At 43.5% G+C, this 143120-nt stretch overlaps 3 protein-coding genes across 7 annotated transcripts; 2 read left to right on the forward strand and 1 right to left on the reverse strand.

The window, feature by feature from the left end:
* The first annotated feature begins 2106 nt into the window (after positions 1-2106).
* MTMR2 (myotubularin related protein 2) lies at positions 2107-63195 on the forward strand. 2 transcript variants are annotated; one of them, XM_030475768.1, is made up of 15 exons: positions 2107-2381; positions 21859-21964; positions 37868-37943; positions 41616-41710; positions 41888-41998; positions 43032-43133; positions 43776-43859; positions 51352-51501; positions 52286-52474; positions 54722-54907; positions 55763-55969; positions 57523-57615; positions 58769-58882; positions 60253-60429; positions 61177-63195. In XM_030475768.1, the coding sequence occupies exons 1-15, from the start codon at positions 2302-2304 to the stop codon at positions 61336-61338; spliced, it is 1932 nt and encodes a 643-aa protein (XP_030331628.1). In that variant the 5' UTR covers positions 2107-2301; the 3' UTR covers positions 61339-63195. The 2 variants fall into 2 exon arrangements, with proteins under 2 accessions (XP_030331628.1, XP_030331629.1); XM_030475769.1 differs by lacking the exon at positions 2107-2381 and adding an exon at positions 6611-6668.
* CEP57 (centrosomal protein 57) lies at positions 59780-85049 on the reverse strand. Of its 3 annotated transcripts, none has more exons than XM_030475773.1 (11): positions 84916-85049; positions 79221-79377; positions 76388-76567; positions 75953-76074; positions 74981-75097; positions 70033-70110; positions 68448-68552; positions 68212-68292; positions 67618-67862; positions 66814-66958; positions 59780-60090 (listed from the first exon to the last, which is right to left on the reverse strand). In XM_030475773.1, exons 1-11 carry the CDS (start codon positions 84940-84942, stop codon positions 59977-59979), a joined length of 1371 nt encoding a protein of 456 aa, XP_030331633.1. In that variant the 5' UTR covers positions 84943-85049; the 3' UTR covers positions 59780-59976. The 3 variants fall into 3 exon arrangements, with proteins under 3 accessions (XP_030331633.1, XP_030331630.1, XP_030331632.1); XM_030475770.1 differs by lacking the exon at positions 59780-60090 and adding an exon at positions 64060-65405 and having other exon boundaries at positions 84916-85048; XM_030475772.1 differs by lacking the exons at positions 59780-60090; positions 74981-75097 and adding an exon at positions 64060-65405 and having other exon boundaries at positions 84916-85048.
* Positions 85050-85481: 432 nt separating this feature from the next.
* FAM76B (family with sequence similarity 76 member B) lies at positions 85482-98212 on the forward strand. Of its 2 annotated transcripts, none has more exons than XM_030475774.1 (10): positions 85482-85794; positions 85903-85967; positions 86228-86282; positions 87789-87944; positions 88877-89073; positions 90676-90723; positions 90926-91006; positions 91683-91818; positions 94892-94993; positions 95693-98212. In XM_030475774.1, the coding sequence occupies exons 1-10, from the start codon at positions 85690-85692 to the stop codon at positions 95780-95782; spliced, it is 1035 nt and encodes a 344-aa protein (XP_030331634.1). In that variant the 5' UTR covers positions 85482-85689; the 3' UTR covers positions 95783-98212. The 2 variants fall into 2 exon arrangements, with proteins under 2 accessions (XP_030331634.1, XP_030331635.1); XM_030475775.1 differs by having other exon boundaries at positions 85484-85794; positions 91686-91818.
* The last annotated feature ends 44908 nt before the right edge of the window (positions 98213-143120 follow it).

The following is a 143120-nucleotide window of genomic DNA, read 5'->3' on the forward strand; positions in this document are numbered from 1 at the left end:
TATATATTGTTTTTATTCCCACTTGACTTTTTTTAAACAACTGCACCTCTACCAAACTAAGCTTAGCAGAAGGAATAGAGGTAATACCAACTCGCCACAAGGCTATTTGATAAGATGTGAAAGGGAGACACGCACTGCTCTGTGCCAGGTCCACAGTGCTGACCTTTTCCAAGGGTTACCACTCTCAGGAGCTCCATCCTTGGAAAGGCTGGGAAAAGAGCGGCACCAGTGGGAAAAGGAACTGCAATGGCTGCTTCCCCAGAAATGCAAAACTACTGCTGCTACAGCACCCCCTGTCCGCTGGTCTCCAAAGAGGCCACAGTCTGCTTGCCCAGAGAGAGGTGGGGATGGAAAGCTGAAGAGAAGAAAGGGAGAGAGAGTATCTCATTTTCCACTAGTAAACGGTACTTCTGAAAGATTTATTGCCCCTAAATAGAGGGGAAAAAGAAATAAAAATCAACGTTTAAAAAAATGTTACAGCTGGAACAAAGTCATCCAGGGTCTACCAATCTTTTCATTGTAATAATGTCAAAGCGTTTTGTTTGGATTTTAACAGTGCAATAAACCACTAGAAAAGCCTCCACAAACTCAATTTTCTGAGGCTGAAAAAACCCCACCCCATCACTAGACAAACTCATTTGCCAATTTATAAACATTTTGTTCAGAAGGTTAAGTAAAAAATACAGCAAAACCCCCCTGCTTCGACAAAGCTGTGTTTTGAAGTTTAAACCAGCTTCTGAAACATCCCACATCAACTGTGCTCAACAGCAGCTGATAGGGACTAACGGAAGAGCGATGGAGGCAATCTCACAGCTGTATCATGCAGTCTCAGGCGGGGCTGCTGCAACCCTGCTTCAGCATCCTGCTCATGTTCACGGGCTTGTGCATGGTTTAAACTGCTCTGGAGCTACACTAATGATAGGAACAAAACAGCAAAAAACAGAGGGAAATACATCAACTAATTTAGTCCTTGGAGCACAAAGAGAGATGATGTTTCAGTAAGCATTTTACAGCCACAGAGTATTCAGATGTTTAGAAGATACATGGTTAATGCTGCTTCGAGGTAGTGTTTCAAAAGGGGAGGTCCATTTGGACTGATGCTCCTGATACTGTGTGCTTGCTTTATCAACAAGCAGGCCTTACTTACTGGAACCCCACCTGTCTAGCAACCTGTCCCCAGCAATTCAGTCTCTTTGCCTCGTGGGATTTTTGCCAAAACAGCTGTGCATTTGGAAGACACCTTTCTGCTGGATAGGGGAGGTTTAAGATGCAATTCCCCAGTCTTCATAAGCAATGCCAACAGCTTTCCTTGTGCCAACCAAGCTGCTCTGAGGAACTGAATCAATGTACCATGGCTCTTCCTGCAGAACATTTAATACTGAGCTGTGACTGCAAAGCTTCCTGGGCACGAATGGTGATGGATATACAAGAGTTGATGGTTAGGTAACTTCTTTCCCTGCAAGCACGCAGAGGATCTGTGCAGCATCCTGTGGACTCATCCAACTTTGAGCTGCTGTGATCCACACAGCTCCTGAGGGATAACCTCAAAGGGGATTCTTGAGCAGATATGGGCAATTAAGAATTCCAGGAGCACAACTATTGTGATGGGGCTTTGAGCATCCTGGTCTAATGGAAGGTGCCCCTGCCTGTGCAGCGGGGTTGGAACTAAATGATCTTCAAGGCCCATTCCAGCCCAAAACATTCTGTGATTCCAAGTACACAACTGAGGACAAGAGGGGGTCCCACCAAAGCCTCTAGCAGCCTAACACGAGTAATAAGACGACTTCAAGGGGGAATCCTTGAGCAAGACCTTGCTCTTAGGGATGACCACCGTGCCCCAGGGAGCGAAACCGCGAGCTGCCGCCTTCCCTCGGCTTCCAAGAGGCCAGAAAGGGAGATCCTGTCCACTTCTATACCCACATGAGCAAACACCTCCACCCGCTGGCTGGCTCCCCCGTACCTCACCCTCCACTCCCCCCTTAGGCTGGAGGGATGAGGACCCCGCGGGCGCCGGCTCGGCTCACGCAGCGGGAGAGCAGGCGGGGCCTGCTGAACGGAGACCGGGCACAACCCCAACCCCTTCCCTTCAGTGTCCCTCAGCCAGGCGAAGGGACAAGGCTGCCCAACGCCCATCCCCTTCCCGCTGCCCGCCCGGCTTGAGGGGAAGGGCCCGGGGAGGCAATGCCGCCCCGCCCTCCCCGCGCGGCACGCCGGGCCAACATGGCCGCTTCCCGCCCCGCCGGGCGCCCTCCGCTCGGCTGACAGCGCGCTGCCCGCCCCGGGGCCGCCCCGCCGCCCGGCATGGAGGAGAGCTCCAGCTGCGAGAGCCTCGGCGCCGGGCGGGCGGCGGCGCGGCTGCCCAGCGGCGACTCCCTCTCCAGGTAACGGCCGCCGCCCGCGGGGCGCCGGGGCTGGGCCGCCGCTGCAGCACCGCTGCGGGGCTCGGCGGCTGGAGCGGCCCCTCCTCAGTCAAGAGCCGTCGCGGGGTGTGGGGGGAGAGGAAAAGGGCGAGGTGGGGCCGCCAGAGGAAAGGAAAGCGGGGGATGGAGCTGGTGCCATTTCCTCCCTCCGTGGGCAGGAGGCTCTGGCGTGTCCCCACCGCCGGCGTGTCCCCGCAGGGTGTCCCTGTGCTCGGTTCGATGTGCCTGTGTCGTCGGGCGATGGTTGCACCATCAGGCGTGGGCACTGCTCCACTGCGGCCAAGCCCGGTTCCTTCTGACAGGCGTTTAGGTCAGAGCAGCGAGTGCCACCGCCACCGCCTGTCGCATAAACAGCCCCTCCTCAATAAGCGAAGCTGTGCGACCTCTCTTTGGTGTGTGCCAGGGATGGGGTTTAGGAAACCAGCAGCCCAGGTAGAGCTCTTGCTGGATGGGGTCAGGTAGTGGTCGCCAGGCTCGATTGCTGGCCTTCCTTCTGTTCCAAGCCAGGCCTCTTACCCTGGGTGCTTTCCCAGTAAACGAATTGAGATGCATTAAGGATTTGTGGGTTTGTCCTCATTGGTCTTTTTCTGAGAGCTTGGACTTCACAATCTGATATGGCTTTTAATGCCATGCCGTTGTAATTTCCAAGGTGTTATATCCACTAGAAGATGAAACACTTTCCCTGTTCCTCCCACTCTCCTCAGGCTGTTGGTGAAGTCTGAATTTTGTGAAAGCCACATCTCGCTTGGGCTGTGTTTGACGCAGGGAGAGCGCGGTAGGGTAGCAAAGGGATGGATGCCTGGGCTGATGGCACAAGGGAGGCCCTGGGTTTGTGTCATATGGACCTGGAGGCCAGGAACAACCCGATGGTCGTGCAAGGTTGTCTATGTTCCTATCGGCCTGCCCCCCCTCACCATAACCCAGGTGGTAGCAATCACAGCATCCCTCATGTCCAGCCTCCTGCCATACACCAGCGTATCAGCTCTTGGGGTCAGATCAAGTCTGCTCGTTGCTTTTACCCGTCCTGGGGCTTGAAAATTCTATCAAATAGATAGTTGACTCCTAAAGGGTGGGATTGCACAGCCCTTCTGAGCAGCCCGTTGTCATCTCCTGGAGCCTTTCCACATAGGCACTGGGGCTGTTTCTCAGTCCCCCTGAAGTATGTGCTCCAGGCTCAACCACTTCTTACAGGCAGGTGCTCCAGCCCACCATCCCAGTAACACTTCCCTGAACAACTCCAGCCATTAATGTCCTTCCCTGCACTGGAGAGCTAAACCTGGCTGCGGTATTCCAGAAGCGCTCTAAGGAGTGCCAAGCAGTGGGGGGATCCTTCCCCTGGATTCTCCTGGTTCTGCCTCTGTTCTTAGAGCCCAGGGTGGCCTCTTTGCTGCCAGCATCTCTGTACTCCCATGCTGGGTTTTTCCTCAGCAGGACCTCCAAAGCCTTTCCCACAGAGCTGCTCCCCCAGATAGGCAGTGCCTGGTTTGCACTTGAGTTCTCTCATTCTTGAGTCCTTCATGACTCATCCTCATTTCACCCTCCGTCAAATTCTTGTCTGCTCTCTGTATCAGTTTCCTAGTGCAGTTTACCTGTGCCCTGTCAGGTGCCTACCTAATTGACCATATATTCTTCTTTTTCCCTCTGCATCATCTCGGGCAACTTGGACCCATCTGGAGGTCGGTCACTGCAGGAGACAGGCCTATGGACACAAAAGAGAGCTTAACCCAGAAGAGCCAATGGCTCCTGTTCAGCTCTTCAACAGCATGCCCTGCACAGATGGAACTGTTTGGGAAATTGAGATGATACATGTGTTGCTGTTGGAGCATGTGCAAGGCTATGTGCTCCAAGCCCTGGAAGGCCCGAGACTTGAACAGATTTCTTGAGATATAAAAAAGCTTTCTTAAAGCTTTCAGAATCTCAACTTCTCTATTCCAACACCTAGAACTCATCTAGCCAGTTTTTTTTATGTATTCCATCAAAATATCTTTTTCTTTAATCAGATGTTGGAAATAACTGCAGCTGTAAAAGATTTATGCATTAGTAAAACCCCCCTCATCTTGAGTTGGTGTATGCTGTGAACATTTTAGTTGAAATGGTACGATCAGGGCAAAATTTTAAGAAGTAAAATGAAGATTCTTTTAATGAGAGATGCCTGGTGACCATCTGAATGTTTATTATCAACTTCCCCTGCAAATCTGGTGTATTTAATGCACAATAATAATTTTCTTATGAACTGGACTGTAGATTTCCATTTTCAGCAGTGTTTTTTTGAGATTTTTTTCATTAAAGGGCCCTGCAGTCTGATTTTATGCATCAGAACAACCTCTGAAGCTAATGAGGCTATTTGTATGCATCGAAACATACTTATTCTCATCTCTGCGATTGTAGTCTAATAGCTAGACCAACTTTGAATTGTTAACTTATGACTACAGAGATGTGACACATTTTCAGTAAGTGAGTTTGTTTAAGAAGAAAAAGTTAGTTTTGGGGATGATGTGAAGAGAACAACAGATCATGAGTGTGCTGTCATCAGTCTTTATAATCTGTTTTATTTAAAAGGAACATCAATAAAAAGATGAGTAGGTCACTCATCCCAGATTCACAGTTAGTGAGCCATGTGAGGCCTTACTGAGCTGTAGTTGTCTGTATTGTTTTAGAAGACTTGGAAAGGTGCTAGTATTAAATGTATACAGAAGTGCCTTAAAGAACATATATGTTTGTCTGTCTTTTAATAATACATGTGAGATAAGGCAATAATGGCATTTGACAGTGAAAGGTGCTTTGATATTTTAATAGACCCTAGCAATATGCAGTCTTGGTGGTCCCTGAGTAAGATATGGAAATAACTTACCAAATGTTACCTACTTTCTGTCCCTACTAGAAAAATGCTTGAAAAATTCCTCATGAGACTCAAAGAATAGCTGTTGTCCACTATAAAAACCCCCAGCGCTGTGGAAATTCTGAGTTAGTTTCAGATGAGCAGCTCACAGCTGATTGACTCAGCTGCCCTCAATGTTGTGCTGAAGCAGCTGTTCTGCTTTTCCAAGTGTAAGCTGTCTCACCCAGTGCTGGGTTTGGGTGGCATAGCACCGGGTTCTGCAGCTCTCTGTGGTTTCTAAAGGTCAAGATTTAGGATGGGCTTTCCCCTTGCATCATGCTTTCATTGAAGACAGGTGACCATGAGACAACTGCTCGTAAAGAGCTGTGGTGGTATTTAACTAGCAGCTTGCAAGGAATGCTTGTGTGCCTGCAGTGCCAGGCCAGGATCAACCTGTGAGACAAAACAAGGAGTGGGATGAAACGCTGATTCTAGTGCTTGAAGAGCTACAGTGTGGTTATGTCCAGAAGAGCAAGCTTTACTCAGCATTATGGACTGCTTTTATATCTACAAAATGTCCTGGGGATCCGGGGTGAGCAAGTGATAAACACATTTCAGCCGTGCTAGTTAATCAGACTTCTTCAAAGAGCGCTCTTGAAATGAATTTGTAGGTAGAGTTTGTTTGTGGGGTTTTTGTTTGGTTTTCTAAATCTGAAGTTGCATATGGACCCTCTGACCTTTCAATTCAAAGGAACAGCCGACAAAAGTCAGCCATAATCTTTCCTTTTGTGAACGGGAAGCCAGATAAAGCCGTGTATGGCTTCAGGAAAAGTCATGTGTTCTGATAAAAGGTGATGTCAAACTTGAGATATCTACTTTTTATTAAAAGTGATTAGTCATTTGGTTGATGCAGTCTGTGCGATCATGTACCATAGTTTCTGAGTGAAGGTGTATCTCTCTATTCATCTGAAATGTTATCTGAAAAAGCATATTACAGTTCAGTCTGAACAACAGTCTAATAAGATACCTAAGAGGCTTTCTGTTACATCTGCTGAAGGTAAATTTGTATTGCCTGTGCAGAAGTGTGGAGGTGATTGTACTGCAGAGAAACTGCTGTAGAAGACGTCAGTGATATTTCACCCTCGGTATAAAATGAGAGAAAGAGATAAGGCAGTGGGCAGATGTTTCCTGCCAGCGTGACTGTAGCAATGTTTGATGTTACCACTTTCTGGTTGCTTGTTACCACCTCTGTATGGGTGGTTATCATCCACAGAGGTCTGCAGGCACAGTGGATTCTGTGCATTGCACTTTTACTGAAGCATATGAGAATAATCATGCTTCTTGTCTTTGTGTTTGCAGGCATAACTCTGAAAACATAAACTCTGTGTAAATCAGTGCAGCAGGGTCTGTTGAAGCGATAGCTCCATGAGGTATGAACTCCCCCCTTCGTCTCAAATAAGGTCCTGTCAATACCTGGTCTGATTTAAGGCTACGTTGAAGGAATTCTTTCCCCACGAGTGAGAGTGATGCTGGAAAGAGTTGGGTCTGTAAGCTGTTGGCTGGGAAGGGCTCGCTAACACCACATTGCTACCAGATGTATGAGCTTTGCTGATTGAGTTGTTTTGTGATGAGTCATTGAAGTTAGAGTTTGAAAGGGAAGATTTTTGCCAGTTCTGGTGTTCAGTGAAATGTGAGTAGCTGTCATTTTCCTCATGGGCTTTGAGAGAACTTCTTGCATTTGATTTCTTATATGTGCGAAGCAGGAGTTCTCAGAGTTGTTACCATTAAAGACAAGTACGTTGCTGGCTGAGTGCTGATAATGAACTGGGTTTTGCATCTAAAAAACTTAACACTGTGGCTAGAACCAATTAGCAACTCCAGATGGGCTCATTATCATTAATTTTAGTATGTGAGTGATAATTTATAACACTTATTTGCAACTGAAGTCCATTCTGAGATTGTTTTTTCTTGTACTGTATATTGTGAAGATAAAAAGCAGTTTTGCCTGCTGTATTTTGCCTTTGCATATACGTTTGCAAAGCGAGGAGAATCTTTTCTTAGGGTCTGAGGGTTTGGGGCAGGAAATAATGAAAATAATAGTCAGTTAAAAAGACTTCAGAGCTTTTAATTTACACACTACACTTGTGAAGAGACCTTTGAAGAACTCAGGAATTGTTTTCAGTAGCAATCTTTGGCATGCACGTTTCTCCCCCGGCATTCATCAGAAACCATTCCTACCTTTCTTGGAGTGACAGACCTTCAGTCTTGGAAGTTTTCCTCTGTCAGGCACGCACACAGGCCCTCACCATTCAATAAAAGTGTATGTATTTGTTTTTTAAGTATTTTCCATTTGAGAATATGAAATACAATTGACACTCACCTGTTTTTATATTGTAATTAATGTTATATTGCTGTTTAAAGGCCTCACAGGCATTTGGGGTGCTATGGTTCTAGCTGCTCTACAGATACAGAAGGCAATAATTTCTGTGTTGAAGAACCAGTGACACCAGCTGTTTAAATGGGCCTAAGCCAGGACTACTCTATTTTCACTAAGGCCTGGTGGGTAATCTTACTAAGTTTTTGTATGTGCAGTTGAGTGCTGAGACTCCTTGCTGAGAGGTTGGGCAAAGAGTGAGAAAGTCTAAGGATGAGATTAAAAACTGCTGTGGAGAGATGAGGCAAGATCAGACAGCTGGTGAGGAGTAAAGCTGGGCTCAGAACATGACTCTCTTGGGTCCTATCAAGCACGCCTTCTCTGAAGAGAGATGGTAATGTTATGTTGATTAAGTCTATTTGCTAGACAGTTTGGGGTTGTACACACAGTTCCTTAACTACAGGCTATTTACAATAGAGACACAATTAGAGAACCTGAATTTTAAGATGAGGATGACCTCACAATGTCAAATTACACAATTCCTCTCTGTTACGTGATTGCACTCGTGCTGTGACCTCAGTTATAGGTTAACACCTGTCTCAAGCGTATTTTCATATCTATTTCTGATGTTTTATCATCTCCCTTCCTCTGCTAATTGTCTTGTAGCTCACGTACAAAGGTAAGAACTGCATTTGGAAATGTCATAACACCTCTTGAATGGCTCAGCAGAATCAGTTGTCCACAGTTGCTTTTTCAATAATCTTTTCCTGATGACCTGCTCCACTGTTACTGGTTTTTCAGTGCTGAGGCTATCAACTGGTATAAAGAGAGACCTAATCCATACATCGAAGGGCTTATGTTACCAGAAAGCTTAATCGAGGAGAAACCCCACAAGTATACGTTAGAAATGCATTGGAAACCTTCCAGAGGTCACTCTGATAAGGTGTCGTATATATAGCTGTGTAGTGTATATATAAGATGTAGTTGTAAAATAGGACATGAAAAAAGTGCTCTCATTATTTGTCTGTGGGAAGCCCATTCCACCATGAAGAAGAGGGTGACAGGAAGGTAATGTAATGTAGTACTTGGCTTGCAGAGGTGTTTGGGATAACCCAGGGAAGTGAGAATACAGAAGAGACACTGTCACGGTAATGACCCCTGTCTTAATTTTTAACCAGAAAACATCTGGCTCTTTTATAGCCCCAGCAACTGGGACTTAATTGAAGAAACAATCAGTGAAAGACAACAGTGGAACTTTTAAAGTATTTGTTTTTCCTTTTCCTACCATCTGCAGTTTCTTTTGCCAGGCAATGTTCTCACTCAGTAATTTTCCAGTGATTTCAAGGTAGCTCTGTTCCTTGCTTCTCTCTTGCCTCTCTGCTCCATGAATTCTTTTCCATTGCTTTCCAAACCTTGATATATTTGATGAAGAGAAAGTGTTCACGGTTTTCTAGTCCGTATCCCCTTCAAAGTGATGTCGTAGTCATTTTGTAGGAGCATTTGCACAGAGCTAACTTTTACAGATCTGGCCTTTCTGTATTCTTCTGGCCATGGCTCCAGAATCATTAGTGTTAGGTCACCCAATGGTACGAATTTGATCTGGGGCAGGTGTGGGTATGTGATCATATTTCTGCTGAACTAGTTAGAAAAACATGACTTTACGGTTTGGGCTTTTTTTCCTCTTTGTTCTGGGGAGACAGGCAACACCTGTTAAGAATAAAACAACATTTTTATGTGGATTTATTTACTGTGATGTAAAGAGGCTGCATGCCCGTACAAAATGTTACACTCAAAATCTTGTTCACGGGCGAAAAGGCAGCACCATCTTTATATAGCAAAGAATTTGTTAGTGTAACTGGAATTTTGAAAGTCTAATCATATTAGTCTAGATGCAGTTATTACAGAACAAGAATAATAATGCAGTTAAAGCTGTCACACGTACAGTTCTTTGTTTCTACCCTCTTCCTGGTGTTACGCTCACCCCTCACTTACTCCTCTGGGTCCCAGGGTTGCTGGTTTTATTGTGGTGGTGGTAGGTATTACAGTGAGTTGTCAGCATCTGGAGTCCTGTGCTGAGAGAAGTATGAGGTTCATGTTGATGGTTTCTGCTTTCCTCACTGTAGGATCCACCTGGGATCGTTTTAGTATGTTTGGTAAAACAACTTTACACCTGTCTCTTTCTTCATTGGTCTGTAATTCCACATTATATCTGATTTTTGCTATTTATAGTTGCTTTTATGGGTGTTAGATGCTATTTCTTTGTTCTCTTTGTTAGCCCTTTGTTGTCCAGCTCCAGGTCTGCATTTCTTTAACTGATGATTGATGAGTTGTTTATGGCCATGGTCTCCAGTGCCAAGCCTGTGCCCCATCTCTTCTCATCCTGTGCCTGTACTCCTCTGTGCCACATCCTGTGTCTCCGCTTCTCCCAGCCTTTGCTATCATACCAGGCTGTTGTATTTCTCTATACAAAGTCATTATGTTCATGGTAAGTAGCTCATTCTATATAGAATAGTTTCTTGTTACTGCTATCTGTGCAAACTGTGGTTGTACAGGACAAGTACACAAACAAAAATACAACAGTAGATATGGACACCTGGCCAATTACAGAAGTGCAGTCACAACTAAACCAAGTAAGGATGAGTGCCAAAATCAGTCATCAGAAGTTGGTTTAACCAGCAAATTGGATACCTTTAACAAATCAAAACTGATCAGTATCTCATTTGTAAGTGTAACACCTCTGATAAAGAAGTGAAAAATGTGGGATCTTCTGCTCCCATTTTACCCAACTTACTTTTGGAGTAGGATGTTCTTGAAAATTCAGGCTGTGTCCTCCAGTCTAAATGGGCTTCTTTCTTTCTTTCACTTCTACACTGAAAATGAGCCTGCATGTCTTATGGGAGAGTGCTTCCCAAGATTTTTTCCTCAAAGCTGAAGAAGCATGCTACCAGAATGGTCATTAAACACTGGGGTGTGAGAAGAAGAATGTGGTGGGACTGTCTGTGGATGTGCTTAGGACAGAGCAGTCTTGGCCATTCACCTGTTACCATCAGCTTCTGCTGATCACTGTTGCCTCCAGCACCACGGAGGGATATCTTTATCTTTTTTTGCTAAAACATATTCTGATTCTAGATTCCACCTTCTTCTTCTACTTCCTGCTTCCACCTTGCATAAAGAAAAATACAGGTACCCTAGGTGAGATTTGTCTCATCTCACTGGACTGACGCACATCTCTGCTAGTCTCTCTGGGTTTCTTTTTGTAGACAATGGGGAAGAGTGAGTCATCTCAGTTTCTCCAGGTGACTGTAGGGAGAGTTTTCAGTGAGTAATTCAGGTGTGAGGTGCACAGAACTCCCTTCCCATCCTTGTGCCGGGGGCAAAAAGTGCATTGAGGTTGGGTTGTCCTCCACTCTATAATAGGAAGGAGCTATTTCTTAACTCATGTAATTCCTCTTTTTTACATAGTAACTAAATCTGTAGGCAACCAAGGAGAGAGCAGAGATTCGTAGTCTGGTTTCCTAAGCCCTGTTTCTTCATGTATAGGTGTAATCTGTCTAGTTTGTCCACTAACAGTTTTTGTAACATTTGGACAACTTTAACCATGTTTGACAGAGGAGTCAAAGTAATGACTTAAGACAAGTTTTGCATTTAAACAAAGATGGAGATGGGAGGGAGGCCATGTCAGCTTTTCCATTACAGAAAAAACTTGTTCCTTTTTCACCATAGGGGAATACCTAGATGAGAAAGATGTCCAAAAGACTCTGCATGTATGTGTGACAGGGCTTCTCTCACTTCTTCTGTTGGAGAAATACATTATATTCTCTGATTTTTGCATTTCCTTCTTTCTCTGTGCTTTCTCTGGTGTCTGTTCAGTTGAAAACAATAGCAAATACAAACTTCTCTGCCACAAGACACTCATCTTTTGGAAACCAGGGTAGGATCTACTTCAGATTGACATATCTCCACATGAAGCAGGTATCTAAAACTTCCCTACCCTCAGAAGAGTCAATATATTCCAGAAGTAATTCAGCTGAATTACTGTGGGAGAGCTGAATTGACATCTAGACTACATTGCCTGGGTTCTCACTGACTAGGTGGGAGCATAGACATCTGTAGTATTTGTCATCAGGAGTTAAACCGTTCAGGCCATGTTGATCCTACTCTTCTTTGAGTTACTTTGTCTTTTGCATGTACTGATTTCTGCTTGGGGAGGTTGCAGTGTCAGGAGGAAGCATCTGTGGGCGATCTAAGAAGGATAGATTTAGGTTCTTGCAGGTAGATTCAGTTTCATGCAGGGGCTGGGCTGCCAACAGAATATAGTTGTTCCCAGTCCTTTCTTGATCCGAGTCTGGTAGAGCACGCAGCTGCACACTGTCTGCGAAAGCCTATCAAGGTGTTACACCACGTCAGGTTTGCTAGCTGATACAGGACTCTCCAGATTGCTGTATTTAGATATACTTCCTGCTTTTGATTTTTCCTCAGGATGGAACAAGTAATGTCACTGATGAGTAAATTGCTGGTATTTTTAATTCCTGTGGGTGTTTGGTTTATTGGGGTGAGTGGGTTGCGTGGTGTATGTTTGAAAGAAAACCAGAGCATTCAACAGTATGTGTTATGTTCTAACTAAGGTGTTTTTTAAATAGGGGAGTAGGTAGGAATCTTAAGAAAAATTGAAACAACACATGCACTGTGGGAAGTAAACATACATTTGGTTAAACTATTTAGAACTGGTTCTTAGTATGTAACTAGAAATTAAGGCACTGCCAGAATACAGATAGTAAAAGAGAAGTTTTATGTTTTTATCCAGTTCTCCTTTCTGTCCTAAGGTGAGTGCTTGCTAATGTAGGTATAAATTCTGTTTCTTTCCTTCATCAAGTTAATCGTTATTTTCTAGAACAACAACAAATAAATTAACAAGCAAACAAAAGATTTGATATCCTGTGTTTGTTTCCATTTTTACTGCTTCTCCTTGCTCTCAGCCTCTGGACTTGCTATTGCAATTTATTGTGGGACTGTCTGACTTTGCGTCGAAATCCTGATCAATATTTACTTCTATGGTTTTCTCTGGCTTAATATGTTTGAAAGGAAGAGAGTGGAAGTTTGCATGGTAAATATAAATGTTGGTAAACTGCAAGAGTGGTTTTCAATTGTATGTAGGATTTCCATCATCACTTTTGTCTGCACTCAGAGTAGCCGTGGAGACAGGTAGATGTTGCCAGCCCTCTTTCTCCTCTGGGGTACAGTGATAAATCCAAGGCTGCTCTGGTGTAGGAGATAGCAGCACTACCCAGGTCTCTTACTCCTCTGCCAGAAAATGTCCTGAGCCCTGGAATCAGCTTCTTCCACAGGAAGGGCTAGGAGATGTGATTGGTCTCACAGCATCAGGAAACACTTGGATTTGTCTTCTCAAGTTGCCTTTTTGCTAGAGGCAGTCATGCTGCATTCTGAGCCCCTTGGCTGTGGTCTGTCCATGCTGCTGTCTGGGGGAGAAAGCTGCAGGTTTGATGCTGATTTGACATGGCCCAAGTGATCGCATGCCAGACCTTCCATCAATCAGTGATCTCCCTAATGGCTTTCTGTGACTACAGCACTTCTTCAACCATGTGAAGCATGAGGTGATGGAACTTCTCTCCCTCAGCTGTTTTTTTAAGCTATTATTCTTGGGAGTGTGTGCGGGGAATCTTCTTCACTCCTCATTCAGTCCTGCCCTCTGCAGCATCCTATATTTGAAAACAAAGTCTCTAGCTCCTTCTGAACAGCACCATATGTTCCCCAAAAGCATCCATAATGTGTAGAGGCACGGAGATGAGCAGGGGGAGCACTGTTCTGGCAACACTGTTTGTGTTGACAATAAGCAGGGTTGTGTTTGGAACCCTTCTTCACCTTAGTCTTAATTTATTTCCAATGCTAAGGATCTGTCCTGTTTTCTTCCTTTTAGCTGAGCACTATCTCATACCAGCTGGATGCTTGTAAGAAACCAACCTCTTCTTTTGTTCTTGTGAATACAGATCATTTCATAGTTCTGTTCCATGTGCTGATGAGAGGGTATCGGTTGAGGCCTCTGATAGCTGCTGTTCTTCCTGTTATTTACCTTCTGGATTGTTTGACTCATGAAAGCGTGATACCGTGGGCTGCTCGCTGTTATTAATTACGTGCTGTGTATTGGTTTGTCTTTGGGTGTTGGCCTTCTATTCTCGGAATCTTGCAAATATTTAAAACAATCAGGCTATTGTTTAGCAAGTGCTTTACACACACTGTAGGCCTTTTGTGGATTTCTGTTGGAAAAAAAATAACAGAAGAATGACTAATGGAGCACGAACGGTGCTTGTGACACTGTAGTCCATTGTGCAACTATTGAGAGCAAAATTTGCATTCCTAGAAAAGCTTGTTCACGGTCAAAATATAGGACATTCTCTTTATGGCTCCTGGGAAAACATGTACTATATATTCAGCTCAGGATGCTCCTTAGAAGGATCAACTTTTAAAAAATGACATTTTCCTCTCTTGGAACACTGAAGTCGGACTGAGACCCAGCTTTGCCTGGCAACAGAAGTGACTTTTTCATTCAGGCAAGTGGCATGGGGGGCTGTTTTAGGTCTGTCACACACAGGGACGATGATTTGTTTGCTGAAATGGCTTCTTTTTAAGATACTGTTGAGCTCTGACATTGCTGGCCCTTTGGAATGGAGAGAGTGCCTTATTATATTACTGTCTGCCTCCACCGAATGCCAGAGGAAGCCCTGGCAGTTGGTGCTTTTCTGCCCTTCAAAAGCATTCTGGTTTATGGCTTTGGTTTTCTTCCCCTTTGAGATTATTACGGGTCACTCAGACATTAAAGTGGGATCTTCAAATGTTTAGAAATATAGTGAGTTCCATGTACTTCTGGAGTATAGCAACTGTCTGTCCTGGGTGTGCCTAAAAAGAGGGTACTGGGTGTTCGGAAGGGGTAAGAATGCATCTCATCTATGCTATGAGTAGTTTCCTTTGGTGCTTGTTGTCTAAGCAGAATAGTCTGTTTTGATTCTCTATTTTGCTGTGAAGAATTAAGATCAAGTCACTGCTCGCTGGAGATACTACTCCTTTGTCTGTCCACGTAAGCTCTTTGGGAGAGGGCTTGCCTGTGATTACACACATGCGCAGTGCTGAGCACTGGGGGATTCCTGTCCCTGGGAGAGATGGTGTTAAGATGCCAGAACTTAATTTACAGCAGCAGAGCCTGTTCTGGCCCCATCCGTGTGGAGTGGAAGCCAGCGCAGAGAGCCCAGCTCGTGCTGCGAGGCTCTGGTTTGGTCAGACGCCAGCGTGTTTTCAAGTGCTTGCCTGAAGAGGGGAAAACATGGGACTTCTGAGGACCCTTAGGTGTATGTATACACAGATAAGAACTACAGGGACCACTTACCCTTAGCAGAGATCCACAGAGAACTGCTGTAAATGGGAGAGCCTGATGTTGGCAGCAGCTGGATTTCCCAGGCCAGTTCAGCCAGTACTAGCTAGGACAAAGTCATATTCATGGGGAACAAGCACCAGTTTGTCTCCCTCTGCTTTGATGTGATCCAGAAGGTTTTTCACTATTTCTTTTTCCTTCTCTGGAAGCAACAGGAGTGTTGAAAGTATTGGGTTGGGAGAGCTGTCAGCTTGAGTTTGGGAAGCGAGAGGGCAGTGCTCAGTACCTCTGTGTCATTATACTTCTAAGAGACATGCTCAAGTGCTGCAGGTGCTCCTTCCTATTCATGGCGCTGCTGTAAGTCTGAACCAATTGGATCCTGCTCTCTTGGCATCTGAAGCTTCCAAATTAAATTGTGTTTGCCACAAGTCATCATTAATTTGCAGTTTTCACCTTGATTAACTTTTAGGAATGTACATAATGAGAAACTTTCAAGAAAACAGGAAGAGAGGAAATGGAAATTTGCCCTCTGCAGTGTTTTTCTCATTTATGACCTCTGTGTCTGAAACTGTATCACTCAGTGGTGCATTTTATACCCTGTTTTCCGTGTCAGTTCAGTGCCTATTGAAACAAAACATTCAGTTTGATACAGAGGAGATGGTGTGAGCAGCCCATGCCAATTAGCATCTGGGTAATTGGCTCACCTTTGCAAGCATTGAAGCAGCTACTTATTCTGGCAGGGAAGGAATACTCATAAAGAAGGTGCTGGAGAGGTGACTTTATCATCAGTGACTGCCTTTTGGTTGTGTTATTTATAGAAGTGAGCCAGGTTAGTATTTTAAGACATTATTACAAAAGGTGTCCTCAAGCCCTATGAGTATGCTGTAAATAAAAACAGCATATTTTGCAGAGGTGTGCTTTCCTCCTGTCCCATCAGTTTTCCCACAGAGTTCTGGTTGTTAAAGTCATATGCAGGTTCCCACTTACAGATTTAGGAGGGGAACTCGATTTTTTTGTATGTTTCTTTGTTTTTAATTTTTTTGACCCAGTATCTTACTCTGAAGCAAGCAAAAGCTCTTCCTTACTTTTCACAGTCTTCACAAATTGCTACCTATATAATCCCAGACTGGTTTGTGTTGGAAGGGACCTTAAAGCTCATCCAGTTCCAACTCCCTGCCATGGGCAGGGACACCTTCCACTAGAGCAGGTTGCTCTAAGCCCCTGTCTCCAACCTGGCCTTGAACACTGCCAGGGATGGGGCAGCCACAGCTTCTCTGGGCACCCTATGCCAGCACCTCAGCACCCACATCATACCCAATCTCTTTTTGCATAGGATTGTTTCTTATCTTCAGGAAGGTGTATATGTGTGTATGTTCTCGCTGAACAGAAGTATAGTAGAAGGGATATATGTGTTCTATTTTTGATGTTTTTGCTGAACAGAAAGATGCACACCTCTAAGAAAAGTTGCTTGCTCAGAAATCACCATTCTCATCAGTCACAAGCTGAGATGAGCCAGACCAGCCCTCATACTAATGGCATGACTTTTGTCTCCAGTTTCACCAGAAGTTGTTGTGAAATTTTATGTGATACATGAAATTGGTTGTCATGACTTTCTTCTAGGGTCACACGGCCTAAGGGAAGAGGTTGTATAGCGTGGTCGTCCTTAGGCCTGATGTTACAGAAAGTTCTTCATAGAGATCTCCTGGGAGTTTTTCTTTCTCCTGGAGGCTGGAGACAGGGATCTAAAATATCCTGGGTTTGGAGGACAAAGAATGTTGTATTAAATTCCCTACAAGAGGAGTGAGGATACAGGGAAACCCCAAGCTATGGGGTTTCACAGCTTGGCTCTGGTACTTCTCTTGCATCCTTGTGCTTATCTTCTACCTGACCCGAGTTCACTGTGTCGCGCTCAGACCTTCATGAGGTCAAATCACCCTCTTCAGAAGCTGTACTTGTGCTTTCTCCTTCCAGGGAAAGCTGTCGCTTCCCTACACTAGGAAAGCAATAACATTGTAGTCAAACTCTTTCTGTAGCAGTTGGCAAAACAAATGGCAACTACAAGTTTTTACTTCCTTTGCTTTCTTATACATCATAGGGGTCTGAGAGTAGAGATGACTGGCACATGCCATTTAATGATGCTCTTTCAAATGTCTTAAGGCTTTATCACTGCTTTCCCCCAAAATATTTCCCCTGTACCTTCACAGTTTAACAGGCTAAGTTTGCATGTCTCAGAGACTTTTGTTTACAGCTTCTTTAACACCTTTGCTGGCAGTTTAAGCCAAGCATGCTGGCTTAAATTTAAGTTTAAGCCAAGCATGCTGGCATACCTTCAATTCTGCTACTCATGCAGTAATACCTTTCAATTGCCCGAACAAGAATCACCGGAGGGCATCTGTCTGAGTCTGAATTATGTTGGAAAACCATCTGGCATGTTGTGGGATAGTCCTAATAATAACAATGAACTCTTTATCAGGAGTTGAGTCATGATGCTTGGTTTCCATCTTAATTCTCTTCTTAGTTGCATATATGTATTCCATATAGCCAAGGGGTTAATACTGCGTGCAGGTACTGTACAAGACCATTGTGCTGACAGCTCTCATTTGGACTCATTTATCATTCAAAATCTGACCATAAGAAATGCATTTAAATAATAAAAATAATTACTAAGATGAAAGACATAGATCAGTGTTAATTGCATCCTAAACCTGTTTCCTTCTTCCTGGGGAGGGAGGGAGGAGAGGAGAAAACAGGGATGGCAGTCACAGGAGTAAGGTACATTCCCTGAAGGTGCTTTTGAACTGTTACAGGGTCTCTTTTTGCACTTAACACAGACATCCGTCAGCAGGGATGATGTGGAGCTGCCTGGACCTGAAGCACAAGAAGAGAAATGCTCCAGGAGCTCCTTGGTCTTCACTGGTTCCTCACAGGACCATCTGCACTCGGTTTCTTTCCTGTAGGAAGAGCCCAGAGTATTTTGTGAACCTGAGTATATGTTATTTCCTAGGACCAAAATGAGGTTTGGAGATCATGTTGTTAATTTGCATGTTTACTAAGTTGTATTGAAGCAGACCTTCAGCTAGCAGTGATGGGTGCAGCTCTAGTGATTTTTAACCCTTGCTGGAATCTGGCTGAACTTGCCTCAGATGTTTGCCAGGTGCCCTGAACCCAGCAGTTGTATCTGATCATTGTGCCCTTGCCATCCCTCAGGTTTGCTCTGTGTTGCCTTACAGGTGAAACAGGTTGGGAGTATGTCCCTGTGAGAACAGAGCATCCTTGCTGGGGTCATCAGCATTTTAGACTGATACTGGAAGTACCCCAGTCATGCTGCCAAAAGTATCGTATGAGACAGCTTTAACTTTACATTGGAAAAAGCTGGGATAATGTGCAGAAGCTGTGACAGAAACAGGAATAAATGGTTTGCTGAAGATGATGCAGGAGGGCTGGTGGTAAAGCGTGGTCTCTGGTCTCCTCGCTCGGAGTTGTGCGTCAGGCCCAGGATACTCGCCCGCACATGAAACTATGGTTTGAGGATCTTTCCTTTTGCATTGCTAGCAGAGGAGAGCTCGAGATTGACTAAACCACTGAAGCTGATGAACTTCTCATGTGCGAGCAGGGATGTCAGGTTAATTAGTTTGCTAAGCAGCAGAGCTGGAGCTGTGCAACTGCCTGACAACGATAAGAGAAGGGCGCTGCAAGCCAGCGGCCTTTCGGTTGTCTGCTCCTTCATTCCATCTCAGCTCCCTGTAAATGATGGATGAGGAGAACAGAGGCAGCGAGCCAAACATGTGCAACCTGTGCACCCTGTGCAGAGCTGCATAATCCAAGCGGTATTGTTCCCTGTATGTATGTGCAGGTGGCACTTCCCAGAAGCTCGCACTGCTGTTGCTGGGGGGAGGCTTGCCGGAGCTGGTGCGGGGAGCTTTGGAAAATCCACTTCTCAAATGCAAATGCTTTCCTTCATTAAAACCCACTTGAAGCCAAGTGTGATCAACAAACACAAAACACCGTCACAGCTCGGACATGCTGTGGATTATGGTTCTCCTCTTTTTTTATTTCCCTTGCATAAAGCAGTTTGCCCTTTCGCCTGCCAAAGTGAAATTAATGAACGATTTCATAAAAAATCTTTGGTCTGCAATGATTAGATAATCACTGCTTGTGTGTTAGGCAGACACTGGCAATATACGAGGGCAGAGGAGTTGTGTAAGCAGAAAAACTGGTGAGATTTTGATCCTTTTGTTAGCACTCTCCCTCCCTGGGAGCTGTTAAGAGCAGGTTAGACACACAGGTCTTGGGAGCTATTTGGGTGTAGCTTGTCCTGACTTGGGGTCTAGAGGGACTAACGCGTTCCATTAAACCTTTCCCACCTTTCCAGCTCCTCTTTTCTGTGACTACAGGATGTGAAATACTTGATGCAAATGCTTCTATTAATAGATTGCTGTGCTCAGTGATGTAGGGATGGTCGCTGGGTGACTAAGCTGTACTGCACGGTGCCCGCAGGCCAGGTTAGCTGCTGGTGTGCCCCTTGCATAGTTATTTACACCTGTGCTAAATGACTTGTAAACTCTGTAGGGTTACTGACCTGTAAAATGCATTCAAATACACAAAACTCGGGGGTCTGGAAGGGGAGGGAGCTGGAAGGCATCATAGCTTCTGGAGGCTTACTCTGAGCCTCTGGCTCCCCCGGCTGGAGCTGGCGCTGGAGAAGGCTCGGTGGGGACCCGGGGACAGGAGTCAGAGTTGTCACCCAGTGACAAAGGTGTCTACGCTGTCTGCTTGCTCTTCGTTGATAACTTTAAGTACCATCTCCTTCTGGATGGCTGTACTGTAAACTGGTGCTGCTTAATTAAGTGTGATTCTTCTTTTTTTACATGCTTTTAAAAATCAAGTTCATTAAATACTTGCAAACGCGAGGGTGGAGGCTTGGAAGATGAAGGCTGGCCATACGGAAACCAGGCTGAAAAGAGTTTCAAGGGAACACATCCAGGGGTCTGAGCTCATTTAAGCAATGTAAAAATGTGGTTTAGTGCTAAGCCCAATTGAGTGTGCCTGCAGACTGCTGTGTGCTGAAGCGCTCTCAGCCTTCCTCATCATCTCCAGATACAGATTCCCTCCCTCTCCCTGTGCTGCATCTGATGATTTATACAGCCATGTAATGAATCCAGTCAGCCCTGTTAGCCAACAGAAGCCTCTCTCCACGTTTATTAATAGTTTACTGCCCCAAAAGATCAGCAAATTGAACCCTGCATCCCATGATGTTCATCCAGTGCAGTGGAGATGGCAGTGGTGTGCAGCCTGGGTTGAGAGGAGGAGGAAGAGAGGAGAACGTGAGCAGCTCGTTCAGCAGCAGTGTGAACTTCATAGCAATTTTGTTATAAAGTGAGACTGTACACAAATTCAGTGTGTGTGTGAGGCCCTTTGATCCATAAGGATGGGAGGCTTTGCAGATTCAGTTCTTGCTATTTTAGTGTAAGATTATTTTCTGCCGCAGTGTGAGCAGTGTTGTGCAGTGCACCAGTGCCACAGTCCATCCAAGATTCTGTGAGTTTACCTGGCAGCACCACAAGAGCTGAGCAGGCTGGAAAGCTGAGTGATTAGCTGTTGAACCTTGGACAACAAATCCGTTCAGTGGAATTGTGCTGTTCGATTGGCACATCAGTATCATTTATTTAAAATAATGTTGTACTGTTCTCAGAGGTTGTAAGTTTCTACTTCGTAGGATGAAAGAGTTGCCTATACTCCTTAGTCCTTGGAGACAAAAGACTATTCCCAGCAAGAGCCCAATTTTGCTGTAGTCCTTCATGTTTTTAACACTGCCTGTGCAATACTTTGCCAAACTCCAAAGAACAGAAGTAAAAATGGAACATTTTGGCCTTTCAGTGGCTGTTTACGAGCAGCAAAACAACTTTCAGACAATTAACAAATCTCCTTTGGAGATCAGGCCTTTAGGAAGCTGTTTCTAGGTTGTCACATGTCTAATTAAAACAAGTAGTAATGGTAATACTCCTGCTGGTATTCAGCTTTGGCCAAGGCTAGGCTTGCAAGCCTGGTGCCTGATCCTTGAGAGTATCTTTACACCCAGGTAAAAACCTTTCTGGGGCCTAAGAGTGTGGGAATCACTTGGTGCAGGTAGTGTTTGCTGCTGTGCTGTGGCTTCAGGGAGTAACATTGTACCATGGGGGATCTTTCCTTACAGACATCTGGAATTTTAAGAGCTTTGTTATTGAATGCTAATTTTAAGCAATTATGGTTCTAGGAGAGGTCACAGCATAAAAATGCTGTAAAATGAGCTTATTTTAATTGCTTACAGCTACACTAGGAAAACTGTATAGAAAAAGAAAATCACTGTTTTGCTTTTTTATTTAGCAAATTGCTAAAGCAATCACCAGAGAGATGTGCTTGGAGAGTCTTTTTAATTCTCCTAAGGGCTGCACTTACACCCGAAGGAGGAAGGTTGTGTGTGATGGAAAGAGTTTTTTGTCCTGAATTTCTTCCACCACTGTGAAGCTGCGGTTGGAGTTATGCTGGCGTGCGTTCAGGAGTCTGTCTGTTTGCATCCCCCAGCAGCGCACTAATATCTCCCATCTGAAAGCCTGAAATGGAGGCTCTAGGTTTCTGTGATTTAGGATTTGATCAAGCTTGTGATCATGATAATGTTGGCTCAGTCTGAGCTGAGATTTGTTAGTGAATTGTGCACGCTTTGGCAGTGGCAAGTAAAACAGGTTCTCTTAAACCACTGCTGAGGGCTGAATGACTGGGACTAGAAAGGGTGGAGATAGCGAAAAATGCCTGATGTGACTGTGAGTGAGTGGCAGTTCTTGATGGCTTCTGAGCATTCTTTGATGCACTGTGGTGTTTCTCTTTATAGCGCTTCCACTTCTCACTCGGATCATTCTACTCACACCAAATCTGCTTCTGCGCTATCGTCTGACTCGATCTCCACCTCAGCAGACAACTTCTCTCCAGATTTAAGGGTATGTATGTCTTGTCTCAAAAAAGAGAAATACATATCTGCTGTGGCCTCCTGGAGAGGACATTTCTTGCTTCTCGCAGTTTGGATATGGTGAAATGTTGTCAGCTTTCAAGTTAATGCCAGATTTTATGTAGCCGAAGCATGAAAGGACCCAAAGTCAAACAGGTGAAATTGAAGTTTAATTTTACCGTATTATTTCCATCTTTATAAAGTTGTTTAATCTTCAAAAAGCTGACTCTGCAACCCACACTTGGAGATGAATTTTCAAAGGAACTCTGTTTTCTTTTAAGTGCTTTAAGTAAGTGAAACCCTCAACCTGCCAGTTATATATCCTTTTCTGTTGTGTGTGTGTGTGTGTAAGAGATGTTCTCTCTTGAGAGCTCCTGCTTGTTTGTAAACACTGAGTCCTTGGAAGTAGCTTCTTTCAGAGAAAGATTGCTATCTCCAAGCTGATAAAAATAATCTTCTGTCACAATAAAGTGCTCTGACATAAAAAGATCCAAACAAAGCTCTTTTAAGTCTGTTATTGGATTAGTTAATTATAAATTCAAAGTTCTATTTCAGTGTCACAGGAGTTTTGCAGCTATCTGTACGTTCCTCTTACGAAACCAAGGGGTTTACTGATATATCTTTGCTTTTAAAAAACGTCCCTGAGTATAAAACTGTTGGTGTTGGGACATTCTAGTAACAACCTTCAGCATTTCTCAGCTGTGGTTGAGCATCTTTGTGAAATCTAAACACAGTAAAATTACATAAAATCCTCTAAAAACCTCTAAATGCAAAACTAATCCCTTTGACAACCATGATAATTGTTTTGTCCTGTGAGTGTTGTGTCTGTAGTCCATTATTAATAACAGGAAGTCCACCTGTTCATAAGGGGCAAGAACATAAATGGTTCTTTCTAAAGGAGCTTATTAGCCAATATTAAGCTAAGATTTGAAAATTAGTAAGTAGTTTGTGTTATTTAGTGATAGTTTACACCTTTTACCTGTGGATACAAAAAGTAATCTTCAGAACATGGCTGGGTAAAGAAGTTTGTAATATGTCTGAAGTTTTTCCCCTGTGAAGCTGGGATGTTCAATTACTCCAGCATACAGAAAACATAATTTTTAGGCTGAGGTTAAGCAATTCATGAGACTGCAAATACTGCTATAGCAGTAACTGTATAATAATATTTAAAGAAGTTTGCACAAACTTAGTTTATTTTCCTATTTAATTCCAATTTTTTTAACTGAAGTTTGCGTAAGTGGGTTTCTTTTTCCATTTTTTAAGCACAATTCATAGAATAATAAAATCACAGAATGGTTTGGGTTGGAAGGGACCTTAAAGTTCATCCAGTTCCAACCCCCTGCCACGGGCAGGGACACCTTCCACTAGAGCAGGTTGCTCCAAGCCCCTGTCTCCAACCTGGCCTTGAACACTGCCAGGGATGGGGCAGCCACAGCTTCTCTGGGCACCCTGTGCCAACGCCTCAGCACCCTCACAGGGAAGAACTTCTGCCTAATACCTAATCTAAATTTATTCTGTTTGAGTTTAAAGCCATTCCCCGTGTCCTATCACTACATGCCCTTGTAAAAACTCAACTGCTTTTTCACAGTTTTTGTGACACGGGGGGATTACCTTTAGAAGTAGAGAATAAAACAACGTTTCTTTTCTAGAATCAAGATTGTCTTTCCTCCCCAGTGGTTAAGTTGGCTCAACATGTTTTCCTTATAACCTTTATTGCATCTTGTGAGTCTTTCCCCCTTTTGTCACCTTATCTGTGTGAATTGTAAGCTGTCTGGGCAGGGATTCCAGCTCTCCTAGACTTGTCTGCTTCCCTGTCCAACAGGGCCTCTATACCCACAAGCAATCAAAAGCAATGTCTGCAGAGGAATGTTCTCTTAGCTGCGTGATAGATTTTTCAGGCAGGAAATGCATATGTGTTGTTTACTGGAGGCCATTAGAAGCTCATACGTCCTTTCCATGCCACAATTCCTGTAATTTTCTGAGTGATTTCTTCACAGCCTGCCCTCTTATTATTATTTATCTATTTCTAATCAAACGAAAGTTCTGCCATGGTTGCAACAAATGCTGCTCCCCTTTAGCATTTAAGGAGAGATGGTAAAGCAGAGAATTACTTATTTAGCATAAAGGCACTGCAGGCCAAGTGTGACCCTGTGCCTCTGCTGGCTAAACGCTGCTTGCTGTTAACCTGCATCAGCTCTGTGGGGCCCAAATTCAGCTTAGGTCTGCCAGGCTTCACCTAAAGCATGCTCTTGCAGAGGTGCTGCAAGTGGCTGTGATGCAGGTGTGTGTAGTCATAAAGCTGGTTCTCGCCTTCACACTTGGCAATGGTAAGTGGACCTAGTGAAAAAGCATTCTCTAGTCCTACTTGTAGTAGGGTATAGCGAGAAGGGGGCAGTTTACAGTAGCACAGGTTGACTATCTCTCCTAGAGGAGTTCATGCATTAACTGTTTCTCTCTTCATTCCAGAGAGTGTTTGATGCTGGAGAACAGGCCTCGGAGGCGGGATCTGTCCTCTATCTGTGTGCCTCTGGTATTGGTATTGCCAGTGCAACTGCAGCCCCACAACCTGTCCTCAAACCAGTTGCTCTCAGTGCTAGTGCGTTACTGTTTGTTCCCTGGGCTAGCTCTTGGACCCTAGTGCTAGCTCCTAAATGAAAGATCTATTACAAGTGGTGATCAACTAACACTGATTTCTTTCAGGTCTGGAGTCAAGGAGGACAGACGTCCTCTCTCTGTGACAGTTCTGCAACTTGGTTTTTAATAAAGTCAGTTCTGTGAGGGATTTTTCAAGGTCCTGATTGTTCTTCCTATTTTCTTTGGTCTTTCTGAGATGTGTCCTTGCCTTTGATATTGCAGATGAAGTCATACCATTAATGGATACAGTGGCATGAGCGTGGTCTCTGTTCTAGCCGTGTCCTTATTTGCTTGAGCATCTTGTGCAGCTTTGACTGGCACAAGACAGCATTAACTCCAAGTCTTCACAAGTACTGAGATGTAAGCTAAGCACGTTATTACTTCTGAGGACAAAAGGAAGTCCCACATCAGTCCTGGAAAAGTGTAAACCCTGAAGTGGGAACTAATGCATTTTGTGGTAACTTGGTGGTATGGGGTACAAGAGCCTGTGCTACCTGGTGTTCTCACAGGAAGGTGTTACATCAGTTAGCTTTAAGAGGCTGAAAATAAGCTTTTCAAGATTTTGGCATGGATCTGCCATTTATGGGATTATGCTCTTGATGTGTATGTAATTTTTCCCTGCTACAAAGAATTGCTACATGGATCCATCAGCACTCCTACCTCTACTTGGTCTCTGTTTCTATGTGTGCGTTGCCTCAAATTTAGGAATTATATGTCGGTGACGATGGAAAAACACTCTGTGATAGCTACAATTAGCACTCTCTTTTTCTGTGGGGAATTTTTAGAAGAATAGTAGGCGTCCATCGGGAGGAGGGAACCAGGGGAAGGACCCACATCATTTCTTGCAGTCTGTGCCTGCAGTTTTCTTTCGGAGTGCAATTAACACTCTGTGTGTGTGCGCACATGTGTGTAATGAGGTAAATGAGACAACCACTGGGGATTCCTACTGAATGCATGTGCAGTATTTTTCCTAAATCTTTCTCCAAAGTGTTTAATAATAACCTTTATGAAGGTTTTTTAATGTATATTGAGCATTTCAATATCTGGAACTAAGATGAAATTGCCTTTCCACTACCAAATTTATAGAATTTTCACTTCATAAACTAACTCTAAATAACTTTTGGCTGCTTTAGTTAGCTTCGTGGGGGGAAGAAAAGAACTAAAAAACCCCAAACCCCAGCAGAAAAACAACAAAGCGCTATTAGGTTCTCCCTTCAACCTCCTTCCTGATCTCAAATCTGAAACTGTTTAGAATTGATTTAGGGAATGCACTTTTTGAGGGAATTTTTAGCAAATACATTGCCATATGTTTTAGCATAAGTTATAGATCACGCAAGAACAGAATTGAATAGAACTAATTGGAAGTGAAAATGGGCTGGAAATTCATAGATACTTTGTAATTTGTGATGAGATTTTAAAACCACCTTCGAGCCAACATTGCCAAAGGGTTTGTGGTGCATAAATGTCTCTTACAGATCTGGGAACTTGGTGGTTATTAAAGTACAATGAGGTTCTTGCTCCTAAGTCCTATAGGTGGTATAGGCGTGCCTGTGGGCAGATATGTCTGTGCATTTTATAGTACTTCTCTTAAGGCTTCTTGCTAATGCTCTAGCTTTTATCGATCGGGACTTTTTGTTTTGAGTCAGCTGTTGTTTTATAGGATAATGCCTGAAGTTTACTGTGTTCAAAGCTTTGGAGTAGCTCTCATTCAAGGGTTGGATCCTTCCCATCTGTGGTTGGAAGCAGTGGATATGGCCAGTGGAGCCTGTTGCCACTTCCCTTAAAAACAGTACCTTTGCCTGAAAACTTGTTAAGTTCCATTGTATTTGGTTTTGGACTGTATACAGCCTGAACCAGAGGATGGAAACTCATGTACTGGCTTTATTATGTTGTTTCTTGCTTCTAGTCCATCCTGTGCACAGAAAAAACCAGTACAGCAAACCCATATGACACCTGCTTAGTTGTGCAGCCTTCAGGAAAAGTGGTTCAGATCTTTGTTCTTGGCATTGCTGCTTGTCACCACTAAACCATTCTCCCCTTTGAGGGCAACAGTGAGATCCACAATTCCTCATATTCCTCTGAGGTCCAGCAAAATATCGTACAAGCATGTGTCCCATCCTCCATGATTGTTTGCTCCCTCCATAATAATTTTCTTCTTTAATATACGAGGAATCAGTGGATTTGCAATGGGTTTATGTATGAGATCCAAGAACATTATTGTAGCCTGCCCAGGACCCAAAGGTTAGAAAAGGGAAGAAACGCTTGCGTAACCTTAATTTGTTGTCCATTGTGTGTATGGTTGGAAACTGTAGACAAGCCCATGTGGTTTATTTTGTAAGATACATAACTGATGCATGACAAAAGGTATTGAAGGAGTCTTCTCCTTCCAAGACAGTAAATGGATGCCATAGCTGTCTCCTTTGGTTTCCTGGATGAAATCTGTTTGAGCAAGTCTGCAGTCAAGCTAGCCAGCCACAGTTCCTTTGTAGCAGATGGAAAGAAATAGGTTGTTTATGATCTGATTTATCTCAACTTCAAGGAAATGCCCACGCTAGGTGAGAACGTCATACAAGGGAAGTCCTTGCTGCAGGGTGTTGTGAACATCATTTGAGGGGCAGCAACTTATTTCTCAGTGGATCCCTGCTTTAGCTGTGCTCCAGTAGAGGTGCAGTTTTGTCTCATCTGAAAACCTATTGTGTTTCTCCTCTGACTACGAAGAGAGTTCAGGGGAGTTTCTCCAGATGTAGACCTCTAAGACTGAGGTAAATCCTGTCCCTCAGGTGATGTTGGGCAGGATTAACCTAAATGCCAGTCACTGACTTTGCCACCTTTGTGTTACTTTATTCTAGCTTTAGTGCAAAGTGGCTTAGACTAGTTTTATGTAGAACATGTATATTGTTAGTAGAAAAACATATTGAAGAAAGATGTGATCCCTCCCCCCCATCCTTTGCAGTAAATCACTAAAACTAGCCTCAGTGAGCTTTTCCATTGCTATCTCCCTGCCAATGCAGGAAGTGTGTCAGGCTTTGGTTATGTGTAACACATGTTCAACAAGAGCTGGGTTCAGAGAACAGCATAACTTTTTAAACTTTAAGCACTCGTTTAAGCAATGTTTTTTAGTTTTTCTTTTAAGGGACTTCGCAGTTAGTGAATGATGCTGGCTTGGAAGCACTAAATAATGTAAAAACCTCTGCCTAAGCACCTTCAGGGTAGTTGAAGACTCTCTGCCCTGCCAGTCGGCTCCATCCCTCGCTTAATGATATATGGGATAAGTATTCCTGTTTTGGAATTGGCCCTTGACTCTTTGCGTGGGACTGCCTGTAAGAAGACTAGTTCATAGCGAATGCAAAGATGTCTTCTGTGGTGCGAGCTTTCCTTCCCAGCGCACTGGAGAGTGACTGCTATTGAGTTACAGACCATATTGCACAAACCACCAGATGGTGAAGATAATTGACCTGTGGTCACAAAAGGCTTGGCTAGATGTGAACTGGTGGTACAGCAGTGAACTTAAATAAACAGTTCATTTCTTTACTGTCACTGTGTGAAGACTTGATCATGTATGTTTCTCTGCATCATCACTTTGGGCTCAGTTATCCTCTCACATGGAGGTGAACCTCATGGTTTTTGGGTGTACAGGGGTAGAAGCTATGCAGGCAGATGTATTCCTTACCTGATCTGCATGTAGTATTTCTACAGGTCCCTTTGCACACAGGAATGAAAGAGGAGCCAAATCGAAGAACAGATGATGCTTTACTTTATCAAAGGTATCAAGTCAAGGGACTTAAAGAGCGGCCGATGAGAAGTAGGAAAATATTGTGAGGAAAAAGTATTTTAACTATCTCAAAACTCTGATTTTGGCCATACAAGTTGCGTGTGTGTGCCTGTGGGAAACGAGCTTCCTTTGGAGCATGAAGCTGTTGGTGAACAAAGGCACAAAGGACTGGTTCTGGAGAATGAATGATGCTCTTGTTCACAAGCATGGTCATTCCAGGACAGCACTGTGAGTGATGGGAATTTACCCCTGCTGTTGCCATGTTTTTCTAGGAGTCCAGTTTCCATGACTGTAAATGCTATATATTTCATGAGAATTACAATCTTTTTCTTTTTAAACTGTCCTAGGAGATGGAAAATCTTGGTCCCCTCCCTGTACCTCTCCTCAGTAAGTCCTTTTCTGCACCTCCCCCTTGCAAGGAAACAAAAACACAGAGTAGCCAACCTCTGGGTTGCAAAATATTGATTTCATGCAAATTAGATGGGGGAGAAGCCAGATGCAGTCAGTTTTCTGTCTCCTTTACATGGCAGTAATACTCCCTAAGTGCTCGTCTCGTTAGAAGAGAGCAAAGGCAGCAAGCGTTGCTAATTTTTCTTGTATAGAGGTACCTGAATGTTTGAATTTGAAGTAATGCACAGTGAAAGAACTCTCTGGAAGCATTTATGATCGCCATCTATTAGGAATGGAAAACTAAGGAGAATAAACAAATGGCCTTCATATGTTCCTCAAAAATATTTTCAGCTCTTCCTAATCGACTGCCGTATTTCTCCTAGTTACAAAGTGCAAGAATTCTCCTTTTGCTGACTAAAACTGGGTAAGAGGTGGATTTTTTTTCTCTCCTTTTTTTTCCTCCCTATAGTTTTGTAGATTGAAGCACAAATCAGGCAGGAATGAACAAGCATGGTATTTAAAAGGAGCACACAGGTTTGTGACTGCACTACCTGCCAAGATTTGGTTTTCTGTAGATGTTTTGCACGTAATGGAACATCTTCATTCCCCTGTGTATGATTGTTTACCCATTGTAAATAGCTATTTACCTGTATCTTGAATCCTTCTATATATCTCACTAAACTCCAAAGTGAAATTCTTGGTAACAGATTCTGTGACTTACTTTAGTTGGTAGAATTTATAACGCACTCTTTGTTCAGAGTGTTTTTCTGTTACTTAAGACTGATGGTATGATCCTTGCTGAACTAGTTTAATGCTTTCCTTGAAAATATGATTCTGTTTTTCTGTGTAAGTTGTTTGCTAAACAAAATTCAGTAAAAATAAAGCAAGGATAGAGTCAGGCTAATGTGCTGTCCAAAGGTTTTGAGCAGCCAGTGAAGAACAGAGCCGTTGTCATTTCAGATGTATGTGGAACCCTTGGCACCGAAGAAGGTTCTGTATTAAAAAATGTTGGACTTGTCTGAATAGATAATATCTGCAACCTTGTGTGCCAGGGAGCATTGCTGTGTTGAGTCAATGATGACTTTCTGTCAGAGCCTAATGAGAGCATTGTCTTGAGGCACCAAGCCATGCAAACTTGAAGAGACAAGCCAGTTGTGGCTGAACGAGTGGCCCGCAACAGTGTGTTCCTTTGAGCTTCTAAGCCTTGCCTTGCACTTCTGCAGCAAAGGCCCAGGAGATTCAACAGCACAGAGAGGCTTTTCTTCATCACTGGACACTCGGGTCTGAGGGGAGAAGTACATAGCAGAAAAAACAAAGCAGAAAACCCCAGGGGAACACTGCATGGTGGCTACTTCCTCCTGCGCAGGAGTCCCTTCATATTACTCTGGTGACTATTATTTTTTTTAAATACACTAATCTTCAGCTTCTTTCTGAAATTTTTCAAGACAGTGGTAAGTAAGCAAGTGATTTCTCAAGCCTTTTTATACTTATTCAAAATATATATGGTAGGTAGAGATCACACTTGTGATTTTTGTTTTTAGTTGTATCAGGAAAGGATAGATAAAAGGCAGTTGCAGTGCACATTGTATGCGATTGTGGTCTTCACAGTAGTGTAATAGATGGTCTATTGTCAGAACATTTTGTTGATAACTTAAATGCCTCTCGTGTTGTTTTACAACCAAGGTAGGTTAGCCGCCTTTGCTGAGGGCTCTCTCAGGAGCTGAATGGGCTTGATGTGTGGTCTTTGGACAGTATATTTGATTCTCTGTGTACTATTCTGCAATGATCCATGTGTCCACGGTGTTTTGCCTTTTCCCCTTTGAATTTCTAATATCTTAAAAGAATAAGACATTTAAGCATTTCCCTGCAGTTAATATCTTGCTGGTCTGAATGTCTCTAACATAGTTTATCAGCCCATCTGGTCGTAATCCTCAGAAGAGTCTCTGTGCCTCAGTCCTGCAGAGATACCGCTGTTCTTTCCTGTAGTCATTCTGCTGTGGTATTCTTATTGATTCAAAAATAATGACCAAAGTCCATTTGCTTACTCAATTTAGGTTTTATTGCATTTCCAATAGGATACATAGCGCATAAATCTTCTCCAAGTAAGCTTGAAATAGCTGTAAATGGCAGCTGAAAATCTCTCTAAAGTAGTACAGTGTTGGCAGGCTACAGGAGGCTTTGTCAAGTAAGTGTAGCTGCTGTTTTATGGTCCTTCTAATTGAGTATTGATAAGACAGAGGCATCTTAGCATCAAAATGCTGGAAGAAATGCGCCCTAAATGTTTCATTTAGAGAAGAAACCAACGCACCTATGAAAAATTACCCTAACTAAGCATATGGGTCTTTGATTCTGCGCATATTCGTGTCAGTTCTGCAGCTTCTGTCAACTTCAGCTGGAGAGAATTACACCTCATGGGTTTGTTTGGTTTCTCCTGAGGTGAATGGAAAGAGCTTCTGTATCTGTTTTGTTTCAGAGGTTTTTACATCATCATTGGGGTAATGATAAGTCCTGATACACCTGCCATGGTGGCACCATCCTTTATTGATTGACTTACAGCAACAGCCATGAAAGAGGAAAGGGATGGAGTGGGAGGGCAGTTCAGGGGAAGTGATAGGTGAACATGGGTCTGAAACCACAAAAAGGCATTTGAAAGGATGAAAACATTGGTTACATAAGTGTGTATGGTTTTTGTTCTTAATTTACAAAGAAAATAGATAAAAAAACCTAAGTACGTAAAAGTGGTCCTATGGCTAAGCCTTTGCAGAAAGGCTGACTTCCCTCATGTGGTTCTCTGAGTTAGCAGAGAGGAGCCAGCTCTGACCCAAAAGCTGTCTCTGGTAACTCACCTACAGTAAGACCTATCCTACAAGCTTTGGAGTCATGCCTGTTTTAATGAAGTTCATGCAATTTTTGGATCTGATCTGGTTCATCTCCTCCTGCCTCTCAGCACAGAGAAGGTTTGGAAAGTGCAGGTTGTGACTACTCAGTTGTATCAGGATGTCCAGGAGATTGGGCATTGCTACACTGGCCACAGTGAGGCACCAGAGATGGGATTCACCCTACCAGATCTGCATTGGAGTTAGTTACCCTCGTTCTCAGCCTTCAGTGGAAAGAAAGGCGTTCATCCTAAGGGTGAATCTCCCAGATCTCCTGCTTTCTACTGGATGTACAGAGCGCCAGGGGTGACTAGATCAGATGTAGATCTCCAGTTTTAGATGAAATGGATATTCCTGCTGTTTACTGACTACCTTGCCTGCAGAGTGGAGGAATGCTGATTCAGGAGGGCATTTAGTGATGTGACAGTCCTTGAGAGAAAGACATTAACACAGAAAAAAAAGGGGGGGAGTAGTTTAGTTATGTTAAATACAAGCATAGTATTCCCAGGTAATTCATTAAAATGTGAAGTATCAGACAAATGTTTTCCTGTAGGAGATAAAGCCTTTCACTTGGCTGGTGAATTCAAATCCATATTTCACCCATAATTTGAAAAGCTACATATTTTTAAAATCTACTAGTTCTATGTGTACATTCTTGCACATGTACAACACACACATTCTTGTCCTCACAGCCTACATCCTGCCTGTTGCTGCTGAGCAGTGCGTGCTCACGAGGTAGACGTGCCAAACCTGTGAGTTCAGGGGCTGCAGATGCAAAGGGATTTTGTGTTTGTCTGTACATACAGGTTATATGTGTTTACGTCAAGGGACCAGTTAGGAGTCTGACTTCCTGCTGTAGGAAACACAAAACAGGGCTGTGTGTAGCTGGAACAAAAGCAGCTCCAAGCCTGGAGAGCTTGGTTTTTTTCAATAGATGGATGGGGCAGATGTGGTTTTGGGGAAAGGAATAATGCAGGAGCAAGTGGTCATGGTGTTGGGTTGTATGTGTCACACCAGTGCTGTGGCTTTATGCATAACAAAGCTCTTCAGAATGTGCAGAATGATTTGGAGTGTGTAGGATGTTACCAAGGAGAGGGGGAAAAACATCACAAAAAGGCTGCATTTTATTTTTTTTCTAACCCAGTGGTTCTTTTTGATAATTTTGGTTGTGATTCAGGCCAGAAGAATCTGTGCAGACTTGGGAAAACCGTAACACAGCAATTTGGTAACGCAAACCTGGAGTCTCCCTTAAGTTGCATGAAGCCAAAAAACCTGACCTTTGTGGGTTTCTGGACTCAAATATTCAGGAGAAAGTAGAAAAGAATAAACAGAAAATTGCTGGGAGGGACCTCGGGTGTTCTCTTCATGCATCTTTGTTATCTGGAGGCTTGTGCTGCAGACGTCGGTGTCCAGGGGCAAAGTTGCTGTCCCCAGTCAGTGCCGGCTGCTCTCCCTCCCTCGCCCTGGGTTTACACACCTTCACTCTTAGTCATACCCTGAGCCAGTCCTGGCAAAATGATCCAGGTTATGGAAAAACATCCATTAAAAAAAGCCATTAAACAAACCGAGTCATCCTGACTGAACTAGATAGGGGAGCTATTACAGCCCTGGCAGGTTGGGGAGGAGGAGGCAGTCCTGGCTCAGCCTCAGCCAGCATTGATGTGTGTTGTCATCCTGGCTGTGCAGCTCTGCTGGTAGGCAAATGCTTCACAGGCAGCACAAGAGGAAAATATATCAGTTGCTTTGTTCTCAGGCAAAAGCAGACTCTGAATTCAGAGTTCCATGAACCCTCCCAGGTCCTTCTGGAGAAGTGTTCAGCAATGTGCAGACCTCTGAGACCCTGTGCTTAAGAGTCAGGGTGCAGTATAACTCTGTACCACCCTGAGCTGGCTGTCAGCGCTTGAGATGAGCTATGTGCATGAGTTGTGCAGGGACATCAGTCAGGAGAAGGATTTTTGAGCAGCCTGCTGGCTGCTGTGTGAATAACGTGGTTGGAGAGGCTTGGCAGAACTGCAGTACACTGAAAGGCTTACCTTTTCAAGCAGGATCTAAACGCCTTCCTCTGACCCCATACATGCAAGCAGAGGAGATTGTTTTGTTGCTGAAATCTGCATGTTGTGTCAACAATACAGCATCAGGGTTTCCCTGCCTTGGGTGCTATAGGTGGGAGGACATAAGAGAGCTCTGCACCTTCAGCAGGGGTAAGTGGGCTGGAGCTAACACAGGTGGGATCCTGGAGTAAGAGAAGTGATTGTTAAATGTGGCAAGTGTGGGTTTATTCTGCCAAGTCGCTGCTTGAGTGTAGAACAAAGGTAGGTGTTTGGCATGAAGTCCTCACACCCTCTCTGAGCTGAGGCAGGACTTGTGTTTAGGTGCTAAGGTACTCCCATGCTCAGCATCCCAGAGGGCTGTTTTATCTAGAGGGAGAGCTGCTGATGGGTGGAATGGGTAGGTGATTTCACTTGGTAAAAGAAGACAGAAATAAAGGTTATTCTGGTGTGTAAATAAACTCTCTGTTCCCCCAGGGATTCAGTTACCAAGCATAATATTTCTGTGGGGAAAATAAAACAAAGATCTTTAGCTTAGAAGCAAGGCAGTATAGTCTACTGATTTTTGGTGCTTGCATTTGTTTCTCACAGAAACCATCTTAGTGATGGTTGTGACAGATGCAGCCAGTGCATGGCTCTTTGTCAGCGTGGTGCTATTCCAAAGTAATGCTGATTCTGCCCAGTTCTGGCTGTGACCTTCATTACAGACCTTTAGGACTCTTTGGTTTTGTTCCCAGGAAACAATTGAGATGCCTGAGGCACACAGAGGTGAAACAGTCAGTTGCAGAGGTATGTGGTACCTGCCTCAATAGTGTTAATGCATCAGTAGCCAGCCGTCACTCTCCTGCAGCAGGGCTGCTGCAGTCGTGTCCCTGGCTGCCCTACTTGCTTCCTCGCCTCACTGGAGCTCTTCATTTCATTTTGCAAGACTTGCAGAGGGCTAAATCTGGGCCCAGGAATGTTATTTTTAGAGTCTTGAAAATAGACTAACGTACCAAAATAGATTTTTCTCACAGTTTAATAAACCATTTATTGATTTGGGGAGGGAGGGGAGGATGGCAGTAAGATGGAAGGGTTTTTCATGTCATCTCCTTAGTCATATGAGGAGCAGAGGGTCCATCTATGGTGTTAGCATCTCCCAGAGCTCCATGTGCATTGTCCCATCCCATCCTTTTCCTTTGATCTGTTTCCAAAACTCATCTTTCCTTATCCACCCACTTTTCCTCCCTCTTGCCACCCACTGTCCTTTAGCACTGCCCCACATGTCTTCTCCTGTGCCTGCTGCCTGCGTTGTCAGCTGCACACAGATTGTGTTTCCCCAAATCAATTTGAAGGAGCCATTGAAGGAGGTGGATTTCAGAGAAATGCCTACTGTTCATTTCTCGGTTTCTGCCAAAATGGGTTTCAAGAGTTCACATTCCAACTAGGAGGCTCGTTCAAGGTCTAGAGCTGGACAGATGCTGCAGACCGGCACACCAGGGAAGTGTTTATCGTGGGCTTTCTGACCATGTCTGTCTCGTCCTGTTGGGAAGGGTGACTGTTACCCAGGGGTGAAGTGCTTGCACCGGCTTTGCAATCATCATGGAGGCAGTCAGTGCTGTGCTACCTGAGGTAGGTCGTGGGGCTGAGGTCAGCTGGGAGGTGATGAAAACAAGTTTAATCCTCAACTCTGTACCGGAAAGAAAAGAAAAGGAAAGGGAAAAAAACAAGTGGGGTTTGAGGCAAGGGGGCAGACACTGTCAACCTTGAAGTGCTGTGCTTGCAGGATATGCTGTGTTGAAGTGAGCGCAGGTTTGGGTTGCTAACCCTTTCCTCTGACCCTGGGGACTCCACGTTTCAGAGAGTGCGAGTGAGCAGATGGATTTTGTTAGACTTGGAAGAGCCAGCTTTTAAACTGAGAAAGCTTTCAACCTTGTCTTTACAGAGTGGTGTTGGCATGGAGATCTTTGTCTTTTATACTGCTTGCCTCTTCCCTCCTTCTCTCCCCCACATGCAGTACAGTGTTTAAAACCCTTCTGAGCACTGACCACCTAGTTTGTCATACTGAATGCTTTCTATGTATCTTACCTCATATTTGTTTTGGCTTGAGATATAACCTAGCCCCTCAAATGTTTAGTGCTGGCCGAGCTCCCGCTGACATCTGCAGGAGAGCAGCGGGTCCAGCTGCTGACCGCAGTGATCCCAGCAGCAGCTGCTGCCCACTTGGCGTACGGACCTTCTCAAAGACATCATGATCCTGTCCTGACTGTGGAGTGTGTTGTTACTAATGTCCTTCCAAGATAAAAGACCACAAAGATGACCACCACTTACAGACTAATTAGCCAGTGAGACTCCGTCTCATTTGGCATAATCCAGATGTTATCGTGTTAATTTCAAGACTGTTACTCGAGCACAAAGTTGACACACAGGAGTTGGGAGCAGGTCTGCGTCCCAGGCTTTTATCAGGGGGGCCGTCAGTCGGGGCTTTAATGGGGTGTGTGATCTTTGGCCAACACAGCTGTGCTGACAAGAAGTCCTCAGCGTAGACTTCTGCTAGTTACACCAGCAAAACCTTGGTTTTACTGGTACTGCTGATGGGGGGAGGAGAAGCTTTCCTGCAAGTTGCTGCCAGTGTGAGCTCTGTCAGTGGTGACCCCCCTTTACCCATCCTGCAAACCCTGGTAAGCATCCCTGGTAAGAGCTGGCCTAAGTGGGTGCAGTGGTGAGGTTCCTGTTGGGAAGCCAGGGCTGAACTCGCTTTCATTATCTTTTTTAAGAGTCTTTTGAATGCATTTACTAAAATGTACATCTTGTTCTCAAGAAGACTTTGATCTTGTTAATCTTTTCATCTGTATGTCAATCTGTTGTGTGAAAATGCTGGAACATGCTCTTATTGTGGCATGGGGTTTCTTTGGCGTTTGTTTTCATTCTTTTGCATAGTTTAGAGAATTTTTCTTCCCCAGAGCTCTCCCTCTGGCTTGATCCTACATGAAAGTTGACCACAGACGTGGCAGGTTCTGGAGTGCCACTTTAGGCCATGTCTTTGAATTTTCTTTGCAGGGATTTCCTGATACAAAATCAAAACAATTCTTTCTCTTTCCTCACATTAAGATAAAGAAAGCATCTTGGGTGGGTCTGCACGTCCAGTTCTGAGCAGCCATGAGCTCTCTCTGCCGATCTCCACCAGGTGGGATGCATGCCAGCTTTCAGCCCGAAATCTTGTGGTTGCTACATCATGAGGCAGAGTCTGGACTAACTTACCTGTTTTCTGTCTTTGTTACTAAGTTGTGCAACTGGTGTGCTGCTGTGATTGTGGTAATTTGGCGAGTTTGAGGCATGGGCAATATGATTAAATCCGTTTGCATTTGGCCACATAGACTTAGCCTTGATCATGGTCACTTACATATGCTCTTCTCCCCTAGTTCTTACCATAGGTTTAGACCTCAGGCTGTGCTTTCGTAGTTATAGCTGTGCTTTCCTAAAATGTCCATCTGCTTGTGATAACAGCTGTTCTTGTGAAAACCCTTGTGTAAATGCAATCATATGTGTGAAACGTGATGTTCTGTGATATAACTTCAATCCAAGAGAAGGAGGAGGAAGAGTCACTTGGCACTCAAAACTGTACCTCCTATTCATGCCCGTCAAAATACAACCTTTGTAACAAGTCAGCACTACTGAGCAAAATCAGGATTTTTGCAGTTGTTGGACCCTCATGGAAGACAATGGTGTGATATTGTGAATTTTTTATCTTCCCTCAGTGTAAACTAGAAATTGGTCTACTTGATAGCACAACGTAATAGTTGATCACCTGGGAAAGGAACTGATCTCTTTCGTATGTAACTGTGAGAGAGTCTCGCTCTTGATGATGGGCTGGAGAGGAGAAAGTTAGAGCATGAAAAGCAGCTGTGTGGGCAGTGTACTACCAAAGCACAGAGTCTGCTTTGAGCAGCTTCTCCATCACAGACATCCTTGCTTTAAACACTTCTGCACAGCCCAGTGCTGTGCTTGAGGACTGCACTGAGGTCTCTCACAAAGCATGCTTTGTGTTGGCCTTTCGGAGGCTGAGACACTAGGTAATACTTCAAGATCTTTGAATATTTGTTCCTTGATATTGTTGACCCGTTGCAGGTAAGTGCAAACTTCTTGGTTTATGAAAATGTAATTAATTTCTTTTTCTACCTCTGTGTTTTGCCTAGGTCCTGCGGGAGACGAATAAATTGGCTGAAATGGAAGAGCCACCTTTGCTACCAGGGGAAACCATTAAAGACATGGGTATGTGAAGAGGGTATTTCTTGTTGTTTGCTAAGCAAATAGAATATCCGCAGAACAAAATATATTGGCAGTCACTGACATCTATGTCAGCAAATTGCTGATGTTTTGAGAACCACCATCAGGTTGTTTCATTAATCAAGTTATTGCACATCACATGAGCCAGGGTAACTGTCTTCTCTTACCATGTAGCAAATACAAGGCAATTCAACGTATCTTAGCATGAGGGATGAGGTAGGTTGTGCAGCTTTGCATTTGCTGCCTCCTGAGAAGACATAGATTGACTGTTTCAAGTTGTTTTGCCACAGGGTAACTTCTTACATTGTCACAGCACAACTGCGTGCCCAATCTCTGTCACAGACTGCAGGAGAGGATACAGTGCTATTGCAGGGAACTTGCTGTGATACAGGGATGAGTTTTTGTTGTTTTTCTTCATCCAGACATTCTGTCGTGCACCATCTTTGCTGATGGCCTCTTGATGATTAATTTTCTGTGAAAGATTTTGCATTCCCTAGTTTACCATGTTGCTGCCTTCTTCAAATGATACAGAAGAGTGCAATTTCAGTTGTAAAAATAAAAAAATGAAAACACTTCACCAAAAAAATGCACCCGACAACAACAGAAGAAAAGGCAAAAGCCCCCTACCTCAATCATGGAATCATAGAATCATAGAATATTTAGGGTTAGAAGGGACCTTAAGATCATCTAGTTCCAATCCCCCTGCCATGGGCAGGGACACCTCGCACTAAACCATGTGGCCCAAGGCTCTGTCCAACCTGGCCTTGAACACCGCCAGGGATGGAGCATTCACCACTTCCGTGGGCAACCCATTCCAGTGCCTCACCACCCTCATAGTAAAGAACTTCTTCCTTATATCTAATCTATTTCCCCTTGTCCTACCACTACAGTCACTGATGAAGAGTCCCTCCCCAGCATCCTTATAGACCCCCTTCAGATACTGGAAGGCTGCTATGAGGTCACCACGCAGCCTTCTCTTCTCCAGGCTGAACAGCCCCAACTTTCTCAGCCTGTCTTCATACGGGAGGTGCTCCAGCCCCCTGGTCATCTTCGTGGCCCGCCTCTGGGCTTGCTCCAACAGCTCCATGTCCTTTTTATGTTGAGGACACCAGAACTGTACGGAATACTCCAAGTGAGGTCTCACGAGTGCTCAGTCCTTTTCTCCACTCCTTTCCTAAGGACTCTGAACTCGTACTCCAGCCTTGGACTGCAGACTGACATCTCTCTCCACAGGCACAGCTAGCTCTGACAGCAAGACTAGATTTTGGTTCCTGGAGAATGGTGTAAGAGATCAGAGTTACCAGTGCTTTATCTGTTGACAGATGATGTGATGAGCCATGCAAGTCTGTGAGACCGAATGGCTTTTGGAGTTTCCCAGACAGCAGCTGCCTGCTCCAGCAAAAAGTCAAAGGCAGCGAAAAGGAAATCTTTATTATTCATCAGCAGTAATTATTTCCTGTTAAAAGTGTCAAGAAAGGCAAATGTAAATTGCCTTCATATTTTACAGGGAAAGGAAGAAAAATTGTTTCAGCCAACCCAATAATCTAGGGTAAGATTGGCCCTGTAAAAGACAGGAATTTCATAAGCAGGGGAATTAGTAAATCCCAGTTTCCACTATCTTTGTCCCACATGGATTCTCTTACATTTACCAAAGACTGAACTTATTAGACTTTCTGTTGGTGGTATCACTAGTACAACCTCTCTATTGTACCTTGCATCCATTCTCACAAACAATGAAGCATTTTAATGCTTTGGAGATCCCTGTTTATCAGAGACTGCTGAAATCATACAGCCGTGGCAGGGTTAAGGTCAGACAAGCCGTGTAGGTACATGTGTACGTGTGCAGTGTCATTAAGTAGAATTGTTTCCTTAGGAAACCAAGCTAATAAAATGCAAATGTGAAAGGTGCAGTGGCTTATAGGCTGGCAAGGCCGGTGTTTGGGATCATGCCTGGGATTCCTTACCTGGAAAACATTTTTCTAGCACCTTTACTCAGAAATTCTTTTTTTGATATAAATGCACACTTTTATCAGTAGCTTTTGTTGTGTTGTTTCTAAAAACATTTTGAACTTCCATTTTGAATAATGGGAACTAGAGTGGAAAAACCAGGCAGGCTGCCCTCACCCTTGTTATGCTTCGTGAGGCTGCTTTCAAACCTCTGTCAAACCAGTCTTTGAAAAGAAGTGATTAATAATTGGCCAATAATGAAACACTTGGTTTAATTAGAACTGGCTATAGAAGCATGTTGTGTTTCATTGTCCTTCGAACAAATGCATGTGAATTGAAATAAATAATGAATTGCTAGCACATATGTATTTATTTGTAATAAAACATTCTGTGCTATGTATTTTGCTCTGAATTAATCACTCCTGCTATTTTAAACATCCTTCTCCATATCCAAATCTCGAGGCTTAGTGAAGACTATGCAAAAGCAGAGTTGACATGAGGATGATTGTGTTGCCATGCCCTGGAGCAAGGCAGTCTCTCTTCCTCCCTCGCTTCCAGCTAAATCTCATGGGAGAAAGGTAGAAGAGATGCAGGTCCCTGTCCCGACACCCCAGTAGCTTCACGCTTCATGTGTGTGGTGGCTGCCACCTGGATGGAAGGCAAGCTGTCCTGGCTTTGCACAGCTCTTGCAAATGGGATCCTGTGGAGTTTGGAGGCTTGAGGTTAAGATGGCCCAAGAGAGTTATTTCATGGATCTGACATCTCTGGTCAGTGGGTCTTCTCCTGAAAGGATCTTTGTGTGTTTGAGAGATGTCATTACTTTTTGGTCATAGTATAAACCATTGCCATGGCACAGCCAGGCAACAGCTTCAGTGACAGAAAACATGACGGGCAGCGAGGAGGGGGGGGAGAACGGCTTAAATGTTGGCATTTTTAATTGATATAAAACAGAAGGGCAGTTAGGGGTGGTGTTTGCTGTGGAAAACCAGCAGCACCTCTTGCCTTTTGCTGGAACAAGTGAGAAACATTTGAGGCTTTTTAAGAAGGGGACTGCTTTGAGTCACCGTCACTCATGCTCAGAAATAATTGAATCGTTGCAGAGTAACTTGATCGCTGACTTCAGACTTAAAATCACAGCAGTTGGGTGTTACACAGATTCGTGGCTGCTGGAAATTGCTGTAACTCTGCTGGCTTTTAGCACGAAGGCCTTCATCCTAAGGCTGACTGTGTGCAACGGGATGCAGAAGGACCCAAACATCCTAAAAGCCAACGTAGGAGAACTGCCTTCTCCTGTCCTTGTGGTACAGACCAGCTTGCAGATGATCCTTAGCTTTTATGCAGGTTGTTGTCAGCTTTAAATGCATGCATCCAGGCAGGAACCATCTCATCTTTTCATGCATGGTATTCTCAGGTACTGGCAAAGCATTGCTCAGTAAGAGTGAACAGTTTGCAGCGGAATACGGGCTTTTTCCCAGGGGTAGATGTAGGATTCTAGGTGATGATATTTGCCTGGAGTTCAGTTTATACCCAAACTCTTACCTTCTCCACAGAACTGAAACTTGCACTAGCTCTACGCTAGAACCCCAGGTTAAGCTTGCTTTCATTTAATGATTTGAAAAGTAGAGCCTCCAAATACTGTTGCTGTCATAATTTTATTCTCATAAATTAACCATGAAATTAACAACTTTTTCTTTTTCCCTTTTTTTTAAGCTAAGGATGTTACTTATATCTGCCCCTTCACTGGAGCAATCAGAGGAACCCTTACTGTTACCAATTATAGACTGTATTTTAAAAGCATGGAACGGGTAAGCTTTTGAAACCATCTGCTTTTGCTGGCTATTCAATCTTTAGACCTAGGTGTTCTTGAGAGTAAATTCTGTGGGAATCATAGCTATATGTTTGGGAATATAGGCATAAGGGAGCAGGAGCTGGGGACTTTTCCCCCTCCCCTTTTTAAACTCACAAATTTCAACTGTCTACAGGACCCTCCTTTTGTCCTAGATGCATCTTTAGGTGTAATCAACAGAGTGGAGAAAATTGGAGGTGCTTCCAGTCGTGGTGAGAATTCCTACGGGCTGGAGATTGTATGCAAGGTAAACTTCTGTCTGTGTTTTACAGGAGGGGAAGGGGAACATATATTTTAAGAGGTTTTCTCTGTAGGAAGTTCTGCAAAACATTTCAATCGGTATGATTTCACACACTTCAAAACCCATCTGATTTTAAAAGTAGTTTTCAGGACTCTTCAGCTCCACTTATTGTAGACAAGATACGCCAGCCTGCTTGGCCTAGGATATGCAGAGCAGTTCAGTGCAATAACAGAGTGGTACAGATGCAGCTTATGCATGCTGAAATGTTCTCTCTCTGAGCCCAATTACCTAATCTCAGTTTTGTGAGAAAGCTAAGTCTTCAGTTGTTTATCTTACTCTCTGACTTGCTGTACCATCATCATATGCTTGAACTTGATAGCTCCTTTCCTGCTGGTGGCTTTTAAACTGTTTACTACAAGTGTTTGAGGTGTAGGCTTGGCTGGAAAATCTTGGCATCTTAGAGATGCTTTATTTAGTTTCCGAATTTGATTTTGTAGATTATTATGGAAAGGAGGTCCTGGGTGGAAACTGCTGTTGTGCAAAGGAGGAGTTCTCAGTTTCAAGACATTCTCTTGAGTGCTCAGAAATGGAGGCTTTAAAGGAAGATGGCATTGGTTGTTTTCCACCAAACAGGCTGTACTTAAGCTCCCTACATGCAGTAGCTGCGGGGGTACTTTGTGAGACAGTCCCCTTCCAGCTGCCTTCTGGCACAGCTTGGTGTGACACCCAGTAAGAGCTAGGTCTGTCTCACGAAGTCCTGCTAGTCAGAGATAGCTTGTCCCTCAGTGAGGCTCTCCCCTCGGCTTTCAGCAGGTAGAGAACTTCATGGGAAGGCAAGATACTGCAGTCAGGTGCCTGTGCACTCCCTCTGCTCCTCTGCAGTTGTGGCAGGCTTTGTTGCATATTAAATCATATTAAACCATATTAAATCAGTACCAGAAAGAGCACTGTGATGTGGCCCTATTTTGAATGCTGGCTTTTGGATTTTCGTTGAAGTGGTTCAGAAACCTGCAATTTGATTTCCCTCTTTTTTCCCTAGGATATTCGAAACTTGCGATTTGCTCATAAGCCTGAAGGGAGAACTAGGCGATCCATATTTGAGAACCTAATGAAATATGCTTTCCCAGTTTCCAATAATCTGGTAAATATTTTCTTCTCAGTTTTTACCAAAAGACACAGATGTTCAGTACCATTTACTTGGTACAGTGTTCATGTGGGGTGCATTTTGTTGAAGGAGGAGAAATGCTGGGTTTGAAATCTGTTTTAGGATTAATTCTGTAGGAGCTTAGATCATATATGAAACAGGAAAAGTTACTGTGGGGCTGGATTCCTTCATGCATGGAGAATGACTTATTGATACATCCTCGTAACAGCCGGAAAATACTTAAAGCTCAGTGACACCCATCAAAGGTTTACAGCTAATGGTGTTTTCACTGCCCCAAATCTGGAATGCAGTTAGTCTGCTCTGTCACATTAGAACATTGCAATTGTTGCTTTAAGTACTAGTTGAAAGGATCTAGTTCTTAATATGTAAGAGTGTTGTTGCCCAAGTAGTCTTTTCTTTCTCTAATAATAAAGTCCTTTTGTCCATGAAGTTCTAGGTAATAGAAAAGCAAGATCAGGTGTATAGAGGAAAGTATATTGTTTTACTAATTGCCTGCTACAGGGAATGTGTTAATCTTTTTCACAAAGCCCTAAAAGTCATGAGTTACTGTTTGAGATACCAGACATCCTGGAAATGGGCTCTGAGTGAGCTCGTAACAGTCAATTTTCTTTCTTTCAGCCACTTTTTGCATTTGAGTACAAAGAGGTTTTCCCAGAAAATGGATGGAAGGTGTATGACCCCACTTGGGAGTACAGAAGACAGGTGGGTATTGTGCCATGTCCTTCCTCATCCTCTCTGCTCTTCAGAAGTGAGGGTCTGTGCAGTAATATAATTACAGGTCGCATGAAGTGGCGAATGATCCTGCTGACAAATGTCATGCAGGCTGGGTTAGGACATTGTTCCCCACACTGCAGTGATTGGTGGCAGCGGTACAGCTTCAGAGACAGTCACATCCACTGATAGAGATTACTCTGCACAGAGCTGACTTTAGGCTTTGGTAGAAAAAACTATTGCTCTGGCTTAGTCATGAGCCACTGCTGGCAGTGAGGAACGGAGGATGCGTTTTGCAGGTACAGGCATCCCATTGGCAGAGTTTCACACCTCAGCTCTTGCTTGTATCAGTTACTTTCTTTCCAGTTTTTCCTGTCTCAAACAGGAAGTTGGAAGGAAAAAAAATATTAATATAGACTATCTTCATTTTCTTGGGAAATCAGCATAGACATCAACCTAGAGAGTGTTGTCATTTACTACAGCTTAGAACAGACAGTTGCAGTGTGTCCAGAGCAGACTGGTTGAAGGTATTAATGAAGCGGCAGGCTGTCAATGAAGAATACTGCCTCCTGGGGGAAAAGATGGGAGAATTTTGTTGTTTATAATGAAATCACTCTTGTTGTAAAATTCCCAAGTAGCAGAAACAGCACAATTTGCCCTGGACACAGTGAACTTTTATCTCATCCAGATCTACCAGGTTAAAATCAATTTTCCTTTGTAAAAGTGAGAAATTTTAAGCCTTGTAATTTAAAGATTTATTTGGGTCTTTCCCACAAACAGAACAAAATCAAACCTCTGTCCTAGCCTAGTTGTTCGTCTGTTTCCTGGCATCCAAAACCTAAGGAAAGGATTCACTTTAATAGCTCTAGTCTTCTAAAAGCTGGGCATGCCTTCCAAATTGGTTATCTAGGCCTGTCATTAACAGATGGGGAGAGAGCGCTTCACTGTTGGAGGTGATTTGTTCTCTCCAAAAATAGCTGCCTGGATAAGATAGATCCCTGCCTCTAGGCTGCTAATTGAAAGTGAGATGTATCTTACCTCCGTTGCAAAAAAGTGTATGTTTTGCAGTGAGATACCACAACCTAAAATCCTATAGAGACAAACTCTGATCATTTGTAATCAGTGACACACACTGTATCTAAGGTCGACTTTGACTAATAAGACCAGATAATGCAGTGATTGTTGCTCTGTTTAGAATTCACCTCTTTCTTGGTATTTTTTTTAAGGAAAGATCTATTTATAAAGAAGGATGTGCAGCCCAAGCTGTATGGGCAAGATCCTTCTATATAGGGCTGAGAACTTTGGAGTAAAGACTAAGAATACCTGTGCTATCAAAATAATCTTCATTGAAAAGCCCAGCATTCACTCAGCCAAGCTTCAGTTAAAACAGATGATGTACAGGACACATTCTTACAATACCTGGAAAGAAGGAGGGGTGACCCTTGAGAATTTGGAGGTAAATTATTCCAATTTCTTAATTCTGGCATGTCTGGTTTTAGAATACAAGCTTTTCTGTCCATATTAGTTTTTCTATTGGGATTTGCTGCACCTTAAATTTGGCAGGAGTTTGGTTACATGGTGAAAAGATACATAAATTTATATGCATGTGATTTGCAGCTCTTCATGGCCTTTCTGTAAAGAAAAATGAGACTCTGGGCTGTGGTGTCTTTGTTTCTGGTCACACAAGGTTGCACTGTTGTGTGTGAAACATATTTCAGTTGAGACACTGCTGCAATGTGTCCTTTTGTTACGACCTGGTTTTGTATTGTTTTTGGGTGGACAGGAAAATCTGCCTGACTGCCTTTATGTTAAGAAACCAAACTAATGTCCATCTGCTGAAGCCCCTCTCATTTGCTTACACTGGTAACAGCAAAAATGAATCCAAACCAGGGGTTTTTTCAGCCATGGCCTATCTGAATTATACCCATGATGGGCCACAGCCATTACCATTCCAGATCACACAATCTGTCTGTTCCAGTAGCTTATCTCCAAAAGTGACCAACGCCAGCTGCTGAGGAAGAGGCAGGCCCTGCTGCAGTAGATGTTTATGTTGTGATCTGGCCAGGAGGAGAATTTCATCCCTTTTGTTGGATTGATTTAGGTCCTGCAGCATGAAGCTTTATGTTCTCTCCAAAACATTTTGGTATTTCAGTCTGTTTATTTAATTTCAGCATTTATAACTATGGATGTTGAACTTATCTCTGTGAATGTCTTAGCCTTTTTTCTTAATCCAACCAGGTTCTGTTAAAGCAATAACAAATACTAAAGTAAATCAGGATTATGTCCTGAAATGGCAGCAGGGATTCGTTAAGAGTGAAGCAATACTGGCATCATCAAATCAGATAAAGGGATTACCTGTCTCTGACTGCATGAATTGTGATCAGAAATAGAGAAGCAGGACATATGCACTATCTGCAGGACCTTTTGGAATTGGTTTAAAAACCATTAGGGAAGAACTGGCCTAGGGCATAAACAGCCCAGCAGTACGGCCAGGCATTAACTTGGTGTATCTTAGGCTGGGTCAGTCGTTTCCCTGTGGGAGCAGGGACACAGAGAGGGGAGCAGAGCAAAAGTAGAAGCCAGGCATGCTGCCAAGCATCCAGAAAGGACTTTCAGCATGGGATCCATGGTAAGCAATATGTCTACAGTCATAGACATGGCAAGTGTGTGTGTGGCATGATTTATTTATTATTATTTTTATTTTCAGATTAATGTAAGTGAGTTGAGATGGCAGAGACTGTAGCAGTTAGGAAAGATACTCACTAAACCCCTGACTTCTCTGTTGTCATTCTTGGGAAGGGTGGAAATATGTAACTTATTAAAAATCTGTGATTGTATAAAACTATGGGGAGTAATAAACAACCTGTGGAGAACAAAAGAAACTCAGAGAGGTTTGGGATTTACTCGGTAACTGGAATCGCATGTGGCAAATGAAATTTAAAACTGAAATTGCTCCCTGATTTTTATTACACGTGGGCTGGCAGAGTATAAAACAGAATGGCGAAGTGAATAAGACTCAGTTGAAACCAAAAGGCCTTGAGATGCCTTTGGAGTAACTTAAAGCTTTCATTTTCCTTAACAAGGTGGGGAGCATTTGGAAAATATTACAAGGGGTTGTGAAGCTGGAAATGTGTGATGTTTCCTTACAGGAGTCGTGCTCATCTAATCCTGTGCTCTGGTTACATGTACCAGGGAGCCACAGTATAGGGCTGTGGTTGTGCTTTCAGAGAAAACATATAGAAATTAATAATTCAGGAAAGGAGCTGACCTGTTTTGAAGATGAAAGAAGTGCCCAGCATTAGTATACAAGCACAGAAGGGTAGAGCATGAGAACAGCATCCTACAGAGGATTGTTTGGTGTAACTTAGGGGAGTAAAATGACAACTAACTATTAAATGTCCCATGGTTTAACTGAGGTCCTGCTTATGCTCAGTATGTCTCTACTGCAGAATGGATCACAGCTCTCTTGCACTAAGTGGACGCAACCTGGGCTGAATACATGGCAGAGGGACCAGCTTGCCCCTGCAGCTGCATCCTGTGTTGGTGCAGGGATGTGCCTGAGCTGACGTGCTTGGCCTCTTGGCATCTCATGGTTCAAACCAGCTTTGAGAGGCACTGCTGGTGTGTAACTCAGGACCCTGCCTGCCTTGCGCGCTGCAGCTCAGGGTGTACCTGTGTGGCTAAGCTCAGAATTGGTCTGCTGCATCCCACAGAGATTTGATCGGGTGTAATTCCAGCAAGGATATTGGGAGCTTTTCCTGTCAGTGAAAGATTCTCATGTGCTTAAGCTTAAACATGTGCTTTGCAAGGTGGTGGTTTCAGTGCTATGCTGGTGTGTCTTCAGCGGTTTTCCCTGCAAGTGAAGTAACTCCATCTTCTATAGCATGCATAGGTCAAGTGATAACTGAGCACAGGATGCTAAAGTAAGGCATGAATGACTATCCAGAAGGAAACCAAGTCTGGTTTGCATGTGGAGGTGACAAAGGCTGCGTCTCTTTGGTTAGATGTAGTCATAAGGAGTGTTCCCAAGCACCGGAGCACCTTCGTTGTAAGTTTCAGGTGTAGGTTCATCCAGGCTGTTACCATCCCTCTTTTGAGTGAATGTGTGTGAGCGTCTTTAGCCATGCACGAAGATACTCTTCCAGCAAAATATGTGCAAATTGAGAGTTTGAAGCAGTTATTTACTGGCTAACACACACACAAGATAGCTGAGATTTAACTGGCTACTAGGTGGAGCTTTAGTACTCACCACCTTTGAAGAGACTTTCCTGGCCAGGCAGGCACCAGTGAAAGGAGAAGGGTCAGCCTTTGCACCTCTCTCCATTGGGTGGTTGTTGCCATCTTCCACCAGTAATGTCAACACCAGCACAGACTGCTCTGTGACTGCCTACTAAACTCACAGCTTCTCCTTTTGGGTTTTATACCATTTCATGATGTTGTTTTCCCCTCTTGTAACCTCGAGCTGCCAGCGATCCCCATCTCATCCTCTTCCTCTATCTGCGGTTTCACATTTCTTGTCTTCCTATAGATTTTCACACAGCTCTTCCATGTGGCTTTGCAGTGTCCTTGGCAGTCTGCAGCTGGGCCACAGCGGAGCTGGGACCCGAAGAGGTCCTTGTGGGGTGCTGCAAGGCCAGCTTGCCTGTGCCGAGACATGGGCACAGTTCAGAGGCTGATGCAAGCCGAGGATCACCAGTAGGCAGTTTGGACAAACTGCCCTGTTTTGAGAATAAATGAGTTTAATAGTATGGATGTGAGGTGTAGTCTCAATGAGAACGGTCATGGGCATATTTGATTTATAGACATGGCCACGTTGCCTTGCTCACTTTGCCTCCTGGCAGCAACTGAACACATGGATTCTCTTGACATCAGGGTCTAGTAGCAGCATTAGTTCACCTGGAGAAGACAGACCTTGTGCACCAGGCTCTGGTCACTGATGTGGACATCCAGCAGCCACATTCTCTGATAGCTTCAGGACAATCAGGACCTGCAGCTAGTGAGGAATTCCTGGATTCCTGCTGCAGGTGCCAGGCAGGCAGCTCCCAGAGCCGGTCATGAGCCTGCAGAGCGTTCTTGAGTTACATGTGCAACAGTTTGGGTTGGTTTGATGGTAGACTTTTGGGTGCTTACAACTTACCAGGAAGCAGTGAAACGCATCTTATATGAGGAAATACCAGTGTGCTTTGTATCACGTTTAGCTTTTTCTATTGATTCCAGCTGGAGAAAGCACAAATCTGAAGGGGCATGAATAAATGCAGAACCTGCACTGCATCGTGGCAAACGTTCTGGGAAGATGCAAATTCAGCTTCTCTTCCAGCCTACTTGGCTTATTTCTGTTTGCTTGAAGTCCTTAGAGAGAGTCATGATCTGAATCCAAAGACCTCTTCGGGTGGTGCTGTGATTGAAGGCTCCTGTGCCAGGGGAAAGCAGACATTCAAAGGAAATGCAAATGCTGACACACAGCATATTTTCTTTCTTTGGGGGTGTCCTGGTTTAAACCAGGACAAGGGGCTTGTCATGGATTTTCCTATTGCAGAGGAAGGATTTTATTCAAGTTTGTCAGGGTGGCAGCTGGAAGATTTATTGCTGGTTCAGGACCGCGCAGTGTGTGCTGAAGCCATTCTGCCCAGCACGGTGAGGAGGAAGCTTTGCAGTGCCACTGACTGCTCAGTGTTCTCTGTAAGCACGGGTAGAGTTGCAAGGTAGAATGAAAAGGAGCTTTACTTCCATGTAACTGCTTGTCAGCTCCCATTTTCCTTGCCACGAGTGTGCTGACAGCATAGTTTGAATTCATATTTGGGGGAGGTGAAATATCCAAGCGCTGCTGATGGATCCATTGCAGTGCAGCCATGTACTTTCTAGGACAGGACTGAGAACAATTTAGTCATTTGCCATTAATTCACTTCCACATAGTAACCAGTTTGATCACAGTTGATGGACAGCCAAGAGCAAGAGCCCTGCTATTCCCTGGCAGACAGCAGAGCTGGTGGACCCAGGAGATTCCTTGCCTGCTGTGCACCTCTGAGCATGTTTTACTCATCAGTAAGCTTGGACTGTGTATACACACTATTTGATGCCTGTTTCTGCCAGCTCTTTGGCTTCAGGCAGTACCAAAAATAGCTTCCTTTAGGGTTTTGGGCTACTCATGATCCTGGTGGCTCTGTTGGTTTCCTTGTAGTAGCATTTCCTCCCCAGGGAGGGCCCCAGGACCAGGCGTGGTTCACAAGCAGGGTGTGTGACCGGTATCAGACAGAAGGTCTGTCCTCTCCTCACATTTCTAACCATGACCTGTTTTGACAGCATGACTCGCTGCTCTGACAGGGACCCAGCTGCAGTCTGTGTGGGTTCAACCATAATTACTACAGCTCATCTGACTTGTGCTACATTTGTCATTTATTTCCTGTTGGAGCTGCAACAGTGGCAGTCAGTGTCCCACCACCCTCCTGAAAATGAAGTACTGTTTATTAGAACAGAAGCATGTATTGTTTTAAGAGCTGATGTTCCTCTAAAACAGACTCTGTGCTTAGCAGTCTGGCCTTGTTCACTGTAGTAGATCTGTCTTCCCCACAGAGATGCTTTGTATCGGTGCTCACCCCTGCTGCAGCAAGTGTCTGTTTGAATCTCTCCTTGCAGGCACGCAGTAGCAACCACACTGATTTGATCTGTTAACTCCCAGCATCAGCCAGACTAAGTCTGCAGGTTGTCAGGATCATCCCCGTGGTGCTGCAGGTGTTACCTGGAGCTTGTCAGCTGGGAGGCTGTTGAGTTGCTTCCTCATCAGGGCGCGCTGAGCTCAGTGATGTGTGTGTAGATTCCCTGCTCTCCCAGCTAGAGTCAAACTAGTACAAGCAGAGAGCCTGGTCCGAGAGGAACATGGACTTGCACATCACTGTCCAGATGACATAAAATCACACAGCCAGAGACATACTAGATTGATGGTGTTTTTAGGGGGTTGCGCAGCTGTGTCACAAACACTGAACAAGGGCCAAAACAGATTGCTTTTTTGGGGGGTGTTTTACTGCCTTTTCTGCCTTCTGTCTTCGCCTCCATCCTGTCTGGTAACTCCACTTTCCATCCCCATTTTCCATTCACCATGTTTGAGCTAAGTGCCAAGTGAGGAGAGTTGGTCACCCATACTGCCTTGCTCCTGGCTCTCCTGTAAGCACCATGATGAGACCAGGAGGTATGTTAAGGATGCTCTCTGGAGGATGAGGTTTTGCCACATCTGCAGCCTCCACAGTTCTTTGCCATAGGTGAGCCTGCCTGCAGTCTTCCAGTTTTCCTGTTCTTCACTGATCTGAGCAAAACATCTACCTCTCTGAGAAGAGGCATAAAAGCAAGTCACCAAGATAATGCAGTCCCAGGCTCCAGCCCTAAATGTCCTTCATTAACAAAAGTTGCCTTGAATTTCAGGTCTGGGGATTTGACTGTGCTGAGGTCTTAGAGCAACTCATTTGCTAACCTGCTCTTGTTTCCTCTGTAGGGAATTCCCAACGAAAGCTGGAGGTTGACCAAGATTAATGAGCGCTATGAGCTGTGTGATACATACCCTGCTATTCTAGCTGTGCCTGTAAACATTCCTGATGAAGAATTAAAGAGAGTAGCATCCTTCAGATCAAGAGGACGCATACCAGTGAGTGTGACAAAAGCAGCCACTTTTATGTGGCTTTGTTACATACCTTTGGGCCATAAATAATACCAAGATCAGGCTGAATGGATTCCAGGGAGCAAATAAATGGTCAATGGATAATAGAAGTGACAGCAACATGTTTGAGGAGTTAGCAACATAATCTGCTGGAACTACTGTTGTGAAAGAGGTGTAGACTAAACCAAAATGAGAAGATAACTTAGCGCAACCCAGGCCGAATCTCAGTTCAGATCCTGGGAAACACAAAGCAGCCCTATTTAGCTGTTTACAATTGTCTGGCCTATTCTGACTTTCAGGATAGGGGAATACTTAGTGATGCTTTTGATGAAAATGCTTATTAAATGAAATTAAGACAAGACACATTGTTATGATGATCATTTCAGTGCTAACTGAAAAGACACTGGTTTACTTCTCAAGTCTGTAGAAAATTAAATCTGTGCCCGAAATGCTTAACTTTCCTATGGTGTAACATAAAGTAAGGTATAGCCCAGTGACTGCAGAGTGAGAAAATGTGTTTGTGGCTCAAGCAAGACGACAGTCTGCATCATACTTAAGAGTCAGGCTTAAATCTATTCAGTCACCTCTTTTTGTTCAAACTTTGTGAATGCCACTACAATGAATAAGGACAGAAGTGTTCTTTAATAGGATTATGCCTTCTGGAAGCAGCTAATACATGATAGGATCCCAGAGCAAGCAATTACAGGTAAAACACTTCACTGATTTAATGAATCCCATTTTTCCTTCATTTCTTTCTCATTTGTTTTCAAAGGTATTGTCATGGATTCACCCAGAAAGTCAAGCAACGATCACTCGCTGTAGCCAGCCAATGGTGGGAGTCAGTGGCAAGCGAAGCAAGGAAGATGAAAAGTACCTTCAAGCCATCATGGATTCTAATGCTCAGTCCCATAAAATCTTCATATTTGATGCAAGGCCCAGTGTGAATGCTGTAGCCAATAAGGTCAGGTGCTTTTTCCTGTCTAAAGTGGGGAATGTAGTCACTTAGAGCACGTCTTCCGCCACCATTTCAGATGATTCCTGAGGATCACAAAGGGTTTTCCGCTGTAAAGAGAATCTTATGCAATGATCTGATTCTCTAGACAGACTTTTATGTCTGTACTGGTATCTGTAAGACATCTGTGACCATTAAAGGTCCTCTTGGATTAATCTACAACAAGAAATGAGATTAGATTGGAAGGGGAAAAGAAAAGTCAAAGTAGTTCTGAGGTCAAACTCTAGCACCCTGGATCTTGCGTATCACCATTTCTCACTTCACATGGTTGAAAGACTGCTTCCTCTAACAGCACCAGAAGTCTGTCCTTGTTAACCCTGATGGGAGCAGGGGGTGCTCAGCATGTCTGAAAATCAGGCATCATGATCTTTAATTTCAAAATATAAGCTGGGGATCTTTAAAGTCTAGGGATGTTGCTGAGTTCTTCCTGCTGTTATAGAATCATAGAACAGGTTGGGTTGGAAGGGATTTTCAAAGGTCGTCTAGACCAACTGCCCTGCAGTGAGCAGGGACATCTTCAACTAGGTTCAGGTTGCCCAGAACCACATCCAGCCTGACCTGGAATGTCTCCTGGGATGGGTCTTCTACCACCTCTCTGGGAAACCTGGTCCAGGCTTTCACCACCCACTCTTTTAGTTTAAAACCGTTACCCCTTGTCCTGTCCCTATAGGCCCTGCTAATGTTTGTCCCCATCTTTCTTATAAGCCCCCTTTAAGTACTGGAAGGCCACAGTAAGGTCTCCCTGGAGCCTTCTCTTCTCCAGGCTTGGCAACCCTAACTCTCGCAGCCTGTTCTCGTAGAGGAGGTGCTCTGAACCTGCTCCAACAGGTTCACATCTTTCCTGTGCTGTGGATGCCTGAGCTGGACACAGTATTCCAAGTGGGGTCTCATGAGAGTGGAGTAGAGGGAGAGAATCATCTCCTTCGACCTGCTGACCACACTCCTTATGATGCAGCCCAGGATATGGTTGGCTTTCTGGGCTGCAAGCACACGCTGCCAGCTCACGTCCAGCCTTTTATCCACAAGTAGCCCCAAGTCCTTCTTGACAGGGCTGCTCTCAACCCCTTCATCCCCCAGCATGTATTGATACTGGGGTTGCCCCAACCCAGGTGCAGGATCTTGCACTTGGCCCAGTTCTCAAGCTTGTCCCTGTCCCTCTGGATGGCATCCCTTCCTTTAGGCCTGTGAACTGCACCACTCAGCTTGGTGTCATCTCCAAACTTGTTGAGGGTGCACTAGATCCCACTGTCTGTCATTGATGAAGATATTAAACAGTACTCGTCACTGTATGGACTCGTGATGGGCACCACTTGTCACTGATCTCCACCTAGACATTGAACCTGTGGCCACGACCCTCTGGATGTGACCATCCAACCAATTCCTCATCCACCAAACAGTCCACTCATCAAATCCGTACCTCCCCAATTTAGAGAGAAGGATGTTGTGGGGACTGTTTCAAGTCCTTACGGAAGCCCAGATAGATGACATCTGTAGCTCTTCCCTTGTCCACTGATGCAGTCACTCCATCACAGAAGGCCTCTAAGTTGGTCAGGCAGGACGTGCCCATGGTGTAGCCATACTGGCTGCCTTCAGTCACCTCCCTGTCCTCCATGCGCCTTAGCATGGGTCCCAGGAGGATCAGTTCCTTGATCTTGCCAAGCGCAGGGGTGAGGCTGACAGGTTGCTAGTCCCCAGGCTCCTTTCTACCCTTTTTAAAATGAATGTCTCATGCCATCACTCTAAGCCCTGGTTTAATGGCAGAACTGCTTTGTTGCACCAAAGCTGATTCTTTTTCCTTATTTTTAAACTGTCTTTCCCTCTCCTTAGGAAAGGCAATTAGTGTGGGGGACATACTCCTCTGGAATAGTATGGTAAATCTGTAAATGACAGAATAGCGACTCTAATGAGCTAGCAGCTTGAATGGGGATAAATGATAATTACAGAGAAGAAGAAAGCTTGTAATGTGATATTCTTTGGTAAGAATTACAGCATTCATTAACTATTGCAGGAAAGAGACACAAAGTGCCTGTACATGTTTGTTCTCATTTGTAAGGTAAATCCAGTGTTTTCTGCCTGCTTTAGATAGCACAATCACTGTGGTATTTTGTAAGCTGGTGTTTGCTTAGGATGAACGATGGGGATAAAGTATGAAATATGGATTTGCTTAATGATTTGTATGTGGATTTTGTTTTTCAGGCTAAAGGAGGGGGCTATGAGAGCGAGGATGCCTATCAGAATGCAGAATTAGTGTTCCTGGACATTCACAATATCCATGTTATGAGAGAATCACTAAGAAAACTGAAGGAAATTGTGTATCCCAATATCGAGGAGACTCACTGGCTCTCTAATTTAGAGTCAACTCACTGGCTAGAGCATATCAAGGTACGCATCTCTGCATTCCCTGATGTGGCTCTGTAGGTACCAGTCTGTTCACTGGGAAAGGTATCCAGAGGCAGCTCCAGGGCTGGATTTTCAACTCATGAGAAATTTGAAGACTTAAAATTTGTGTTCAGTTTATGGACAACTAAAATCACAGTTTCATGGAATGGGGAATCTTGGAAGAGATGGGAAGAGGGGACAAGGGCGGGGGTTGAAATACTGAGAGATGGTGTTTTGGCATTGAAGTGTGTTCGTGGGTAATGCGTAACAGTGAAAGCCCTGGTTCAAGCACAGGAGTCCCAGAGTTTCCAAGCTCTTGACTTGGGGATCCTCCACATCCTGGTGTTACTGATGGTCCAGACCAGCAAACGCTGGGAGTTTGTGCCCCATCAGCCTTTCAGGAATCTAAGCAGAGTCAGAATGAGTGGGGCAAAACGCTTCAGCTTCTGCAGATGTTGGTTTTCAAATGAAGCTCTTCCTCTCCTAGCAATGTCCAGCTTACACTGTCAACCTGCTAATGCAGACAAGGGGCAGTTTCAAGGCAATGGCCTTTTGTGTTTATGTCAGACACAGAATTGCTTCTGCCTTTAAATCCTGACCTCTTCAAGGACTGAGCTTAATGCAAGAGCTCTTCTAGAGCTGTGGCTACCTAACAGCTTAGATGTGTTGTCATCTGGCTGGAACAGCAGATGTGTTCACCAATTTGCTGTCCTAGTTATAAAGTAGTTGGAACTGATTTACCGTTCTCCTTGAGGCAGGCAGAGCCCTTGGTTTGCCCTGTGTTGTCACTGGCCATTTTTCATTTAACAGTTTCCATTCCGAAGAGGTTTTGTAACTTCATTTTTCCCCTTGCCCTAGCTCATTCTCGCTGGAGCCCTTCGCATCGCTGACAAGGTGGAGTCGGGGAAGACATCTGTGGTGGTACACTGCAGCGACGGCTGGGACCGGACCGCCCAGCTCACCTCGCTGTCTCTGCTCATGTTAGATGGCTACTACCGGACTATCAGGGGCTTTGAAGTGCTGGTGGAGAAGGAGTGGCTGAGCTTCGGCCACAGATTTCAGCTGGTGAGTGTGTAGCCCTGGGAAGGCACTGGACAGAAAGTTATTGTCCACCTTGCAGGCTTTCAGAGGAGTTTAGCCTTTCCTGTGAGAAGCCTCCCAGCTGAACTCGCAGAACAAATGTGAATGCTGCTGCTGTTGTTTTCTGCCTGTAATTCCAGTCATCTCTTAACCTCCCTGGAGACAGTATTAGTTAGATACCAGGAGCAGGTAGTATTAAATCTGTCAGGTGCCTGATTACATGTCTTCTGCCCATGCTTAAGCTTAAACTAACAGTGTGCTTTGGGTCCAGGATAGGCGTTTATGCTGGGACGTGGCAGAGACCACCGGGGTATATTTCACCTCTCTTTCCAGTTCAGCCCATTTTCTGAGGCTGCTTGGACACTGTCACCTAACAAATGCCTTGGTATTGAAGAGAGTGGGGAATTTGGTTGTGGCTTTGGCCTCATATTCTCTTCAGGTACATTTTATTTTTGGGGAGGCTTTTAATTGTTTAGGTAAAAGCTTAGCAGCTTGAGGCTGGACCAAGAGTAGCTCACGGTGATGTCCCTAGAGCTGGCGGAGAGGCAGCTTTGTGGGTGTGTGCGATGCAGCAGTTTGTTGTGGTTTGCACTGATGGGAATTGAGGGAGCCTTTCAGTAGAATCCTTTCAGTCTTTGTTCCTGTTGTGTTTTGCTGGTAGCTGTTCCTTTGTGGCTGTTAGTTTTGGCAGTGGATAGAAGAAGGTCTGTTTACAGCACATGCGATGGTGGCTTGCATAATCAGATGCTCTCAGGAAGGTGGAGAAACTGAGGCATTGAGGTTTTGCTGCAGCAAAGCTGTTACCTGGTGTTTGAATGATGAGTATTTTAGCTTCCCTGTATATTTGAGGAAGATAATGATATGGATTTCCTTTGGTGAGGGACAGCAGCATTACAGAAGTAGGGATCTCTGTTATTTACATGTTCTCGTTCTTTGTACAGTACTTAGGGCTCCTGGGTAATACACAGCCCCTCACGTACTGTGCTAGTTGTGAGGAATCCTGTCTTGGCCACACAGCACGGTGAGGGCTGGAGGCCTCCTTCTGGGGATACTTTCATCACTGCCTCTCCTGAGGTGGCGGGAGATGGCCGGGTCAGTGTTTGTACAGCGCTTGGAAGCTGCGAGGTGTTGTGTGACGGTTCCCGCCGCATGCCGTGCCTGTAGGTGCTGCTCACATCTAGCACACTGTACTACCGCAGTAGCCAGCACGACAGCTGCAGCTGAAGCAAGAAGCATTCTCATTTTTTTTTCCCTTCTGAACTGTAGCTATTGACTGGAACCGGTGCCAGCACAGCATCTGGAGCCGCTAGTCAAACAACTCGTGTTTTCATTTAGCATGAAAATATCCCCATAAAGAAATTTCACTTCAAAGACAAAGGGAGTAGCTGTCCTTCACTCCTTTACACACTGATAGGGACAAAGCAAAGCCAAGATTCATTTGAACCTTGTTAAAGTTGTAGGTAAAGGCGTTGGGTGACTGAGAGGAGAGCCCAGCAGTTTCCCTGTGTGACTCAGTTCGCTGTCCTGCTCTGTTTCAGAGAGTTGGCCATGGAGACAAGAACCACGCGGATGCAGATCGCTCTCCTGTCTTCCTCCAGTTCATCGACTGTGTCTGGCAGATGACAAGACAGGTAGGTTGCTGGGTGGCACACGTGTGCACAAAGCTGGTGTACCAACGTGGTGCACATTGTCTGGCCACAGGAACAACTTCCAAACTGACCTGCAGACTCTGTTTAGGGGAGAGCCTGAATGCACAAGTGCACAGGCAGGCCATGATGTCAGCTTGAATCAGATTTGTTCCTTAGTGGGTGCTGCTTACCTACGTGCTGCTATAATAAATGTGAGCTTGTGAGAAGAAGGTTGCCTGAGAAGCTGTGGCTGCCCCATCCCTGGCAGTGTTCAAGGCCAGGTTGGACACAGGGGCTTGGAGCAACCTGCTCTAGTGGAAGGTGTCCCTGCCCGTGGCAGGGGGTTGGAACTGGATGAGCTTTAAGGTCCCTTCCAACACAAACCATTCCGTGATTGTAAGACTCATCGTGCTCTCCTTGGGTTGCTCCTGCGAGTGGGCATCCTGACCTGCAGCTGGTGATGTTGGTCAGGATGTTGGCTGGGGCAGCCTGGGCAGAGCAGGGTGGCTTGTGAGGGAGAGGAAGGTCTCCTGCTCTCCTCCCCATTGCCCCAGCCTGTCTGTGGTTCACTGCATGTGTTCTTTCTGACCCTTTGTGGAGCTTCAGTTCTCCCTGTCTTTGGTCTGGTGGTTTCTGCATGAACACTAGCAGCAAACACAGCTCCCACCTGCTCCTCCCACTGACCCGTTGCAGGATGCATCCTTGCTGTTCCCTCTGGGAAGGGCTGTGTTACACACACAGGTTATTTCCCTTTGGCTCTGGGCAATTTCCAGTTCTCTTTATGCATTATTTCACATGTGCCTCAGCCTTTTGCTCACAGTCTCATTGCAGGGGCTGCAATGAGGGGCAGGCATAGCAGAGCAGGCTTCGGCTTGAAGCAGCACTGAGTGTGTATAAACACAACGGTCAAACCCTTCAGACCTCTGGCTTTTGCTCAAAATTCCTCTCTGCACGTGTAGAGCAGCTTTCCAAGAGAGAAACTCTCACTTCTGGAAGGAGCAGATATAATCCTGTATATCCAGCCAGGCGGGGAACAGGGACAAATCCTGGTTTAGAAATCAAAAAGAGAGGACAACTCCTTACCACAAAGTGGGAGAAAGTTGATTTGCAATTCCCGTTCTAAAATGCCAACCTAATTTTCTGGTTCTGTCTGAAGTTTCCCACAGCATTTGAGTTCAACGAGTACTTCCTGATTACCATCCTGGATCACCTGTACAGCTGCCTGTTTGGGACCTTCCTGTGCAGCAGTGAGCAGCAGAGAGTGAAGGAGGTAAGACAGCTTCTCGCCAAGGTGGAGGCCTGTGCTTGCTTTAGCAGGCCAGATGTTGCTAGAGAAGTTGTTTCAGTGCTCAAAGACAGTGGTAGCTGCCGGTCTGGGTAATGCCAAGCTCTCTTCTTAACAGCTGGGACATGGGTGCTTTCCTCTCTGCACAAACTGCTGTTGGAGACTTTACATTTCAGAGCATTACCACTTCCCTCTGGACAGTCCCACTGCTCTCAGCATGGCTTTCAGCTACTCACTAGTGGCTGAATAGCTCCTGGTGTCTGCGAGGTAGTTGGAAAGGCAATTTTGCTTTGAAGTTCACTTTAATGTAACCTCCTCGGTGGAGACTGGTACCTTTTTGTCCTCCCTTTTCCTTGAAGTGGTCCCTTTAGGTTGCTTTTAAGTACCAAGTGCGCGTTGTCATTCTGCACACATAGGTTACAGCAAGTAACTGGTTCTTGCTGTGCTTGCATTTTTCCAAGAGGGATAGGGCAGAGCTGCCAGTATTGGGAAGGACGTGCCTCTGGGTTCTGCCACAAGCCAGTGCAGGACCAGCCTCTGCCCTGCAGTCTGGTCCGGGTTTGTTTGCCAAGGGAGGAGCATGTAGATGTGTACATTCAGACCCAGTCTGGAATCAGGAGGAAAAGCAGTGACGCTCCTTCCATCTCACCTACCTAAAGATGCATTTTGTCACCAAAAGGTTGGAGCCTAACGTCACAGAGGTACACTGAGGACAGCACTGCCTGAACCTCATGTGGTTGTATTTGATAGCACATCAGTTGAAAAGTGAAAACAATCTAAAGAATATACTGTTGTACTGTAGTGAAATCAGGGTCCCTGCTTCCTCTGAAGTGCACAGTGCTGGAGTAATTGTAATTTGCAGAGAAGAAACCCCCCGTGCTGCGTAGGTTTGGGTTTTTTAAGGCCTCAGCCTAGTGAAGTACTTAATCTAGAAAGCAGTTCCACACTGGTTTCATGGGGACTATTCACAGGCCTAATTATTCCACTAGATCAGGGCCTAAGTCAAATGTTTTCTTTATTTCTTTGCAATTAAATACTCGAGCAAGTCCTCCAGGAGCAGTTTAAAGAGTGAAGTTTAACTAAAGCAGTGAGAGCTCAACGCCAGCGTCCCGTTGCTGTGCCGATGGCAATTCCCGGTGGGTGTTCCGTGCCAAGGGTGCGTGTGTGCCTCTGCCTGCCTCCGTGTGCTTCGCCTACAGTGACCACATCAAAAGAACAGGGTTATTTTTTAAGCTCCAGAAAGGCAAGGGGCTCTGTATTAATGACAGGCAGATGTATATATGCCGTTGTACTTAATAGATAAACGCTGGGATTTGTAGGGGAAATAAAGCCTCCTCCACCCCCTTCCCTTACAGAGCCTTCCAAAAAAGACAGTATCGCTTTGGTCTTACATCAACAGCCAACTGGAAGACTTTACTAACCCCTTGTACGTGAGCTACTCCAACCACGTCCTGTATCCCGTGGCCAGCATGCGCCACCTCGAGCTGTGGGTCGGCTACTACATCCGCTGGAACCCCAGGATGAAACCGCAGGTACGTGTGTCTCCTCCGAGGATCTGACTTTTATTTCCCTCTCTGCTAGTACTCATGCTGTCGGTTTGGAGCTCAGCACCTTTGAAGCACAAGGAGTAATGTACAAACTTACAGTGCTGCTGCTTAAATCTAAACCCCAGAGCCTAAATGCAAATGCCAGCAAATGAAACAGCAGCACTGCCTGGTGCGGGTGTGCAGCTGGAGGCTGCTGCCTCCTGAAGTCTGCAGGAGCTGAAGATGCTCAGCAGGTTGGAAAATCTCACTGAGAATATGGGGAAAACCATAGAGATCACAGACTGGTTTGGGTTGGAAGGGACCTTAAAGCTCATCCAGTTCCAGCCCCCTGCCACGGGCAGGGACACCTTCCACTAGAGCAGGTTGCTCCAAGCCCCTGTGTCCAACCTGCCCTTGAACACTGCCAGGGATGGGGCAGCCACAGCTTCTCTGGGCACCCTGTGCCAGCGCCTCAGCACCCTCACAGGGAAGAATTTCTTCTTCATATCTACCCTAAATCTCCCCTTTGCCAGATTAAAGACATTCCTCCTTGTCCTGTCACTACATGCCCTGCTAAAAAGTTTGTCCCCATCTTTCTCATAAGCCCCTTTTTGGTACTGGAGCTGCTCTAAGGTCTCCCCAGAACCTTCTCTCCTCCAGGCTGAACAAGCCCATCTCTCTCTCAGCCTGTCTCCATAGCAGAGGTGCCCCAGCCCTGTGAGCATCCTCACTCAGCTGCACGTTTTCCTGCAGGAACCTGTCCACAATCGCTACAAGGAGCTTCTTGCCAAGCGGGCCGAGCTGCAGAAGAAAGTGGAGGAGCTGCAGAGAGAAATCACCAACCGTTCCACCTCATCCTCGGAGAGAGCCGGCTCTCCCGCGCAGTGCGTCGCTCCTGTACAGACAGTTGTATGATACGGACTATTTGTGCCAAGTACCTTCCCAGGACCACAGGGGCAGCTTTTCTGAGCCCCTCTGGTTTGCAGCGTGGTGTCTGGGAGATGCCAACCTATTTATTTATTTCTCTCCAGGGTAATTTATTAGTACTGTAGCACTCGAGGAAGCTTAAGCAAAAAGAAACAAACAAGGCCCCCCTATGCAATTAACCTTCTCAGTGGCTAGATTATAATAGGAGGTCATTGCATTTGCCACCTATAAGAAATCTAGAGCTCGGTCTTTGTTCACTTATGTGGAAATCACTTGGCTTTGAAGAGAGGCTGTGCACTAGAACAAAGTACTGGGGAGGGAGAACTCTCCCCTTTGCTAAAAGGAAATTATCAGCTCTGACTATTGGAGCCTAGAGAACAGCCATGAAGTGAGGAACCCTCCACTGTTAGTGCACAGCAGTGTTCAGGAGAGCGTTTGCCAACAGAGACAAGCAGTAACAGCCACTGAAACATATCACCGTCCTTCTTGCTTTTCCCTTCTCTTTGATCTGGACCATAGGAAGCCATGTAAATGATGCCTTATCTAAAGAAATGGCAGCTTCTACCAGTAGAACACGGTGGTAGAGGAGCAACCTACAGGACTTCACTTTGTAGGACAAAGTTTACTTCCACCTCTGCAACTTTAGAGTCTCTCTTACGGTTTACACTGGGGGTGCAGGATGCAACTTCAGCCCCTCTCTGAGAGAGAGGGGAGCAGAGCACGACTCCCCCAGGGTTTCTGCAGCTCCTCTGTTCTCCAGTGCCTCAGACTCACAGGGGAAAGGTAGTGGAAGACCAAGGGGCATGCGTGAGCTGCTGGGATCAGTCATTTCATCCCGCTTGGGTAAGCGTAATTAGTGCTTTTAATGCTTCTGTGGAGGATCATAGTGGTGTACTTTTATTTCAGTGTTTTGTTAACTAATGGAAGCAACTGTGCATCAACCAAAGAAGCCTTTCTGCCTGCATTGCAACTGCTATTTAAGGTTGTTCAGAACAAACAGCCAGTTTCTGAGCCCTAGGTTTCAGTCTCTTTCCTCATAGCATACGTAAGAGTTAGTGGCACCTGATTACACTTAAGTCCAAATTCATTTTTAATACAAGATTTTACTATAGAAGTGGAGATAAAAACTAAGTAGGTGAAACCATGCCTGCCCCACTGATCTTGCAAACAGGTAAGTACAAGGTTGTAGAAGATAGGGCTGACAGCAAAGGAAGTTGTGTGTGTGTGTGTGAGGATCTTTACTCCAGGCTCATTCTCTTCTCCAGGCTGAGGGGCACTGCTTGGTCTGGGTTCCTGTGTGGCTCTTTCACGACAGGATCCCATGCTGTGGTCACATTTAATACACCCATCAGCATGTTGCTTCACTCAGCTTCTCCTCCACACCAGGGAAGTATTTTCTGAGGGAGTACAAGAACAGACCAACTTACACGTAAGAAACAGCCTTTCAAAAGCCATGTTCCTTCCGAGGCAGTAACAAACAGTCACTCCCCTTCAGTCTCCATTTCCACCTGCTCTACTGCAATCAGTGTCTCAGTGCTTACAGAGAAATCCACAGCCACCTTCTGCCAGGAGGAATCACAGGCTGTCCGGATCACTGCATTTGTTAGAGGGGGGCCTGGGATGTGTGTTATTGTTCAATGGTGCAAAGAATCCACACAAAAGCCCTTCTGAAGGACCTGGAGTTGTTGTAAGGTTAAAGGGCAGAATGCTTGTACGTACAATCACTACAGAAGATGGTTCAGAACATTATTCTGTATTAACTGACTCTGTGTGTATATTTTGTTTCTTGATGGAGGCTGTTTGGATTCCTTAACACTAATAAAAATTGATAAGTGGGTAAAGTTCCTGTGCTCTGGATTTTAACTATGTGGTTCTCCAAAGGATGTGGAGGATGTGCAAACATGAATAAAATAGCACTGAACGTTTAGTTTGTCAAATCCAGATATTTCTCCCTCTGCTGTAGATGCTCTTGCACAATGCTCGTGAGCAAACTCTGCAATTCAGAGTGAAAGGAAAACAAAACTCAGCTTTGGACAAGTTTCTCCTGTGCAGCCCAGTACTAATACGGACACAGTGCTCAGCTGCTCATTACAGAAATACTTTCACAATAAGAAATAATCTTATTGTTTGACAGTGCATCTTGACAGTGCATTAGCACAGTGACTGCTCTGTAAAGATTCCTATTTTTATATGTAAGTAAGTAACTCACTTGAAGTCCAAATTCACTGGGATGATTTGGGATCAACGCAATGCCTTCTCCTTGATGCTCTCAGCCCTAGTAGATGTAATCCCAACTTGGGCATATGGAGTCCAAACTACCTCCAAAGCCCTGCATAAGTGAGGAGCTGCATGAGGACAGCCTGAGGTCATGTTGAAGTTAACCCATGTCTGAGCAAGATGATCCCAAGGGGTCCTTCCCAAGCAAAACTGAGTGTAGTTTCAGCTGCTGCTTTTTCAGACCCTCGAGGATGAACTGCTGTTCTCCAAGTGGTTCCTCCAGCAGCCCCGGAGCCCAGGTCTCTGGCATAAATGAAGTCAAGGGGGATGGCTCCAGGCCTGGTTAACAGCCAACTTCTCCCTTCACAGCAAAAACCTTCTTGTGTCATTAACACTCAAATCCCTTGTGCCTGCATTGACCCTGCAGAGCTCCCAGCCTGTTCATCCACAACCAAAGGTGGAGAACTGTGACCCTCACCTTACCTGCAGCTTGGCAGCAGCTCATACTCACCACCCTGACCAGGGAGATGCCACATCGCTGCGTGGGGCACAGTGCTGCAGCAAACACTGAGGTAGAGGGAAGTGCAGCTTTCCCACGACTCATTCAACAGGCAAGCTGGCTTTATTATTTCTCCAATGTATAAATGGGTAACCTGGGTCTTGTTACATTCCATTAATAGGAAATTCTTTAAATTATTAACATAATAAATAACATTCACTCAGCTGTGCAAGTCAGAGTGCAAAACTACTTGCACCACTACCAGAGTAGATAGCTCAAAGCACATAGTTCAGGTTAAAAGCAAGATGCCAGGACTGAATGGCATGATTGAGGCACTTGCAGTTTAAAACACTTGTGGTTTATCTTGCTCCTTTACCACCCAAAGCTGTGAACAAGGAGACAGGATATTATCCCCTATCCTATAGCTTTTTCCCTAAAGAAGGATTCATGTAGAAAAATTTCTCTCTTCAGACGTGAAAAGAATTCAATCATCAAGTAAAATAATTCAGAAAGTTACTTTGCTCCTTTCCTGAGTACTCAGACATCCATTGCCATTAATGCTGACTAATGCAACGCAGCAGAACAGGAACTAGGAAAGCTTTTTGAGTAGAGCTCCATAGAACACCTTCGGAAGGGTTTGCCTGTTCCCCCTTCCACACTCAGAGTTGGAGCTGGCAAAAGCCCTTAGGGCTCAGGGTCGCAGCATCAATTCCCAACAAGATGCATCTTGAGAAGCCTCTCACTGCACAGTCCGATCACAGTGTCAAGTCACACTGGCATTTCTCATACACCATCCCACATAAACGTGCAGTGCTTGGTGTGCTGAAAGAAAGTGGAGGGACTGCTGGAACCATGGCATGAAAGGAACTGGTGGAGACCTATGGTTAGATTCAGTGGCTGGGTACCTTAAAAATGGATTGTGATTTAAGCTAGACTATGATTGATATATAACTCTCCATCAAACACAGGGATGGAGAGTTATGGGTTTCAAAAGTGCACTTAGCATACAGTAGTCTCTTTCACACAGCAAGAAAGGCAGCTGCTTTATATCCAGAATGTGAGGAGGTTTGACAGGGATGGTTCAAGAACCTCTCCTGCAGAACAGTCAGTAGTCCCAGCTGATATCGTCTTTCTGTAGGGAAGTCTGTATGGTCTGCATGTCTCTCAGCAACTGAAGGTTCTTCCGACTCTTCTCCCCAGGTTTCACTTTGATGGGACCAGCATTCTTGCCTTTTGTGGTTACTGTAGTTGTTACTTTAACCTCACTAACAGGGAACCTGTCTTTTCCTTGTTTAGCAGGAGGCTTTCTGGACTTGCACTCTCTCTTAAGTCTCTCAAGCTGAAAGAGAAGCCCAAAGAAAAACATTAAGCAGTGACCTTGTTTCAGTTTATGTTGGGCAATTCTTCCAGACAGCTGAAATATCCCACTACTTATCTCACCCAGCTCAGCAGATGGATGCTTCCAGTACTTTACTTTCCTTACACAGCATTGCTATATTCCCATCTTTAGAACTGTGTTCAGCTTACAGTCTCTCTCTGAACTCTAGGTTCTCTCTTTAAAAAACGTTCATTATGGGGGAACATCTCTTTTATGAATGTAATAGAAAAGGTTATATACAACAAAAAGTTGACTTGTCCCTGCTGCCATCCAGTGATTTCGAAACCAAACCAAACAGAAAACAAGTTTTTCTATATACATACATAGTGATTTTAATAGCTGCTCACTGTCAGAGATGTAGCTTTAGAAGAATACCCTAACTGTGCTGAGGTGAGGGGCTGGTATCCACACAGCACAAGAGATCACAGCTTGTGACACTCAGTATTCAGCAATGAAGACTGAACTGGCACAAGCCTGAGCAGGGAACTGCACAGTTTAAGGTGCAGACTCATTCATCCTCTCAAACTGCAAAAGTGGTGGCTCCTCGAGCTCCTCTCCTCAGCTATTGAGCTCCCTCCCCCTAGTTTACAGCATGCGGCAATATTCCTAAATCCCAACTCCTAAACCTTTTACCAACAGCTAGTGAGGAGCCTCAGTCTATGCAGACTTGTTACTCCTGCACATCTGTTTCTCTGCAACAGCTCCTCTGAAGATCCTAAGAGATCAAAGGAGAGTAATGCTTCTAACTGAAAACATTTCACGCATCCATTCTGGATGTCAGCAGCAGTGCTCCCAGTACATATTTTGTGCCTAAGTTACGTCAAGTGAAGGTGAATCTTGGTTCATATGAGCTTAACCAGATGAAGCGCATGAGGTTAAGCTCTTAAGAGATTCACTAAAATGAATGAAAATTAGGGAAAATAAGGAATCGACAGGTTTTATAGCTTTGGATGAACAGGCCACGCTATTCAAAACAATTTGAAAGTTGTTTTGAAACTGAAACAGATACTTCAGGTTTTATAAAGTGCAAATCAAAACACAAATAGGTCATTTACTCCAAGCAAAGGAGAACTGTTAAAAGATTCAAGGGATGAGGGGAGCATAAAATGCAATGGAGGAACAGATGGGAAAGCTCTGCCCAGGACAGGATGAAGAGAGGGCACATGGGTGACACAGTAAGACATACTGCACAAATACTGGGATGGAAAGATGAACAGGCTAACTTTGGGACATCAAAGCTAGAGCTAGGTACTACTGCTCTACAGTAGTTATTTCTGCTTTATTCAATTGCTTCTAGATTAGGATATAACATAAGAAAGCTTAAGACAGCAGCTCTGCAGAAGCATGAACACAGTCAAGAGGAACTCACCTGCAACCGATGCCTCCGGACTTTGCTGATTTGGTCTGCCTTTGCTTCCATCTTTCCCACCAGTGCCTCAAGTTCCCTCTCCAGTTCTTCCCTCACTGCAGTGGTTGGGGCTTCCTGGACAAGCTTTGACAGCTGCTGGTGATCACTAGCATGGAATTCAGATAGAACAAAGCTTGTGTCAGACCCCCTTGGCTTCTAATGCTTGTACCCCAGTTCAGAAATAACACAAGGACACTCCAGCACCAGCAGCCAGCCACGTTCAACGTGCCATGGCCAACCAGTAACAACAGTTGTGCTGGTCAGCAGCATTATTACAGTAGCACATCCTGGTGGCAGGCTGCTGCAATGGGAAGTCTCAGTAATGTAAGTAGCTTCAAGCTTCAAATCACACATTCAAAATGACCAAACAACTGCTTGAGGGCACGATCTCAGCACTCATTCAGTTACTATTGTGTGAGCTGTATCTACTGCAGTTGTGCAGCAGGCTAACAATTCATGTTCTGTTAACCAGGACAAGCAAAATGACTAGTAAAGCTGTCCTAGTATTGCATCAGGGGCACAAACACTTCTCCTACCACTTACGAATTCAGTACTGCTGCATATAAGCACAGGTATGGAGTCCAGACCTCTCTAAGTACAAGGAGAAATGACAGGCTCCACAGCCAGTAGAACAAAGGGATGATATGCCAGAGACTTCCTAAAACTAATGCCTTTCTCAGGCAAAAGCTTCCAACTTTAAAGCAAAAGGCAAAAATATGAAGCATCTACATTCATCATCTGCAACAGAGAATACGCCCAACTCACAAACTCATCTGTCCAAATTCATCTTGTAAAGTCAGCAACACTTCTAAGAGCTCTTCCTGGGATGAAGAGGAGTCCTTTGGCAGAGATGCCTTTCTGCTTTTGCTGGCAGGATGACTGGTACTGATGGGTTTTGCTAATGGAGTATCATTTACCACCCGACTGTTACACAAAGCTTTCGTGTGTTGTTTCATCAGGTGCAGGACATGTTGCACGTTGGCACCAACTGAATGACTGGGGCTGGTAGACTGGAAGGAAAAGTAAAAGAGACTTCTTTTAAATGGCACTGTCAACAACCTGCTTGATAAAACAGAGAACATTGAAAAACTGACTTTTTCTGCAGCCAAGAATGCATTTTTTGTTTGAATGAATATGCACTAACAAGAACAGCTTGACAAGCAGCAGAGAGGACCCATTTTTGGAAGTGCCAGTTCAGCAAGTTATTGATATTCAACAAGCCTTTTGAAGACAAACTGGAGAAGGCACAGAACATTAAGCGATCTGACCACTGGGTGTCAGGAGCGCTCCAAGCCAAAGCCACTGAAGGAGCTGCAGCTCCTGAGCGTTATTCCTGAGCTTTGGGATTAAGCAGCTCACCTTCCCAGCCACAAAGGGCACATCACCCAGGCGCAGTCTGTAATGGGGCTGTGCAGTGAGCTGGCTTGCAAGAGAGCATTTCTGGAAAGAAAGGAGAGAGAAACGTTTATTAAGTTGACACTACAGCAAACTATTTTCCCTTTGTTTTGTAACAAAAAAGGCAACCTACATCCTGATTGCATGCACACCCCCTTACTTAACTCCTCAGTAATTGCCCTTCTATCCCCCCATGTTACCTTCTCCGGCTGCTTCGTTTTCTTCCTGGGTTTTCTTGCTTTTGGAGAAAGTAATGGTGATGCTGCTTGAATCAGTCGTCTGTTGGTTTCCAGGCCTGTCTGAAGCTGAAGTGAGGAAATAAGAGGAGTTACAGAATGACATTACGAGATAATCAGAGACAGAATAAGCTGAGAATTGCAAAACAATATTATTTAAAACACAGGCTCTCTAAAAGCAGGAGCTGCAAGTTTCTAGGATGCTGTTGCAGTTCAAGGACAATTAAAACAGAGTACTTCCTCTCGTAGCACTGCTCATGACTAATCCTAATAAGTTAAGAGAATTAATCTTACTGCATTACTCCCATGAAGGCAAGTGCCAAAACATCAGCTGTGCTTTACACTTGACAAAGTATTAGGAAAGTCAAGCCACCCAATCCTGCTCAGTTGATCCTGTGGCATATAGTTAATAGACTGAATCCTTCTATTAAATTTGACAGTTAAAAGAAAACCCCAAAAACAAAACCCAAAGAACCTCCCCCCCCAAAAAAAACCCCACACCGAAACACCCAAAACCAAACAAACCATCTATGGGAAAAGTCAAGGCCAGGATTCTCACTGTCAGCAGTAAGTTCTACACACTTCACTGTTCCTTCCAAGAGGAAGCTATGGCATGGCTTTAGGAATCATCCCCTACTCTCCGATACCCTAAGGGGGCCTACAAGAAAGCTGGAGAGGGACTTTTTACAAGGGTTTGTAGGGACAGGACAAGGGGGAATGGCTTTAACCTGACAGAGGGAGACTGAGATTAGATATTAGAAATTCTTCCCTGTGAGGGTGCTGAGGTGCTGGCACAGGGTGCCCAGAGAAGCTGTGGCTGCCCCATCCCTGGCAGTGTTCAAGGCCAGGTTGGACACAGGGGCTTGGAGCAACCTGCTCTAGTGGAAGGTGTCCCTGCCCGTGGCAGGGGGTTGGAACTGGAGGAGCTTTGAGGTCCCTTCCAACACAAACCAGTCTGGGATCCTATGAATTTGAGACACCCTTCCCAGCCTCCCCAAACTCCTGGCAAAGATTAATGCTAGACCCTAACATGGTTACTACATATTCTTCAGTATACAATGAATATCTAATGAACACAACACTTCAACGTTAGCAGAAGACCAGCATCCTCATGGGCTCATAACCAATAGTATGTTGCTTCTTTTTTTGCCTCCTTCTACGATATTTCTAGTTACAACTACAAACAAGGGAGCGCACTTGTTGACCTTGATCTATTTAAAGCAAAGTTACTCTTACATCCTCAACTACAAATTATGCTGCACTTCTACTCCTCTTCCAACTAGCTTCTTTCATTGAAGAAATCAAGCTTTAATGCACAGGTGCTGTTAGAAAAAGGTTTCCAGACAGCTCAAAGAACTTCAGAACATTCAGCACCTGAGACAGGAGGGAAAAACAAACAGAAAACCCCCAAACCAAACCAAGAAAGCTAACCAAGGTTTTCAACACTCCGTCTATGCGAGGCACTTTCAGCAAGTCACTTGAAAAGCTGCTGGAAAGGAAGAGCTAAATGCAGCACACACCAGTACAAAAGAGATTTCCTCCTGCTTACCTCAGCTGCTTTTTCCTGAACAAGCTTCCTCGCGTGTTCTTCCTCCTGAAGCTTCTGTTCCAGCTCTTTCATTTTTTTCTGGTCAAAGTTGAACAGAAATAATAGCATTACTAATGAAACAATTCTTTTTTCCCCCTGAAGCCTACAATACTAAGAGCTTGAGCAAAAGTATATGAGTTCAACTTAACAACTTAAAGCTAAGTGAAGACTTCAGCATCACAATGATGGCTGATGTTTCACCTGTACAGGCATAACCACAGCAATCAAGTGCTTAGGCTTAAATTTCATTGATTTTTCTGTTTTTACTTCCACAACTGGTATTTGAATGCAAGTTACTGCCTACAAGGGAGAGTAATACACACAAGGCTGTCTTTCTCTTCAAGTTGTAAAGAAAAATCTAGAAAATAGGTTGATTTGTGTACATTATACTGAAAGATTTTATACTACAAAAGGGCTAACAAAGGTCTATCGGGTATCATTATAAGCTGAGGGAAGGCTTGCTTTATTTAGATCACTAATGGTATTTTTGTTATCTATAACTTCAGCTCTTAGAAGAAAGGAATTTTGGAACATCTAGCCACCTTCTAATAAAGAAGGAGGAAACTTTATATGATGCCCCTGAGATATCTTTAAGCAAAACTGAAGTGAGTGAATCTTTTTACAGTAAAAAGATGTAAGAACTCTTTTGAAAGCCCCTTTCAAAGAGCTAAGGAAAAGGCACACGCTTCTTTGTAAACCCTCCAGCAAGATGAAAACCTTGTTTGAACAGGATACGCTTAAACTCCCAAATGTGAAAGTTATCAAATAACTTTCTGATTTTATACAATGGAATGAAAAGATGATCCAAAGCTCCAGGGCACAAAACAACTTCCCTTCTTGTCCTGCAAAGACCCATTATTCATAGAGCCCCTAATCAAACTCAAGGCAGAGAAGCACACAACTCAAAGTAACAGCTATATTTGTATACTTCTTTGTATACTTTGTTAATAAACTCACTATACTGGGCTTGGTAAATATTTCAATTCTGCTTTATCTCAGCATTAACTTCAAGATTAATGTAACCAGCTGTTATACAAAGGTGTCGAAGGCAAAACCCTGGATAAAACATTGACGACAAAGGCAATATATAAAGTAACCAACTTTTTCTGTTGGACAGAAGGAACACTTTTCACTTCCCAATCCCTCACACCCCCCCCCAAAAAAAATCAGGTATATTCCAGGTAATTTAAAATCACCTTCTGTCCTTTACTGTATGTGGGACAATTCCTGATTTCTATGTGATCAGTCTAATGAAGATCTTTAACCCGTTAAGCATGACAGGATTTGTAAGATGGTAATACCGAAACAAATTTGTTTTAACTGAAGTCTGAAGAGAGGGACTTTATACAAGGGCATGTAGGGGCAGGACAAAGGGGAATGGCTTTAAACGGAAAAGAGGAGAGATTTAAATTAGATATTAGGAACAAATTCTTCCCTGTGAGGGTGCTGAGGCGCTGGCACAGGGTGCCCAGAGAAGCTGTGGCTGCCCCATCCCTGGCAGTGTTCAAGGCCAGGTTGAACGGGGCTTGGAGCAACCTGCTCTAGTGGAAGGTGTCCCTGCCCGTGGCAGGGGGTTGGAACTGGATGAGCTTTAAGGCCCCTTCAACCCAAACCAGTCTGGGATTCTATGAAGATGGGATGATGTAGGTAGTGTACAGCCACAGCATGATGTGAGGGTTCATCACTTCTGTTGTTCACAGAATGGTGAGGGGGTTTTGGCATTGAGATCTATTACTACCAACTACAGTTCTTCAAGAAGTGTCACCTACACATACATTCAAATTCTGCTCATCTGGCCAGATACGAGACCAGAGCCCAAATTGTGCTTTTAGGGAACAACCCTGTTCCCTTATTCCGACTTCAGACATAGACATGTTCAGATCTCCTCATTCAGCTATCCAGAGACTGCACTGCACAACGATGGCTGCAATAAACATACACTAGAAACTGCTTTTGAGGCAAGTGCTCCAATTGAGTACTTCACATGCTTCCTTGTCACAGGCAATAGTACCATTGGCAAACTGCTTGAAGGTAATACTTATAGGGCCAGGTAGTGGCTCCGCAGAGATTACTCTTCATAAGACCTACATACAACCTGTGCTCTGGCAGAGTGTTTGAAATCAGAGGCAGTTAAATCCTTGCTTGCTCATGTGCAGCCACCTCACCACCTCCCATCCATTTCAGCACACCATGTATAGAAATAGTCTTTCTTATCTGTTTCTTCCTTCAAATTCAACTTGGAAATGTTCCTGTGGTCTTGCCGCCACCACAGCAGAGATCAAAGAGGGAACAGATGCAACTGTTTTGAGTAGAGTGTACAGTCCCTCCTTTGGGATTATAAGGTAACACTCAGCACATGGATGTTCATACAGGAATACAGCCTGTAAGCACAAACCTATCAATCAGACAGTGCTCAAGACAGCATAATGATCAAAGAAAATGACCTTTAGTCACAGCTAAACCCACATCTCTCAGTTCCTAGAATTGCTTCAAAATTGTGTGAATTGAATACGAAATTCCACTAAATCAGATTTAACTGTAACAGCCACGAATTCCTAAAGTTATCAAAGAATCAAAGACATCTAGTTTGATCCAGAAAAGAGTTGTTAGGCTGAAATGGTTTTCACCAGCCCAGGCACAAGATGACAAACCATCCAGCCCCACCAAACTCCAGCTGCTACCAGCCAAAAAACTTGGCAAAAGCTCTTTAGAAAGAAATTCCAGTTGCTGAGCCAGTTATTTCAACACTGACCCTGGAGGAACCCACTGCTTCTTCCAGTGAACAAAACCCTAGAGACACTCATTTCTGCGAGACTTTGGCCCAAGCAAACAATGCCACTTGTACTACAACTGCAGCTCACCACAACGGGGTGTCAAGATCTTAAACAGCTTGTTGCAGCTGCCTCGGGTCAGAGACTTGCAAGAAATAGTTGTAGCATCTACGTGTCCTGCGGCAAACCAACTAGCTAAAGATTCACTGTCAAACATCTGGAAAAACACCATCTACTTCAGCATCTGGCTGGTGTGCAGGGCAGCAAGCCCATGGTTCTGATATACCACTATCTAATCATGTACTATCTGCTCCTTTCGCAGGGCAGGGAAGAAACTTGTGGACAGAAGCCTCTCCCTGGTTAAGCCCTGTGTAGGTCCCAGGCTTGGGAGTCTTGCAGTCTCTCTACAGCAGCAGAAAGAGGTACGTGGGCCAGGCTTCAGAAGCCAACACCACAGATGGTACACAGAAAGATGTATTGGCTTTGCCTGGCAAGGTTGGAGGTGGTGGAGGCGGGAAGGCCACAGGAGTGGCTTATGTGAGAAGCTGCAAGAACCCTTCCCCATGTCTGATAGAGCCAACACCAGCCAGATCCAAGACTTACCCACCACTGGCCAAGGCTGAGCCCATCAGTGACAGTGGTAGCACCTCTGGGATAGCATAATTAAGAAGGGGAAAAGGTTACTGTGCAAGAGCAACAGCATCCAGAGAGAGGAATGAGAATACGTGAGAGCAACAGCCCTGCAGACACCAGGGTCAGTGCAGAAGGAGGGGAAGAGGTGCTCCAGACATGAGAGGCTCCTCTCAGCCTGTGGTGAGGCAGGCTGTGCCCCTGCAGCCATGGCGGAGCAGACATCCACCTGCAGCCCATAGAGGTCCATGGAGGAGCAGATATCCACCTGCAGCCTGGGAGGACCCCATGCTGGAGCAGGGGGATGCCCAAAGGAGGCTGTGACCCTGTGGGAAGCCTACCCTGGAGCAGGTTTGCTGCAGGACTTGTGACCTCGTGGGGGACCCACACTGGAGCAAGTCTGTTCCTGAAGGATGCACCCCATGGAAGGGACACACTGTCCCTCCTGTGGGAGGGACCCCACGCTGCAGCAGAGGAAGAGTGTGAGGAGTCCTCCCTTGAGGAGGAAGGAGCAGCAGAGACAACATGTGGTGAGCTGACCACAACCTCCATTCCTTTTCCCCCTGTGCTGCTGGGGGGAGGAGGTAGAGAAATCAGGAGTGAAGTTGAGTGGGGAAAGAAGAGAGGGGTGAGGAAAAGGTACTTCAAGATTTAGTTTTTATTTCTCATTATCCTACTCTGATTTGATTGGTGATAAATTAAGTTTCCCTGAGTTGAATCTGTTTTGCCCACGTCAGTAATTGGTGAGTGATCTCTCTCTGTCCTTATCTCGACCTACAAGCCTTTTGTTGTATTTTCTCTCCCCTGTCCAGCTGAGGAGTGCAGTGACAGAGCAGTCTGGTGGGCACCTGGTGTGCAGCCAGGGTCAACGCACCACAGAATAATATGACCAAACACAGTCATGTTGAACTTGTACAAGCTACTGATTCACAAGCAATCCTGAGAAGGCAGACTGGTTCCAACCCCCTGCCAGCCAGTGCTAGATGCCTAGAAATGCCTAGAAATGCCCAGCTCCTGAATTCTGGACACAAAATAACATGTAATAATTGTGTTTAAGAAGGAGGACAAGTGGCTAAAACGCAAACACACCAAACCCCCACAAGTCAAGTCAAATCTGGGTCAGAGCAGACTATAACCACTAGCATTCAGTATCATGCAAGGCAACTCAGAAGTTGAGTGCTTAGGAATGCCCATAGCCCTACATGCCTAGACACCAACTAACCACAAAAGAGGAATACCTCAAGACTTAACAAAGGCTGAACAGAGGAATACCTTCAACGCTCAACAGAACTTAACTCTTGTAGTGTGTAGTGACCTAAAGCCTACCTGCCCATGCAGGCTTTCCTTAGGAACTTCAAGTTTTCACAACAATTCAGCTTTAAAGAGATGTTTAGTTGCCATCTTTGTGTGCAGCACAAAGGTTTGCTCAGCTCTGTCACTGACATAGCTATGAAGTGCTGGCTGCAACAAACAAGCTAAATCTGTAGTAACCAATACAAATGACAGACCTCTGCTATGGACTGCATCTTAGTAAGTCTGCTGTACTCTTTTTCCAGCATATCCAGCTTTTCCAATTTAGACTGAACGTGTGATTGATCAAGAAGCCGATCTCTCTCCAACGAACCCTGAAGGGAGAAAAGGAAAACAATTATAAGCACAATAAAACAAAACCATCTGCAGTAAGCCTTGTGCCTGCAGCACAAAGGAAGCCCATAAACAGTCCAAAGGAACTACTGCCTCCTCTGTGCAATTTCAACAGTGCTGTGATCAGGGAGCAAACTGCATCACTGGTCCACCCATTTTGGGAAGCTGACACTCAACCAGATTTAGATGAGGGAACTCTGCAGAGCCTCTCCTCCCTCTGAACCCAATGTGGTAACCCCCCCCATGGCTCAGCTATTAGAGATAGCTTGCTTATTTTTTTTCCCCTTTAATGAATATTTAATACTAAAATAGGACAGCCATAGAGACCAATGAACAGATGATCCATGCTCCTATAAAACAAAATTCAAGCTCATTTTAGGTATGGGCCAACTCCCACAGTCACTGGTAGTGAGGAAATAGAGATTTTACTATTATTTCTACAGAATGAAGATTTCAGCCCCACTTTAGCAAAAGTAGTACTAGTAAAGAATACCCCCACAGATCTGAAGAGTGTAAACACAAAAGGGAGGTTTTTCCCCAGTGGCACATGTGTTTAACACTGAGGGATGAGGATGAGCTACTGTAATAAGCCAATCATGCAGAAGCGAAGAGTTCTTCCTAGTATCAGAGCTGGATTCTGCCTTAGAGATAGGTGCACAAAGACAGAAAATACCAGGGTCCTGCTAAGACTGGAAAATTTAAAGTAGGGACATTACCCACACCTAACTATATAAAGGCCAGCTGAAAGAGACATCCACACTGATACTAAAATCACAGTAACTATGAAAAATCATGACGTTAGTTCATGATTTTTATAACTTAATTTGAAAACACACCTGTTTCTCCAAGAGATGCGACTTCTCATTTTCTGCATGCTGGATCATCTTCCTCATGTAGACTAGCTGTTTCTCTAGAAGGCTGCACCGAGACTCAGCAGCTGCCAGCTGAGAAGCCAGTTCTGAAGGTAACAGAAGGCAGAAAAGTGAATCATGCACTGCCTGTTCCTGGGATTTATTTCTTTTTCCCCCCTGTTTTCAGAACAGTTCCAAAACCCACAAGAAAAGCACCACCTAAAGAAACTCACAGATTAAGCCTAATGAACTGCTGTATGCATGCAAATCCCTAAAACAAAGCATGCTTTTCAAATGATTGCTTCGTAACTCCATGAGTCGCTGCCAAGTAAAAGATGCTGAACAAAGTAAATTAATATAGTTTTTATGCAGTGATAAACATCAAGTTTCATCCACATCTATGTAAAGTTCGCAAACAACCTTGGTTTTTCTTTGTCACTTCAGTCCTGTCATGCTCTTTGTGTTGCATTTGTTCACTCAGGACTTTCTTGTAGTCTGCTGTTTCCCTGCTGAGGTGTTTCACATTCTCCTCCGCCTGAAGCCGTTCCAACTCCAGCCGATGGATTTTTTCCTGGAGATTCTTCAGGGCAGAAAATATTGCTGTAATTGAACAAGTACCTTTTGTTAGAGGCCATTAAATCACCTCTTCAAGAGAACATTGAACTTGAAACCCGTTTATAAAAGCATGTTATGTAAGAAAGTCAGAATGTTCCTTACCATCATCCAAGACTCATTCCAGGAATTGCTTCCCTTTAAACCAGAACTGATATTAAAACTAGTCTCAAACTAATAGATGTCCTTGGTGCTCACTTTCATCTGTAACATTTGGGACTTATCCATTTCCCAGAACAAGGCATGTAAATATCCTGTAGATTCAGTGCAAATAGTGCAGCTTCTGACTTCATCAAAAGGAAATGAAAGGTCACAACTAAATAGCTAAAATGCAAACTAGCACAACAAATACACAAACACCATGTTCCTATGAATAAACACAGGGCACACTAAAGGTTACCTATCAGAAAGGCTATAAAAATGTTTATTTCTCTACGTGGCAGCTCTTTTTTGATTCTGTTTCTTCACTTGTGTTCCCCTCCTCCTCAAGACATGCATCTCCTTTGTGCTGAACAACTTCTCCTCTTTCTGTGCCATTCCCTGCTTTAGCACCGAAACCTTCATATATTCACCACCACAAAAAGAAAAGCAGTTGTAATAAAGCTGACATCACCCTGCAATTAGACCATCTGCTGGTAATCTGATGTATTACGTCTCTTAGCTGTATTGTTTAACCCTGCAAAGGAACCATAACCATAAGCCCTTTCCCCTACACAGCTCTGGTAAAGTGAAACACAGGAACATCTGTATAGACAGCTCACATAGCAGACTAACCTGCAAGGTCACATTAGCTCACTCCTTTGTGCTTAAACCCACTTGAGAAAAGATTTCACCTGTATTACAGAACAGGTGAACACAATTAAAGCTGGGAGTGTGGGTTTGTTTGAGCATCAGATTGAAAAAATAAAGGAAAAATAATTATCAGAATGAGTTTTCCAGAATAAAACCTCATCAAATCTTGAAATGCAGAACAGCACCTTAGGGTATCACATCAATAGACTACCTGCTTTAAGGCACCTGCTAAGTAATAAATGGGTGACAGCAGTCAGTTAAGGGGAAAGTTACAGGTAACTTGGCCCTGTTGGCAAAATCAGTCACCAACTTTACCCTATTCTTTATCTATATTACTGTTATCAGGATTCAGTTGAAATGGGCATAGCTGAAACTATAAAAAGCTTTGTTACTATCACACTTAGAGCTAAACTGAAATCTCTGTGTATTTACCATAACGACTAACAAAACACAGCAATGAAGCAATTCAAGCAATGGATAAAAGAGAAACCCAACAGGATGCCAAGTAACATTCAGTCATCCTTAGAGTATTAAAATCAAGTAATGCATGCTGAGACACACACACAACACAAAGAAATATAACCAAAATAAGCAGAAATTAGTATACTGAATTTCAGGATTTTTCAATATGATTTTTTTATCGGTGGGTACCTCAGAGCAGCCTTCCAGTATCTGAAGGGGACCTACAAGGATGCTGGGCAGGGACTCTTCATCAGGGACTGTAGTGGTAGGACCAGGGGTGATGGGCTTAAACTTAAACAGGGGAAGTTCAGGTTAGATCTAAGGAAGAAGTTCTTTACTGTGAGGGTGGTGAGGCGCTGGAATGGGTTGTACAAAGAAGCGGTAAATGCTTCATGCCTGGCAGTGTCCAAGGCCAGGCTGGACAGAGCCTTGAGCAACATGGTCTAGTGTGAGGTGTCCCTGCCCATGGCAGGGGGTTGGAACTGGATGATCTTAAGGTCCTTTCCAACCCAAACCATTCCATGATTCTTTCTCATATTTTTTCTTATAAGGATAAAAATATCAAGTTCCTCACACCCTTCAGCCTCCATGCAACTCCAGTCCCAAAAGCACTATTTTTGCAATGATCCTGAGCCAAACAGCTCACACCAAAGGATTGGTCCTGCTCTATCCTCCCAACTTTCCATGCTGCTTCCTGGCCTTACCCCGGGCAGCTCTGGAGGATGCCTCGCTGCATGACAAGCCAATTCACTCGAACTGCAGAAAACTAACCTAGAATGGTTTTGTTCATGTCAGATCAGGCAAAACAAAGAGATGAATATCAGGAGCAGAGTGGGAAAGGAAAGAGAAGGTGAAGCCTAGAAACAAGGAACAGCAAGTGGGAACAAGATCACTTTCTTTTTTGGTGTTGTGAGCCCTCAGCTCTACACTGAACTCCTTTCTGTATCTCCCAAGTCTTCGCTAACATCATAAATATTCTCGCCACATCCTTTGTCCATCACAAGCCTTCCCATTTCAACGGGGCCAAGCCTCTTCCTGTGCTCCAAACCATTGTGGGGACTAACGTTTCCTTATTTCAAACTCAGCTGTGATCTCGGGAGAGGAAGGCTGAAGAAGGGACAAAGAAAACACGCCAGGACTATTTCACAAACTACCTGGCCAACTATACAGCTCTCTACTGAAAAGGAACATCTTTCTCCAGCCCTAACATGACCTTTTTCATCGGGTATTCTTCAAAAAGAAGCACAAAGGGCCTACAAAACAGGTGACCTGCACACCACCGGGAAGTGATAAAAGGATAAAAGACTGCAACCTTTGTAGATATGGGCACACTATTTCACCACATGATTTGGAAACAGGTAGGAAAACATTTTTGCTGAACTATTACCTCTGCTGTTGCTTTCAGGATATGGAATGACTGGTTTCCGTGGGGAGCGCAGCAGATCTGAATTAATAAATGGCTTGTGCTTTGGGTATTCTATAAATGAAGTTGCCGAGAGCCCATCTGTGGCTGACACAGAGTTACGGGTTTCACGCAGATCATCCTGGAAAACAAAACAAAGCTGTTACTCAGCACATTTGTTTCTGTGTCACAACAACAAAAAAGTAGAATCCGATTAGATGATGTGCAGAAGTATTGCTGCAGGGGACTCATGCCTCAAAAGCTGTATTTCCTTCCCTACAGCCTCAGGCTGTGTCATTTTTACATCCAACTCCCCTCCACTAAAAATAGTATCAGGAAGAAAATGTGTTTTCCATGCTAGTTTCTGATTTCCACTTGTTTTCTACTTACTTATACTGTCTCTTGCTTATTATGAGAAGGTAATACACAGTCAGTTGGAAAATAGCCACCTCCTTAACTACAGGTTACACTTACTGCACACAAGACACTGTACTAAGGTGGCCAAAGCTGATAAGCACACCCAGGACCACACCATAGTTCTACATCCACCCATCTAGCTTAACAGCTTGCTGCCTGTGGCTGGGGCAGAGGACATGCTCTCTCCTCACCTCACCCTCCCAGCTGCGTAGTTCCAACCCCTCTTTTCCACTGCCTTCCATTCATCTTTCCTATCCTTCCATGCATAGCCTGAACCTCCCCAGCAGATGCATCTGGATGACTTTATGCTACCCATGATTAGTGGTATCAGCATAAGAAAAGCAGCAGCAGACCACAGCCAGGAAGGTGCCTCTGTCTCTGAGCAGCCATGTGCTGTTAAATCAGCTTGAGCCTGTTCTCAAAAACACAGTCATAGAGACCACACACTTCTCAGTGGTCTACACCAAATCTCCAAACCCTTACTGTGTTTTGGATGTTTCTAACAAGGCTCTTGTAAACAAAAGGACCACAGCACTTCACATACTGCTTTTATGGTTGAACCCAAACCTGGCTTCCTGGCCTAAGCTTTCTGATCTGTGTATATGAATTAAATAAAATACGAATGCTTATTTTTATCGTGCAAGAGTGATTTCTCTCAATGTACCCACCACTAAACATCGTGGTAACAGGATTTGAAGGTAACCTAAGAGAGAAGCGAGCTGCAGGCAGATGCAATGCTCCTACACACAATGCCTTCACTTCACTAACATGCCAACTGAGCACTTGCTGATCTTGGTGGGGTTTCCTTAAGCTTTTGCAAATACAAATTAGTGGGAGCATATTGTGACCTAAGTTAAAATACATAAATATTCATGTAACTATCTCATAGGAAATTAAACAACAGCCCCAAATATGTTATGAGGAAGAAAAGTAATACAGGGGGAAGAATTAAGAAAATTTCTAAGTTATTTAAAGCCTTCACAAAGCTGATTTCCTGTTATAAATTAAGTGATTCATTGTGGGCAAGAGAACTCAGACCTTAAGTACTCTGAATGTGCCAATCACTGTTTCTAAGCACAGTTCTATGAATGCTTTTTGGGTTGTGTTTATAACATTTTCCTACACAACATATTTTTGCTTTTCTTGGAATAACTGCATTTGTGCAAGAACTTTTGCTACCACAGAAAGCCAATTAAAACACTAATCCCTAATTAAGAATATATTAATAACAGGTTTTGGAACGCACTGGTTTACGCTCAGCAGCCACATTGCTCTACTTAGAATATGTGGATTTAAAACCAAAGGAAAGCCTGTGAGGTGCTAACAGTAAGACCTAAACCTCACTCCTGCAAAAATACCATCAGTGTTAGAAGGATGCTGGAGAGGGACTCTTCATCAGGGACTGTAGTGATAGGACAAGGTTTAAACTTAAACAGGGGAAGTTGAGGATGAGGAATTTCATATATTCCTCAGATATAAGGAAGAAGCTCTTTACTGTGAGGGTGGTGAGGTACCAGAACAGGTTGCCCAAGGCAGCTGTGGATGCTCCATCCCTGGCAGTGTTCAAGGCCAGGTTGGACAGAGCCTTGGGTGACATGGTCTAGTGTGAGGTGACCCTGGCCATGGCAGGGGGGTTGGAACTGGATGATCTTAAGGTCCTTTCCAACCCAAACCATTCTGTGATTCTATGACTCAATGCTGAACTGATGAACACAGCATAAAAGACCAAATAACAACGTAAAAATGAACTGAGCAAAACACAGTCCTTCATTCAAAAAGCATTAGAGTAACAGCAGCAACATAAGCCTCAGCAATCCAAATGATAGTGACTATTGATTCAAATATCAATATACTCTCTGCTATTGATCCACACCAAAGGTATCCCATGAAACAGAGAAAAGGGGAATCAGTCTGAAATGAAAGTAGTGCTGCCAGCACCACAGCTTTCCTCCACGTCTTTATGTTTCACCTGTAAAATCCTGCCTGTCAATTAAAAAATAACTACATAGAAAATCCAAACTTCAGGAGTTGTTTGGTTTTATCTGAGCATCAAGTTACCCAAAGCAAAACAAACACAGGCTTTCCACTAGTTGCAGGACTTCTAGATTTCACCTGGATGCAGTGAACAGGCACCGATTTGAACAGTGTACTAGTTGTTAGAGATATCTGCTTGACATAAATACTGCAAAAATTGTGCTGAAATGTAGTCTGGTTTATACACAAACATTCTTCTCCTCAGTCTAAATAACCACTTGCTACCAGGTATATTTCCCGTTTAAGTAAAAGGCAGATTTATATTCTGTTTCACAAATAGTGACTTCTAAATAACCCCAGTGAAAAATCTGAGAAAGTTTATAAGACAGCATCTGGCAGTTTCCCAGCACAGATCTCAGACTCGAACATCACACCAACTCCCTGTTCTTCTCCTCGATTTCTCTCAACTCATTAAAAATTACTGAAGTCTGTTTCTGCTCCTGGAAACTCTCCTGGGGAGCACCATGCTGGGATGCTCAGGAAAATCCTGAAATGTAGAAAAACCAAACAGCACCATATGAAAACCAGGGAACTCTATTTGTTCTGAAACACCTAGGCCACATTTGCTGACTAAATCCCTCTTTCTGGGTACTCCCTATAGTCTTTCCTTCCTTAAGCCACACTAAAGCCTCAGAATAGTAACCAAAGGAGCTCAGCAGTCCCACAGGAGCTAAGTGCACCAGTGCTAGGTAAAGTGAGCTGAGCACATTGAATCTTTACAGGTCTGAAGACATGACCTTCCAAAATTCATTGCTGCTACCATTGAGTGTCACCTGCCTACTCAAGCATGCAGAAGGGAGCATTAAAACCACAGAGCAGCAATAGCTAACACCAGTAGGACATGGTGGCCTCACCAAGCTCCCAAAGACTAAACTAAACACGGTGGAGGGGAAAAAACCAAAACCTTATATCATTCAAGAAAGAATGAGCAGCTTGGGGCAGATGGATGCTTCTCGAACCAAGCAACTTGTGCAGGTGGTAAAAATGACCCACCAGGACACTGCTACCTTCTCTGACTCAGTAAAGAAATACAGCACACCATGGAAAAGCTATCCAGAAGAGTTGATGTTTCAATAAGGAGAAATCGTTATCATCTACAATGTGACTAGATCCATGGACAGTAAAAATTACAGTTATTTATAAACAAACTGTAGAGCCAAAGGGGCAGAAAAATGCAGGAAGCCTCTTGAGCAGTAACTGTAGCAAGAAGGCACGAGGGCACCAAGTTGGCACCTTCAGCACTGGGAAAAAGGATTAAATTAGAGTGGGTGCTATTGCACATTCTCATATGGGGGCTCAGAGCAGAAACAAAACAACAACAGGAAAAACATGCTTGTTAATGCCTTAAGTGACAGAGTAGTGCTCACACTTGGTTAAAAAAGAGAAATTAAAAAAGGGGGCAGGAACGGGGGAAAATTACACAGGAACTGGGAAAAACACCCCAGAATAACCAAGTATCCAGTTCACAGAGCACGAATATCCAAGTACATCGTTATTAAAACTTTAAATAGCCATTTTGGAGGCACAACCTCAGTTAGCAGCCTGCCCTCGTTGCTCAGTACTGTGTTACTGCAGGGATAGTGGGGAAGCAAGGACAGCCCCTATCGCCCAGAGGCCAGCTTCGGTGCTGCCTGTGCCTCCCTGATAGGGGCTGACTCAGGAGTGCTCTGCATTTAACTGATCTCTAGTTAGCAGCAGACACTAAAACGTAAACCCAGTCATTACATCTAAGGGGGAAACATGTTGCCACAATACCGTATTTTGTTAAGTTTCTGCTGTAGCACACCAGATGTATTGAAAGCAACTATTTACAAAGGTCAGAAAGTGTAAAGTTTGCTTTTTTCCCCTTTTTTCCAACACTTACCAAAAGCCTTCAGCAGGGCAATTTTGCTTTGTTTTGTTCCCTCCCCTTAAAAGTTTTATTCACTAACTAAATTAAACAGCCGATATTTATCTTCTTAAGACTAAAACTAGTTTTCTGACATACTCCTCTGTGTATGCCACAAGAAATACCACTTGGGAAGGATACAGAAGTCCTCAAATAGCGCTGTCGCCACACTCACTGGTACAGGTGCAAACACGGGACCATGCTGAAGAGAAGACACACAACAGGGAGCACCAAGCTGGGTGCTTGCCACGCAGCTGGTGAGACCCGAAACAACGAATCCTTATGAGACCATCATGCTGCACCCTGGTCACCATCTCCAGTCATAGAATCACAGAATGGTTTGGGTTGGAAAGCACCTTAAGATCATCTAGTTCCAACCCCCTGCCATGGGCAGGGACACCTCACACTAGACGATGTCGCCCAAGGCTCTGTCCAACCTGGCCTTGAACACTGCCAGGGATGGAGCATTCACAACCTCCCTGGGCAACCCATTCCAGTGCCTCACCACCCTCACTGTAAAGAACTTCTTCCTTAGATCTAATCTAAACTTCCACTGTTTAAGTTTGAAGCCATTACCCCTTGTCCTACCACTACAGTCCCTCAGGAAGAGTCCCTCCCCAACATCCTTATAGACCCCCTTCAGATACTGGAAGGCTGCTCTGAGGTCACCACGCAGCCTGCTCTTCTCCAGGCTGAACAGCCCCAACTCTCTCAGCCTGTCTTCATACAGGAGGTGCTCCAGCCCCAGATCACCCTCGTGGCCCTCCTCTGGACTTGCTCCAACAGCTCCATGTGCTCCTTATGTTGAGGACACCAGAACTGCACACAGTGCTCCAAGTGAGGTCTCACAAGAGCAGAGCAGAGGGGCAGGATCACCTCCTTTGACCTGCTGGTCACGCGAGCACAGAACTATTAACAGAACAAACCCCATCAAACACAGCCAAGCCTGTGCTTCTTCATGTCACCAGCACAGCCACGGCTCCTGCTCCTTCTCCACGCTCAGCACCTTGACAGAAACGTGAACAGGGGGACCGGCCCCCTTGTTCTCCACGCCCCCATCGCCGCTATGGACACAGGTACACTCCAACTGAAGGTAACGTTTCCATCTCACACATGGGCACAACCACACGCTGCATCCCCGCGGCTCTGCAGGAGGAAGCCAGCGCTTGCTGTCCCAGGGGCGGGCCCCGCACCGCCGCCCGCTGCCGCGCCACCCGCCCTTCCTTCACCGCGGCTGCCGCCAGGCCGGAGCGCGGCCGAACGCCCCGGGGCCGCCTCCCCGCAGCGCCTCAGAGGGCCCCGGCAGCGCGCAGCACCGTGCGGGACCGCCCCTCGCCTCACCGTGCGCTGATGAGGCGCCGCCGCCATGTTGGCTGAGAGGCTGCGCCGGCGCCTGTCCCTTTAACGCGCGGCGCCGTGCGGCGGCACCGCCTCCCGCGCCGATCCGGTCCCGTGTGACTGACAGCCCAGCCTGCCAATGGCGAGGGAGCAGCGGCTGCGGCATATAGCCTCACGCTTGAGTGACACATAAAATAACCAATAGAAATAAAGATGGGAATCTTCTCAACCAATCGCTTGGGCGGGGAGGAGGGGAGTGGGAGGAGCGAGCGGCAGCGGGATCCGTGTGCGGCGCACGCGCGGGGAGCAGACGGCGGAAGAGGATGGTCCTTGTCAAAGCGAGCCCCCTCCCGCCGCCACCGCGTTTCAACCAATCGGAAAGCAGCAACCGCCCGGAGAAGTCCAATCCGCGGCGCGGCCGCGAAGCTACCCAATCATCACCCAGCGCAGGGTTAAGGCGCCCGCGTCGGGATTGGCAGCAACGGGATGAGCGGGGGCGGCGATTGGGCGGCGAGTTTTGAAGGCAGGTTTGGCGCGAGGCGGTGATTGGCTGCCGCCGGAGCCCGAGCCCGGGGCGGAGGGAAGGGCGGGGGGCGCGGGGTGACGCCGCTGCCGACACAAGGGGGCCGCGGCGCGGGCTCGGCGCGGGGCCTAGGGCGGCGGCGGCGGCGGGAGGGGACGGGCGGCGGCGGCGGCGCCTCCCCGGCGGTCGCTCCCGGCCCTCGCCCCGGCACCTCCCTCGTCCCCTCCCTCGGCCCGCCCGTGTCCGCCCCGCGGATGGCGGCGGCGGCGGCAGCGGCCGCCCCGGCTCTTTATGCCTGCACCAAGTGCAACCAGCGGTACCCGTTCGAGGAGCTCTCGCAGGGACAGCAGCTCTGCAAGGTGCGGGGCGGGCGGAGCAGGGTCCCGCCAGAGGAGGAGCGGGAGGGAGGGTGTCGGCCCCGGGCGCGGTGCGCGGGGCAGGGCAGTAACGCGCCGTTCTGTCCGCAGGAGTGCCGGATCGCCCACCCCATCGTGAAATGCACTTACTGCCGGTCCGAGTTCCAGCAGGAGAGGTACGGGAGGGGGGCCCGTGTGCGCGCCCGGCTCGGGTCCTGCCGCAGGCAGCGCCCGCAGGAGCGGCGGTTCCGCCCGGGGTGATCGGTGTTCGCGGCGGAGGTTCACACCCGGTGGCACGGCGGGGAGAGAAGCCAAGCGGCGCGGCGCGGTGTGCCCGGTCACTGCTGCCCGCAGCCCGTGTGCGGTCAGTGCGTGGGGCAGAGTTTCGAGGAGCGCGTTTGTCGCTGAACTCAACATTGTGCAATTTTATCTCTAGCAAAACTAACACGATATGCAAGAAGTGTGCCCAGAACGTGAAGCAGTTTGGAACGGTGAGTAGGCTCCTGGTTCTCAATGATGGAATTAACTTCGCTCGCGTTTTAAATTCAACTCTCTTGCAGTTAATCGTATTTTCTGTCGGAAATATTAAAAAAAAAGGATTGTCTTTCAGCAAGGTGATGAAAATCACTGGCAGCTCTTGATTTCCTCTGTGCCTTATGGTTTCTCTTTTCAAATTCGAATCCATTGTGGTTATATGTTGCTTTATAGTTATTAATGACTGCAGCAGAGCTGTTCATGGCAAAACCAATGCTACTTCACTCTATGCATGTAAAGTTATTCATTCTCACAAACACAGACTTGATTTCACAAAGACCATTAGTTGCCTCTGTTTTTAATGAGTGGTCAATGTGAGGATCTAGTAATACCACATACTTCATATTAAGGAAGGCTTAAAAATCTTAAATGCATGTTAATCGCGTTAAGCTATTAAGTAGAAAAGATTTTGATATGGGTATTAGCTATATTCATATTCAAGATATTAATATATATAGTACTCAACTATATTCAAGATATGGGTATTAACTATATTCGTGTTACTCTGCATTTTCTCACATTGAATTTCAGCTTCAGTTCTTATACTAATTTTTCAATATATGACTACACACATTGTATATGAGAACTCTGCAGATACCACTTTGGAGAAGGCACCAAGATAATCTTGTTGTGGAAGAAATGCACACAACTTCTGTAGGCTTGACATAAACCACATTAGATGAAACTCAGCTTATTTGGGAAACGTAACAGCTGTTGGGATCTCGTCAGGCGCATTGTGAATGTAAATGTAAACTGAACAAAGAACATCATTTCAAAGATGAAAATGTGGCAAAATGAAGCACAAGACTTGATCCAGCAATGGTTTTTAGCAGTAGTTCATCAAAAACCAGAACGGCGTCGAGCATAATTAACCATTTCTAACTTGGGAAAACCGGCAGCAGTTTTATTTTCCTTCAGAGTATGATTCTGAGTGAGTGTATGATATGAAAGTTGATAACCTGAGCTGAAGTTGTTTTAAGTTTCCTGCAGAATTGCAGGGATCAGGAGACTGATCTTGGAGCAGTGGGGTTATCACATCTGTGAGTAGTGCAAGGGAGAGGGATGTTTCAGGAACTTCCAGTCTAAAAAAAAGACTTGATGACTCTGCTTTTAAAGGTTTTTAAGTAGTTTCTTTAAGTAATGTAGTAAAACTGAGAAAACATCATTATATTAAAAAAATAAAAGAAGAGGCAGGTATAGAGGTGAGCAATCACACTGTGTTTATTTCATTGAATATGTGCCTGGGTTTTCATGGAAAGCCCAGACTCGTTTTGATCATTGAAGGAACATCACTTTAGGGGAAATGTTTAGTACTGAAGATAGAAACGAGGTAAAAGGTTCTTTAAGATAGGTTATATGAAACCCTGGTAGTTTAGAAGCATCATTGTGTGATTTGACACATTGTGTTCATTACACAGACTGTAAATGTGTATTAACTTCAGCTCCACTTTCCTGTTTTCCAGCCCAAGCCTTGTCAGTATTGCAATATTATTGCAGCATTTATCGGCACAAAATGTCAGCGTTGCACCAACTCAGAGAAGAAGTATGGCCCACCTCAGACCTGTGAACAGTGCAAACAGCAGTGTGCTTTTGACCGAAAAGAGGAGGGAAGAAGGAAGGTAGGCTTTGTTCCACGGCTGTCATGGCTCAGGCTGACAACAGGCAGTGTTTCTCCTGCAGAAGAGAAAGATTAACTGGAATATGTCTTAAGTTCACTAATATTAAAGTTGCTGTGCTTTACAATATTTGAGTTAGGTTTCACAACTTACTGAGCTAACTTACTTTAAGTTAAATCAGTCAATTTTAGAAATAAGGTTAAGCGTACGCTGGCAGTTGTAGCTGGGCAAGGTCAAGCAGCTGAACAGTTCCTGGTGCTTTGCCATTATTTTTTTCATTTTTATTTTCCCATTCTTTGGACCCTGTGTATGTCCTTAACTTGAATCTGCCACTGTACCTCTTCTAGTGTGCCTGCCTTGCTGTAAAGTACACCACCAGAGAGGTAGACTGCACTGAGCAGCCCTTTGTGTTCTTTGTTCTTAAATAGCTTTGGTGAGTGCCACCTTCTAATTCCAGAAGGTGCTGAGGAAATGACCTCAAAAGCCTCTTGTCTGAACCCAAGAATAATGCTATTTTTACAGAAGAATTTACTTGGTACAAGTAACACATTGGCTGGACATCTCGATTCTGCCTGGAATACGGTGGGGTTGAGAGAGGGTACATGGTGTCTAAACTAAAACTGATTTGTCCATTTAAATAGTTGTTGTCACTTCTGTGATATAGAGAAAGTCCAACATTTGCTGGAACTGCTTTCTTCTGTAACTTTAAATGACAAAGAGAAATGGATTAAGGTTCACTTTACTAAAAGACAACGTGCATACATTGGAGATGTGGTAGCGCCAAAGTTTCATACCAAAGAGGTGTCTGGATTTTTCACAAAGATAACAGATGAAGTGAAGCAAATTTTTCTTGCAAACATTGAAATACATTTTTCTAGTGCAACTATACTTGGAAAATAAAACCAAACAACCTGCTATGAATTATTTCCCAAAAGGTTGATGGAAAGTTGTTGTGTTGGCTCTGCACGCTGTCCTACAAGAGAGTGCTACAGAAGACAAAAGAACAGAGGAAGAGCCTAGGATCTTCACATTCCAACTCCTCATCCTCATCTCTTACTGAGAAAGACCAGCATCATTCAAAACACCACCACCATCACCACCACCATCATCGTCACAGCAGCAGTCATCACAAGTGAGTATTTCAAAAATTAAAGTAGCTGTTGGTAACTCCTCTGTGTTTTGTTAGTACTGAAATCAAATCAAAGGAAATAAGAGGGGCTGCTAAAACATGGCATCAAAAGCAGCAGCAGAATATTGTATTTCCATGGTCTGTTAAAATCCTTGTATACTTATAGTTTGGGTGAAGGGAGGTCAGCAAAAAGCAGGAATTCTCAGTGGTCATCACACTGCTCAATGTTAAAATTGGTGGCAAGTCTAGAAAAGAAACCCACAGAATGGCTATAAAAACAAGTTATTTGGGTATAAACTTGAATTTGACTTTAAGCAGTAACTGTGTGGTAACTCCTACTTTACATGCATTTACCATGGGTTAAAGGTGTGTATTAGCAGTGGGTCCAGAACAGCTACTTCGCTCAGAATCGCTACCCTGACGTACTTCAGGCTGACTTGTTTGGTCGTAAATCCCAGAATTGATTTGGTTTTTATGCCAGTACAACAATAATCACAATTCTTTTCATTGGTGGGTTTATGGCAGTGTAGAACTCCTTAATTATTTTTGTGTTGGGTAGTAAATACTATGGCTGCAGTGGCAATGATCCAGACCCCAGACACACAAACACTTTTGTTCTAAGCTTCACTTTTCTAGTGCTTATAATTGTCCATCTTGACTGAAACTTGCCTGACTAAGCATAATTTAGATAGAAGCAAAATAAACTAGAATGATAGTGGGATTAAGGAGAAGAGAAATGCACATAATTTCACTTAAGGAGAAAAGTAAGATTTGGGTTTTTTTAAGAATTTGAGGAGGAAAAATATTCTTGTCATGCAGAGAGTTACTGTACTGTTCCTGTTCTTTCAAGTCTGCTGAAAATTGAGTTACAACAGGCTAAATCTAATTTAGTGCATGTGGCAGAGATATAGTAAGGATTTGATAAAAAAATAAGTTGGCTCTTTACTACAAAATAATGTACTCAAGGGTTATAAAAGTAAACATCTCTCTACAAATCACAGTTTTCCTGGTTTGGCACCTTTCTTCTATAGGCTGGAATGGGTCCATCCTTCTGGTCCAGTAAATACTACTCTTTTTCCCCGAGACAACGAGGTAGAAATACAGATTCACTGAACTGTTTCATTCAGCACAATCTTCTTTATTCTACCATTCCTAAAGCAATGGTGTCTATTAGTTGCTTTTGAAATTACTGAAAACAAAAACCTGATAAGCAGTTATTTTCAGGGATCCAAAACTTAACGTTGCTCTTATGGCACCACAGAAGCATCACTTCAGACATCCCATACAGCAGTATGGGAATCCCAGGAATGCTGCTTTAGGCCAGCTTGCTAAGTACAAGAGTAGCAATACAAAATTCACAAAAATTGGGAAGTACCAGCAGAAAGGTCTTGAAATCTGCCCCTTGGGTTTTACAACAGTGTAAGCATTTAGCCAAGAAATATTTTTACGGCATGGTGGCAGAGTTGTCAGGAATGTGACTGATAATACAAATGTCCAGCTGAAAATTCATAATGGGGGGTTTTAGCAAGCACAGATAACCATTCACATAAACTTAGAAGTAATGGTATGTTTGGTCAGTTACCAAGTATATTTCACATGTTTCAGAATCAGCAGCCTGAGTCCAGAACAAGATCAGGGACTATGGAAACAGAGGTAAATATAATATTATTTATTAATTTCCTTTTTATTTATCTTGTGGTTTTAATATAAAGGACTTTTTTTTTTGCCTTGCATTTCTGGCTAATCTCTAGCACTCCAGCTAGGAGCATGAGTTAGTTATTTCACATGTACCAAATGGTGATGTTAGAGAGTTATATAGTATGAGGCTTTAGGTTTACATTTTGTTTGATTTCAGCCATAAATCCTCTGCAGCTATTCAGAATGAAACTCCAAAGAAAAAACCCAAACTGGAATCCAAGCCATCAAATGGAGATAGGTAAAGTTACGTTTTTGTAAAGCTGAGCCATTTCAACCAAATAGAGCACTGACTTGTGGATTTGTGGCCAGTTGCTTCTTTTCTTTTTTTCCTTTGGTCTGAATGAGGGAGGTGAAACTACTGTCCAGCCAGACAGATTATTGGGTGGCATCTGAGTGCTGTCAGTCAAGTAAATGACTTTATTAGCAGATAACTGTCACTGTTTTCCTGCTTTCAAGCTGTTGGGGCAAAATTAAATAAAGCTTATGTATGAGGCAACAGTTATCAACAAAACAGTATTCCCTGACATCAGTGTTTTGTCGACTAGACACAGGGTTGAGCTGCTGCTTTAAGCTGATCTGGTATCTAAAAAAGTCTTTTGAACCTTTATGTATGAGACTGAATCTTTATTCTGTCTCTGGCCAAACAGTTGTAATGAAAGTAAAAGTGGCTGCTTCAGTCAAAAGGTATTTGTCCCCCTCAAAGCTAATACTTAATTATATTTCTGCAGGTGTATGTAATGTGTGCCATTAGTAAGGTAATTTGCCAGTTGCATCCATTTCTGTCAGGTACATACTTTTTTTGCATTAGTCCTTAAGGATGTTTGTGGAATTATTAATTATCCAATTTGAAATTAAAAAAAAAAAGGTGGTTTTTTTAATCGATGTTGTAAGTAACTATTGGTTTTTATTTTTAGTAGCTCTATAAATCAGTCAGCAGACAGTGGAGGAACTGACAACTTTGTCCTCATAAGTCAGCTGAAAGAAGAAGTAATGTCACTTAAACGTCTTCTGCAGCAAAGAGATCAGACTATTTTAGAAAAAGATAAAAAGGTAAAAGTTGCACCTGCTTAGTAAGAACTTTATCTTTTTGTTTTCTATTTTGTAGACTCCCGGCAGTGTCAAAATGGTGAGGTAAACCAAAAAGCAGATACAATTTTTTCATATTTAAACTCATCAGATCTTACCGTTTAAAAGGAGAAGTTTGGGACTTCTGTATCATTAATATATTTTAGCTCTAAGTCAAAAGGAATTCATCTTGCCTCGCTTCAGCCATCTAGAAGCTAGCCATCTGGTTTACTGTTACTCGGGTTGTGTGCCACAATGGATAAACTGCCAGACAGTGGTTTGTATGTTTTTTGCATATTCTAAACTGAGCCACGGCAAAGATCCCAGGTGCCTGCAGAGGCTGGTGGGCACACAAGATGAGGAGGATTAAGAGCAGTAACCATTCTGAGTTTAGCATAATTTTTATTTAGTTTGAAACTAAAGCAACTATAGCCATAACTAGTGAGTTGGTATCCAAATTTACATGTACAGTGTATGAAAATTAAGCGGTTTGATTTGAAAAGATTGGTAGCATACATGTAGCGTAGGTTACTCAGTCTTTGTGGATGATAAGAGACTAGAAGAAGGGCTTGGATTAGATGCCTGGCTGTCAACAAAAGTTAAGCAAAGTCGTCAAGCCCAAAGGGCTGCAGTGAAACTCATACAAGAATTCACCCTTCAAACAATTTAATGACTAAGAAGAAAAGAGAAATAGCTAAAAGATACATTACTTTGCTTTGCCTTTATTAGAGCTTATTTCTCTGCCACCTGGTTGACTAGAAGCTTTGAAGACACTCTGTAACGGTGGCTCTAGAATGTCAGTTCAGGACTGAGTGAATTATGTAGTTGCATTAAAAAATGAATTTGCTGTATTTTCAAGTAACATTTTGATTATAGATGCATGATGGCCTGTTAGAACATTAGTGGTTCAGAAAGAGTAATTGATCCTGAAAAGAAAATGCTTCCATTTTTAAACCATAGTTTGGTATCTTCATTCTTACACTTCAGTGTGTTCTGTAAAGGACATTGAACCCTTTTTCATTTCTATCAGTGTAATAATATACCGAGCGTTAGAAGTACTCGCTATTTCAAGCCTTTAAGCAGTTAATGTGAGAGAGCTGAACAGTCTGTCATGGATTCTCTTATTCTCTGTCAAAGGACAGACATTAAGGCCCTGCTCTCTCTCTTATAAAGACAGTAGAAGATCATGAGTCAGTAGGAAATTCTCTTATCTCTTTTTATATTTGATCTACTGGGCACAGCTAACAAAAGGGTTAGGTAAGGAAATGTCACCTACTTCTGTGTAACCACTGCAGTAACTTGTTTTGTGCCGTTTCCATAGGGAGAGCATCTAATAATTTTAATATCCTCATTGCTAGAACTATTTATTTGACCTCAAAGTTCTTTGAACTTAAAGACTCCTTCAGGCATGAATTTCTCACTTCCAGAGTGTCACTCACTTTCTTCAGCTGCTGCAGGGAGAGAAAAGCTGTACACATCATACAGTGTTTGCATAGCTGAAAAATTTACAACGAATGAATGCAGATTATTTTTTGACTGTGAGATAGTAAAGGGAATAAATGCCTGAGCCAATCCTGTGGGTGGTTCCTGTTAAGATCTTGTCCCAAGATTTCTGTAGGGACAGCATTTGAACTGTTTGGAGTGCTCCAAAAGAAGGACCTCTGAAATGTATAACATACGGCAACAAAACCAACTCTGCACACCAGCTTTACAGACAATCCTCATTCATCATGTTTTGTTATGACTCGAGATCCAAGCCATGTCATTACCAGTGCTTGTTATTTGTAGTACTAGCCTTGTTTTGCTTTTGGGACCATTAATATATTTGTATCATTACAAAAATCATTACAAATGGTTAGTGAGACACCACATCATTACCATGGGTCCCCGAGACTTGATCATTAGGAAGGGAGCACAGTTTGCTGCATGTTCACAGGTAGCGTGTTGCTCATCTAGCTGCATACTTTGCTATGGCGCAATACTACCACTAGTTTTTGTTATATTTAGTTTGTGGTATGTGGTTTTGTACTGGATCCCCTGGAATCTGCTACAGCTGCAAGTACATACATTGAACAGCGGTCTGTGTGCAGTGAGGTATATATCCTTGTATTGAGATAACTGCACTTTATTTAGGACCGTTTCACTGACAGTTCATTCGGATACCTTGTTTCACTGCGTGTGACTTGACACATACTAAGGTTGGTAATAGTAGTCTTGGTAGTCATTTTAGGAATCTGTGCCCTGGTTTGTTACAATGGGCTGCTTTGCTGGCGAAGAGGCTTCATTTCCCAGTAAAGGTGAATCCCAGGTGAATCTGGGATGCTTTGAGGAACCAAGCTTTTTAAAGAAGTGGTTCTTAAAACATCTGTGTCCTTATACAGCAAACTGTTAGTAGTTCACTCAGCTGCATGTGCTTCCAGAAGAAGCATTCACCTGCCTGGGCAGAAGCGTATATCACAGTTTAGAAACACCTACCTTAATGTGTGTCATCTGAATCTCTGCCTGTCTCAGACCCAGTGGCTGCAATACTACACCATGCACTCAGAATTAAATCGCAAGTGAAGGATTTCTAATTACACATTTTTAATAACACGGTTTAATTCACTGTTGTGGATTGAGAAGCAGTGAAACTTTGGAATGTATATCTTGGTTTAGGACAAATTGTAGCATAAAAGGACACAAAGGAATCCTTCCTGTTGTCTTTATATGGCAGATTTTTCATCTGTTACCATACCATATAAACAAAGATTTTGATGAGTATCTCACAGCTGAAAGAACAGCTAAGATTGTAAATCATTAGTCTTATATTTGCTTTTTTGTTTTTGTTGAGGATTAACTTTCATTAATCCTGAGCAAAACAAGTTATATAAATACAGTTGTTTTCTTCATATAAAATAGACATACTTACTTTTCAGGCTACTTCTCAAGTGCTGTCAGTACTACAGTAGTAAATAAATATTGTGTTTCGTAAGATTCCTGAGGCTTCTGATTTCACAAATTAATTAAAAGTTGTGTACTGTAACAGTCCAAGGAATCTTCATAGGATTTGTGTTCTCAGTTGACAGAACTGAAGGCAGACTTCCAGTACCAGGAGTCTAACTTGAGGACAAAGATGAACAGCATGGAGAAAGCTCACAAGGAAACTGTGGAACAGTTGCAGGTGAGTGATTGCTTATCAATACTTGAGAAATACTCGGATGGAATTATGTATTGAAGCAGTTCACTCACAGCAACGAAATAGTACCAAGTTCTCAAATGGTCATTGCCACATTTAACTTTGAATGCATTGTACAGCAGTTCTGCAGTCAACAGACAATCTCCATGTGGATTAAACTCACGGTAAGAATTGCTTTTTAAGGTTAAGACAGAGGCTTACCTCACATGCTGTCTCAAAGCTTATGTTATTTTTTGTGTCTGTTCTCTGATATATAATCAGTTCTCAGTGTGCCATTGATCTGATTGAATGGCTCAGGGCTAACATGATTGACAGTTAAATGTCTCTTGTTAAAGCAAACTTTAACAAGAAGAAAGACTGAATTAGTTGCCTTATAATTACCATGGGGCCTTATAAATTGTTCAGCCGTATAAATCACAGACTGAACAAGTAGTCAGTGCAATACCTCAGGTGCTAAATTTTGCGGCGCAGAAAATGCGGTTACCTTTTCTGCTGAAGGTGGAATATTCATACAAAAAAGCAAGTCATGTATAAACAAGTCTTTCAAAAGTGGTTGTTACCTTCAGTGAATATTCTCACATGCACATTTTGAGAATTTGTTTCATAAATGCAATGGGAAATTAGCGCATGAAGCTGTCTGAGATGTTTCAGTAATTCATAACGCATTTTTTGTCTGTATTGCAGGCCAAAAACAGAGAACTGCTCAAACAGGTTGCAGCATTGTCAAAGGGTAAAAAGTTTGATAAAAGCGGGAGTATACTGACGTCTCCGTGAGGAACTGGTTATTTGTGGGGTTTGCTACTCAATGTACCTTTGAGTTATTCTGTGAAGCCCTTAAAATCCTGTGTAGTGGAAAAAAATATTTTTGCACACCAGATTAGTTGGCATGTTTCCTACATGTTTTTATAATTAATATGCAGCTTTTTTTAGTTACTGTTCAGATGAAATACTTCAACTGGCTTGAAGAATGTTTTTATTTTTTTGATATTGGAAACTTTTTGCCAGCAATAGTATTAAACGATTGCATAGAGAACATAGCCGTGCTCTCTCTAAAAGGACAACATGCAATAACAAGCTAGGTGTACTTTTTACAAAGCAGCAACTTTTAAACTCCACTGATGTCAGCCAAAAGTTTATGAATCTGCAGTGACACTGAACACTGGTTTCTGGCAACTGTTCTTTTACTTTGTATCAAAATACAAATCTAGAGTGGAAATCATGGTGCTCTCAAGTGAAACTAAAAGAAAAAAAGGCATATATGTAAGTGTAAATACAACTGTAACGGTTATATTCTTTAGTTATAACACGTAATTAGTGTTTTACATTCTTGTGATTGGGATTTACTGAAAGATTATCTATTGTACAGTAACAGAGGCAGTGTGGTTTTTGTAAGATTTACTGTAGATTTTTCTTGCAAGTGCCTTTCTCCAACTGTTTATTTATAGGAATGTTGGTATTTTGTACATAAGGTTTTTATGTTTTAAAATCATGTTTAATAAATGTTTTATGTAAATATAAATGTGTGTACAGAAGAATCCGAAACAAAGATCAAAGTGGCTAGTGCAGTGCTTGAAGCAGTGATAAGAGCTAGCTAATTGATGGACAGTGAGTATTGGCTTTAGATAACCTTTGTAGCTTGTGTCTGTGAGGTGTAGAATTTTGTTAGTGCTGCTCATGCCAAACACTTCCTGAACAAAAAACAAACTGGTTTTTGCCACACTGGAGTTTAGTGAATTGTTGATATTTTTTTCCCATTTGGCACAGCACTAATTTTAATTCCATAGCAGACATTGTAATCCCAATGTTGTATCCTTAATTAGTGATACACACCCAAAGTCTTACAAAAATTTATCCCCATTGTCCGATTTAATGTACTTGGTTGTAACTTATGGTGATTCTTCTTAATGAATTGCGAGATTCTCATCCACCCAATAAAGATACACAATGAGAAAAGAGTAGCCAAAACTAATGGCCTTGAAATTAAGGGAGTGGATGTGGTGTCAAAGGGTGGGTTGTTTTAATGTTGTGGGTAGATTTTGATTCTAAATTACATCAGTTTAAGTTTAGCTCTGCTCCTAAGGGACATTAGTCATATTCAGAAATCTCTATTAAACATACTTTAGTATACCCCAAGGTCTCAACTCAGGAAGGTGAGTTATGGATCAGCATGAAGTAAGTGAAGTAGACATCTGTAAGTAAAGATTTAGTTCAGCTCTGGGTACTGACTGGTAACAGGGTAACTGCTGATATTTCAGTAAGCTTAACTGTGTAGAATAAAGTACACACCTTTTAATTAAAGAACCAAAATCTAATGTTCCTTGGCTGTCTGCCCTTGTACTGAACTGTGAACACTTTTTCAGTAGTTCAGACAAGTACCAGCAGTGACAGACTACTGAATGATTTGAAAAGAATCTTGTTTCATACGGTATACATGTACTTTTATACCCTAAAATCGACTTCGTATGTTTATAAACGCTCTTCTTTAAACTTGCTAAAATCCCCTTTGGGGATGATGTTTGGGGTTTTTTTAATATACAAATGTATGACTTTCATTAATTCAGAATTAGTATTTGATAATTTTTTCCCAGTTGAAAAATTATGGTAACCCATCGTTGGTGAAATTGGGTTTAAAAAATAGAAGTGCTTAACAAATTGAAATGTTTGAATTAAGATTACTCAATCGTACCTGTTCAAGCCGCAGGAAGGACATTTTAAAGGAACAAACTGAAGTTCTGTATTAGAAGTAATGGACTTTATAAATCCCAGTCAGAAAAATTTTTAGGGACTTTTCTTCCATAATCTCATTTTTAACATGAATTTTTAAAAGTTGTAAACTAGCCAACTGAATCCCAGTCCTGCAAATAGCGTCCTGGAGCTGTAGATTATAGACATGATAAACTGATGTTCTTTAAACGTGGATCTGCGAGGAGATTGTTGTACTGTATTGTGCTTTTTAGCCTGTTTCCAGATGTTGATTAGCATTGACCAATAATGGCCATTTTGGCTCAAGTTATTTATGTATTTTAAGCCTGTGAATATTGCAGCCCCCTTTTAGATAGGATGTCTAAATACACGTTCTGCAGTGAAGCTTTTCAGCTGTCCACATGTATAGACTATTGAAATACTGTACTGGCACACATCTGACCGTTGACATTTTGTACCTTTTCTAAATCCAATGTTTCACAATAAAATCTTGTCAAAACATTACTCTGTCCTTTTAAAATTATTCAGAAATTCATATTTCATGTTAATCCTTCACACTGTGTTGCTCGCCAAAAATCTATGGTGAAAAAAAAGGCAAGATTTAATATTTGCAGTTAGTATTTAGATTTCTGGGAAGATTAGACACCTTGGGCTGTCTACAAATTGTAACAAATTAGAGCTTCAGATTAATTTCTCTCAAGAAAATAGCTTGGTTTTCTACAATTGTAATATATAGAAATATTTTCTTGTAGAGAAGAAAAACCCTTAATGAAATCTAATGACATTTAATAAAGCCTTCACAGGCTTTTATATTCTGATTAACATCAGCACTCGTGTTTAAAAGTAGTTCCTGAATTTCAGTCTTCGTCTGTTAACTGTAAGGTTGTTTTCTTCTAAATCCATTGTGCACTAGTTGGGGGATTCTGAGATTCAAAGAGCCATTGACAATTTGTGTGTCCATTCCTTTCTTGTGTCGGGAGGAGATAGATGCCTACACCATGCTGATGGCTGTTGGTCACAATATATCCATGTGTGTTCTGAAATGGCAACTCTTCAAGGTAAAATGCAGCATTGCTTAAGGAACTGGGGTTTTTTGTTTTAATGATACTGGAGTCCATACCTGAGAAATGAACAGAATAAACAGCTTGATTAAATTGAAATATAAAGATGTACAATGTAAAATACATCTTTAAAGCAGTTGTGCTGTTTAGGCCTAGAAAAATTGGCAAAAACAAGAACTAGAGTACTGTATACAATTGCCACAGCTGGTAATGGTGCAAGGTCCAACATACAACTTGAACTTTCTGTCTGTTCTTACACACTAGACAGAAATTGTCTTAGAAGATATGTCACTCACCAGAACATGAATCATCGATGTTTTTCCTTGCTCTAACCCAAACAGAAAACAAGTTTGGATTTGCATGTTTACCTTTGAGAACATTCATTACAGTATGCTGGTGCTGTTCTAACTGACCTGCTGGCTCCTGGCAATTCCTCTTCAGTATCTCTCCTGGTGGATAAAAGCAATTTTGCATTTTTACTGAAGGGGTTTAAGTACCACGGACATGTGTGCTAAAAGAGCCAGGTGCAAGCAGAGATTTGTTTCCTTCTCCTAAGGCTTTCTGGCTCTTGGAGTACTTGGGTAAGTCCATTTCTTCTTAATTGTCAACTGGAAAATAGGCATTCCAGCTTCTGAAGAAGGCTAAAGGCTGAAGATAACCTGCATCATCTTTGCATACAAAGGTCAGTCGTAGAGGCATAAGCAGCAGACTGCTTTTATAGTGGCTGGTTTTGATTGCGGAAGGCTTGTTGACAAGCAAAACTAAATTGGACCAACACAATAGGTCGGAGTTGCTTTGGACCACAGTGATCTTATTGCAAGCTGCATCCCAGGAATGTGAGGTATTAGAATTTGCATCCAAAGTGAATTTTTACCTCCAATTGTACCCCCCCAATTCCTTTTTTTAGTGACTTATAACAATTTACTTTTAACTGAATGCTGAAAACCTGAAGATGTTTTCCTTTTTCAATCAACAGATAAATGTAGTTTGTTTTATTTCAACAAAAGATGTAGCACATTCACAATTTATCCTTTGTCAGGTACAACAACTCATGTCTTTTCATTTCACGGGGAGGTCAGTCGTATTTATAGATGTTCCTTGGGAAACTTTCAATCTTTCTTAGACAACTCTTTGCATAGTGGTTTACTTTTTGCAGAATCACGTGTTAATTCCACCTTACATTTGTGTGCTCCAAATTCCACTGCACCATAAATGATAGAGCCATTTTCTGGAATGTTTTTGTCCAGCCATGGTCTGCTCTGGGAAATATTTTGTGACTATATTGATTAGAATTCAACTTATAGAAGATTCTAACTAATAAAAATGTATCAAACCAATTTACTAAGAGGAAAGCATCTTTTTCATGTAGAGATTATTCCTTTTGTTGGATGTGAATGTAAAGTGAGGCTTTTTACTTCTTATGAGGAGGAGAATTATACTGCTTAAATTAGTGTGTTTGCATTAAAAAGCTTCCAAAAAGGGTAAGAGCTCTAAGGATTATTTGCTAGAATAAGTTCCTTCACTGCTGAAAGTCTCATGTTAATCTAGCTGAGTGCACTGAAGCAGTTTAGTAGCTCTCACAAAACCTGTTGCAGTGCTATAGTTGCACATCGTATTACCAAATGAAGCCAGGAACAGTAATTTTAATCATACCTTCAGGACCTACAAGAATTTGCTTGCTGGTCACTTACCTGGCTCTGGGTGCAGCATTCGTTAAAGTTACCATAGTGCAAGACACCTTTATCATAGAATCATTTAGGTTGGAAAGGACCTGTAAGACCGAGTCCAACCATTAACCCAGCACTGCCACGTCCACCACTGAACCATAGAATCATGGAATGGTTTGGGTTGGAAAGGATCTTAAGATCATTTAGTTCCAATCCCCTGTCACGGGCATGGACACCTCACCCTAGACCATGTTGCTCAAGGTTCTGTCCAACCTGGCCTTGAACACTGCCAGGGATGGAACATTCACAACTTCCTTGTAGTCTTCCTGAGTTGTCTGCCTCTTTTTCCAAAGGTCATAAACTCTCCTTTGTTTCCTGAGTTCCAGACAAAGTTCTCTGTTCAGCCAGGCCCATCTTATTGCCTGTTGGCCCATCTTTTGGCACACGGGGACGGGCTGCTCCTGTGCCTTTAGGATTTCCTTCTTGAAGAATGTCCATCCTTCCTTGACTCCTCTGCCCTTCAGGGCTGCCTCCCCGGGGACTTTGTCAACTGCCAAAACAGGCCGAAAGTCTGCCCTCCAGTAGTCCAAGGTGACAGTTCTGCTGACCACTCTCCTTCTTCAAAAATCAAAAGCTGTTTTTTGATCACTTGTGCCCAAGATGGCCTCCAACCATGTTAGGAAAATAACATCCACAAACGTGGAGTGAGCACTCGATTCTTCCTCTTACTGGAAATGCATGAGATTATCTTGGTACAAAAACCAAATCGCCTCGCAACATGCCATTGAAACTTAATTCCTGCATTCCTTGGTTGAAGATACTTCATTCTTTCTCCTGTAATAAATCTGCTCCAGTTTTTAGGGTGTGTTAGTAGTCCATAGTGCTTTTTCCTCTTGTTTTGCTTTAAAGGTAATGATATGTAAAGATTTTCTTTAACACAAACACATCTTTGTATCTTATTTACCAAAAATGATGGAACAAACCTCTTCCCTTACTTCCTAAATGCTAAATTTAGCAAGAGAAAATAGCTAAATCAGAATGGCTGCCTACATAAGTGTAGCCACTAGATGCTGCTTAAACCACACAGTTTCTCAGCAGTACGTGGTTGTAAGTGCTTTCTGTGCACCATCCAGCATCACAGTGGATGGCTGCTCCTGTTCAAATGCAACACTGATGCTAAAATGAGCATATCCTAAATCCTGAAATAGTACTTTGGAATGTATTTTAGAAAATCTGGAATATATTTTGTAAAAATAAGTATAGTGATATTAAGCATGTTTAATAGAGTTAAATATTTAAAAAAACATTTGGAACTATTGTTTTTTTTATCTGATTGCTTTACCTTAAGAGAAAGAACCCCGACTTTATATGTCAGGAGGCTGATCCAAGGAGTAATGTAGCTTCACTGCTGTCACGCAAAAGGCATTGTTAGAATTGAAAATACACTCCAGGACTCCTCAAGTAAAATGTGGAGTCTGGATATTTTTTATCTTTGAAGGAGCTGCTACGGGTTAGTTAAAGTCTTATTTAGTCACCATAGATGTGTAATACATCCATAGCATTAGTTAGCTGACTTAGCATCTGAACCTTAGAAACCATTATTAAACGCAACTGATTGATTCCTAGTGTGGATAGCAATCCAAAGGTGAGAAGAATATACTTTGTATTTGGAACAATAAGGTTTAAAACTTACTGTTTTCCTCATTCTGTGAGTCTGCTGCACTTCTGATGCAGATTTTTCCCCATCTGATTTGAAGTATTTGATATCTTGTGACTTTCTAGTGAAAGGGAGAGTTCTCATCAGCATTTAAAAATTCAGGCTGTTTTTAACAAGGCTTGGATTCACAAAGCTGTAGTTGTGGTAGAAGGGAATAGTCTTTTCATTTGTGTACTCCACAGTAACTCTCTGTATTGTGTTTATATATTCTATGAGCAGTCTTAAGGAGGAAGACCCAGGCAACAACAGACAGGTCAGATCCTCAGTACAAGAGAGACGTGGACATATAGGACAGGGTTCAATGGAGTGCCAAAAGGCTAATGAAGGGACTGGAGCATGTCTCCTGAGAGGAGAGGCTGAGAGAGATGGGAGTGTTCAGCCTGGAGAAGAGAAGGCTCAGGAGGGATTTCATTAATGTCTTTAAATACCTGAAGGGAGGGTGTAAAGACAACAGATCCAGGCTCTTTTTAGTGCTGCCTGGTGCCAGGACCAGAGGCAATGGGCACAAACTGAAACACAGGAGGTTCCCTCAGAACAGTTGGAAGCACTTTTTTACCATGAGGGTGACCAAAACTGGCACAGTTTGCCCTGGGAGGTGGTGGAGTCTCCATCCTTGGAGATACTCAAAAGCCATCTGGTCATGGTAATGGGCAACCGGTTCCAGGCAGCCCTGCTTGAGCAGGGGGGTTGAATAAGGTGACCTTCAGATGCCTCTTCCAACCTCAACTGTCTCGTGACTCTGAAACCTAAACAAGGCAAACATAGTCTCCTTCATCTATTAAAATACAGTATTTTGTTATGAAAAAACACGTAAGCAATGATTTGAAGTTTTCAGGTTTTTGCTCACTGTGTTCAATTCACTTGAATAGAACAGAAAAAGAACCCCAATAGATCTTGCAATAGCAGTTCACCTGTTAGGCAAAGTGCTCCATTGGTGACACATCTTAAATTATGTGGGTGATTGTTACACAATCCTCAAGACAGTTTGCTGAGCTTGTAAAATAAATACTTTTGCATGAAGAAGCATTTCTATCAGCTATTTTGGGTAGCAAATTTCAGATAAACAGAGCAGGGAGCAGTAACTTCCCATCTATTTCTTTCCCGTTAATCTGTTGCCAGCATGATTTAATTCTTATACTATGCACAATCAGAAAAAGTCTGTTCTAAAATAGTAAAGTTCCCAAGAGTACTTATCGTGCTGCCCAAATCTTTAAAGCCCTTTTGCATTATTTTCTATATCTACAGTAACAGCATTCTAAATAAGATTGGTATGAAGCGTGTAAGACATCAAGCATGTGTATAGCTTTGTGGCGTTTGCCCTTTATCTGTAGCCATATGACCTACCTTCTACTAAATGTGTATGGTTGGAGTTGTGTATCACATTCAGCATGTACCCCCTGCTTTCAGTAAAGCCCCAAACACTGTACTTTTAAAACAACTTCTGTTTTCTTACAAGAGATTTTGGATCTGACCTTACATATTAATTTAAACTCATTTTCCATGTGCATCAAGATCATAAGTCATTGAGTCAGAAAAGCAGTATTTTGGAACTGTTCGGTTTATTATGTGTTTATACACAACATGGATATTATTATGTATTTTTAGCCTATGTATTCAGTTTAAAAAGCAAACTCATATTAGTTCCTCACTTCTTCCCTTGTGTCAGGAGAATAGTCCTGCAGGTGAATGAGGAATATAATTTCCCCTGTGTTTTGTTGCTGTGACAGGAACAGATGCATTTTTTTTCCCAGAGAAGTATCTTTGCAACAACTCACAAAACATTATTCCCAAGTGAAAATAGAGGCAAACAGAAATCAGAGCAAAAATCAGATAGCATCTTAATCCATTTATAATGCTGTCATACTTAGCATTTTCAGTTGAGTAAACTAGGTGATAGTGGAAAAAAAGAGAAGTAATGCAGGTCATTTTGAAGAGCAGTAAATAAAAATTTTATGGTGATTCAGAGCACACTCATAAACTTCATTCTACTGTCAAGATTGCTATCAGGCTGATAAACACACTTTATCTCCTAAAAACAAAAAATGAGTATGTTTTACAAAATGGCAAAACAACATGTTTTAGATTATAAAAACATCATTTATTTAGTCTAAAAATATCTCTGTTACTTCAATAGAATGTGAAAGATTTTTTTTGGTAGTTGATACAAACCAACCTCTTGACAGATAAGTTTTCTTTTTTAACCCTACTGGAAGGTTTTCGGTAGCTTAATTTCTGTTTCTGAAATCTTACTGACATTGTAATCTTAGTTGCACTTTGTGTCAAAAAGTTCCATAAATTTATCAATTTTATCACTGTTTCTGTGATGGTTCTTCCTTAGTTAATCCATTTATTGGCTTAGAATTTAAAGAGTGTAACTCAGGGATCAGCATCTTCAGAGATTCTCCTAGCATTTTTGTTCAATTAAATTACTTTGTTGCTAATTAGCACCATTGACTTTTAGTCTTCGCAGTAAGATTTGTTCTTCCAGGAGTCAATAGGTTGGTCACTGTGCATATGAAAATAAAAGGACCATCTCCCCTTAATGTCAAATACACTTCCGTCCTCTTGACTCTTGTTCTAGTGCCACTTTTTTACCAACAGCAAAAATCCTTATGTTTGGATGCTGGAGCTAGTGAAAGAGGTGTTCTGGCCCTTCCTGGAGTGACTCTGCTCTCCAGTTCATCCCATGCATTGGGCTGGCTGAAGAGCAGCCCATGTCCACCCATGGTCATTCTCCAGAAGGCCAGCAGAGGTTGTACATGTCAAGCCACCACATTTTACTTCGTGGTGAAGCATAAGAGAGGGAGTGTGAATAGGGATTCTGCTGTAATGAGGGAGGGGTGAACGGATGGGTGTCCCTGTGCTTACCTTGTGGTGAGATGTTGAACAGCAGTGGTGCCCAACATAAGGTCTAGAGCCTTATGGTCATATTTAAGCAGTTTAGAGCTAACCTGCAAAAGTATATTGCCATATTTCCAGTTATGCATTTGTTAGTGAGTGTAATGTAGTGGAGTGTGCAAAGTCTTAATGATTGACAGCACTGCCACATCCAGAAAATTCGGAAGTACTTCTTCAGGAAGAGCTGGTTTTTCTTAAACATGGGATAAGGAGTTAAAATTGTGGACACTCATCCTGGTGAGAATTTTCTCTCTTGGTCTTTTTCTCCCTTGAAAGAGTGTTAAAAGGTATGCTGACAGCCTAACAACAACCGCTTACTGATGGACAGACAGTCAGAAGATGGAAGCTTTGAGGAAGGAAATATATGAGGCTCATTGGAGAAGGAAGAGGGAATGCAAATGGTAGACACCTGAAGGGGAGAACAGAATTTGTTCAAATTATGTTAGCTAGTTTAAGATCAAGTTGAGATATTTTCAATGACCAGTTTTGCCAAAATAGATTAAACATCTCTAGCACAATCCGTTCATACTGCCCAGATTAGGAGGACAGTCAGTCTAGGCTTCCTTCAAGTTACCAGATTCTTCTAGTGAGCATTTTAGAGTAAAACAGTGAATTACCACATTTTTCCTCTGGATGAGTCTATTTTGCACCACTGTATATGGGGTTTAATTTCCTAACAGAAGAAGTCTGAATGCTCTCAAAGTAACTTTTCCAAAAGAGGCCTCAGTTTGACTTACTTCTTAGAGCTTTGCTGCACATGTAAATTCTGGCCAGAGTATGCTAATGTATATTACCTCCTGTGTTCCTGAAGGAAATCCTTGTTTATTTTCATTTTTCCAGTCTTTCAAGATGCAATTGCACTCATTGATGCAATTTCCAGGCTCAAACACAGATTTCTGTGCCTTGTATCAACCCTACAATAAGGCTGCTGATCAGACCTTAGAGGAGGAAGAAGAAAAAAAAAAAGCTAAGAAAGTAATGAGTAGCTCTAATTTATATAAATTATACATATAAAGAATATAAAACCATAATTAGATAATATATATGTATTTTTATATATATATATATAAAATGTCTGATTACCTGTCTTTTCTCTCAGTCAATGGTGGGATCAGTAGCATGGGTCCTAGTCATGCATTCTATCCTTTATAGACTTGTTTTCTCTTAAAATCAGGGTGGCTCTTTCCTCTCAGCTTGCCTCTGAACAGTCAGTAGACATCAGTAAGACTGTTCTTTGGTTTGAAACCTAAATGAGTTGAATAGGGAATGGAGACTGGTTTGGTTTTGAAGTTTTGGGTTTGTTTTTATTTGTAAATACCTCTTTTCCAAGTATAAACCTGTCACCCAATGCAAAGCCTCTTTTACTCCCCATAGGTGGGGAGGGACCGGGACCTATTTATTTCCCTGTCCTCTCCAACAAACCTCACGTTAATGACAGTTCCCACTCAACACTTCCACATCAATCCCTTGATACGCCTCCTCCAGGACACCTCCCCAGTTAAGATGCAAATTGGTAAGTGCTGGGAGGGCTGATCTCTCAATGTGCAGGCAACTGCTTAGATAACAGCAAAAAATACACACGTAAAGTGCATCAAAGAGAATTAATACACCTCAAATTAATACTTTACAATCAGCAGCAGCATTTCTTTAGCTCAAACCAATCTCAGAACTGTAGTATAGCAAGAAATAGATAAGGCAACCCCAAATGGCGCAAAGGCAGGCTAACCACTTCAGCAAATGTAGTTAAGAGATTTCATTTCCTATATGCCCCAAGCATGCTGTCTCATAGTTAACTCATAGCTTTGTTTTTAATGGAGCTTTCACTGGATGTAACTTACTGTTTTCCACTTGGTACCTTCCTCTTGTCTCTAGAAACTCTTCATGATCATATTAACTTCTTTCAATTTAAAAACAGAAGTGAGCAACCTTTTGTTGCTGATCTGCAGCTCCTGTGTGTGATGCTGTGGTCCTAAATAATGCAAATTCAACATCACTTTATCAGCTAGTAGCCGAGCCCAGTACTTTAGAGCATTTCTGCTTTCTGCTCTGGAATACAAAACATCATATGTGTTTTGCAGTAGTAGCATATTTCCAGCCATCTGTAATTGCCTCCTACTTGCATATGCTTAGTCACTGCATACAAACATACACCTTCTGCTGAACTTTAGAATTATGCTCCCCTCTAGTAAAACTCACTGTGTTCTTAGCCTTATGGTATTCTACAAAGTGTCTTTTGATAACATTAGAGCTCAGTAATCCAGATTTACCTCCAAGGAGGCCAGAGGAGATAGTTTAACCAAATCATTATTGTAACTATTTACTTTCTCGTGTGATCCGGTGACATTTTGATAGAAGTTTTGTTGTCATCAGCTTTGCCAAGTAAATGAAAATCTGCTAGTATGAAAAATAATTAATGAACATCACAGGACAACACAATTTAATAACTCTTTTACTTTCCACAATCAGTTATGTCAAATAGTGCAAAAAAGTTTAGTTGCTTGATAAAGGATTTCATGACAAAGAGGAAGCCTATTGCTGCTTGCTGCCCCTGTTTTAGCTGCATCCCAGCTTTGTGAAAAAAGGTCCAGCTTGTTGCCAATACCCCAACAGAGTTGGCAGGCTTCCTCAGGAGCATCCTGCATACTTTTAGAGTACGAATCATAGAATCATAGAATGGTTTGGGTTGGAAGGGATTTTAAAGCTCATCTAGTTCCAACTCCCCTGCCACGGGCAGGGACACCTTCTACTAGAGCAGGTTGCTTAAGGCCCTGTCCAGCCTGGCTGTGAACACTGTCGGGGGGGGATGGAGCATTCACAACTTCCTTGGGCAACCTGTTCCAGCTCCTCACCACTTTCTGTGAAGAATTTCTTCCTTAATATCTAACCTAGATCTCTCCTGGTTAAGTTTAAATCCATTCCCCCTTGTCCTGTCACTACAGTTCCTGATGAAGTCCATCTCAGGCCCCCTTCAGATACTGGAAGGCTGCTATGAGGTCTCCACGCAGCCTGCTCTTCTCCAGGCTGAACAGCCCCAACTCTCTCAGCCTGTCTTCATACGGGAGGTGCTCCAGCCCCCGTGTCATCCTCGTGGCCCTCCTCTGGACTCGCTCCAACAGCTCCATGTCCTTTTTATGTTGAGGACACCAGAACTGTACACAGCACTCCAAGTGAGGTCTCACGAGAGCAGAGTAGAGGGGCAGGATCACCTCCTTCGACCTGCTGGTCACACTTCTATGACTGTGTGCTACATCCTACAGGTTGAATTAAATTTTATGGAGAAAAAAAATACTCCCTGTCAAATTACAACCATTTCATAAGAGGCTGTTTTAGAGGCTGTTTTATGCAACAGAAGATTTTATTAAGCAGACATACATGGTCCTGATGCTCAGAGACAAAGCTGTGTAATTCTGTGGCTGGTGAGGCAGGCTGACTGCACCCATGTGTCAGAGCTGGTATCTGCATGAGGGAACCTCAGAGCATGCATAGCTGGGTGTGTTGGGAGAGCTCAGGCTCTCCATCAGCAGCGCAAATCTGAATCTGTTTATTCTTTTGATGAAGCCATACTCCAAACTCTCCATCCTTGCTTCAGTTCTCTAGCCAGGCAAATAGCTCTGCCCTATGAAAATTCATTAAGTAACGTGAGATGGTCAAACACAAAAGTAACGGGGAACACAGAAGTACTTAGATGGCTCAATAGAGAATGTTGTAGTTAAGATCCAATTTTTGTGTTTATATTTCTGTAAAATACTGGAATTATGCTGTGACTTGATTAAAATACGAGCCTTTTGGAAAGAACAAGAGCAAAACTTCTTGTTGCTACACTGAGGCTGTAGAAATAATTCTTAAGATGATGAAGAATAAAGGCTTTTTATAAAGCAACAATAGAATCAGCTGGCTAAAATAATGAGCTGTTTTGAGAAACTGTCAATGGACAAAGCAATCCTAAGGGAATAAGAGGCATGTAGGGAGGGATGAATGCCATGCAGGACACCACCAGAGGGAGATTCTGGTAATCCTTAGCTACGTTTGTATTCATGAACTGCACCACAATTTGCAGACACTAATTTTGTTTTTACTTTCAGATAGTGGGGCTAGAAAAGCACATGGATAAGGTAGAGAGAACAGAAGGTGCTGGAAAAAAATCAGAAAATGCACCTATTTTAGTAAAATACAGGCCCTTAGACTTGATAGATACATGGTCTGAGAAGCATAGGAAGGAAAACAAATAGATCTCAGTAAATATCTTGCATTACTCTCTTTTTTTACAGTGGGGTAAACCATTCAACAAAGCAGGAGGAAAACCTACAACTTTGACATTTAATGCCTGCAATGTATTTGGAAAAAAAAAAAGGATTTTCAAAGCTCAGGTTAAATCAGGTGAATGTATTGATGAGCTTTAATTGCCACTGATGATGGTAGGAAATTGGAGGGGCTTTTAGATATTTTTGTTACCTTAAAACCTAGCTGAAATACCTGCTGAATGCTAGATATTGGACACATACTTGTTTTACTTGTTTTGTGTTGTTTTAAATCTAAAATAATAGAAGGAAGATTTAAGCTTGATACTGCAATAGTTTTAGGAAATCTGGATTGCTTTTCCAGTTCCTCTGCCAATCTTCTCTGGACTTCACCTCTCCTTCTTTTAGTTTCCCTTCTACAGATGGAATTCAGATTATTTTCTTCCATGCTTCCTTTATCTGCCTTGCCTGTTTAGACTAGAGATGCTTGCACTTTTTTCATGTTCTCCTTTTCCTTCTGGTTCTCTCCCACTTTTTGTGGAGAATAAGAGGAGGATGTGTGTCCCCTCTTTGCCAAGGGTAGATGGAAGGAAGTGTTTCCAAGAAGCCTCTGAGGGTAGTAGGTGCAGGATGAAGGGTCCCATCGAGGTGGTATCATGGCGGGGGAGGCAATAGATGGTTACAAAGGGGCTGGGATACAAAGAAAAGATAAAGAAGAAGGAATCTTGTGTTTTCCAGCATGTGTCAGCAACTAAAGGTCCCCCATTCTCTTTTTCTACACACAGATTTCTCAGTGCCCCTCTGTCCTACAGCCTCACTCCTGCCTGTCCCACTGCTTCGATCGACCTGAATGGTTAAGAGAAGGGGTCCATGGTTCTCTTTCCCTGTCTGATTTTGTTAAAAGGTATAGTTTGTCCATCTTTACGTGTTTATTAGAGCCCTAAGTGATTACAGTTTACTACAGGGATGGCTAACATCATACCATGGAGTCTGTTGTATAGAGGTAAGATTTGGATATGCAGAACATCTTTCCGGTTTATATCATCTGTGTATCTGTAAATGTTGGTATTACTGAAATTTGTCACCCTCTGGTGGTGATGTAAGAGTAGTTCAGGAATCTCATTCTTGTCCCTTCCCGTGAGAAGGGTATGCCAACTTCCTTTCAAATCAGATATGTTTCCTTTGTGCCAATCCTCTGTGATCTTCTTGAATTAACTGGTATGTAACCTTCATTTGCCTATCATTATTGCATAACTGATCTGCAGCGCTGGCATTATTTAAGCTATGTATTGCAAGCTTAAGCTGTGCTTTTGTGTCTTACAATGGTATGTTGCTAGGAGCTCGTCAACAAGGTCAGAAGAAGATGGAGGCACCAACAGGTTCATCTCACAACTTTTCTTTCATAGAATCATAGAATCATAAAGTAGTTTGGGTTGGAAGGGGCCTTAAAGATCATCTAGTTCCAACACCCTTCCAGGAGCAGGGACACCTTCCACTAGACCAAGTTGCTCTGAGCCCCGTCCAACCTGGGCTTGAACACTGCCAGGGATGGGGCAGCCACAGCTTCTCTGGGCACCCTGTGTCAGCGCCTCAGCACCCTCACAGGGAAGAACTTCTTCCTAATATCTAATCTAAATCTCACCTCTTTCAGTTTAAAGCCGTTCCCCCTTGTCCTGTCAATGCTTGTTCTTATAAAAAGTCCCTCTCCAGATTTCTTGTCAGCCCCTTTAGGTACCAGAAGCTGCTCTAAGGTCTCCACACAGCCTTCTGTTCTCAAGGCTGAACAACCCCCACTTTCTCAGCCTGTGTTCACATGAGAAGTGTTCCAGCTCCCCATTAAAGGGTTTGTAATTTGCTTTTCTCCTTTGCACCATTTTACCATTCTTTACAAAACAGTTACTTCCTTGCAAATACAAACGTGCAGAGTTCATTTTTCCTGGGTATTAATGTTTTGAGTCTGTGCTATCAGTTTACATTATCTGTATCTACTCCAACACCACTAATGGCTCACAGTTTCCTGCATTTCAGTGACTACTCTCAGGACTCTCTTTTTCCCAGATAAGCCAAAGATTTGTGTGTTTCTATGCCTCCTGGGCATTTGAAGCTGCTATGTACAGTCTGGAAAATAGGAGATTATTTTCATTTCAGAGACTGAGATAAAAGACAGGAAAATAATCCAAAACCTACTAAAATGTGCATGAAACCTCTGGCCCAGAAGCTCATTTGAAAAATCATAACAACCCTTGATTATCTCAGCCCTGTTTTTCTTGCCCCCAATACACTTTTTGTCCTTCTAGTCATTAGGGTAAGCACAGTAGGCTAAATTCAGTCCACTGAGAGGAGCCATCATAAGGCTTTTTGCATTATTTATGTCCCACTTGAGCCTTCAGAACTAGCTTTTTCTATAGAGGTCAATTTTACCCAGTGAGAGCTCATGTTTTGTCTCACTGTGTAACCGCCAGTCTCTCACAAAGCCAGGTTCCTGTAACAATATTTATAAGCCTTTTCTCATCCAACATAATAGTTTGCTCTCCAAGCTCTCCTGGGTTGTTGTTCCCTCTGCTCCATTAGCTATATGCTGCTGAATAAGTTGGCTTAGACACTTCAGTGCCTCAGATGCTTCATGCAACTGGCAGTTATAACGGTTGGCCTTTGAAGAAGGTTAGCTCCTAAGCCTTGTCCAGATGTTGCTCTCTTGCCTGGTAAGCGTTGCTGCTTTAGCCTCTCAGTCATTTGCTGTTCAAGTTTGGCAAATTAAGGTTCATGCTTCATGGTAACCTTTCCTTTTCATTATCAACAGTTTTCTGAAAGTTTCGAATTTGCATTCAATACAGAGCTCAACTTTTCCCTCATATCTTGTAATTGTTTTTAATCATATCAATGTGTATGAAAGCTTACAGCAGTTTCTATTGCAGGACTTTGAGTCATGCATGTGTTTTCCAGTATTTAGTTTATTGTTCTTTTTTATTTCCTGCTTTTCTTGAACTGAAATCTGATCTTGAATCTTCCAAGATCTTTTCATCTCCAAGATAATAGATTTTGCAATTAGTCATTAAATTACTACCATAAAGCACTTACTGGAACTGTATGGAAATTATGTTTTGCTATTTGAGCATTTTCCTTGTAGGTATCTGAAAAGTTATAATAAGCTGATCTCATTTATACCTGTTTAAATTAGAAAGACTATGCTGAAGGCAGAAGAGACACCCTCCTGTTAAGCTCATATGTTTAGGATAAGAATCTGGGCCCACCTTGTCTTAATTTCTTGGAGTGGAAGAGGTCACTTCCCTGTGCAGTTATGATTAATAGCTCATGCATCCCCAAACAGAAAACATATTTGAACAAAAGAAGTCCTTGCTCTTGCTTTTATGGTTTTTAGAGGTGGTAATTTGTCTCAAATTCATTTCTTACTCATAACACATCTCTGGCAGAGGAGACATAATAGCAGGAACTTTGTAACTGTAAAACAGCATGATTAGATGCTGATATTTACTGAGCACTTTACTTGCATATTAATGAATAGCTGACTTCCACTACAAACCTACACACCCTGAACTTTGTGTGGAAGACATTGTTTGTTTCCTTAGAAAAGTGTCTTGACATTAAAAGCTAATTTACAGCTAATTTCTTTCTTTCTGAAACTCCCTTTTGGAAGGCACAGAAGAATCTTCCAATCATTCCTTATTGTTCTGTTATCTTAACACTCCAGGTTTCATGGAACTGCAGTTTTTAAAGTGGCTTTACATGTCTATGCCTATCTTTTATTTGGAAAACACTTCAAAAACTGTTGTGACAATAGCATTTCAGGCAAGACTGGTAGGCTAAAGAATCAGTTTTGAACAGTGCATAGAAAAACAGAATTTGAAAACGTGTGTGTGTATGGAAATGGAGCAAAATGTCTATCCCCAGATGTTCACAAACAATGTAGAGATTATTATGTTGAGGCGATAAGCTGTGGAATGGTCTGCAGACAGATTTCTCTCAATCACTGCTAGTATGACAGTATATTTGTGTCAAGCCATGCTTATAGCAGGACGAATCAGAAGTGTTGCATATGGTAAATTGGTTTTTAGGTTTGTATTATTTCATTCTGTGTCACTGAAAGCTTCTCTTTCTTCCAGTATTGTACCTTTACTTCATCCATGCCTCTCATCTTCTTACTGCAACCATCCTTGCTGGAATGCCAGTGGCATCAGCTCTGACATGTCATTTGTCCTTATCTCACCAAAATCACCTTTGCTTTTCCCTACTCTCTTTCTATCCATGTGGCCTCTGCCTATTTTTCATGTATGTCCTTCCATACTTATGGGCTGATGATGACAAGGCTGTGCATAAGCCATGACTGGTAAAATAGTTTTATTTTTTATTTAAATTCACACCTCATTATGTTACTAAGACTGTGTATTATCTGGAGCAGAGGTAGTCCTTATATAATTTGAAGTTTGCTTTTCCTTTTGTCAACCGTATGCTTCCTTGTATGTCTGTCTATACTTTTTAGTGGGTCAGATCACTGGAAGCAGCCACTGTGTAACATAAAGGTCCCAGTTTAGCAGAGTACTTGACCATATGACTAACTTAAAGCATTTATTTAAGACATATGCTTATGTGCTTTGATGAATCCTTTGCCAAGCAATTTCTGTGTCTTGCTGGGAAAAAATACAATGATAATATGCCAAGAATTTGACTGTGAGGCAGCCATTAATGAATACACCGACATGGAATATTTGCTTTTCCAAATAAGCCTTTGCTATGCCTTCTCTTCTGTGCATGGAATTTGATAGCAGGGACATATAAGTGATGAATAGCTATGCAACTTGGTTATGCTAGCTAGTAATCATGTGAAAGATCTCTTTATTATTGCAAAGTGATAAACTGGACAGAAAAAGGAATAAGTATGGAGCAATAATATAGTAAGTGAGGTGACTTTGCAGCTTTGATGGACTTTACTCCAGTACAGCCAGTGCCAAATCATTGTAACCAAGTATAATCTGACTAACATTATTTAGAAGTCTGCAGTCCAAGAAGAATTAAGGTGCAGATTTTGTTCCAGCAAAGATTTCTGGAATTCCAGTATTTTGATCAGAAGAGAGCCTGTGAGACTGCAGGGAAAGAGAGAAATGAAATTTATCTGCTCACAGAGGGGAAGAAAGTGAGATAAGATTTCCCTTTTTTCCTTTGCATGGCTTACCTGTGAGCCTAAGCTGATGGGAGTATTGTGCTCTTGGTGAGAAGCTGGATCCCAGTTTGGGCTCTGCTCCTGCTAAATTCACTTCTCATCTTGGTGATGCTTCCTCTCTTGCTCCCGTGAATCATGGAGAGAAGCAAGAACTACTTGTGGCCCTGTGAAGAGCCTCATCCACAGCTGTCCAAGCACCGTTCCCATAGCTCAGACTGCATGTTTCAGTGCCCTGCGGAGGAACATGGTTCTTTTTGTCCATCATTGATCTTTACTCCAACAACCGACACTGTAAACGAATGGCACATGCAAAATGCTTATCCTAAGATTATGTTCTCCCCAGTGCGTGGGCAAGAAATCAATAGAAGGAAAGTAGTGCAGTGTCACTGAGAATGTTAATTTCCCCCAGAATAACAGGCTGAAACAGGAATCCTCTGGGCATACAAACTAAGGCAAGCATAAGCAAACCTTAGACGCAGGAAAATTAAAAAAAGAACAAACTATGTCATCATGACAGTCTCGAAATCCCAGAAGATACTTTTTGAGGGAGAGTTTTCAATGGTGGTGGTTACCTAGAGCGATATGTAGTGGCGTGATAGGATTGGTGGCAGCACTTGGTAACCAATTTATAAAAGGCAATGCAATGAGTCTCTTGGTATTATGACTGTCTGCAGATTCTTAAAGGGAATCTGCGGGCAAAAAATAAATCCACTGGAATTCTATATTTTATTATCTAGAAAGCATCACTTTCCCAAAATTCTTTAAATTACAGTTTTTGTAGAAAATGTGAGGAAATTAGGTGCAAAAGCTCTTGCAACACAGGCAACTAAGCAGCTTGCAGTCTCAGAAATGGTGAAAAAGATGTGTAAAGGAAGGTTAAATGGTAAAATTCAGCAAAGATACAGGATTTAGCATTAAATTAGGAAAAATAGATTTTTTTTTTTTATTTTCTAAGACAAGAGTGTTAATTCGTGAGGTCCTCTGAGGTGACATTCAACCTCCTCCATGTTGTTCAGATTTAGGAGCACTGGGCAGGCCTATACCAGAGATTGGTGTGGTGATACACTGAAGCTTTTCATACTTTTCATACTTTTCATTAGGAGTCACAGAACACCCTAAGTGCCAAAACACTCTCCAAAACATTGACCCAACACAGATCTTCCCCAGGACATGAGATGGATTAGTCTCCCAAGTTAGATCAGAAGAAATCTGAGAGGTCTTGAAAAGCCAAGTATGATAATGAGTTGAGGCCAAGGCAAGCTAGCCAATCTGCATCCCTGATTAACCTGGTTTGACTCTGGGCATCTGTAAAGCTTCATCCCAGTTGCTGCCATTGATGGTGAAGATTGCCTCTCACTTAGAGCAAGCCCTCCAGACAACGTCTTTCTTAATGATCAATATGGCTCTGACGTCTTTCTGAAGGGCTTGTTCAAGGCACTTGCTAATATGGAGGGCAATAGAAGACCTAAGGAATACTAGAAGATATTTCTCTTTGAAGAGTGGAAAGCATGAAAGCCCTCTTCTGAAGTGTTGAAGACTTTGAGGCACTTTGCTGCACTGCAAGGATCTGGCACACGTTGGGCTCTTTGGGATATCAGGCTCTTGCTGGTGCCTGGCAAGTCTTGAATCCAAGATGTGAACCCTGGAAGTTAACCTGGGTTTCCAGTAGTTCACTCAGTAAATGAGAAATCTGAGTGGCAGGATGAATGCTGGAAAAAGCAAGGCTGGGCTGCATGGAAAGAAGCGTGGCCAGAAGGTTGGAGGACATGATTCTGCCTCTCTACTCTGCTATTGTGAGACCCCAACTATAGTACCGCATCCAGCTCTGGAGTCCTCAGTACAGGAAAGACATGGACCTGTTGGAGCAGATCCAGAGGAGGGACACAAAGGTGATCAGAGGGCTGGAGCACCTCTCCTGTGAAGACAGGAAAAATGCCTCATCCCTGGAAACATTCAAGGTCAGACTGGACAGGGTTTTGAGCAACCCTGTGCCAATTGATCTAGTTGAAGATGTCCCTGCTCATTGCAGGGGGATTGGACTAGAAGACCTTTAAAAGTCCCTTCCAACCCAAACCATTCTATGATTCTACTGTGATTCTCCAAGATGGAACCATTATCATGAGAAACACATGAGCTTTCTTCCAAAGAAAAATCGTCTTGGGAGAAAAAACATCTGTGCTCATGAGGGTATGTGGTGACAGAAAGGCTAAGGTCAAGAGATAAAAAAGCCCACTGAAGATGATAGCAGTCTGACTTTCATGGCCCAATTGCTCAAGCCTTGAGAAAAACTTTATTGACATTAAGTGTCCATTAGCGTTCAGTGAAGAACATTCTCAGTGTTGTCTTGACAGGCATGTTTACTCTTTGTCCATCCTTTGATTTGACCAGCAGTGTGTTCACAAGTTCTAAGAATTCATATTCACCCTCTGCTTTCTCATTTGCAGGATCAAGGAGTATATTTTCACTCTCCTATTATAAAATTTTATTGCAGGACGAGTAGGGAGCAGGGTTTTCCTCCTCTGGAGATTGGTGACAGTTTGGTACAGTGTTTCAGTGCAGGTATTTTGCTGTATCCCAGATGCCCGGTTTTGCTCATTTAGCTTAATTAAATATTACGACTTGGGATCAGGCTTTTTCTCTCACCTCAGATTGGCAACGTCTGGGTGGAGAAGAGTTGCCTTCCTCTATATATGGGTAATGGTTGACTTTGTAGGGCTGGTCTGATTTTTATGTAACAACCCCCTGCCTTTGGAGGGACATAGCATATTGATCACACCACCCATTTCACCTGCTGCCTCCGTATGGCCATTGTAGTGGCAGCTTTTGATCTTCCACTAGGGCTGAAGTTTGTTGGAAGGTTGCAGCGTGGGAGCACACAGAGTACATGATCGATGGGTCTGTTGGGTCCAAGTGTGATTACACTGACGCAAGAGCCGTCACACAGCACTGAGCTCAATAACTGCCTTCATGGTTTATCCATCTATAGGCTACAAGAGAAACTCAGACTGTTGCCACATATTCCTGAACTCCTCCATAGCTTCTGATTGCCCAGGAAGACAGCAGCCTTGCATGCCTTGCACAATCTCTGCTTTACAATGCTCATATAGAAAACATGAGTGAACAAAAGAAGATTTTCTAGGTAAGAGATTTCTCTGGAAGATTTCTGAAGGAGAAAGATGAAGGTAGAGCCCTGGAGTCATGCCTTTACTGCAAAACAACCTTGACTGCTGATAGTAACTGTGTAAATCTACTTGAATGAGAGAACAGTGAAGCATCTTTATTTTTCTCTCTTTCGTAACAGAACACTTAGGCATGAAAACCTGTAATTTCCAAGTGAGTCACTGGAAAAGAGTAGATTTCAAAGGAACCACCACGAAGTTTGCAGCAGGTGAAAGCAGCTAAAAAATGAGATAAGGGTGAGGCATTTCATGTTCATAACCCAGTCAGCAACTTCAGTCCAGTCAGCTCATGCACATGTTGCGTTCATGTGGGAGACCGTAAGATATGGTGGCGTTTTATGGAATGAAAAAGAACCAGAAACCTTTAGAACTACACATGGACTCTAAGTCTCTCAGCTCATTATTTAACCTTTCCTTCAAAGATATTTCTTCTTAAGAGCATACTGTTATTAACTGGCTTTGTCAAAACATGCATTACTAATCTGCACAAATATAACCAAAAAATATATTGCATTTTTTGCAGTTTGGATCACTAACTGAATATGAAGAAGCATGGCAGATTCTTCATCCTTGTATTTTTGCATCAGAATTGTATATCTCATTAAAAGAAATCATGTAATTACTCCAGTGAAGATTGATATGACAATCTATATAGATAAAGCCCTTTGCCATGTGTTAGCCTGCAGCTCAGATTTGGTAGCTTTACCTTGACTTTTAAATCCTTTATTCTCTAAAGCAGGACAAGATTCCTCAGTGTGCTTTGAATTGTCAAGCTGTGTGAGACTAGATCCAAATTTCACTGAGATCAGTGTGTGTAATATCAACAACTTCAGTGTGCTAAGGAAATGGTTCTTAAAGCATATGCTGCTCAGGCTATTTCATCTTCTGTGTCTTTATAGAGATAAAGGCATAATCAGTAACAAGAAATCTTACTCAACCTGGTGTTGCCACCAGCTAGATAAGTGCCTTGAGAAAGTCACAGTCTCAGTGTCTACCTGTCAACAAGAACAAGGGCTCTGGGAAGTGCTGCAAAACCCTCTAATGAAAGCCCTTGTTAACAGCACCCTCAGCCTCTTGATTGCTATTGAAAACTTAAGTGTACCCTTGTGATGGTTAGGCTGATTGCTGGGTTTTGGAACATTTCATGTAAGCAGAGTTAAAGAAGCCCTTTGAAATCTCCAAACCAGAGCCGAATCACCATGAGATGAGACAACTGCATCAATAATACATCTCCTGGTCACCAAAAAGGGCAGTCTGGCTCTCCTTTCCTTCTTCTCCCTTGCTCCTGTCATCTCTGGCACTGAGTGTGACCCTGCAAGGGGCCAAATCAGTTTGTTGACCCCCCCCTTAAAAAAATCCACTGGTTTTTGCTGGATTAGTCCTCTACTGGTTTACTGAGCTGGATTAGCTCAGAGGATTTATGCAAATGCCCACAAGAAAAAGATGGGACTGCATGGTTGCACGCATGAGCTTGTGGAGCTGATCAGTTTACCTTCAGAGATGCGAGAAAGGACTCATGCTTGAAGGCTTCTCTTTTTGCAGCTGTATCGATCAGTGTGATACAAGCTGATACCTCTCCCTACAAACTTGCCTGCTTTATCTTTAGACCATCACAGCGCCAATATTACCACTCAATAATGCATACAGTGATCCCTTTAGTCATTAAAGGAAATCCCCAGGAGCCATCTTGGACTGAGTAACCTCTGTGAAGACCTTTGCAAAGGCTGGTTATTAGGTGGAGTGGACAATAAAGGGAAATGAGGTTTACGTTTGCTTATCCAAAAGGCCAGAGAGAGTTCATAGATTATTCTTTGCAAGATAAGCTAGACCTAATGTAAACACTCCTCACTGGAAAGTATCTGCTGTTTGTTTTCCTAACTTTAACCATGTGGCTAGCAAAAGCTGAATAAATGAAATAAAAGACAGGCATTTTAATAATAAAAAACCCCCAGTGTCTTTGAAAACTCCTATCACTGGCCCCTGAAAAAAAGTTAAAATTATCTTTTCCCCTCACTACATGAAACACATGCTGATGTGGCTGCAAAGCTTTCTTGTAAGTGGAAACTGGTAAGATTTCAAGCCCATCCTATCAGATATTCAACGGCACATTAGAGCAGAGCAGGCTGCTCGTTTTAGTTAAACCACTGCTCTTATGCCCTTCGTTTTGGTAATACTGATGTTAGATCAGGTTTTCAATGAAATTAATGTTTGTCCAAGAGAGAGCTGGAGGGTTGGAGGGGGAGGCTCTAATGCCTTCCAATTCTGCTATAGAAAATTCCAAACAAAATCCTTAGTGAATATAAATTAGCAAAGCATGGCTCTTAAAAATCTCACCCACCACCCATCTGTACCTTTAGGCTCATAAATACTGAGGAAACAAAAAACCCCTCCTCTCTGCCAAAACTGTTTACAGATTATTTCAAACCAACCTGTGATTAATTATTTGTTCTTTACTGTCTTTTTCGTATGTGACTAAACTTAATAATTTATGTCACCAAAGTCTTGACTCTCCCATAGAGAGTCATATCCAACTGTGCCTGGGTATTTCAGAGCTAACAAAAGTGTGGGTTTTTTTCAGTAAATCCTTTTTGATAAAACTTTTCACTCTCATGAAAAAAACTTTAATTTCTATTTCTCATCAAAAAATTGCAGCATGTTGTAGAAGAGTTGGAAACACGGGGCTGGGTGAGGGAAAGGAGGACTGGCCCCAGAATGAAAACAGAAGACCTGGCTGTTGGAGCTGGTCCGATGCCATGATGCAGTGATGTTTGTGATAGCTGCCGTTTCTATGGCAACGAGGCAGCATGATTTACTGCAATAACAGCAAAAGCAAATGCAAAGCTTTTGTTTAACTTCAATGCCATGAGCTATTTGTTGATACTGGGGAGGAGGGAGGGAGAAGTTCTTTGGCTTCTAGTTAAGCACATTACTAATGTGTCTTAAGGTTAAAGGGCAGTCAATAAGGGGGATCACGGTGTTCAAATCTCCTTTCTGTGCTCTTGGAGCTTGCACACACACGCAGACACGGCACTCAACTTTCCTGCGATGCAAAGCACAGGAGATTTCTCTGTGCAGACTGCAATCCCCACCCATGACACGACTCAGGAGAGCAGTACAGCCGAGGTCACCAAGCACAGTCAGTGGCAGAGTCAGGCTCAGGCTTCCTGCTGGGCTAGGACTCTGGCTGGTGGCTGCAGCTTGAAGGTTAGGTGAGAAAGTAAGGTAAGTAAAGTAATCCTGAGCCCTTCTTGTCATGGCTGGGTCTGGTTTGGGTGCTGGAGCGGGGAGGTCTTGGCCAAGGCAGTGGTCACCTCTACTCCTTCAGTATCTTGCATTCATCCCTTGCTCTTTGCTGCTGAATACTTCCAAGGGCAAGAAGCACAACCAGATAAGCCTCCCATCTACTCCACTAGGATTCATCAGGAATATGTCTTTATCAGTACATTAAGCCCAGCCTGATGCCAACTAGCACTGAGCAAACTGGGTTCTTACCATCAGGCTACTTGATCTTCCTTAACAGGGTGGCCCCATGTCATCATCCTGATCCTCACTCATCCTAGGGACAGCTCCTGAACCCTGCCATGCATGTCCACACATTTAAATGGAGTTACTGCTGCTCTGAGTCAGCGTTACCCAAATCAGCCTTTACTGCCCCCAGATAAAATAAGATAAAATATATCTTATGTCTTAAGATGGTTTTGGGTTTTTTCCTGTGTAAATAACATGATACTGTACATCAATAGTAAGAAGCATTGTTGAAATGACAGAAAGCTTTGGGGATAATTATAGGGAAGAACCTACCCGTTTACCTTCCTTGTACCTTGCAATTATGGAAGGGTGTTTGTTCTTCATTTAATCTGCACCAGTTCCTATTCCGTAAGACCCTTCTGTGGTGTGTGCTTCTGGAATGCATTTGTAAAACAAAATTAACAAAGAGGACACAGATGTTGCTCTGCATTCTCTCTTTAGCCATACAAATTATAAACAATGTCCCTTTATATTAAGATACACTTTTTCATCTCATATTGGTTTTAGAGCTGATTCTTTCAGTGTGTTTTCTGTTTGGAGCAGCCTGTTCTAGTTTAAACATCCCCACTACTGTACTTCATGTGAAAATAATGTTGCTTTCACATTGGGTTCACATATCTCAAATCCATATGTATATTACTGAACTGATGCAAGAATGGAAGAATTAATAACATCATAGAGAGCCACAAAAATGAACAGCATATTTCTCACTAAAGTCTACCCTGACAGATTCAGCAAGCGTACTTTGGCTTGTGTATAATAAGGTAACAGGTAGCAGCCCCCAGTGCAATGGTGCCTTTACTACTGCTACCTTGTTTGAGCACGTTAATAGAGAGCCCAAGAGCTGATGGTGGCTGATGGAGGCTGAGTTGTCTTTTACTAAGACTTTGTTGCAAATAATTCTTTCCTACTGGAATACACAGTATTCAAAAAGCTCTAATGCAGATTTCATAGCACAGAAACTTTATAATTTTTTTCTGTCCAAGATCAAAAGAAATTATCCATATTTCTGGTATTGTTTTCTTTTACAACCCTGTTGTGAAGGCATTCTGACTTCTGTCAAATTTTGATTTGGATAACTGTTGTTGATCTGCCTATTAGAAGATGTATTTAAGCTGAGTGCTTCCACCCCCTCTCCCACAATCAATAACTATGTCACGTTGGGTTTAATTTGATACACACTCCCACCAAATATGTATTTTAAAGACAAACTGTGTGAAGATCAATACTCTCAGCTTCTGAGTAGACAGCAACAGACAACAGCAGAAGAACAGTGTCTGTGCATGTGAGGGAGTGCTATAATTACCCCAAACTGGAAGAAGTTTATCATGAAACTGTGAGCAGCTGTTTGTTAAGACTCATTCTGAGCAGAAGAATGCACCTCCTGATGTTTCTGTTCATTCGAGACATTTCTGTGCCACATGCTGTCCATCACGCTGAATGCTTTCCCTATGGGCTGGGTAGCTAATAAGACAGAGAAAGCTTTATGTTGAACAGTGAGATGGCTTGAATCAGCATGTCGTATGCAATAAAAAACTATGGACTTGAGTGGTGAAAAAGAATTTAGGATACTACAGATTTGCTGATAAAAATTTTCTCCAGCAGTGAGCATCATACAAAGAAATGAAATCGTCCTGCTTGATCATTTTTTTGTTGTTTTCATTTTGGGAACAGGATATTATTGAGGGCTTTGACGCATTCTACAGTAGGACTTGAACTAGATTTTTAAGATTTTTTGGGGATTAAATTGCAGTTTGGGTGTTTAGTGGGGCTTTTGGGTTTTTCTTGAAGTCAGAGTTGAGAATGTTGCTGTAACTGCTGGAGTCATCTGGAGCTTTATTAAACTAGAAACTTGTAAGAGGTAGGGTATCAGTCTGTAACAGGTCTGAAAACTGGGAGTCCAGTCTTGTGTATGGGAAACTGAAGAAATTGATTTAGAATAGCCCTATCTGAGAAAATAATAATCCTGATGGATTGTTATGGTTTTATCTGTATCATCAGTGTTGAAGCTAATGCAACCAAAATATCAGCAACCATGAATCACTGTGGAAAAAGCTTTAATTTTACCTTTCCACTTCCAAGTAGCATGGCTGGGTTGTAAAGTCTTAGCAAACACACTTTAAAGAAAACCATAACCTGAGAGAACTTTCTACTTTATTATTGGAAATATGAGACTATTTTCGCTGCATGCCCTTCGTTTTCTCTCTAAGTTTGGCAAGACGAAGCATTTCCAGACCCAAAGCAACCATTTTGCAACCAACAGCTGCCTCTCTCTAGTCCAGCTGGCAAGCACGTTCACCTCTGCTTTTCTCTTTTTTCACTGCTGACATGTTTTGTCGCATTATATCTTTCAAAAACAATTAGCCATCAAATGGCAGTCCTTTCAGACTGCGTTGGGGCTGAACTGTGGTGGAAGGTCAAACCATTTCCAACCATCCTTTTTGCCATACAGCTTTCTTTTAAAATAGCCCTCAAAAAATAATCCAAACTCAGGCAAGAGATTTGCAGCTGGCTCGTATGAGGGAGTATTCATTAAGTGTGTGTGAGATAGATAGTTTATGCAGCATTCTGCGTGAGTAGAGAGCAGGAGCTGGAAGAGGTCCAGTTGGTGACTTGTGCATCTTGTCATGGCTTAGTCAATTCCTTCCCCTTCATCCTCATCGTGTCCCTCCTTCTATATCATTTCGAACTGTCAGCCCTATGTTCTCCTTCCTGCTTGCTGTTGTGCAATCACTTTACTTCAGCTGTCAACCTTAGGATGAGCTGTACCGTGCCTCAGAAGTGCCCATCATTCTGCATCAGCTCTCAAGAAAGCTGAAACAGCTGACTCCTGCGCAGACATCTATCCTGCAGCCATCTGGAGACAGGGGAGAGATGGCACCAACATCAGCACTCTGGGAGCTATGGATTTGTAGAAAAGGGTATTGAAAGCAGTGGAACAGCACAGGCCTTGCAAACATTTCGTCACAACACAGCATGAGGTAGAACTCTCCTTCATAAAGACCAGGCATTTGTCACTTGTTTAGAACAGTTTATAAATGAACCAGCAACTGAGCTTTTTTCATTTCACTGCTCAGCCCAATATCATGGCCACTCTTTTTTTCCCCCTTATATTTTTTAGCATTGGGGGCTAACCAAAAGTTACTCCAGAGTTTAAGATACAAATGTGGGACCTGAGAAACATGTTCAGTGTCTGCCTCTGCAGATTTCCTTCAAGCTTTTTACAGGAGATAAGCTTAAAGGTCCTTAAGATTTCTTGATGTTTTGTTTAAGCAACTGGAATCAAACTTGCAGTCCTACTGAGACTTTGTCATTGACTTCAGCACAGGTAGGATTTCACTTTCTATGTATCTAAACCACAGCTGATCATCTGGAAAACAGGGGACCTTTTATTCTTATTTTGTCTCTTTAGATCATCAACTGTTCGAGGCATTTTCTTACAAAGTGATATAACAAAAGCCTGCACTCAGCTCAGACCACAAGACTGCACGTTATTATTAGCGCTACTCCTGACAGCCTGGCAAAGAGAACCCTTAACACCTAGTATAATGAAAAGGTGAGAACAGGTAGGTATTTTGACTTGCTGGTTGCTTTGTACAACCAGGTTAAAACTTTGAAAAAGTATAGAAGAATTGTTCCCTGAATGCTCATTTTGTTTATCAAGCATATTGGAAGGATAAAAGCAGAATTCGCTCTGTGTGTGAGGGCTTACAGGCACACGCACATGGACACATGTGCCTTGGAAGTTGCTTGCGATACCATAATGAAGCAACCTCCTGGAGCTGAGCTCGAGGTCCTCAGGGGAAATACTGACTCTGCTCTTTTCAATTTGCTGAGAAGAAACATTTCATTTTTGGGCCTGACTCAGTGAAAAGGCTGATAGCAGCCGTACTGAAAAGCCTGCCTTTTGAATAAACACTGACTTGCTTATCCAAAAGGCAGCAGAATCACCTTTGGTTTGACGGATTCAGCTGCAGTGTTGAGTAATGAGTTGAAAAATAACATTGCACAGACCTGTCAAGGCACCTCTGCATGATCAGACTCAGCGTTACACGAGCTGACAGCAGTCTATGGTGGGAACTTACCCACTGACAAACTTTTTCAAACCAAGTCATCTCCTGGCTTGTATAATACAAGTGACAATTGTCTCCCTGAGTCCTCTCTGAGAGTGGCTTATCTGTAAACCATTGGGAACACTTCTGGAGCCTTTGCAGCTTTGATCTCCACACAATGACAACCATGACCTGGGTTATGTGGAATCTGTGGTAACAGGGGTGCCCAGCACAGCCTCTCCATCCCAGGTAGGAGATGCTGTTTGGGGCTGCTGTGAGTGGTGCTCAGCTCCCCACTCAGTAACTGCGGCTCTGGACTGAGGCCGCTCTAACCGCATCACATACATAGTGTCAGTGCTTCAAGCAACACTTGACACTTATTTTTGACTTGTCCATTCTCTCCAGGGAGTTAAATGGCCACCTCTCCCTGCTGCCCAAAATGGAACGGTATTGGCAAGGTCCACTGCAGACCACATCTTTTCGTCCACCTAAGTGAAACACAGCTGTTAGTGTGTTGTAAGTCACATACGTAGATGAGCCACTTGCTGCTGCTCAGCAGAATAACGTTAACACAAGGCCCTTCTCTTGGGCTCTGGGCAGTGCTGAACCTGCAGAGCTGGTGCAGGTCCAGTCCTTGAAGGGACTTAAGACAGATCTTAGGGCTGCCAGGACACCATGAACAGGAGTCATGGTCTTATTTCCACCAGCAGCATACTGCTGGGCTGTGCCAGACCCAAGTTGCCATCCCCATCCCTGCTCTGCTCTTCTAGCTGGGCACTGCATGGTGGCATTATGCTGGGGAGGGCCCTGCCCTGTCCCTCACTATCACTGTCATATCCATCTCGCTTGCCCTCGCCTGTGGAGGTGCATTTTGCGGGGCACAGTCTGCCATATCCTTTTCTAAAGCACAAGGACAATTCCTTGAGAGCTTGCTGAGCAGTACGGATGCAAAGCACTGCACCATGCTCAGACACGACTGCAGTGTGCATCTGGCTGCACATCCTGGCACGTGGCAGCACATCCTGGCATGTGCCCTGCAGCAGAGCAGCAAAGCAAACAAGGACCTGGAGAAAGGCTCATGTGCCTGCAAACTAATCCATTTTTCCAACTACAGAGAAAGTTGTAAAGATGAGGAAGTTGAGCCAATAAAAAACCCATTGCTTCTATCTATAAAATGTGTCTTGTCTAGGTCCTTAAACTATCAAGGCTACAACAACATTATCAGTAAATGCACCTGTATTTCACTGCATAACCATTTATAAAAGTCGTTGTATGAGATCCTCCCTACAGTTCAAGAAAAGCTATACAAAGCAGACTTAGGAATAATGGGATACAGTCTCTGCAGAGAAGCCAAGGTGACTCTTTCTATAATCTTTAAAACCTAAAGAAAAATGAGACAATTCTTTTGCCTCATAAGAACTGAAGCCCTGAAGACCTGGTTCCTAATATTGATGAAACACATGAGAAGTGTGAATATGACTTCAACTGATCATGGTGCTCCAAGATAGGCTGTGCCTAAACAGTGTGCTATCATGCTTTACATTCAGGTTCTGTGCACAGGTAGTTTATAGAGCCTTATCTGATGATTAATGTCTGTTATAAACATGTATGTATACGTTAAATGTGTTACATGTATTACAGATAGTACTATATAGATAGATGCAAGCCATTACTGCAGGTAACCTATTGATCTGCTGGTCTTTGTAAGAAAGCCCTGTAACAGCTCATTAGAAGTGAAAATAACATGAAGGGTGACCCTGCTTGCCCTAGCATGGGGATGCTCTCATCAGAGATGTTTCAGATAAATTCTCTATATCTGTCAGCATGTTTCATCAGTTGCTCAACAGTTGTCCTATTAGTGCTCACATAAACCCTTTCTGCTTGCCTACTGGGTTTTGATGGGTAGGATAAGCATCACTTGGCTTTATTTACTGTTATATTCTGAAAATACTCCCACTATCTACATATGGTCTGCTATGTTCCAGAGTCCCCCAACCACCTATGGGCAAGGTGAAGTGGGTGCCTGGAAGGCACATGATGCCTGTCTCCGTGCCCTTGCAGGGGCTGTAGGAAATGAGGCTCAGTCTCAACAACAAACTTGAACCCAAGAGAAAGGTGATATTTCAGAGACAACCCACCTCCCAACAGTGCTGCTTGCCTGGATCCCTGCTCAGTGTCAGCTCTCATTTGGAAATGCTCAGCTTTAACATCTCCCTCCCACACAGAGGGAAGAGATATACAAATATACATCCATATACTGAGGTGCCTCTATCAGCTCTGGACATCACTTGAATGCTTAAAGCTTTAGGGCTGCTATAGGCATTTACCTTGAATGACTTATACACGGAGTATGAACAGAGACCTATCCCCAGTGCCAGCTCCCTCCCCATCAGCTTGCTCCTCACTGGCCGGAGGACTCAATATAATATTTTGTCTGCCCATGGGTTCCTTTTAAACACTGGTGGTCTTTTCCTTGGAGTTCATCCAAAGCATCTCAGTGATTGTCATGTGGGCACAGTACAGTCCAAACTCTGAAGCTAGCCCTGCTTTAGACAGGAGGTGGGTCCAGAAGGTCTCCAGGAGTCCCTTCCAACCTACTTTTTTCCTCTGATCAATGAAGAAACACCTATAGGCTGATTTAGTTGCAGAAATGGTGCTGCTGCCAGATTGTGACCTGTGCTGTAATGTCAAAGCAGAGTCCAGAGAAAAGCTAATGTGTGCTCCTGAGATTAAGATCCAGCTTCTTTTTTTCAAGTCCCATGTAATACCTTATTGTCACAAAACCCCCAAGAGCACTGTCAGACAAATCCTGCTGTGTAGGAGGATATCAGTATTATCACTGATAATAAAGTCGCAAGATGGGTAAGAAAATGCCCAACTTCCACTCAAGTACTGGTTGCCATGGACTTATTCTGGATATACCAGTATATTTGGAATGACTCAACTGGGTTTTCTGGCTATCTGACATACAATAACCCCCCCACCATTTTATTTTCTTTATTTTTTAGCTATTTGTAATCAAAACCTGCAGAAAAAGAAGTAGCTACCACAGTGGTTAGGGAATCTGTGGTACACACAAAAGCTTGAAAAAGAAATATGTTTTGCAAAGTGCCCCGTGCATCCCAGATGTGGACTGTTTGAGAGAAGGCATAGACTCAACACCAAACTTAACTTGCCCTGGCTCCTTCCTGGGAAATATCTGCCAGGGACTCACACGTGTCCGTAGTAAGGTAGCGCTTGCTCACGTACCCTTGTTTGTCAAGGCTGCAGCAGGACGGCATGGGGAGATGCAATTTCTTCAAGATCTATAGATTAACAACCACACCTTGAAATACCATCCTCTTGTGAGCCAGGCAGCAAGTCAAGAGCCTGGAGCATGTTTTCGTGTGTGGTCAGTATGCAGCTCTGATTTATGAGCGAGTGCTGTGTTTTGCACTGATTACAGATGCCTGTCTGGTTCAGACAGTGTGATCTCATTGCTGTTTAAGTGAAAGATGCTATGTTACACTGCCGGTAAGCAGGAAAACTATGGTAGAATACAAAGAGGTCAAGAGCGAGGAATTGTTCTCCATTGCAAAATCCTCTCTGGCAGGCTTGTGGGATGTTAACTTTCTACCAGAGGTGCACTTCCAACATTGTACTAAGCAAGGGGCCAGTGCTGTGGTCCCTATGGGCAGCAGTGGGCAAAGCAAACAGGCAGCCTGGCAGCGTTCCTTGAATGAGTACATAGAGGCAGGTTATAGAGTTGTTTTTGAACAAAGAGATAGTGAGAGATCTAAAACAGGAAAGCCAAGTCATGCAAACCAGTACAGTGTGTCCTAAAAAGGAGTAAACATCATTAAAATGATTTAAGGAGGTTTATATATGTACAAGCTGCCTTCCTTCTGGCCACACTGTAACTGTATGGCTCCCATATTCCTACAGGCAACTGGGCACTGCTTTGTCTTTTGCATCCATCCTTCTCATGCTTCTTTCTCTTCAGGTTCTAGCCAGTGTTCACCTTATTCCCTCTCCCTCCAAAGAGGTCTCTATAAGAGCTTTCTGGCTCTACAGCTACAAGCACAGAAGTAAGACATGGTCTCAGAGCAGAGAAATGAGCTTTCATAGGCTGCTCCAGCCGGTGACTGTAGCAAAGCTATGAACAGTTAGCCTGCTAAAGATGTTCCCAAAGACGTGCTCAGCATGATAACACAAGGCTGGGAGCCAAAGGTGAGGTAATACAGTAATTACTTTACCAACACAACAGCTCAGTCAAAAGCAGGATGCAAAGTGAAACACTTCTTAAAAGTAACTTCAATGAACTTCAGAGTGCTCTGATCAGGCCATGAAGATGTGTCTGTCCATTGCCTCACTATACGTACATCATGGTGATCCCCTTCCCATTAGGGAGCAGGTTTACTAAAGGCCCAGGAGAGCCACCTCAGCATCAGGAAGGAGAAGCTGGTTCAGCTCCTGCCTCCATGTTCGTGTCTTTGTGTACTATGCACTGAAAACCTTGGAGGTGCAGGAATATGGTACCTGGACTGTGTCTTAGGGCTAATATCGCAGTAGCTTTACAGGGTATGTTTTGGTTTTCCTTGTTGTCATATTTCTACAGTTGCGATGGAGAGAGTCACCACTTGGTAGGGGGTTTGGCTGGGCTCTGCCAGGAGCAGGAGCATCACTCCATGCTCTCATGTACAGAGTTCATGTCCTCATGAGGCGAGACTGACAGTCTCACTGACATCTTCTGCTGACATAACGTGAAGTAAATATGTGCCAACTGATGGCAACTTCAGATCTTACCCACAGCTTAGAGCTAACCTTTGTATTTGGAAAAATGGGGGCTAGGTGGACTCTGAGTCCTGTTTTGGATTTCTAGACCTTCTCCAGAAGATAATGTTCAACCTGGTGTGTAGTCTGCATCTTTAAATGTTATAGATGAAAGGCTAGATGGAAAGAAAACATAAATTAACTCAAGCACCTGTACAGGGCTTTTGTTCAAATGTAGGATATGCCTCAGTTAGACATCACATATGTTTCCATATTATTCTTTGCCTCTTTCAGAAAAGGATAGTTACATCCTCCTGCTGCTCCCTCTGCTCCCATAGCGAGCAGCTCATCTTTCAAGGCTTTGCAGAACCGGAATGGCTTTGCTTAGGGCATCATCACTCAAAATCCTCATTGCCAGTGTGACATTTGCAGGTATAATGTTACAATGCCGCTGTTCAAGTTTTCTCACTCAAATCCTCAGCAATGTGGGAAGGGGAAAAAAATAAATGATTGAACATGTTTCTGTGTTTGCTTTAAAGATGTTTTTGTCTTGGGGTGTGGGAGTTATTTTGCTCAGAACAAGTGGGCGCTGGAAAATGGTGCCAACAGTTGGATTTTGAAAGACATCTGAGAAAGGCCAAAGGGCTCTTTGGGCAAACCACCAAGGAAGAGCTTAGTTGTTGCTCTTGGTCATGAAAGCTGGAGAGAACCTGGCCGGGTTTTGGCTGTGCTGGCTGAAGGCAACACAGAAGTTTGTCTGTGGAGGAAAACAGCATTTGGATGAGGGCTTTAGAATAACAGGGAGAAAGGGGGTGCAGGAGGTGTCTGTATAGGGAAGGTTCTGCTTGCCTTTTCTCAGTGGGTAACAGCAGTGTCAAATCCTCCTTATGCTTTACACCTATCCTGAATATCAGTTATGGGTTGGGTATTTGAAGGTGTCCATGGCCATCTGGTTCCCAGTTCCCACGAAGCTATGAAGCACTGTGGATGCTCAATTGTCACAAAATGACCTTGAAAAATCTCATCCAGCATGTGGAGAAAAAAACAACCCTCTGAGATTGCAGCTTCAATGAATGTGTAATGCCTGCTGGCACAAAGCTGGGACACGGCATGAAAGCTGACTCAGAAAGGAGATTACCACCTACTGCATGACTTCACTGCTTCCAGGAGCAACCAGGTGTTTCTTGAGAGACTCCCGTCCACCTGGACAAGGGTGGAGGGAAGAGAGAAGAGGGAATATCACCGGGCAAATTGTCTAATTGCAGGAATTTATCACTGTGACACGCTGTGGGTGGAAACACCTCTGAAACACGCTCTTTTCAGATTAATCAGAGGAAAAGTCAAAACAACACAGCAGAGAAAAGGCTGGGTTGTTTGGGGTTTTTTTTTTACATTATTTACAATGCAGCAATGTTCAGTGGTTTTAGGGGCCTCATCTGGGCACTGAAGTATGCACAGTCACCCCATAGTTTGTAATCTACAAGGCAGACATTTATAATCTACAAAGCAGAAGGGTGGGATCTGCAAATTACTTGAAAGTTATAGAGCAGAGCTTCCCCTTTTTCACTGGGACATGAGTCCTTGGGTAGCACAACTGTTATTTGAGAATCCTGACCTAAGGGATTTCTGCAGAGAGATGTATAAATTATATGAGGGGTTGGGTTTAGCGTTCGCCATCTCTCCCCATTCTCATTCAAAGCCTTATTCATTATAGTCTAGACAAGTCTTGCCCATGCAGTGTCAATCACAACCTTCTTGAAGGTCACCAGAGGTCTGTAGAGATTTGCAGAACATTAGAAAAAGAATGTCCAGCTTACAAAACCCTCACCAGTCTTAGGCCATCCAGGGGGTCACACCAAAACACTTCTAACTCTGTAATTAGACCTTGCTGAGAGCTGTGTCACATCACTGCTGGAATCTCATAAGGTTTGATGTGGGAGCAGGACTTTTCCGCCATGGTCATCTCCCCTCACTTGATAAATAGCCCTTCCCCAAGTGCTGCTGAGCCCATGAAATAGGGCTCCAATGAAAGCATGACATGTTCACATGGTTTGCCACCCACCTCTTGGCTGGGTGATCGGTACGTGGGAAAGTGTCGTATGCCCAGGCTGGAAAGACAATGAGACAGGAAAGCAGCAGGGACCTACTTGGGATGGGCTGGGGCAAATAGCCTGCGTCCTCCATCAATCCCAAGGGCTGCGGAGGCAGGGATGAGACCCTTCCTATGGAGTGGTCCTGGTGTGCATCCTGAGCCCAGTACTGATGCATAGCCCCTTCGTGCACAGGCAGTATCAGCATTTCATCCTTCCTTTCGCCATTCCCAATATGCAGTTGCCTTGTTTTGGAGGGTGATAGCCCACTCTGGTAGCACAGATCAGACTGTTCCCAGGCTTTCCTGGCCCACTTAATGAATACAGTGGTATATGGAGGTACATCTTGGCTCCAGAGAGGAGAGCCTTGCTCCTTTCTGTCAGTTAAGGTACTTCTTCTCATGGAATAAGAGGATTTGTATATGGGGATAATCAGGACCAGCTCTGCACAGGGACAAGCCTTCCCCACCAAGAGGGGAAATTCACTCTTTAACATGGAAGTGGCCCCCAATGAACTGCAGTGTGTATGACCAGAACCCAAACTTACTGTTTTCACTTGCTGATACTTACAGTTTGAAAGGAAGCACAGCCTCGCACAGATGAACCTTCTGCCCTCAAGTTGTCTTGTAGAATTTCATCAGAGCTGCAGGAATAAACAGGCTGGTTTTCAGCACGGAGCATTGACCCCCTTCAAGAAGCGTGAGTTTGTGAGAGGGGATTTCAGAGGGTGCCCAATTATTGAGGCATTGGCACAGAAGGAAGCTCATAACATCCTTTCCTCAAAATGTCAGTACTTCTTTCATCTGTGCAGGTGCCTCATTCCTCCGGGGAGGGTTACCCAAAGGGCATAGTCAGGTTTTCGCTTCAGGATTATCTAAAAGGGAAGCCCTGAGCCAACACCAAGCATCTGCTGCAAATTTGGGGGTTGCAATTAAGACAACTTGCTGTCATTCAGCATCTCGCAGGGGAGATTTTGCAGACGTGCAAAGAAATTACAGGGGATGGGTGAATGTTTTTAGTGTAAATACATGATTCAGGGCCTGAGGGACTTAAGGTCTCAGCAGCTGCAAGAGGAGATCTTCCTTACCCTGTTCTGCTCCTCACTGCCTGCTGATCGTGTTCATTTGGGGCTGGTTCAGCAAATGAAAGCTATGAAGCATCAGTCCAGTGTCACCTGGGGTGTCTGCAACTCCCTGTCACACTGACGCTTAACAGCCAGCTCAGGCTCTCCCAAATCAGCACAGATTTCAGAAAGTCACCATTAACCTGCCTCTGGCATCTCCCTTTCCTGGTCTCACACCCTTTTCTCCACCAGGCCATCAGGAATGAGCACACACAGGGATGGGAGGGGGGAAAGCAGCAACTAAATAAACGAATGGAAATGCTGTTGTGTAGTATTTAATCTTTTCTATTTTCTCTTTAATTGGAAGCCTAAATGAAGCTGGGATTTGCTTAGGGAAGTAGCTGAAACATCCATAGCTTTTAACAAACATGACACTCAACTGAACGTGCTCAGCTCTGCTAAGTAAGGAAGGTTTGGTCTTGGTATTTGTTGAATCAATGTTAGGAACTAAAGATGTCTTCTTTACAATACATTAAGCAAGCCAGTGTCTGTTCTACACTGATTAGAAAGCATTAGAAAGCAGAAGTGGGAAAGTGCCATTAAATTATATGGTCTGGTGGAGGAGAGTTGGCTGCGCTTCGGGCTCTGGGAAGTTTAGCACTCAATGTCTCTGGCAGTGCGAGGTCTTACTCTGGTCACACATCCCTGAGTTGGAGCTGCTATCTAATGCAGCCTGAGGAGTTTACTTTAAAGATGCATGTTTTGTGTCTTGAGCTGCCTCCTTGACATTAAAGCTCCAGGAGTGCAGGCTACAAGGGACCTGATGGGTCAGCGAGCCTTATTCCTTTCTACAGCCAAAACATCAAATGTTGCCTACCATACCCCTATGAGCATCTGGTTTTAAGCAGCTACATTCTCCTGCTCCTGCTGAATGACTCCTCCTGTGCTGGTGAACAGGCTAAACTCTGCTGGTTTATCTTCACTTGTTGGTGAGCTACTATTATCCCCAGATTAAACAGTTTTTCTCCATCCAAGTTTTTTGTCCTGGTGATCTCATAGACAGCAATCCTACCCAGCAGGCTTCATTTACTGGGTCAAACATCTCTAGTTCTCTTCATGTCTCAGGAGCACCTTGGCACAAGCAACTCCTGGCAAGGACTAAGTTGCATTTCCCTGGGGCTGAGCTGAAAACATTGCTGTGGGCTTGCACAGGGGACCTGTCAGCACGGCTCCCTGCTCCGTGCACATGGTGGGAAACAAAGCCCTGTACCTCCTTTGCTCCCCTCTGAGCACTTGGGGGCCAGGACCCTGGTACCCTGAGCTCCACTGAGGCGTTGCAGCTGCCTGATGAGTGCAAGCAGGCAGAGAGATGCTGCCTCTGAGAGCACCACTGAGCAGCTCATCCCATGGGGTGGAATGGGGAGGCAGGGGAACACACCAACAAGGCTGGCAAGAGCCGGGCAGTGTCCCTGCTCCTCCTCCCCTCCCGGCTGCAGTGTGCCCTGAGCCGCCCTGCAGTCACTTGCTGGGGTGAGTAGTTTGTCTCTGGCTTTGTGCTCTTCATCTGTGACCTTCCAAGGAGCCGGCAGTCCGGCGTCAGTAAGACACTCCAGGTGGAAAAGTGTTTCAGGAAGGCTTTTGGTACACAATTAATCGCTACGGATCTCCCTTGTGAAGAGTTAATATTTTTGCTTCCTGGCTTTGCTGTCACAACTGAAAAGAAGTACCATTTCCATTTATTATCCCACTCTCATCTTTGTGTATAGTTCCCAGTTATGTTGAATCTGTCCCCAAAGTGCATTTGCTGGCTAAGCAGGCATGGAAGAAGCTGTGCGGTGTGAAAGCAGCAGGTTCATGAGGGATGTGCTCTGACAGGATCTCTAAGGAGAGCAAACACAAAATGAGCCAGAATGAAGGTACAAGATCACCCACCAAGGGGCAAGTAGGGCTGTACAGTACACCTCCATAAAGCTGGCAGTGGTAGGACAGGAGCTAAGGGACACCCATGCCCTTTTGGCACAGCAGCTAGAGGTGAGGTGGGGGTGCCCTAGGACATCTCATATAGGTTTAGAAGCCTATGTACAGGCAAAGGAGTCTCTGACCTCCAGCAACTGGAATGGGAGCCTTGATATCAAGATTGCAAATAAACAGTCACATGGTAGAGGATTGAGGTGCCTGAAGGTAACGCTGAATCCCACCCTGAATGTCATAAACACATTTAGGACGTTATCCATAGTCTGCCTCTGATATCTGCACAAGCATCCAATGCTTCATGCTGGAAGCACCTCCTGCCAAGCAAGACTGGAATATTCTCTGGTGTAATAGAAATTGTGTAATTGGTCTAAAAGAAATCCCAAGTGTTTGAATTTGGCATAGTTCTGGTATATTGATGTAACTATATATATTTGGCACACAGTTGCATCTCAAGGAAGCGAAACAAATACATGCTCATCTACCGCAGCCTCTGTGTTTACCCAGCACTGAATCCAACAGCACAGCCAGACACTCACTCCTCTGCAGTATTTCCTCTCCAAGTGGACAGCAGAGGAAGGCCATGTTTGAGCTACTCTGCAACGTGAGCTGTGACACGTCCTGGAGTCCTGATCTGCAGGGTCTGAGCCTGACCTCAGCGTGTTTCTCTATTGTAGCCTGAAAACTCAGGTTTCCTTTGGCAAAAATATGCAGGGAAAAAGGGAGATTCTCACGCTGACATGATTTCAGAATAAAACCAGGGCAGGGACCTGGATCCAGGAGTTTAAGAGCATTCCTGTCTTCAAATCTAGTTTCTAGCAGAAAAGTGCATCCTCACAAATGTTTTGAGACTGGCACTTGCACTGTGTGTGTACCCATGGGACCCACTGTATTCCCACTTGCCTGCTAAGGGTGCTGCCTGGCTGCAAAATGGGCCTGTCTTCCCCTTCTTCTCACCCGCAGGAGGAGCTGTGCCATCTAATGGCTTGGGAAATCTGATTTTTCTCTTCCTGGCATAACTCCTGAGCCACTGTATGACCTTTGGTGAGCTAAATAGGTGCTCCAGCACTTATTCTTTCACTTCAAAAGATAGGAAACTAATTATCTCTTAAATGGAGAGAGGGCTGTAAAGCTGAAGCCTCTGCTGGAACACAGACTCAGTATATTGCTTGATTCATTCATAAATGGGATTTTGGGATGAATTTCCATGAGTGAGAAACTCAAATCAGTACATCCAGTTCAGTAGTCCCCAATCCTGACTGTGAATCTGTATCTTACAAAAGGAGTACAGCCAAAGGGAAGAGCAGTTTGATTAAACAGCCCCCCTGTCGCAAACAACAAATATATCACATGTGCAAACAGACGCCAAGTCCAGACCTCGGGAGCCAGTTGCCCAGATGCCTTTGAGGATCTGGGCCTAAGGGCTCATTCCAACCAGCTGAAGTCAATGGGACTATCCCTATATTTAAGTTTTTGCTGGATGACAGCCAAAGGCTCAGCATCTTGCAGAACTGGCTCTCATGATGCTACATTCCTTAATAGCTGGGAAAGAGCGTAAAGCAATGTATAGCAGAAAGCATCCATCCATATTAATGGGTATTAGTAACCACTTTTAAAGGCCTAATCTATGTAGAAACGTTTTCGCTCCACCATCAGCAACTGCCTGGCACAGGCAGGAATTTCCCACGGTTGACGTGCCCTGAGCAAACAGAGGAGCTGAAACAAAGGGCTGGATAATTAGCTCGGAGGGCAGGCGTTCCCCTGCCGCGCAGGGCGACTGCCTTGTGCAGGGCGACTGCCTTGTGCAGTGCGATGGGGCTCCATGGAGTGACCTGGAAAACAGACCCAGCTTTACAAGTGCAGAGGGTGAGGGCTTGAGCTCTGCTGGTTTAATTTTAAGCAGCGCTGCCTGTGGCTTTATGGCTTCATGCAAAGGCGGGCAGACAAACTAAAGTATGAAAGGAGCCTTATTAAAACACGCCATACATTATGTATGAACTCGAACTCTTCTTGACCTCTGGAGTCCTGGATCCGCCCCAATCCATAAACGGCTTGGGCCAAATTTTGTGCTGCTGCAGTAATTTGAATAAAATCACAAGCTGTTATTTTCATGGTAATATCGCCAGTTAAGAAAACTGCCACTTATTACAAAGATGCCTATCTCAGAGAAGTACCTGAATAATGTAGCTAGATGTAAACGGTTGTCTGTAGCTACAACTCCACTGTAAACCAAAGCACGGCCCCCTCCCAAGCAAGCCGTTAGCTTTTTTTCACTAGAAAAAGTATATTTAGAATGGCAAATATATAATTGCAGTTAGAGCTGGCTGAAACATTCAGCATGAATACAAAATTTGGTACATCAAGCTGTTTTTTGGACCACAGGTTCTTTAACCTGATCCTGATTAATGCAAAAGGCTCGTATTTAGCATTGGATATTCTATGCATGAACAGACTGAGCCACAAGGTTGCTCGCAGGCCCTTCAGCTCAGTTTTTTGCTTCTCCCAGCATATGACAGGCCACCCAGCTCACACGTTGTTGCTTCTCTTCCCTGATTCTCAGCCTCACACATTTCATATGTCTGAAATGTTATATTAAATATTCTGGTTTCTATGCAAAGTATCTTCATTAATACACAAATCACAATTCGATGGAAAGAAGGTGCTTAGAACCCTCCAAAGCCACCGGTCCCAAATTCCTCCCCTGCCTGGCATCTGTGGTCCTAATTCTATAGACCAGGAATGAGAAAAGTCAGTGTTTTCGGCCCTCTTTGCTCATGGTGGGGGACCAAACCCAAACCCTTCTCATCACCTCAAACTCTTGGCACAGGATCACTCTGCAGAGAAGGAACCAGCTCTCAACATGGATACAGAGGCAGCTGCATCCAAAGAGGTGTCAGTGTGGCTGGACTGGACATCCCTTCTGCAGGCAGGCAGGTAGCTGTGAGCACGCCAAATCCAAGATTTGCCTTTTCTCCACCAACACTGTGTTGTGGACTCTTTGATGAGTCTTTTTGGCTTTAAATACTTCTTTGAAGGGCAGATGTTTGCTGGATAGGGACTTCAGAATGTTAAAGAGGAGGCTAGGTGGACTGGGATGGGTATCATAGGTGGCTTTTGGTGTATGCAAAACCTTCCCAGTGAGTCTCGAGCCCATCAGCGAAGCCATCAGTGCATTCTGCCCCAGACCTTGTCCCCTGAAAGAGAGGCAGTGGCTATAGAAGTGAAAGAGAGAACTACTGACTTGTGTTACCTGGAGACAACAAGAGGAATCCTCTAAGAGACTTCCAAAAATTCAATTAAATTGGAGGCATCTTTCACATAGAAATATTCTTAATGTAAATTAAGGTTATTTGGCAAGTTCTAAGCTTCCAAGATACAGATTGATTCTTTAATTTTTTGGAGTGAACTAATAACATTTCAGTGGTGAAGCGTAAAAGGTAATTTTCGGGTTTGTGTGTCATGAAGTGCAGCCTGCAAAAACAAAATATAAAGTGTCTCTGGAAATAACCCTCACAACTGTGATAATTGCTGGCAGTGGCTGCAATTCCCAGTAGCTGCCTGTACTCAGCTTTACATGAAATTGATTTGACTTTGCATTTACTTTTCGATCGGGGCTCAGGTGATTTGAATCCGGGCTCAAATTAAGTATGGTTTCCCATGTTAAGATGAAGCAATGTATCAGATGCCTAAGGGAAAAGAGCAGAAGGGAGCTGGGAAGCACTTTGTTCAAACTTTTAATTATTTTACCTCATTCACAGTCTGAGCAGCACAGTGATATGTTTTTATGTGATCACATCAAACTTTCAGTGCACTACTTCTTTTGCTCTAGCTTGCAAACTGCTTGCACAGAGCTGAGCTTTTAGTCTCATGACTCTCACAGATGTGAGCTCTGCTCGCCACACTTCAGAGCTAGAAGCTGAAACAAACCAAGAAGTAATAGCCAAGTGCTTTGCCTGCAGACCCAGGGCCTGAAACACCATGCCAGCTCTCAGCCTCTACACCAACAGCACTGCAGGCTTGCTTAAAAGTGCTTGCACTGTAGAAAGCCCTTTCCCCTGGACCTCCTGAGCTTCTGCTGAGAAAAACACCTAAGTTGTGCTTAGGCATTTCCATTGAATAATTCAGCCCTGTGTAACAACCACGAGCAGGTCAGGTTTCTCTTTCGGGGGGTTTCCTCCCAGCCCCAATGCTCATTGTCCCTTCAGCTTCATGGAACATAAAACCTTTGGAAGGCTCCAAAGACGCAAAGTAAGGGCTGTCCTCACCCTGCCTGTGGCTTTGCAGGGGAGCTCAATGGCAGGACACAGCTTGTCCTTGTGTCTGTTCGGCTGAGGTTGTTCTGAGAACCACACTCCTTTGGCATAGTTTAGGAACTTGCCTGTAGGAGGTAAAACACAAGCAAGGACACAGAGGTCAGCTCTAAGCAGGTGAAATCCAGACACCAGCCCAAAGGGTGGGCATCTCGCATGCATCCTCACTCCCTTATGTGGGAAAAGAGACAGACAAGCAGCTTCTCCTCTGCTCCCTGTGAGGAGAATGCTGGAGGAGAGCTAGAAGGTCTTGAGAGAGGACAAAGGCTGCCACCTCACTGCAGGCACCCCCATGGTCCCCTGCATTTGGCAGCAAAGACAGGGAACAGACAACACTGGACGCTGTCTGTGTCAGGGTCTCTTCTGAATGTGACTCTTTCCTTGCTGCTGGTATAATTTCCCATTGACATTGCAGCAGAATCTATCTCAACCGCAGGGAAGCAGGGTCTCTCACTCTGGCTAAGCTGGACCTCAGCACCAGCCTTTCTGAGCTCTGCCCATCCTTTCATGAAGCAGGAGTGAAGCCAGAGCTAGGCAGAAGATAATATACCCAAGCCCTCCAAGGGCAGGAAGAGTCCTAATCATCAGAGCTATTTTTGGAGGGATCTTTTAGCTTTATGCCCCTTCACCCCACTGAAGCTGGAGAACAGAACCAAACACCCAGAGGGAGAAAAGAGGATAAAAGGATTTTTCTTCCTGAAGGGCGGAGGGACCATTATCAGAGTCACAGAAAGAAGATCAAAAAGAGCTACACAAAGCAGAGGGGCAGGCTCTTTCAGTCCAAAGGAATGAGTTGCGAGCCAGCAGAGTACCTTAATAACACGTTTCTAAGCCCCACACATCTGTTACATCCCACCAATATAATATTGCATCAGCATGTCTTATTAATGCATTAGGAATCAGAGCTGAACCTTCAAATTTTGGCGATCTGTGATAAATTGGGAGAGGGAAAACCGAGCAGCTGTGCCAGGGGGACTCAGTATGTGTCCCAGATGTGGTGGCAAAACGATCTGAGCAAGAGACTGAGCCACCAGTGCCACCTTCCCTCTCTTCCCACCAGGAAAGCGCTGGCGAGAAGCTACATGTAAAATCTGCTCAGCTCTGATGTCCCAAACAGCTTATAGCTGCACGGTGTCTGTGTGCATATGCAGCACAAGGATGTCAGCCTTGCAATCAGTATGGTTTTCATCAGCAGAAACAAAGACATGTGAACAGCTACTGGCAAGCGGCCAGAACTTTCCCCCATCACATTTTTCACAGTCATTTTGCATATGACCTCAAGAAGACCTGTTTGTTTTGCCATAAAAGGCAAAGGGTCTAATTCTAGGCAGTTTTGTGCTGATGCTTCTAGTTTCACAGGCATAAACGCTTCTGCCTGAGGGCATTAGCAGAGAAAAGGGAGTCAAGATTGGTTATGTTCTGGTTCTTCACAGGATAAGAGAAGGAAAAAATTACACACAGACCCAAGAAGGAGGTGTGGTACTTAACACATCAGCACTTGTTAATAAGTGCTACCCAGGCTTAGATATTAGAAATGTGTGTGTTTGTGAGCATGGCTGGTGACAAGAGAAACACAGTATAACTTATTAGTGGTGGCTGTGGCACAACTGACTGCTTTTTGCCACTAGAGAAAGTAAGAAATTACTCCAGACACAGTTCTTGCTACTTGACATTCTTCGTATCAACCTCCCAGTCCAGAAGCATCCATCGTTTCTGAAACAATGATGCTTAATAGTTAACACACAGTTCAGGACCAGTTAAATTCAGTAGATGAGGTCTACAGGCCCCCTCCTGCAGTCAGGAGGGACTGGTCCTCAACAGATCCTGTCTTTAGCTTGCAAGCAAGGATCCATGGCATGCGTTTTTGACAGCTCCATACTTGACCCTCCGGGTTTCTTGGAGAAATCTGCTTCATCTGTTTGTGTGGTTTTTTATCTTTCCCACTTTTTACTGTTTACTTTACACTATTCAAAATGTAAGCTCTTTGGAGTTTACATCCAGCACAAGATGCATCTGTGAACTTCCATGAGAGAAGTAAAGCTTATAGTTCAGTGCCAAGTGTGAAGTCCCCTAAAGGGAAGTTGACACTGGTATTGTAAGACCCATTTTTGTAAAGATGCCATATGCTACATCAGCAAAAAGTTTGCTTACCCATGATGATGGAGCAAACATCAACTAACTCTGCATGTTATCTACACAATGGGAAAAGTATGTTCCACTTTGTATTTTTACAGTTGTCTTACACTTGGGCTGGACAAGTCAAAGGTTCCCTGGCTTGGACTATTTGAAAAACTTCTTACAGCATTGAGTTGTACTGGAAGATGAGCACCATGGAAGCCAAAGAAACCATGTAGAGAGTCACAAACAAGTTTTGAAAAGGGAGAAAGTGCAAGTGGGGAAGGCCAGTGTGCAACAGCTGGTGTTGGAAAGCAAGCATACATCAATCCAGCATATTGGATTCATTTTCCAGGAAAAGTTCATCCTTATGAAGGTATTTCCTCCTTCCAGTGCCAAGACCAAGGAAAGCTGGAGTTACTGGCTGCAGAACTTCCAGTTGTATAAGACAGATCTTGATGGAAATCTGTCTTATACATGGGATCTTTGTTTTAACTGGCACACTCTCCCTTTTGAAAGATGTCCCCTTGTTTGCTTTCATGGATTGCTGTTAGGTTGTGCTAGTCCTGTCTGTCCATTACAGGTACTTTTTCTATGTCCTTTATATGATCCATGCTGCTGCTTCTTAAATTTCTGTAAGGATACTTAGTTTTCACCTGGACTGAATGACTACACACATGAACTGTCATAAAAGGTATTAAAATAAGTGAAAATATAATAAACGAAAATAAAATAGGTGAAAAGATAATACACTGACAAAACTGGAAACACTGTTGCTAAGCCAAAAAGCTAATGAACATTCTTTTAGCACCCTTAAAGAAATGTGGGGTTTTCAGATAATAAGTTATATAGAAAATTAACTCACCCAGAATTATGCTGGACAAATACTATTCTGCTGCTTTATTTTCTACTATAGCACATGAAATTTTATTTTTTTTATGTCTTTGGAATGATAAAGTTCCTGTAATACTTAATTTAACTTTATTTAACTCTGAAAAGGCTAATTGGAGTAACCTGGTTAAGACTGAATCAGTTGCCCTGACTTTGACTGAAGGGAAATAGAGGATAGGATTACTGAATAGAGAACTTTACTATCAGGAATTAAAGAAGTTTCACAAAAATCATGTCAATCAGTTACTTACAAAAACTAGGCCTGGGGTACCCAGTGTGATATGTTTAGGAATTTCCAAAGGTGATTGACAATGGTAGCTGCATAAATACAGCATATACTTCCACTTCCATAAAATACTTGATTCACCATACACATCCTAACAAAGAAGCTGCAGTGATAGAAAACCCCTAAGATACACAGTGAAAGGATAAAAAACAGCAAAGTGTTAAGTCTCAAAATATAATGGAAGATAAGTGAGGACTCACTGTTGAACAGATGAATCTGGCAAAGGTCTCGCACTTGTCCAGTCCTCAGGGACACTTCTGTCACTGGTTTGAAGAAGAAGTCAGCTGGTAACATTTCCAGCTGACAGAAAAGCAGTGGGAGAGGTGAGAAATGAAGATGAAAGGACAATCTGGATAAAGACAATCCATAGTGACCCAAACTGTAAGCTAGGCATAAACAAATGGGACACCCAAGA

The sequence above is a fragment of the Strigops habroptila genome, chromosome 2, assembly GCF_004027225.2.
Source record: "Strigops habroptila isolate Jane chromosome 2, bStrHab1.2.pri, whole genome shotgun sequence".
Taxonomy (NCBI): domain Eukaryota; kingdom Metazoa; phylum Chordata; class Aves; order Psittaciformes; family Psittacidae; genus Strigops; species Strigops habroptila.

Excerpts from the sequence above, each read along its gene's own strand:
- MTMR2 (XM_030475768.1), top strand. The coding sequence starts at position 2,302 with ATGGAGGAGAGCTCCAGCTGCGAGAGCCTCGGCGCCGGGCGGGCGGCG. Across the intron at positions 51,502-52,285 it reads GATCAAGAGGACGCATACCA|GTATTGTCATGGATTCACCC; the intron begins GTGAGTGTGACA and ends TTGTTTTCAAAG. Across the intron at positions 54,908-55,762 it reads ACTGGCTAGAGCATATCAAG|CTCATTCTCGCTGGAGCCCT; the intron begins GTACGCATCTCT and ends CCCTTGCCCTAG.
- CEP57 (XM_030475770.1), bottom strand. The coding sequence starts at position 84,942 with ATGGCGGCGGCGCCTCATCAGCGCACG. Across the intron at positions 79,378-84,915 it reads CGGCGCCTCATCAGCGCACG|GATGATCTGCGTGAAACCCG; the intron begins GTGAGGCGAGGG and ends TTTGTTTTCCAG. Across the intron at positions 70,111-74,980 it reads AGATGCAGTCCATAGCAGAG|AAAAAAATGAAAGAGCTGGA; the intron begins GTCTGTCATTTG and ends AACTTTGACCAG.
- FAM76B (XM_030475774.1), top strand. The coding sequence starts at position 85,690 with ATGGCGGCGGCGGCGGCAGCGGCCGCCCCGGCTCTTTATGCCTGCACC. Across the intron at positions 85,795-85,902 it reads AGGGACAGCAGCTCTGCAAG|GAGTGCCGGATCGCCCACCC; the intron begins GTGCGGGGCGGG and ends TTCTGTCCGCAG. Across the intron at positions 94,994-95,692 it reads AAACTGTGGAACAGTTGCAG|GCCAAAAACAGAGAACTGCT; the intron begins GTGAGTGATTGC and ends TCTGTATTGCAG.